A 143,087-nucleotide genomic window follows, 5' to 3' on the forward strand; every position below is an offset into this window, starting at 1 on the left:
CCCCAACCCCAACCCCAACCCCATATTTTTTAAATTAATTCTTTAAATAATATCTTTTTTATAATTAAATAAAAATAGGAAGGAAGTCAATCATAAATATTTTGTTATTTTAATATCTGATTGAGCAAGAATTATTATTATAAATTCTCAATATCTAGACACTAGATTATTTTTATTTAATTATATCAAAAGAATATTTCTTATAATTTATCAGTACTCAAGTGGCGAGGAAAATTCAATGATTAGAATAAAATTCTTTTTTTTAATAATTTTAATGTTAAACGTTTGCAATAAAATAAAATAGGGATGGATAACTGACTGACTGACTAACTTCTTAATTTAAATTTTACATAAGGATTTTTATTTAAGATTAAATCAATAAATCAATTAAAATAGTATAAAAGAAAGAGTTTTTGTAATTAAGAATAATCTAATAAATAAATAATTCAAGATTTATTTATCTTTTAAAAGAATAGTTTCTGTCTAGTATCTATTAAAGAATAGAATCAAATTTAGAAAAGCACAAAAAGCGAAAACAAACAAACAAACAAAGAATAGTAAATAGCAAAAGCATAGCGATAGCTTGTATTTTATAGAAATGGGAGTTCCTGGATTTTATAGTTGGTTAGCTCGTAGATACCCTTTGATTCTTCACTAAATCAAGAAAGGTGAAGTTCCTAACATAGATTGTTTTTACCTCGATATGAATGGTATCATTTATAAATGCTCTAAGGATGAAGGCACTGTTTTCAAAGACTTGCTTTTATAGAGAAACATTTAGGAAATTTTCTCAATGATATTTAATTATATTGATGAAATGGTCAACTTAGTAGAACCAAAGAAAGTTTTGTATCTCTTTCTTGATGGCCCATGTCCTCGTGCTAAGTAAAACCAATAGCGTACTCGTCGTTTTTAGAGCGCTCAATCATGGAAAGACTTGAATGATTCTCTAAGAAACTGTGGTTTCCTATCCGAAGGAGAGACGATGAAGAATAACTCTATCTCAACAGGTACAGAATTCATGCATGATTTGAATAAGTAGCTCCATTTTTATATCTGCAAGAAATTCGAATAAGATCCTCGTTGGTCCAATCTTGAAGTTTTCTTTAGTGGATCCAACGTACCTGGTGAAGGTGAACATAAAATTATTAATTTTATGCATTAGTATTGTTCATCCTAAGATTATGATCCAACTACTACTCATTGTATTTATGGTGCAGATGCAGATCTTATCATGTTAGGCTTATCTACCCATATTAAATATGTCTCAATTCTGAGAGAAGAAATGAAATTTTAACCTCCTGTAAGTATTTCTTATAATATTATTTATTTCAACTAGAATAAATTTAATAAACAAAAATTCATTTCATGCGCTCCAATAATAAGTATGGTCGCTTTCAAGATAACGAAATTAAAATGATATTATCTTCATTTTGAATCATTTTCTATTTATTATTTTGTTCAACCGATAATTAATTAAAGACTTTTTAAAAAAATAAAAGAATAAATAAATAAATAGGAAATAAAAATTTAAAATAAAATTTCTTATCAAAAATACAATAATTACTTATTAAAGATTATTAAAATGAATTAATTAAATTATAAAGGTAAGTAGAGCTGCTAAAAGAGATAGAGAATCAGTAACATTTTAGATGATCTACTTAAATATAGTTAGAGAATATATGGAGTTAGAATATAAGATGTTATGGAAAAAAGTAAAAAAGCTTGAGTTTAACATTGAAAGAGTTATTGATGATTTCCTTTTAATCTGTTGTTTCATTGGTAATGATTTCCTACCAAGACTGTATTGTTTCAATATTAGAGAAGGACAATTTGAAATTTTGATTTAGATTTATAAAGATTATCTAGTTGAAGCAGATTCATATTTAAATGATAATGGTCATATTAATTGGGTTGGTCTTCAATAGATAATTTAAAGAATAGCAGAAGTTGAGCTTGATTTTATTGGAGATAAAGCTACAGATATCACAAAGGAATATAAAAGACGTATCAAGCATCAATCAGATAAAGATCAAGAAATCGGAGATGATGAAGTTCCCGGAGTTAAAAAAGGAAATGATAAGAAAAACTCCTCTTCAGAAGGTGAAAATGATGAAGATGACGAAGATTTCGAAGATGAAGACGATGATGATTATGATGGTAAATAATAAAATTATAATCTTAGTTATTAAATATTTAAATTTTAATCAAAAGATGATATCTGCGATGATAATGATGAAAAGGATTAAGAAAAAAATGATTAAAAAAATCAAGTCACTTTCTAACAAAATTTTGAAAAAAACCTTCAAGAAAAGAAGAAAGAAGAAGACAAAATTATCAAAAAAGAAAAAGATTTTATTAATGATTTATAAGAAAATTATAAAAAAGATTAGTTTTTAGGAAAATCATATTATTATTAGCAAAAGCTTAACTTAGATTTCAAGAATTTTGATGATATTAAGACATTAGATTTATTGATAACTAAGTATTTAGAAGGTTTATAGTTTGTTTTGCTTTATTACTACCAAGGATGTCCTTCCTGGAGCTGGTATTTCCCATTCTATTATGCTCCTATGACTTCAGATATCAGTTTATTCTTGAATTACAAGGCTGAACATTTATCATAAGAAATTGTATTTGATCTTTCCGAACCATACCCTCCTATGAAATAGTTAATGTGTATTATACATCCTGAAAATGCAAGTAATTATATTAAATTATTTATTTATTTAACAAACCGGCAAATAAATAACTATTTATTTTTTAATATTGGGGATAAATATTAATTTTGTTTGAATATTTCTTTCATATTTTGAATTCATTTAATATTATTAATAAAATCTAATAATAAGAATAAATTAAAATATCCCCCCACTAATGATTTATGATTGAATAAATAATTTAGCTTTCCTAATTTAATATTTTTTTATTTTAAATAAATTAGATTTGCTCCCTAAGCCTTTTGCTCAATTATTGACTGATCCTAATTCAAAATTAAGAAGCCCTGTAGATTACTATCCTGATAAATTTACAATTGATCCCTATGGAGGTGTATTCTCACATGAATATATTGTAGTCCTTCCCTTTATGGACTAAAAATTAATAGATGATGTTTATTCTTCTATTGATTAAGTAAAAACTTTAACTCCTTAGGAAAGAGAGCGCAATTAATTTGGAAAGAATATTAAGTACAAATTTGACCATAACTTTGCTCCTATTACTATTTAGAGCACACTTCCTAATTACTATAAGGACTTTTAAGTAACTTTGAAAGTAGAAACATTTGATATCGGTAAAGTATACTCTCCACCCACAAATCCTTAAGGTGAAGCTTTATCTAGATTCCCTACTCTCCATGCTAAATAGGTTATTGGATGTGAGATTGATAAAGTAGAAAAAGGTTTACAAATGAAAATCAGAGTTAAAAGTGATTTGACTGAGGCAGATATTGTTAATAAAGTTAGAGGAAAACCTAAATATGATGCTTATTGCAAATACCCTAATTGCGAAAAAGTATAAGTCACTGGTTTTCTAACTGAAAGTACTTTCAAAAATATATGGAAGAATAAGAATCTTTCCATCCTTGAAAATTTAGACTACAGTGAAGATTCTCATCACAGTTTCTATTTAAAAATAAAAGACGAACTGTCCTAAACATTTTACAAGAAGGGAGGAATTATATACAACCATTCTAATCCCGTGATTGCCATTTTGTTAAAGTATACTGAAGGTAGAAGAACTTTAAAGGGTACTATTATAGAAAACAGTGATAAATATGAGGAGATGTTTTGTCCTCTTGATTTATTAATGAAGGAATAGAAAATCGAAAAAGTCATTCAAGTTACTAAATGTGATAATATAGAAAAAGAGTTCCCTATTGGTTGTAAAGTTGTAATAGCTTAAAAAGGAAATCTTGATGGTCATACAGGTATTGTGACAGGATACACCAAAGGAAAGCTTGCACAAGAACTTTTAGTTTAATTAAAGACTAAGGTAATAAATAGTTTATCCTTTTTTTATTTAAATCATTTTATTTATTTCTAAATCTAAACTAAATTATTCTTAACAATAAATAGCCTGTCTATTTGACTGACAATCAACTAAAATTCTACTCAAAGGATGATGAAGCATTCATAACCTTGAAATTTTTGTCATTCAAGCTTTAATTATCATAAGATGTTTTACTTGATATCTTAGATAGCTTTAGCATTAAAATTGAACCTAATCTTCCTTCTGCTAATAAACTTCCAAAGATGCTTGATGTAGGTTTAAATATCATCAGAAGACATCTTAATGAAGTTGTTCCTGAACTTGCTCGTATTAATGAAGCATCTTAAAATATTTCAGGACGTGAAAAGTATCAATAATTTAGAGAATTGGAATTGAGTCCTTCATTAGTTAAGTTAATTATTGAATACTATAATGCTTACCCAAAAATATTTGCTTTTGTTGCTAAACTTTCATAATTAAGAAAGAAGGATAAAAACGCTAATTTTTACTCTGGCTAAATTTGGTCTAAAGAAGGCCAAGATCCTAACATTGAATTAGTTAAGCTATATATTTGGTTAATGAAAAAGAAGGAATCTCAATTCTGTAGCTCAACCGTTGCCTCAAAGGTTATGCACTCATAAAAAATTGAATAGTTGGTCAAATTTTAAGATGAATTTGTTTAAACTAAGCTCAACATTCCTTAAAAAGATTAGACCATTCATTAAATAGATGCCAACAATGCTATTCCTGCCGTCTATAGCTCAAAACAATATATTTACTTTAAAGATTAACCTTTTTACCATGAGGTAGGTGACTAAGTAATTTACATAGGTACTTATAACACTAAGAATGCTCCTTTTGGACTATAGGGAACTATAGTTGGTATCATGGATGACAAATTTGAAGTTGTCTTTATAAAACCTTTCATCGGAGGTGTTAATTTAGGAGGTCGTTGTCCTCCTCAACGTGGTCTCGTAGTTTAATTCGATGAAATTTATAACTTACAAGGTTGGAATAATTTCTTGCAAAACAGAGACAATTCTAAAGAAAATACTTTAGGCTGGAATGGATGGGTTGATGAGTACAAACCTCAATTCCGTGAAGCTATCAAGAGCGATAAAGATCTCTAAAATAAATAAGCTAATAATGAAACTTAAAAGTTAATAGGTGAGATCATGCATTAACCAGAAGCTAATTTGAAATCTGAGACTAGTGATAAGCCCAAAACTAATGTCATAGCAGTTATCAAAAAGCAAACAAATGGTTCAAAAGGAACTGATACCATTTCAGAGGTAACTCAAGAACAAGCTTCAGCTTAGATAGCTTAATAACAATAATAAGGCAAAGTCACTATTGGACCTGCTCCAACAACTGTTCCTCAAAAAACTGAACAGAAACAATAGACATAATCTACTTCTCCTAGCAAAACAGAGACCTAGAAGAAACCTTAGAAGGAAACTGTCATTTATGTTAAGAAATCAGAAGTTAGTTAATAATAATAAGTAGAATAAAAATAACCAAGCACCTAAATTACCCAATAAGAAGAGAAAAAAGAATCTGAAAGCGTTAAATAAGAAAAAGTGGAAGAATCTCAACAACAATAAATCGTTTAAGAGGCTGCATTATAAGCTCAAGAAGTATAAATAGTTAAATCTGATTAAATAGAAGTGCCAAAAGAAGATAATAGTAATCAAAATGAAAACATTTAAGATGTCTCTGAAATAGAAAAGTTATTGCAAGAATAGAAACAATTCTAGGAAGAAGAACAAAAGCACTAAATTTTGGATGTTTCTGAGATTGAAAAACAATAAACTGATGTCTAAGAATTCGAAATTCCAAAGGAGTGCAACTTAGAAGAAATCGAAAAATAAATGCTTCAAGATCAATTTGAGCATATTAAACATCAAGATTAAAAAGATCCCGAAATGTTGGATGTTGCGAAATTCGAAAAAGAATAAATGGAACTAGCTTAAAAAGAAGCCAAGGGATAAAATCAAGAATCCAACAAATTTTAAGATGATGATAAAGATGATACATAAAAACTAAGCAGAAAGCAGAAGAAATTAAAAAATAAAGATATTACTGGTTTTAATCCTGGATAAAGTGCCGTATAGTTTAAAAATAGAGAATAAGTTAACTAAGAAAAGAGAATGAAAAGAAACGAAAAGAGGTTAATGATTCAAGAACAAAATCTTTAATATTAATAATATTAGCAATATTATCAATATCTTTATTTGTGGTAGTAGTAATTTATTAAATAGAAAACTTAAGAAATGGAAGCATTTAAGAGAAGATAAGAAGAAGAAAGGATCAACAAGAGTCTTGCTCAGCTTACAAATCCCGTTACAGAAGGTGAATCAGTCAACTAAGATCTAATTAACATACAGAATGCTCTAGAACAATAGAATTCAAAGAACTCAAATTTACCTCAAGATATTTAAATGGTTGACTCTTCTCAAATAGAGCAAAAGCTTTCAGAAAATATTATTCCTTAGGTTCCTTTAACTACAATCTAACAAGGCAATGTAAGAAATGAAATTGTAGGAAATTTAACTGCTGAAGACTTGGAAAACTTCGAAGAATTAGAAAGACAATATCTCAGTTCATTAAATAAATGATTATTTTAATATTTTAATTTGTTTACTTCTTATTTTTATTTAAATATAATATATATGTAAAGTTTACTTAAATAAATAAATCAATCAATAATTATAAATGTTAATCAAAGCTGTGTACTTTTTTACTATATTATTTTTCAAATGATTTAAAACTATTTTAAGTTTATTTTAAAGCAAATAATAGCAATTCTTTAAACAATATTTTAAATAAATTTATTGAAAAAAATTATTAAACTCTAAATTACTTTTTTTTAGAGTGCAAAAATGGAATTTTTTTTCAAATTTAAAAATTAATTTTTAATTATTTTTTAAAATTCTTTGAAAAACAAATAGCAAAAACTTTTTTTTATACTGGGGAAACATAAATAAAATTATTTAAAAATTAATCAAAATAGAAGAAATGAAATTTTGATTTATTATAAAAATAAATTATTTTCATATAAATATTTTTTAATAAAAAGTAAAAAGTAATTTTGATTTTTAGATTTTTATTGAGTTAAATTTCTTTTAAATACTAAATTTTTAAATATACATTTTATACATTAAAAATGATCAAGGTTTTTAATTTTATTCTCTTTCAGATAATTAATCCATTTGAGAAATAATCATTACATCATCAGTATCAGCTTACATTTATAATAATTAGTTGCTTTAATAAAAAGGATTTTGAAAATTTCTTTAAGTGTTTTTATTTAAAAGTTAAAATTCAGCAGGCTCTGAACTCTTTTCTAATTTTTAAAAAAGTTAATTAATTTTAGAAGCAAAATAATAAAATTACATTTCTGCTAAAAGTAGTTAATTCCTTTACTAACAATATTCAATTAACTTTCAGAAGCAACTATTGATTACACTTAGCCAATTAGAAGATTTGATTCTATTATATCTTTTTCTTCTATGATATGTTTATTTTGTGGTGTAAATTAGCATTAAGGGCTGGATGTTTGTTACAAATTTTTACTTTATTCCTTCAGTTAACGTTAAGAGTTTTAAACATCTAAGCAATAATCTAATAATAAATTTTTAAAATAAAGAAATAATTAAATAAATATTTATTTACCTTTTACAATGTTATTTTGAACTAACAAGACTTTTCTTTGTGATTAATTTAAATTTAGAAAATTTTTTAGTGATCTCTATAATTTTAATTTTAATTGTGGATTGATTTACTTTTTCTTTATATTTAATCTTAAAAATCTTTATATTTGAGGATATTTAGTTACAAAATCCTTTAAAAATTATACAAACTAATTCTATTAATGTTTTAATATTTTTATACCTATGTTTAAGATAAACAGTAAATTTATTATTATTATTATGATAAAACAGCTCACTTAAAAGTAATAATATTCATTATTACTAATAAATACGCATAGTAATATACTAAGACCACACACTTTTGTAGAATAAATGTCAATTTAATTCATTTAATCATTTAAGTAAGGCTTAAATTTAGTAGCTAATAATTCATAAAGCATAATAACTAAATAAACTAAAATACCTTTTACAGTTAAAGCTTAAGAATAAAAATTTAAAATTATTATCATTACCATTTTTTAAATAATTTTCACAAACTCCCAATAATAAGCACTTTCTTTATATTCTTTGTATACAAATCCATATTTTAGATTTACTTTAATATTGCTCAAGCTATGCTTTTTCTTTTAAATATAAATCAATTTAAACAGAATTAGTGGAAAGATAATCACCCAAACTATTAAAGATGGTAGGACTAAAATTAAGCTATAAAAGTTGTAAGTTTCAGAGTAGCATTCGTAGTTCATATTAGCCAATATATATTTGGTTTTTCCAACTTATCTACAAGAAAGTAGACTAATCATTTAAAAAACCAAATCAGGTTAAAGATAAATAAATAAGAATATCAAAGCACAGTAAATAGAAAAATGGTAGAATTTTTTTTACTTATTGATCCATTTTTGTTTAATTATTTCATAAATTAAATAAATTAATAATGCTAAAAATGGGCATATAATTAAAATAATCAGCTTTTAATATATAATAGGTATACTTAAGCTAGAATCTTTTAAAACACAATCAAAATAGTCCACAGAAGTTGAAACAGGAGCACCTAAATACTATGGAATTAATAGAATTTCTATTTTTATAAATAATAAATAAAATTTTTAATAATAATAAGAAAAAAGAAAGATTTTTAATAAAGATTACATTAATTGAAATTCAGATTAAAAGTAAAAGCAGAAGAGATGATTTATATGTAGTTAGTTAGAATTTTTAAAAAAACTTTAGATTCTTGTTTGTTTATAAAATTATCTTATTTGTTAGCCGTTATATTTTAATTCCTTTTTTTATAAAAGGCTGAATGAAGAATTCTACTTAACTAATTATTCTTTTCACCTTCAACTGCTAGAAGAACTGAAAAAAAAATCCAAAATAAACTTAAGCAAAATTTCCATGAATCGTTCTTAATCTCATCACATCTTATGCATTCATATTTATTTTTCCTTGTATAATTATCTTACCAATATTCTCCATGTATCTAAATCATTTTTAATTTTAAATTAATTAAAATGAAATTTTTAACTTATTTTTTACATCACATTCTTCGCAAAGTGGTCCTATATTTCCATTTATGCAAACTTTGTTTCCATAAGTGTTTCCAATACAATTTTATGGTCTATTTGTACAAAATACTATAATATCACTATACTACTAGTCTCTCCAATAACCTTCTTTTAATTCAATTATGCCTTCTTTACAGGTACCCCCTATAGGACAATCATAACATGCTGTATAATCTAGTGTATATTTACCATCATCACATGCTTAGCATTCTTTGTAATTGTTGTACTAATTTATATATTCCCCATATTAACAGTTTCTAAAGTTAACCTAAACTATAAATGAGTAACTCGAATCATACTAATGAGTATCATTATTGTAATTTCTAATTGTATCAGATGTAAATTCTATATAAGACTAAGAACCTGGTATTCCTATAAAATCAATTTGATCAAATTTGAATATATTTTATTTTATATCCATAGCATTTTATGAGTTTCCTCTAAAATAATATTTATCTTTTTAGCTTGTTCTATTACTTATTTAAATTTTTGCTTTATATGATTACCCGTCAATTTAAGTCACAGGTTTATTGCTGCTGTCTCTTAATTGAAATACGAATTCAGGAAGACTTCCACCGCTTTTAAATGAATTTAAAATGATTGTCTACAAATTAATTTCATTTTTAAAGCTTGATTGGTTTATCAATTCTAAATATGAAGGATATGAAAATTTATCATCTCCATATTAGGTTGCTAAATTATTCTCTACCAAAGACTTTGAATCAATGACGGGGTTAATACCTTAGTTGTATATTCCACCTCCTACTTTAGCTCTATTTTGTAATATTTAACAATCTTACAAAATTATTTATTAACTTTATGAGTTTATAGATTATGATGTAATATAAAATGCTCCGCCATATCCTTAGAGACCTTAATTTTCATTAAATTAAGATCTATTCATATTTATTTAAAGTACCTTTTATTATTTTATTAAAAAGACAGATTTAAATGTGTTTCAATTTCAAAATATTAATTAAATACATCTTTCTCAAATAATTGTAAATACAAAGCTCCACCATTATTTGTAACTTGATTATTTATAAAATTAGTATTATTGATAATATTATTGGTAGAATTTAAGCCAAACAGTGATATTGCTCCTCCATTTAATGCCTTTTAATTAGATTTTAAAAAAATCACTTGAATTACTTTTTATAAATTGTAAATTACTAAAGAATTCATAAAATAGCTGTCATAGATTTGAAATGAAGAATAGTTTAGAAGAATTGAAGATCCATAACAATTTGTTTGACAATTAATATTGTTAAAAACAGAATTATCTAAAACTTTTAGATTTCCATTAGTTAATTTAATAAGTGAGTTGAATTGGCTATTTGATTAATTATTGGATGATTGTTGTATTACTCTAGATTTGGGAAGTACCTAAGTTAAATTGTAGAATTTAGATTTTATGATAGTTAGTTATCCTTAATTGAGGTCTATTAAACTCTATGAAAAATATGATGAATGAGTGTTAGTATTGACTATTTAAATTTAAGAGTTAATTGATTTAATCAAAAGTGGGAAGCTAGAGGATATTAAACTTTACAAAGAAAAATACTCGCAATCTAATAAAGTAATATTTGAATTCTAAAAATCTAATATAGTCAGCTAAGATATTTTATCTTAATAAACGCTTAATAAATCTGGTAGTTTTTAAATACTCAATTTTGTTGCTATCATTCCTTAAATGGTAATTAAAGAGTTAATCACTTTCAAGAAAGATGAATTAATTAAACCCATTAAATTTTAAACATACAATTAAGTAAAAGTTATTTTATTTAATATATTTGATTATGTTTGAGGAGAGTTCTATAAAACTGATATGGCATTTGAATTTTCAGATAAAGCATAAATATCTGTGAAATTGGTATATTATATCTGAAAATCAAATTAAGTATTTTGTGAGTTTATATAGATAGCAGCACCGTCGTTGCTTGAGTATCCTTGTGAGAAGGATGAATGCTAAATAATTATCTATAATAACTAGCTTAGGGGTTCAATATAGATAAAAGATCCAATTTTAGATGTTGATTAACTAAATTAACTATTTTTTATTTGCAAATAATTAGATTTTATTCTTATACATCCACCTTCTTAAGTAAATAAAGTAGGATTGTCTGAAAAATCAAAAGAAGACTGAGAAAAATTAATGTTATTTATAAATGCATTTTTAATCTAAAAATACAAATAATTATAAAAGGAATTAGACTTTGAATTACTGAAAGTATTGTTATTTAAGTAAATATCTCCTAAAGAGTTAATTATTTAGATTCCAGTAGTTGAATAAGTTTATGAGTTTAGAAGACCGTTTAATGTGTTATTATTAAAATGGGAAAGAGATATACTTATATTTGAATAACATTCTGATGAGATCATTATAGGATTTGCATAGGAGTTTACTTATTTCTAATAAAACTAGGAGTTTTATACTGAAATATTTGTTAGATTAATCAAATTATTCTCAAAATTATAGTTCATAATTTCTAATATGGAATTATCTACTCCTCTTATAAAACTTGAATTAAATACATTTAATTATAGAATTTTGATATCATTGAATGAAATACAGCCTGCATAAGGGAAATTAGCCGAAATACTTTACTAATAGCTTAGATCATTAAGACAGGATATGTTATATAATATGGCCTATTAAGATTAAGAAATTGTTGAGAAAGCAATTTCATAATGATTCATGGATGTTATATTTGAAATAGTAATATTTTTTAATTTATTGATTTAAAAAAAATAAGTTGTTGAGATGTTGATATCAGCTTGACTTGTTGATGTAGGAACATAATGGTTATCTGAGCAATAAATGTTTGTTAGTATAAGTGTATGCATAGGTAAAAGATTAAAATAGTAAATTGCATTGAAAAATAGATAGGATGAGACAGTCAAAAACTAATTCTTTTGAATAATTATGTTGTTAAAAGTAAAAAGTTAATTAAGCTAGTTTATATTGCTTATTGTTGAGAATATTCTTAGGTTGCAAAATTTATTTGATAAAATTTACATATCATCAACTTGATATTAGCTAGCCTAAAATAACTGTCCTATTTATTAGTTTTAAGATGTGTAATCTGAATTGCATATGTTATCTTAGACTAAAACTTTATTTATTATTACTTTGACATCATTTTGTTATGATAAAATACTGAACTGGCTATTTAGAGTATTTTTAATAATCTAAATGTTGTTTAATGTAATCTTATTTTAATTAAAAAATAATATTAATATACTTTAATTTAATAATTTTAAAGGAGGCAGATTTTATAGAAATTAATTTAAAAAATAAAAAACAACTAAAAATTTTTTATTAGATTACTATTTATTTAAAAGATTAAATATATTTTTTAAACTCTCCTTTCATGAAAAAATGGTGTTCAAATAATTTTAAATATTTTATAGAATTTTTTAATTACTTATAACGAATCAGCAACTTGTATCATGGTTTTAAAATTCGAAAAATCCTCGTTTTAGATAACTATATTGGATAAAATTACATTTGTATTACTCACTAGAATTGAGTAACATTTAACTGAAGGATTAGAAGATTTATGATTCACATTATTAATTATTACCTACTAAATTATACTATTAAATTGCATACCACATTTCTAAGCTAAATTATTTGGAAGTGAATAATTGATTAAAATATTATCTAAGTTAACTTGCAATAGATTTTAGAATGTGAGATAATTAAGTACAGCTATTTATGCTTATAAATTAGGATTTGTGCTTATTATTTTTAAATTTACCATGTTTGCGTTTGAAATAGTTAGAAGTTCCTAATATATTTTCATTGTATTAGATGGATCTATGTAAAAATTAGCTTGTATTTGCTAAACTCCAAAAATTAATTGGCTATAATACGATATCTATTTTATAAATATTTAAAAATTTTAAACTGAAATTAATTTATAGTAAATAATCAAATATTTTACATGTAAGAATGCTGCTATCAAACCCTTAGATGTTGAATAAGGAGTATCAATAGTCCCTATCCCATAGGTTTTATCGATTAGCTAAAGTTCATTTGTATTAAAATAGAAATTCATTTAACAATTTAAGCAATTATTAACATTTTATAAGCATTATCCAAGTGGGACATAAATATTGCTATACTGATACTAAATCCATAATAACTAAGTGTCTGGATAAAATGTTAAATTAATTGATCCATCTCTATTTTAATTATTCTGAAATATCATAAAATTAGTAAATAAGCCAGTTTATTGGTTGAATCTGTAAAGATAGATTTCACTAGTATCTCGATCTCCAATTCCAAGAAGCTAAGATTCTTCAAATGAGTTAATGTGGTTAGGTTTCGATTTAAGCTTATCCAAAATTTATGTATCTCCATTCATAAGATTGAAGCTTATGATTTAATAATCTCCACAAACTGCAATTAGATAAATATTAGTACCACTATTGTATAATTGTCCAATACCAGAATTTAAGCATTAATATTTTGCTAGTCAATTGAAAAAATAAATCAAAATACTCATTCCAAAATAATTAATCAATTATTACTTATTGATTTTTTGAAAAGAAATTAAGTGATATCTTAAGAATTCCATGCATATGCATTTCCATATACATCTAGCCCTATTATTAATTTATTGGGATCAGAATACAAAGCATAACAAGTCTTGTTTGAGTTATCATCTTAATTATCAGAAGATAGAGTTTAAAATTACAAATTGCAAGGATCAAGTATTCCAAATAAGTAATTTTCATTGTTGTATTTAAATGGAAGACCTATTAAAAGCCAAAAAGAGTTTTATCCATCAAAGTACGCGTCCATATTTTAGTTAACTTAATCAAGATTTAAATTGTAAAAATATCCTATATTAGCAAACTTTTTTTGAATAAAAATTAATTTAAAATAGATGTTTAATAATATATTTTACACAGCTCCAATCACTTTCCAGTACATTATTAATTTAAACGTAGCTATTATAGAGCAAAGTAATAAAGCAGAAAGGACAATTTTAGACTTTTATAAAAGAATTAGGATATTACTTTATATAATAATTTAGTTATTTTTAATCTGCAATTTAACCGCTAGGAGTATCCTTTACAATATACAAAGAAGTGGATTGACCTGTAATGTAGTAAATTTTCTCTTGGTAATTTACTTAATAAAGTTTAGTAAATGCTGTATTTAAGTAATCTTTTTATTTTATTTTTAAAAATTAAATATTTTAATATTAATTGCTAAAAGATTAAATAAATAAAAAATAATTTTTACATTGGTTAATTTGGAAGGAATTTTAAACATAGTTAAAGGTACAAGTAAAGCTTTAATTTTCATAATATTTACTATAAACAGGAATTAAAATTAATTGATTTTCTTCTAAATAGTACCAATTCCTGTATAATTTTCCTACTGGTTAAGATTAAACTGGATTATTTTAATTCAAGAAATTTATCTATTGCACATTTTAGCTATCTGAGTCTAAAGTAAACTAAAAATCTAATCTATAAATTGTATTGACATCACTTAGATATAAACTAGATTAGAAACCTGAAGATGTTACTAAGCCAATATATTTTATATTAGTCAACTTTAAATCATTACTGTCAATAAGGTCTATGAATGTATAAATATATAAATATTAAATATCTGTAATTTAAAAATTAAATGTTTACTAAATCCACTTAAAAGCTTGTAATTTAAATAGTCTTTCTCATATCCTATCTAAAATGTATTTATCTAATAAGATGAACCAATTGTAAATAAGATATCATATTTATCATGAATATCAATGTCAAAATAGTCAATATTAGAAACTTTTTTTTATTAAAAGATTAAATTAATTTCCAATTCAATTTTTTAATTCAATACCAGGCTGAGGTAAATAACCATTAAATTATATCTAAATAGAAGTAGGATTAAAAGACCATGTTTAAATCCCATGTTCATTATCTAAAATAGCAAAAAATGCTAAACCGTTCTAGAGTTTAAATGCTTTTGAAAAAATATTTTAAGCAAAGGCATCAGTTCCGTATTAGCAAATATCAAATGAGATAACTTGCTTTAAATTTATAGTATCTATTATATAACTTTTACAAGTAATAGAAGATATTATTGCATAATTAGTATCTTTTATTAAATCTACAGACTCAATCATTTCAAAGACTAACTTTTGCTCTGTCTATAAAGTATAGAGATCTGCTATTATAACAGAGTAGTATGAAATAGCTAGAATTTTGTTAGTTTGCTCAATATACTTCATTTATCTAATAGTAAAATCAGCTAAATGTGATTTATATAAATAAATTATTTATTTAGATAAAATGATAAATATAAATATGTTACGCTTAATCGCATTAACAATATTGCCTTCTGTCTTTGATATATCATTGTAGTAAACAAAACTTCCTATTTAATAACCTTAACTATCTGTCAAAATTGTGTTAATTAGTAATATGTTTGTTTTTGGAATCTTCAAATAGCTGCTGATTATATAATTATTATAGAATCTTGCCACTTTTTTACATCATTATATAAAATTTGTTAATATGTAATAAATAGTAAAAGCTTACTATATTCTGCTTATATTTTTGGACATAATTATGCGCTTATAATATTTAAAATGTAAAATAAATTGCATAAGATATGTAATACTATTGTTTGCTTCATTCGCTATATTACTTTTTTAGTTAAATAATCAAATTTATATTTTTCTAGTTTTTATATTATATGTTTTAGTAAAGTTTTACTGCTTAATTTTAACCAAAAATAATTAAAGAGATTAAGTAAAGCATAAAAAACATTCGTTTCATAAAACTGTAATTAAATAAGCTTTATTTGCATGATCTCTAATAAAATAATGTAACATAATAAAAGATTTTCTATTTACCATGAAAAAAAATTTCTTAATATTAATTTATCATATATAATTACATTTTTAATAAATAAACGATGTTTACAAATGTTTAAATTCGATGATTAGATGAATAGATTTATAAACAAACGAATTTATTAAAATTAATATTTTTATTATAATTTTTAAGAAGAATTTTAATTTATGACAATTTTAGTTGTAATATATGGAACTAATTTAAAATTTTTAATTTAGGAAGTATTCTCTTAACTAAATATAAAAAGTAAATACTTCATGAATTTAAATTATAATCAATAGATATAGTATAGGTAATAATTTAATGTTTATCAATGATTACATAAAAATTTGATTTTTTAAATTAATAAAATATACAAAAAATATAATATTTGTATTGCCTTAATAAAAAATAACTCATAATATGGAAAAAATAGCATAAACATATCATTTTGTATGAAACAATAATGAAATTTATTATGATTTTTAATTTAGAATACCATAAATCCCCTTTAAATTAATTTTTTTAATTATTCTTAATAAAAGAATATTAGAGTAAATTTAATAATTTTTTATTTATAATTATACAAATTAAAAATAAAATAAATAAATAAATATCAATAATTTTATTTTTTTTAATTTTAGTGAAATTAGGAAACTTATTCCATTTGAGAGATAAACATAATATCATCATTATCTGCTTGTAATTAAGATAATTTATTATCTAAAATAAATGGGTTTTGCTAATTTGTTTAGGTTTTTTAAGTCTTATTGAACTCAGAAAGTTATATTTCTTTTAGATCTATATTTTGTTCTTTATTTTAAATTTGATTATTAATATGATAAAAAATTAAGAAATAATGTTTACATTTCTTTTTAAAGTAGTTATTAATTTTTTTATTAATTTCATTCTAATTGTTATTTTCTATTGCTATAATAGATTAGACTTAACCAATTGATGACAAAGCATTTGATTATACAATATCACTTTCTTCTTTTAAGTTATAGAGATTTGGAGAAAATTCATATTATGGGCTACCTGCTAAGAAAAAGTTTTTATTTTTTTCAATTACTTCTGAATTTAGCTATGCTAATTGATTATTAATTTATAAAATTGTTAAAAAAATAAATTATTTAAAATAATAATTACCTCTTGAAATTTTAAGAGATTATAATAAGTCTTTTCTTTATGATAAATTTAAATTTAAAAAATGGGTAAACTGTTTCTTCAATTTTTATTTCAATTATGGATTTATTTACTTTTTTTATAGGTTAAACCTTAAGCATCTCTAAATTTATGGACATTTAAGTGACGCTCTTTAAAAAAATTAAATAATTTAATTTTATTTATGTTTTATTATTTTTATTCCTATATTAAGTATAAATAACAAGTTTAGAGCTATTATTATAATAAAGTAACACACTTAAAAGTAGTAATATTAATTATTGCTTATGAATATGCAAAATAAAATACTGAGTCCACAAACTTTTGTTGAATAAATATCTATTTTATTCAGCTAATCAATTTAGTAAGGCTTTACTTTTGTAGCAAGTAACTGATAAAACAGAATGACTATATAAACTAAACTACCTTTCACAATTAAAGCTTAAGAATAAAAATTTAAAACTATAATAATTACTGTTTTCTAAATAATTTTAACAAACTCCCAATAGTAAGCACTTTCTTTATATTCTTAGTATAAAAACCCATACTTTAGATTTACTTAAATATTGTTCAAGCTAAACTTTTTCTTTGAAATATAAATCTGTATGAATAAAATCATAGGAAAAATAATCACCCAAACTATTAAAGATGGTATGACTAAGATTTGGCTATAAAAATTGTATGTTTCTGTAAAGCATTAATGATTCATGTTAGCTAATATGTATTAATTTTATCCAACTTATCTACAAGAGAGTAGACTAATCATTTAATATACTAAATCAGGTTGAAGGTAGATAAATAAGAATATAAAAGCACAGTATAATGAATAATGATAAAATTTTTTTGATTTATTGATAAGCTTTTGATGAACAGCTTCATATGCTAAATAAATAATCATCACCAAAAATGGGCATATAATTAAAATTATAAGCTTCTGATAAATTAAAGGTATATTTAAAGTAGAATCTTTTAAAATGCAATCAAAATAATCAACAGAAGTTGAAACTGGAGCTCCTAGATAATGAGTTATTTAAAGTATTTCTATTTTAAAAAAATTTTAATTAATTTCCAAAAATAATTAAAACAATATTTTTATGATGAAATAATTTATTTGTTAAAAATTTTTGAAAATAAAAATTACATTAATCAAAATTTAAATTGAAAGCAAAAACTGAAGATATGATTTATATGTAATTTGTTAGAATTTTTATATAAACCTTAGACTGCTATTAATATTAGTAAATCTGTTATTTTGTAGACTTAGCATTAGTTTATATATTTTTGAAAAAGGCATATTACAGAATTCTACTTTATTAATTTTTTTTATCACTTTTTACTGTTAGGAGAACTGAAAATAAAATCCAAAAAACACTTAAAATTAACTTCCATGAATCATCTTTGATTTCTTTGCATTTGATACATTCATATTTATTTTTCCTTGTATAACTATCTTACCAATATTCTCCATATATCTAAATCAATTTTAATTTTAAAATAATTAAAATGAAATTTTTAACTTATTTTATACATCACATTCTTCGCAAAGTGGTCCTATATTTCCATTTATGCAAACTTTGTTTCCATAAGTGTTTCCAATACAATTTTATGGTCTATTTGTACAAAATACTATATTATCACTATATTACTAGTCTCTCCAATAACCTTCTTTTAATTCAATTATGCCTTCTTTACAGGTACCCCCTATAGGACAATCATAACATGCTGTATAATCTAGTGTATATTTACCATCCTCACATGTTTAGCATTCTTAGTAATTGTTGTACTAATTTATATATTCCCCATATTAGCAGTTTCTAAAGTTGACCTACACTATAAATGAATAGTTTGAATCATACTAATGAGTATAATTATTGTAATTTCTAATTGTATCTGACGTAAATTCTATATAAGACTAAGAACCTGGTATTCCTATAAAATCAATTTGATCAAATTTGAATATATTTTATTTTACATCCATGGCAATTTATGAGTTTCCTCTAAAATAATATTTATCTTTTTAGCTTGTTCTATTACTTATTTAAATATTTGCTTGATATGATTACCCGTCAATTTAAGTCACAGGTTTATTGCTGCTGTCTCTTAATTGAAATACGAATTCAGGAAGACTTCCACCGCTTTTAAATTAATATAAAATGATTGTCTACATATTAATTTCATTTTTAAAGCTTGATTGATTTATCAATTCTAAATATGAAGGATATGAAAATTTATCATCTCCATATTGGATTGCTAAATTATGCTCTACCAAAGACTTTGAATCAACAACAGGATTAATACCTTAGTTGTATATTCCACCTCCTACTTTAGCTCTATTTTGTAATATTTAACAATCTTACAAAATTATTTATTAACTTTATGAGTTTGCAGATTATGATGTAATATAAAATGCTCCTCCATATCCTTAGAGACCTTTATTTTCAATAAATTAAGATCTATTCATATTTATTTAAAATACCTTTTATTATTTTATTAAAAAGACAGATTTAAATGTGTTTCAATTTCAAAATACTAATTAAATACATCTTTCTCAAATAGTTGTAAATACAAAGCTCCACCATTATTTGTAGCTTGATTATTTATAAAATTAGTATTATTGATAATATTATTGGTAGAATTTAAGCCAAACAGTGATATTGCTCCTCCATTTAATGCCTTTTAATTAGATTTTAAAAAAATTACTTGAATTACTTTTTATAAATTGTAAATTACTAAAGAATTCATAAAATAGCTGTCATAGATTTGAAATGAAGAATAGTTTAGAAGAATTGAAGATCCATAACAATTTGTTTGACAATTAATATTGTTAAAAACAGAATTATCTAAAACTTTTAGATTTCCATTAGTTAATTTAATAAGTGAGTTGAATTGGTTATTTAATTAATTATTGGATGATTGTTGTATTACTCTAGATTTGGGAAGTACCTAAGTTAAATTGTAGAATTTAGATTTTATGATAGTTAGTTATCCTTAATTGAGGTCTATTAAACTCTATGAAAAATTTGATGAATAAGTATTAGTATTGATTATTTAAATTTAAGAGTTAATTGATTTAATCAAAAGCGGGAAGCTAGAGGATGCTAAACTTTACAAAGAAAAATACTCGCAATCTAATAAAGTAATATTTGTATTCTAAAAATCTAATATAGTCAGCTAAGATATTTTATCTTAATAAACGCTTAATAAATCTGGTAGTTTTTAAATACTCAATTTTGTTGCTATCATTCCTTAAATGGTAATTAAAGAGTTAATCACTTTCAAGAAAGATGAATTAATTAAACCCATTAAATTTTAAACATACAATTATGTAAAAGTTATTTTGTTTAATATATTTGATTATGTTTGAGGAGAGTTCTATAAAACTGATATGGCATTAGAATTTTCAGATAAAGCATAAATATCTGTGAAATTGGTATATTATATCTGTAAATCAAATTAAGTATTTTGAGAGTTTATATATATAGCAGCACCATCATTGCTAGAATATCCTTGTGAGAAGGATGAATGCTAAATAATTATCTATAATTACTAGCTTAGGGGTTCAATATAGATAAAAGATCCAATTTTAGATGTTGATTAACTAAATTAACTATTTTTTATTTGCAAATAATTAGATTTTATTCTTATACATCCACCTTCTTAAGTAAATAAAGTAGGATTGTCTGAAAAATCAAAAGAAGACTGAGAAAAATTAATGTTGTTTATAAATGCATTTTTAATCTAAAAATACAAATAATTATAAAAGGAATTAGACTTTGAATTACTGAAAGTATTGTTATTTAAGTAAATATCTCCTAAAGAGTTAATTATTTAGATTCCAGTAGTTGAATAAGTTTATGAGTTTAGAAGACCGTTTAATGTGTTATTATTAAAATGGGAAAGAGATATACTTATATTTGAATAATATTCTGATGAGATGAATATAGGATTTGAATACGAGTTTACTTATTTCTAATAAAACTAGGAGTTTTATACTGAAATATTTGTTAAATTAATCAGATTATTCTCATAACTTTAGTTGATAATTTCTAAAATGGAATTATCTACTCCTCTTATAAAACTTGAATTAAATACATTTAATTATAGAATATTGATATCATTAAATGAAGTACAGCCTGCATAAGGGAAATTAGCTGAAATACTTTACTAATAGCTTAGATCATTAAGACAGGATATGTTATATAATATGGCCTATTAAGATTAAGAAATTGTTGAGAAAGCAATTTCATAATGATTCATGAATGTTATATTTGAAATAGTAATATTTTTTAATTTATTGATTTAAAAAAACTAAGTTATTGAGATGTTGATATTTGCTTGATTTGTTTATTTAGGAACATAGTGGTTATCTGAGCAATAAATGTTTGTTAGTATAAGTGTATGCATAGGTAAAAGATTAAAATAGTAAATTGCATTGAAAAATAGATAGGATGAGATAGTCAAAAACTAATTCTTTTGAATAATTATGTTGTTAAAAGAAAAAACATAATTAAGCTAGTTTATATTGCTTATTGTTGAGAATATTCTTAGGTTGCAAAATTTATTAGATAAAATTTGCATATCATCAACTTGATATTAGCTAGCCTAAAATAACTGTCCTATTTATTAGTTTTAAGATGTATCATCGGTATTACATATGTTATCTTAGACTAAAACTTTATTTATTATTACTTTGACATCATTTTGTTATGATAAAATACTGAATTGGCTATTTAGAATACTTTTAATAATCTAAATATTGTTAAGTGTAATCTTTTTTAATTAAAAAAAATATTTAAATAAATCCTTTTTTTTTAAAAAAAGCACTAAAAATTCAAAAATAAAAAATAAGTTTATCATTTTAATTTTCAAAATAAAAAATTATAGAAAAAACAAGAAATTTCTATTATTCTCAAGCTTATGATTAAAGTTTATTTATTTGTAAATCTTTTAAAGAAAACAAAATTTGATTTTTAAAGATAAACAGTATTAAATATATTTTTTTAATTTTTATTATTTTAAATCCTTTACATGTGGAATATAAAAATAATAATGGTTATAATATTCATAAAATATTTTGATACACTTTTTCTAAAAATTTTAAATAATATTCAAAAAAAAAAATGAAATAAATTTAAGTAACTTACTTGCTAAGAATTCTAAATTTATATCATTTTTTCAAAATTAGAAAAATCTTCATTTTATATAATTATATTAGATAAAACTACAGTTGAGTTGTTCACTAGAATAGAGTAGCATTTGATTGAAGAATTAGAGGATTGATGATTAACATTATTAATTGTGACTTATTAAATGATACTTTCAAATTACATCCCACATTATTAAGTTTAATTATTCGAAAAATTATATATGACTAAAATATTTTCTAAATTAATTTATAAAAAATTTGAGAATATTAATATATTTTAAACCAAAATTTATGCTAAAGCTAGAGGATTTGTACTTACCATCCTTAAATTAATCATTTTAGCATTTGAAATTCCTAAAAGCTCTTAATAAATTGTTATTTTATTAGATGGGTCTATGTAAAAATTGGCTTGTATCGATTTTATTCCAAAAATTAGTTAGCTATAATATTGCATCTATTATATAATATTTTTTTATTTATAAAAAAATGTTACAATAATAAATAAAAGATGAAATTACTTATAAAAAGGCTTATATTAAACCTTTAGAAGTTGTAAAAGGAGAATCAATAGTACCTAACCCATAAGACTAATCAGATAACTAAACTTCATTAGTTTTAAAATAAAAGTCCATCGAACAATTTAAGCAATTATTAACATTTTATAAGCAATTTCCAATTGGAATATAGATATTACTATACTAATACTAAATCCATAGCAACTAAGTATCTGGATAAAAGGTTAAATTAATAGATTTATCTTTATTTTAATTGTTAAGGAAATTCATAAAAATAGTAAATAAGCCAGTTTATTAATTAAATTGATATAAATAAATTTCACTAGTGTCTCTATCTCCAATCCCAAGTAAATTAGACTCTTCAAAAGAGTTAATATGATTTGGTTTAGAATTGAGTTTAACTAAGATTTATGTGTTCTCTGTCATTATATTATAGCTAATTACTTAATAATCTTCACAAACTGCGATAAGATAAATATTTGCTCCATAATTATAAAGTTGCCCAATACCTGAGTTCAAGCATGAATATCCAGCTTAATCAAATTAGTTAATATAATTTATTTATAATAGTTAATATAAATATAAATTTACTTATCGTTTTTTTGAACATGAATTAATCAATTTTTTAAGAGTTCCAAGCATAAACATTTCCATAAATATCAAGTCCTATTATTAGCTAATTAGGATGAGAATATAAAGCATAGCAAGTTTTATTTATGTTATCATCTTGATTATCAGATGATAAAGTTTTAAACAATAAATTACAAGGATCAAGAATTCCAAATAAATAATTTTCATTATTATATTTAAAAGGGAGACCAATCAGAACCCAAATTGAATTTTATCCATCATAGTAGGCATCAATATTTTAGTTAACTTAGTCAAGATTTAAATTATAAAAATACCACAAATTTGCCCACTATTTTAAAACTTAATTAGTTAATTCATAGAATAAAAATAAATTAATCTTACACAACTATATTAACCAGATAATATTTGATTAAATTATACTACATAATTTTATATTAAAGTGATAAAGCAAAGAGGGCAATTTTAAACTTTAATGAAGGAGTTAGGATATTATTTTACATAATATTAAAGTTAGTCTGTTTCAACGAATGATCCACTCAAACTATCTTTAGCAACATATAAAGAAGTTGACTAAGCTGTTACAAAGTACTTAACTTAATTGTAATCTACTTCGTACAATTTTGTAAATGCTGTATTTAAGTAATCTTATAATAAAAAGTAAAAATAATTGAATTTTAATTTGTTAATAAAAGTATTTTTTTTATTAGCTTCATATGTTAATAAATAAAACATAAATATCTTATTTTGTAATAAAATTTTTTATTCTGTCAATAAATAGTATAAGAAATTAAGACTTAAATTAATATTAATAAATTCCTGCAAAGAAGAAGAATAAATACTTACACTAACGACTTTGGAAGGTATCCTAAACATAATCATAAGAACAAGTAAAGGCTTAATTATAATAATAATAGGAATAGACTGGTATTAAAATTAGTTTATTTTCTTCTAAGTAGTACCAATATGTATATAAATAACCTGTTGGATTAGATTAAACTGGTTTATTTTGATTTGTGAAGACTATTTATTGAACAATTTGATTTGTTGGATCTAAATTAAACTAAAAATCTAATCTATAAATTGTATTAATATCACTAAGATAGAGACTTTATTAATAGCCTAAAGGTGTTTCCTAAATAACATATTTAACATTAGTTAAATTTTAGTTATTGGTATTAACAAGATCTTTTTATAAATAAATAAAAAATAACTTTAGTTTTCTTAAAAAGTAGAAAATTAATTACTTATGCTGCTTAATTGTTAATAATTAAAATAATTATTCTAGTTTTATATTTGAAATGTAGTTATTTAATAATTTGATCCAATTGTAAACAGTATGCCATATTTATCATGAATGTCTATGTCAAAATACACGCCATTAGAAGCTTTAAAAATAAACACTAATTAATGAAAACTAAAATTAAATTTTTTATTTTACCTGGTTGTGGCAAATATCCATTAAATTAAATAGAAGTAGAAGTAGAGTTGAAAGTCCATGTTTAAATACCTTGTTAATTATCTAAGATAGCTATGAATGATAAACCATTTTAGAGTTTAAATGCTTTTGAGAAAATATTATTAGAAAAGGCATCTGTCCCATATTAGCAAACATCAAATGAAACAACTTGTTACAAATTTACTGTGTCAATAATATAGCTCTAACAAGTGATAGAAGAAATTATTGCATAATTAGAGTCTTTTATTAAGTCAACAGACTAAATCATTTCAAAGACTAGCTTTTACTCTGCCTATAAAGAATAGGGATCTGCAATTATTACAGAATAGTATGAGATAGCTAGGATTTTGTTAGTTCTTTCTATAAACTTCATTTATCTGATAGTAAAATCAGCTATATTATGATTAAATAAATAAATTTAAATGTTTTTAATAGGTAGCTATTAAAATACGCTTGATTGCATTAACTATGTTATCTTAATTCTTAGAAATATCGTTGTAATAAACAAAACTTCCTATCTAATAGCCTTATTGATCAGTTAAAATAGTATTAATTAGAAGTATATTAGTTTTTGGGATCTTCAAGTAACTGCTAATTATGTAGTTATTATAAAATCTGGTCACTTTTTTATAATATTTGTTATAGTTTTTATTTAACATTATTTATTTAAAAATATACTATATTGAGCTGAGATGGTTGGGCATGTTTGTGCTTTAATGCTAATAAAATAGTTTATCAGTACAGCTAAAATATTTAATATTGTTAGTAAATTCATAGATTATTTAGCTTTTTATTTAATTAATATATTGTTTAAGATTGATAAAGTTACTTTCTATATTGATAATATTAAGATTTCTTTTCTAAATTTATTTTGATTTCAGTAATCCAAAAATGCTAAGTTAAATATTCGTGCTTTAACTTCAAATTCTTTTAAAAAGATTTGATGAATCTAAAATTATGCCAATATTTTATCATATCTTATTATCTCTATTTTAATTAGATGATCATCATAAATCATCTACAATAAATTATAGTTAGAAAATACAAAAATAGTTTTGAAGAAATTAAATACATCTAAAAATAAATTTTGATAAGTAAATTTCTAGTACTTTTAAAATGAGTTAGAGTTAAAAATTTAATAAAATGTTTAATTTAGTATTATTATTTAAGGGAGAAAATAAAATATTATAGATTCTCCTATATTAGCACCCATATATATTAACATCCATTTATAGAAAATTTTTATTTTGATTTAGAATAAATAAAAAAAAAATTTTTTTTTTAATGTTTTGAATAAATAGAATATCAAAGTAAATTTAAAAAAATTATTTATTGTTTTGCAAAACTAATTATACAAGCAAACTAAATCTAAGATTAATTAATATCAATAATTTTAGTTTTTTTCATTTTTTTAAAATTATGAAACTTATTCGATTTGAGAGATGAACATGATATCATCATTATCTGCTTGTAATTAAGATAATTTATTACCTAAAATAAATGGATTTTGTTAATTTGTTGAGGATTTTTAAGTCTTATTGAACTCAGAAAGTTATATTTCCTTTAGATCTTTTTTTTATTCTTTTTATTAAATTTTAGTATTAATATGATAAAAACTTAAGAAATAATGTTTACATTTCCTTTTAAAATAGTTATTAACTCTATAGTTAATGAAATTCAAATTGTTATTTTCTAAGGCTATAGTAGATTAAACTTATCCTATTGATGACAACGCATTTGATACAGTATCACTTTCTTCTTTGAAGTTATAGATATTAGGAGAAAATTCAAATTATGGGCTGCTGACAAACAAACAGTTTTTATTTTTTTCAATTATTTTTGAATATATCTATGCTAAATTATTATTAGATCTAAGTAAATTTAAAAAACTATTTATTGTTTTACAAAACTAATAATACAAATTAAAAGTTAAATTAATAAACATCAATAATTTTAGTTTATTTCATTTTATTTGTATTAGGAAACATATTCCATTTGAGAGATAAACATCATATCATCATAATATTCTTGTAATTTAATTAATATTATTCAATATTACTTTCTTCTTTAAAGTTATAGAGATTGGTGAAAATTCATAATATGGGCTGCTGACTAACAAACTGTTTTTATTTTTTTCAATTGCTTTTGGATATATCTTTTCTAATTTATTTTTAATTTTTAAAGTCTTTAAAAAAAAATTATAATAATACTTACTTTCTGAAATTTTAAGAGATTATAATAACTCTTTTCTCTAAGATAAATTTAAATTCAAAAAACGGGTGAACTACTACTTGAATTTTTATTTTAATTGTGGATTTATTTACTTTTTTTATAAATTAATCCCTAAGCACCTCTAAATTGACAGACAACTAAGAAATACTCTTTAAAAAAATTAAATAATTTAATTTTATTAATGTTTTATTATCTTTATACTTATGCTTAGTATAAATATCAAGTTTAGACTATTATGATAATAAAGCAACACACTTAAAGGTGGTAATATTAATTATTGCTTATGACTGTGCAAAGTAATACACTGAGACTGCAAACTTTTGAGGAATAAATATCTATTTGATTCAGCTAATCAATTTAGTAAGGCTTTACTTTTGTAGCAAGTAACTCATAAAACAGAATAATTATTAAGTAAACTAAAATACCTTTGATAATTAAAGCTTAAGAAAAATAATTCAAAACAATTATAATTATTGCTTTTTAAATAATTTTAACAAACAATTTTCATTATATTCTCATAAAAAATATATGTGTTTTATAAAATAATTAATCTAAAAATTAATAATATTTTATCATTTAATTTGATTTATAATTAATCTTCATATATTAAAATAGTAAATTTTAATTCACCCAATAGGTGAATGACTCTTTACCTAAATTATCATTTTATTCACATTATAGGTGAAAATCATCATCAATATTAAAGTGAATAGCCTCTCATCTATTCACCTTATTCACCTAAAAAATAAGGAGTTCTTTTTTTATATAAGTATAAAAAATATTAAATAAATAAATATTGACTTTGATAAGAAGTAGAGATTAATTTTCAAAAGAAATAATTAAACGGTAAGAAATGAATTTAAGAAGAATTGATTTATTTGCCTCTTAATTTAATTTTAATGTTGATGGAAATTTCATTCAGAAGGGTACCTGTATAGGTTCATTCTATACTGTAATTGTGTTTTCTTTATTAATATCTTATGTAATTTACATATTTGAACAGTATGCTAACAATGAAATTGAACCTGTTTATAGATCTCAAAATATAATAAATAACTCTACATAAAAAATAGACTTAGAATCAAATGTATTTGCATATAAAATTAACAACCACTTTTTAGATTAATAAAAATAATTAGAATATGCGTAATTCTAAATTTATGGTGTATTCTCTAATGGTACATCTAATATGTAAGTTCCTCTTTCTTAATAGTAATGCTCTGATCATAATATACAAGATTATATATGTATATACTATTAGTAAACAAATGAAAGTATATTCTTTAATATTCAAGAATATAATTACATTTTATATGAAATAAATATTTAAGTGATAAGCTGTAATGATAACTTAACTTTATAGGATCATTAAAACTGCGCAAATTAAAAAGATATAGATGCCTTTATGAATTCTGCTAATATTTAATTAAAACTACAAGTTAAATAATTTAATATATAATCTAGATCAATGGAGTCTACATTTCAGACAGTAACAATATACACTTCTTCAGATTAATATACAACAACGAATATTGATTTATAAAACTAGTAAATTTAGGTAAAATAAGGTTTATTCATTCAAAATAAATAAATTTATAATGCTCCTGGTAACTTTTAGGTTGGTAATCAAAACCTAAATAGATAGTTTGTCGTTTAAAACTATGGTTCTTCTCCTTATAGCTTTATTGTAATAAAAGTTGATTAAATCACTTAATAAATCTCAATTCAATTCCCAACTATTCCTTAAATATTAGCCTTAGTGAATAGCGTTGCTCATATTTTAATGTTTTTTGGGATATTTTTGAGGTATCTTTCTCAGCTAGATTTAAAAAAAGATTTTTTTGTTATAATTTTGTAAAATATTTATTAAAGCACATATTAAGATATTCTGAAAATCAATAATTTATGTGAACCAATTGAAAAGTTGAATAATAACTTACAAAATAAAGAATAAGATAATAATTTGAAAGGATAAATAGATTAAATTTAAACATCAAAATATGAAAAAGAAAATATTAAAAAAGAATGTTTTGATAATGAAAATTAAGAAACAGAGCAGCCAAATAAAGAAGATTCTATATTTATAGAATTAGTTGACATAAAAAATAAAATTAAAAAAACGGATATAAAGAATCATAAAAATGAAGAATCTTAACCATCATAAGACTGCTAATAAGTCCATTAAATAGGGCCCAAATTGATTTATCCTATATATCTGTAAGAAAAGTAAATATCTTCTCATGCATTAGACATTTCTAAATAAAATCAAAAAAAATCAAATGCTACTAAAGAAATTGAGCCATAAAAGAATAATTTGGAATAATTAATCTAGGCTGATTAATAAACCTTTTATAAATTTGAATAAATGACAAAAAGTGACTAAACCTAAGAAAAATAAATTGAAAAGCTAAAAATGAGTAAAGACAAAACACTGGCTTCTAAGCTAAAAAAAATCATATTTAATTTTAAGTAATTTATTATTTTTTATTAAATTATTGAATAAAATTTTAATAAAGGATATTCAATAAGAAGAAATACTTGAGTTCTAAAGGTTTATTGCCTTAACATTAAAAGAAAATATATGAATAAATAGACTAAGATTTGAACATTAATTATTTCTATTAAGAAATAATTTTTTTAAAAAAGGCGATAATGATTCTTCTAACTTAAGATTAATTAGCCTCTATTTAGCTAATTGGATGCTCCTAGAACTTTTTAAATTTAAATATAGACCAATCAGATGCATAGTCTATTTTAAGTAATTACTACTCTATTAAAATTTTGATTTTTAAATTCATTATTTTTATTAAGAATCCAACTTAGGTCTAAATCATTATGAGCTCTAACTTGCAATTACATAGTCTTAAAATTTGTAAGGTTAATATTTATAATAATTCTTAAAGAGGTGCTCACCTCAAGATAAAAGCGAAAGTATAAGTGAAGTAGATAAAAGAATCCTAGAGTCGATCAGTAAATGTTATATAAGTTGATCATATATTTATTTTATTGTAAATAAATTGTTTATTATAAAAATTTTTAATAATAAGATAACTTAAAAATAAACTAAGTAATATAATATAATATTTTATTCTATTGATATATGATTTTATTAATTAAAAAATCTATTAATTTAGCATTTTAAAGTTAAAGAAAGGCTTGCTTTCTTTTTTATATAAATTAAAAGAAGTTATAGATTGATTTATAATATTCCCAAACAGGGTAGTGATTATTTAAAAAAATATTTTTTGTTTAACTTAATATAAATATAAACAAATCTTAATGTAAAATTAAAAAAAAATAATTGGTTTTATTTCCCAGTATCTGACTCATTTTTTATGGGCTACAGAATTTGCTCTCAATTTTCTTAGTGGGGGTAGAATATTTTTCATAGGTAATTCAATATATTAAAATAAAACTTTTTCTATTTTACCTGGTTGAGGCAAATAACCATTAAATTAAATGGAAGTAGAAGTAGTGTTGAAAGTTCATATATTTAAATACGATTCTAAATATCTAAAATAGCAATGAAAGATAAACCATTTTAGAGTTTAAATGCTTTTAAGAAAATATTAGAAATAGAGTAATTTGTCCCATAGATGCAAACATCAAATGAAATAGCTTGCTATAAATTTACTTTGTCAATCATATAAATTTAATATTTTGAAGAAGAAACGATTGCATAATTAGAGTCTTTTATTAAATTGACAGACTAAATCATTTCAAAGAATAGTTTTTACTCAGCCTATAAAGTATAGGGATTTGCAATTTTTACAGAATAGTATGATATAGCTAAAATTTTGTTAGTACTTTCTATAAACTTCATTTATCTGATAGTAAAGTCAGCTAAATTATGATTAAAAATAAATAAACTAAAATTTTTTATAGATAACTATTATAATATGTTTGATAGCATTAATTATGTTATCTTCATTCTTAGAAATATCATTGTAATAAACAAAGCTTCCTATTAAATAGCCTTATTTATCAGTTAATATAGTATTAATTAGGAGTATATTTGTTTTTAGGATCTTCAAAAAAACTACTAATTATGTAATCATTATAAAACCTTTACGGCCACTTTTTTATAATATTTGTCATAATTATTATTTACTAATATTTAATGATATACTTACTATATTAAGTTGAGATATTTGGGCATGATTGTGCTTTTATGCTATTAAAATAGTTGGCCAATATAGCTAAAATATTAAATATTGTTAATAAATTCATATTTTAGTTAGCACTTTTATTTGATTAAACTGTTGCTTAAGATTTATCAAATTAAATTCTATAATGAAAATATTAAGATTTCTTTTCTCAACTTTTATTTAAGTTAAATATTCATCTCTAACTTCATATTTTAATTAACATTTTATAAATCTAAAATTTTTTAAATATGTGATCATCATAAACCATTTACAAAAAATTAAAGTTAATTATTTTAAAAATAATTTTATAGAAATAAGCTAATAAATAAGACTTTTATGATTCTTTCATATTCTGAAATTACTAATTGTTTGTTATATATATAAAAAATTATTAATAAATAACTATTGAATTTGATAATAAGTAGAAAGAAATTTTCAAAAGAAATAATCAAAGGTTAAGAAATGAATTTAAGAAGAATTGATTTATTTTCATCTAAATTTAATTTTAATGCTGATGGAAATTTCATTCAGAAAGGTACTTATTTAGGGTCATTCTATACAATAATTGTAGTTTCTTTGATTTTATCTTATCTATTTTACATATTTGAATAGTATGCTAATAACCAAATTGAACCTGTTTATAGATCTCAAAATATAATAAATAACTCTACATAAAAATTAGACTTAGAATAAAATATCTTTGCATATAAAATTAACAACCGCTTCTTAGATTCATAAAAATACCCAGAATATGTGTAATTCTAAGTCTATGGAATATTCTCTAATGGTACTTCTATTCTTTAGGTTCGTCTTTCTTCACAATAATGCTCTGATAATAATATATAAGATTATGCATGTATAAACTCTTAATAAATAGATGAAAGTACATTATTGGGTATTCAAGAAAATAATTACATTTTATCTTAAATAAATATTTAAGTGATAGGCTGTAATGATGATTTTACTTCAAATAATCATTAAAATTGTGCAAATTAAAAAGATATCGATGAGTTTATGAATACTGCTTATATTTAATTAAAATTACAAGTTAAATAATTTAATGTATAGTCTAGATCAATGGATTCTACATTTCAGTCAGTAACAATATACACTTCTTCAGATTAATATAAAACAACGAATATTGATTTATAAAACTAGTAAATTTAGGTAAAATAAGGTTTATTCATTTAAAATAAATAAATTTATAATGCTCCTGGTAACTTTTAGGTTGATAATCAAAACCTAAATAGATAGTTTGTCATTTAAAACTTTGGTTCCTCTCCTTATAGCTTTATTATAATAAAAGTTGATTAAATCACTTAACAAATCTCAATTCAGTTCCCAACTATTCCTTAAATTTTAGCCTTAGTGAATAGTGTTGCTAATATTTTAATGTTTTTTGGAATATTTTTAAGATATCTTTCTCAGCTAGATTTAAAAAAAGATTTTTTTATGATAATTTTATAAAATATTTATCAAAGCACATATTAAGATATTCTGAAAATCAATCAATTATGTGAACCAATTGAAAAGGTGAATAAAAACTTAAAAAATAATGATTAAGAAAATAGTTTGAAAGGATTAATCAATTAAATTTAACCATCAAAATATGTAAAACAAAATATTAAAAATGAATGTTTTGATAAAGAAAATAAGGAAACAGAACAAGCAAATAAAGATGATTCTATATTTATAGAATCAGTAGACTTAAAAAATAAAATTAAAAAAATGAATTTAAAGAATCATAGTAAAAATGAAGAATCTTAACTGTCATAATATAGCTAATAAAGCCATATAATAGGGCCCAAATTGAGTTATTCTGTTAATATGCAAGAAAATTAAATATCTTCTCATGTCTTTGACATTTCTAAATAAAATCAAAAATAACAAAATTTTACTATAGAAATTGAGTCATAAAAGAATAATTTGCAAGAATTAATCTAGGTTGATTAATAAATAATTGATAATAATGAGTAAATTGCAAAAAATAACTAAAATTAAGAAACATAAATTGAAAAGTTAAAAACGGGTTAAGATAAAACACTGGCTTCTAAGATAAAAAAAATCATATTTAATTTTATGTAATTTATTATTTTTTATGAAATTATTGAATTTAATTTTAATAAAGGGTATTCAATAAGAAGAAATACTTGAATTCTAAAGGTTTATTGGTTTAAAATTAAAAGAAAATATATAAACAAATAGACTAAGATTTGAACATAGCCCAATTCTATTAAGAAATAATTTTTTTAAAAAAAGCGATAATGATTCTACTAACTTAAGATTAGTTAGCCTCTATTTAACTAATTGGATGCTCCTAGAACTTCTTAAATTTAAATATAAACCAATTAGATATATAGTCTATTTTAGGTAATTACTAATTTATTAAATATTGATTTTTAATTAATTATTTTCATAAAGAATCCAGCCAAAATCTAAATCATTATGAACTTTAATTTGCAATTACATAATCTTAAATTTTATAAGGTTAATATGTATAATAATTCTTAAAGAGGTGCTCATCTAATGATAAAAGTGAAAATATAAGTGAAGTAGATAAAAGAATACTAGAGTCAATCAGCAAATGTTATTTAAATTGATTGTATTTTTATTTAAATAAAAATTTATTGTTTAATATTAAAACTTTTCATGATAAAATAACTTATAAATAAACTAAGAACTCTAATATTTTATTTTTTTATGATTTTTTTTATTCAAAACCTATCTATTAATTTAGCATTTTAATGTGTAACAAAGGTTGCTGCTTTTTGTAAATTAAAAGAATTTTTATTATTTAGATTGATTTACAATATTGCCAAACCAGAAAAAAAAATTTGTGTAGTTATTATTTGAAAAATATTTATTTGTGTTAATTATATTAAAAATTTTAAAACAATATTTTTTTTCTTTTTAATTATTATTTTTTTTTGATAAAATTATAATTAATTAAATTTACTTTTTATTTGTAACATAAATATTACTTTTTTTCAAATAAAAATAATGGGGGCTTCTACATAAGGGGGCTATTGCCAAAAAAATAAAATTTTTTTCTGTAACACTATCATAAAATCTTTTTTTTTAATTAGAAATTAAAGGTTAGATAATTTTTATTTAAAAAAGTTTAAATAAAATAAATAAATGTTATAACGAATAAATTAATTTAAGATAAAAATAAGAAGTAATTATAGATTTTACTTGAAGACGGTACGGTTTCTTATGATTTTTCAACTTTCATTGTCAATTTTTTTTGATAATTTGACATAATAACGAATCAATTAATTTAAGATAAAAATAAGAAGTAATAATAGATTTTACTTGAAGACAGTTTCTTATGATTTTTCAACTTTCATTGTCAATTTTTTTTGATAATTTGTCATAATAAAGAAAAATTTAACAATTATGGCTAGATAAATAATGGTGAAATTAACATTTATTTATGAATGAATTAAATATTTAGTTAGTGTTAAAGTTTTGGATTAATATAAAAATGTATTTTAATACATTCATTCTTCAGATCTTTTAAATAAAAAAATAAAATTTTATCAGTCTACATTTATCACAAAGATTTTAAATGATTTTAATTTATGCAAAATATTTATAAGAAAAACTTCCCTTTCCAAATTTTATTTTAATCAATCAAAAAAAAAGCTAAGATTACTTTTATACTTTTTAAATTTATAATTCATTTATTTTTTATTCTAAAATGGTGGGTTTTCAAAAAAAATCATTGGTATTTAAGTAAAATATAAAGTTTATTAACTTTTTTTATATATTCAAATTTATTAGAAATACAACAAGAGAAAATGTCCCTAACAAGTAGTTACCTTAGGTTGCCTAAAAATAATAACATTTTTTAATTATATTACATTAATAAATAAGACTGGTATGATTCTTTATTCTAAATTAACTAATTGTTATCTATAAATATAATAAAATTGCTAACAAATAAGACTAATATGATTCTTTATTAAAAAAATATAAATAAAGAAATAACTATTGAATTTGATTAGAAGTAGAAATAAATTTTCAAAAGAAACAATCAAAGGATAAGAAATGAATTTAAGAAGAATTGATTTATTTTCCTCTAAATTTAACTTTAATGCTGATGGAAATTTCATTCAGAAAGGTACTTATTTAGGGTCATTCTATACTATAATTGTAGTTTCTTTGATTTTATCTTATCTATTTTACATATGTGAACAGTATGCTAATAACCAAATTGAACCTGTTTATAGATCTCAAAATATAATAAATAATTCTACATAAAAAATAGACTTAGAATAAAATATCTTTGCATATAAAATTACCAACCGCTTATTAGATTCATAAACATACCCAGAATATGTGTAATTCTAAGTCTATGGAATATTCTCTAATGGTACTTCTATTCTTTAGGTTCGTCTTTCTTCACAGTAATGCTCTGATAATAATATATAAGATTATGCATGTATAAACTCTTAGTATATAGATGAAAGTATATTATGGGGTATTGAAGCATTTAATTACATATTATCTGAAATAAACATTTAAGTAGTAAGCTGCAATGATGATTTTGCTTCAAATAATCATTAAAATTGTGCAGATTAAAAAGATGTTGATGATTTTATGAATGATGCTTATATTTAACTAAAACTACAAGTTAAATAATTTAATATACAGTCTAGATCAATGGAGTCTACATTTCAGACAGTAACAATATACACTTCTTCAGATTAATATAAAACAACGAATATTGATTTATAAAACTAGTAAATTTAAGTAAAATAGGGTTTATTCATTTAAAATAAATAAATTTATAATGCTCCTGGTAAATTTTAGGTTGGTAATCAAAACCTAAATAGATAGTTTGTCATTTAAAACTTTGGTTCCTCTCCTTATAGCTTTATTGTAATAAAAGTTGATTAAATAACTTAATAAATCTCAATTCAGTTCCCAACTATTCCTTAAATATTAGCCTTAGTGAATAGTGTTGCTAACATTTTAATGTTTTTTGGGATATTTTTGAGGTATCTTTCTCAGCTAGATTTAAAAAAAGATTTTTTTATGATAATTTTGTAAAATATTTATCAAAGCACATATTAAGATATTCTGAAAATCAATCAATTATGTGAACCAATTGAAAAATTAAATGAAGACTAGCAAAATAGAATATAAGAAAATATTTTTAAAGGACTAATAGATAAAACTTAATCTTAAAAATATGAAAAACAAAATATTAAAAAAGAGTGTTTTGATAAAGAAAATTAGGAAACAGAACAAGCAAATAAAGATGATTCTATATTTATAGAAATAGTAGACGTCAAAAATAAAATAAAAAAAATGAGTTTAAAGAATCATGGTAAAAATGAAGAATCTTAGCTGTCATAAGAATGCTAATAAAGCCATTACATAGGACCCAAATTGAGTTATTCTATCAATATGCAAGAAAATTAAATATCTTCTCATGTCTTAAACATTTCTAAATAAAATCAAAAATAATTAAACGTTACGGCTGCTGAAATTGAGTCATAAAAAAAAAATTTGTAAGAGTTAATCTAGGCTGATTAATAAACTTTTGTTAAATTTGAGTACATTTCAAAAATTAATTAAAGTTAAGAAACATAAATTGAAAAGTTAAAAATGGGTAAAGATAAAACACTAGCTTCTAAGATAAAAAAAATTATTTTTAATTTTATGTAATTTATTATTTTTTTATGAAATTATTGAATTTAATTTTAATAAAGGGTATTCAATAAGAAGAAATATTTGAGTTCTAAAGGTTTATTGCCTTAACATTAAAAGAAAATATATAAACAAATAGACTAAGATTTGAACATATCCCAATTCTATTAGGAAATAATTTTTTTAAAAAAAGCGATAATGATTCTTCTAACTTAAGATTAGTTAGCCTCTATTTAACTAATTGGATGCTCCTAGAACTTCTTAAATTTAAATATAGACCAATCAGATGCATAGTCTATTTTAGGTAATTATTAATCTATTAAAATATTGATTTTTAAATTAATTATTTTCATAAAGAATCCAGCCAAGGTCTAAATTATTATGAACGCTAACTTGCAATTACATAATCTTAAAATTTGTAAGGTTAATATGTATAATAATTCTTAAAGAGGTGCTCATCTCATGATAAAAGTGAAAATATAAATGAAGTAGATAAAAGAATACTCGAGTCTATCAGCAAATGTTATTTAAATTGATTGTATATTTATTTAAATGAAAATTAATTGTTTATTATTAAAATTTTTCATGATAAAATAACTTACAAATAAACTATTAATAATATTCTATTTTATAATTATTTATTCAAAAATCAATATGTTAATTTAGTATTTCAATGTTAAAGAAAGGTTTGCTTCTTTTTTTTAAATTAAAAGAAATTTGGGTATTTAGATTGATTTATGTAATTTCCAAATCAGAAAGAAATTGTGGGAAGTTATTATTTGAAAAAATATATATTTGTGTTACTTAATATAAATTTGATTACATTATTATTCTTTCATTTAATTTTTTTTACTTTTCAAATAAAATAATAAATAACTAAATTTACATTTTATTAATCAAATTTATATTAGTAACAAAAATATTAGTTTTTTTCAAATAAAATCAACCCTGGTTTTTTTTTTTTTTGATTTAGCTATTCAAGCTTTAAAACATTAACATCTCCTCATAGCAAAAAATATAATTTAGAACCAAACTATATATTTTTCTTACAACTCATAAACCAAATTACAGTATAGATAAATTAAATGAAAAAATTAATGAATGATAACTATTTTTAATAAATTAAATATATTTGAGATAATAAAAATGTTAAAATAAGAAAATTTAAAAAATTTTAGGTATTATTAGTTTTATTAATTTTATTTTTTTAATGGATGTGTAAAAACATGCTTTAAAATTTATTTAGATATTTTAATTTTCAGCTCGTTCTTATGAAAATTTACTCTTTTTTTAAATGTTTTCACAAATATTCATAAGAATAAATTAATCATCAAAATAATATTGTTCCACTAAAATGAATCAGTTATTGTATTAAAGTAATTTTCACTATTTCTGGTGGTTTAAAGATACATTTTTGATCAGTCAGAAATTGAATTATCATTTCTAATGCACATTGAATTTTATATTCAAATTGACTATCAATAATAGCATCAAACAATAAAAAAGATTATATTTTTTTAAGATTTTGTTAAAAATTCAATTAATTAAATTAAGGAAATAAGAAAAAAACAAATTAATGAATATAGATAAAAAATATAGTTTTATTAGATATTTTGATATATTTGCTCCTCCTTATTATCAAAAAATAAACTAAAATCATTATAAAAAGACAACAGTTGTTGGAGGATTATTTTCTATTTTATTAGTTTTGGTTTGTTTAAGTTATTTTATTTAATAAATAACTTATCTTTAACTAGATAAAATTACTCCTAAATTTATCCAATATGACGAGTTTGAAGCAGATGGAGTTGAATATGAAATGCCTTCAAAAAACTTAAGTGTTGGTATTTTTTAGCTAAATAAGAATTTGATATAAATAGAGCTAGAGAAAAAAATATAATATTTTAACATATTTTTATTTTGCTCTTAAAGTAAGCAAATAATAAATTCATAAACATCATTTTCAGATGGTGTTTATGCCTTTGGAGATGTAAATTACTATGAAAACATACCACTTGAGAGAGATGTAGTTCCTTACTCAGGAAACAATATATAGATCATTATTTCTAGATGTTCAAAAGAGTTTTTGAGAGATTAATATGAAAGATGCGCTACTTAAGATGAAATTTATAGCTTAATGCAAGAGTATGAATTATCTTTAATAGTAAGTGTCCTTGATAAAAGTTTTTCTATTAGAGAAAATAAATTTAAAGATAGATTTTTTTCAACTCTAAGCTTATTTAATAACCAGTAAAAATCTTTTGGAAATGCTATTTTGAAAATTTAGGAAACAGAAATACAAAAAGGACTATTCTTTTAAAAATCTGAAAAACATAAATAAATAAGTAATTTAAATTTTTAAACCTTTTCAGGAAAAATATTTGATAATGATACCCATTATGCTGAAGTAGTAGTTTAATTAGATAACGAGGTTAGATAAACTAAAATTTAATACCCTCAGATTCCTGAAATATTAGCTTAAGTATGGGGTATAGCTTCTATACTTTTGCTTGCAGGATATATTTTTAAATTTATTGCTTAAGCTACTCTTGCATAAGACTTTTTGAGTATACAGCTGAAATATTACTATAAAAAAACTGCTTTGAAAGTTTTTGGAAAAAATGATAATACTAAATAGAATGAAAACAATTAAGATTCTCATCAATAAGCAGAAGCTGTGATAAAATAAAATGAAGAAATATAAAGCGCAAGTTTTAAAAAAAACTTGAAAAAATATTTCCAAATATCAAACTGTTAAAAGTAAGTCTAATATTATTGAATATTTCCCAAAAATATTTCAATTAATATTCTTAGCAATTTTGCAAAGAGTTTTATTTTAGCGTTTGATAATAATTTTTAAATTAATTATCAAGTAATAAATATTTATTTTTAATTTTTAAAAAAAGATGGATGATATTTTTCCTACCATCATGGTGTTTGAAAAGAAAAAAAAAAGTGTCTGAAAATTAACATTTGTTAAATAAATTAATAAAATAAACAAATAAAGACATGTGTGTATTTGAAATGTAAAAAGAATTTTTGAAGTTAAGGATTGCAATAAAATTACTATTAACGCCTGAATAATACTCTGCAATTTAAATGTGTGGATGTGATTTGGATGATGCAGAGCAAACCCTTGATATTGAATTAAAAGAATAAAAGATATAAAAAGAACCTATAAAAAACGAGTTACAAGCCTCTAGCCTTAGTATTTCAGATATTCAAAATCCAATAAATAGTTCTGATAACTAAGTTATATAATTTTCACCATAAAATGCGTTGAACCATCTTGAAATTATGAATAAAGTAGATTTTGACATTAAATTTAGGCAGGACTGTTTAGAGAAATTTTTCAATGATTGTTAATAAAATTAAAGTAGAGAGTAGTAATTATTAAATCAAAGGATTATAAATTGCATGATAGGAGTCTAATTTAATAATTCTATGGCATTAATGAAAAGTAATTAAGAATATAATTATTTAAGTTATAAAGATAAATAAAATATTTTGTTTTAAAGACATTCTACAAACAACTGATTTTAAAATATGTTAATAAATATTTTTTTATGTTAAATTTTAATAAAGCTTAATACAAATTTAGTTTTTTATTATTTTAAGAAAAACTGAAATTATTTCAATTTTTAATCCTTCAATAACAAGTTTGGTTAAAAAATTAATTTTATTTTTTATTAAAACGTTATTTCTATCATAACATTATATTTTATTACTTAATTAAATAAATGCATTATTTTTTTTTCCTACATAAAAATATTAATTGCTTGCATGAATTATTAATTATCATTTTATTATTTTCATTTATAAAATTATTTTTATGTTTTATTTTATTCTAAGAGTGAAATTATTAATTTTTTTAATAAAGATAAAGTCTTCAATTGTATTTAACTTGATATCATCAAATTTAAATTTTATATTTTAGTTTGATTAAAATTCTCTACTTGATGTTTTGTTTTTATAAAATATTTCATTTGATAATAATAAATATGATTTTTTATTCTTATGAATAAAATTTGATAAAAAATTGTTAAATTATTAAAACTAAATAATTTTTTAATATTGTTTTATCTTCTTTTTAAATGTAAAAAATAATCTCTATTTTTATAAGTAAAAATATAACATAAACAATTTAATTTTATATTTTGAAATAACTTTTTTAGCTTAAATAGCTAATTAAAATAATAAATAAATAATCTAATTTTCAGAATAAAATATTTTTTCGTTTTAAATATGTAATTTTTTAATTGATTATATAATAATAAAAATAATCCTTTGCAAAAAAAATATCAGTTTTAGAGTGAAAATTAAGTTTAATTTTGCTATTTTAAAATTATTAATTGAAGAATACTATTATACATTTGCATTTATAAAATAAATTATAAAATAAAATTTATAAAATTTAAATATCAGAAATCACAATCACTATCACTATCATCATCGTCATCATCACTATCTATATTAGCCTAGTTTTTCTTAGCTTCTTATGTAGGTATTTCTCCTTCAATTTTATCTTTTTATTAATTTTCTGAAGATGCTTTATTATCGTTGTTTTCAAAATCATCATCATTAAAGTCATCAAATTCGTCGTCTTCATCTATTTCTTCTACATCATCAGTATTTTTAAATTTCAGGTTGTCAAGCTATTAACCAGATTCTATTTCAAAGAAATTTTTCTTTTCATCATCCCACTGAACTAAATCTATTTTGAAGTAGAAATATAATAAAATACATTTTTTTTTTAAGGTTATATTTAAAGTTACTCTTTTATATTTTTCTCAAAAGAGTTCTTCTTGTTCTTTCTCTTAATTTAGATAAATAATCTTCCATTTCCTTTTGAATTCTTTCTTCTTTTCTCTATTCTTCTTGGCTGTTAATTGTTTAATAATTAATTTTCAACTCAAATTAGTAAATAAATAAATAAAATGTATTACGGATTGGTACTTAATTATTCGTTAGGAGTCAAGCACTTAGCACAAATTTTATGGGCGTTTGCGCATTTATCACAAGCGTGGCGATAGCTTTTGAATATATTTTTTTATTGACACTTGACACATCTGGCTTCTGTATTTGACTTTTTGTATTTATTGTATTGCATTTTCCATTTAATTTAATCGATACATCTTTAGCACAAATGATCTAAAGGAACTCTCTAATGAATTTCAATAGCTTTTGTATCAAAAGTAATCTTAAAAGCTGTTCTATTTTAATATTTCTATCCAGATTTTTTATTATCTCCCTTTCTTAAAGACATTTTTAATATTTTACTTGATCCTACTAGTTAGTTTATTAATATGTGGGTTTTTGATTTAATGTTTTAATAATTTAACTAAATCTTTAGATTTGATAATTCTATCTAATTAATTATTAGCTGCTCTTTCTTGCTTATCAAGTCTTCTACTATCTTTGTCTTTTGCTTTATCTATTTAGTTTTATATGTCCTCTAAAATACTATTTTAATCATAAATATATATAATCCATTATATCAAAAATTATAAATTAATCTTCTGTATTGCTAATAATTAGTTTTTTATAGGGTGTTTGTTTCTTCATTATAATAATAATTTAATTCAAAAAATACTATCGTTCTATTTTGGTATTTCACATTAAAATGTAAAAAACTTCTCATTTATTTGAAAGTTTAAAATGCTAATTAAAACTCTAAATAATTAAATAAACAAACAAAATTCTCTTTAAATATTTACATTAATTTTGGATTTATATTTCATAACTAAATTGCTTCATAAATATAAATATAAAAAAATAACATTGTTGAATGCATTTTTTTTATTTTAGTTTTAAATATCCACTAAAATATTTATCATAATATATTGAGAATCTATGACATAGAAAAATAAAAATTAATCTTCAGCATTTGTAATTATCAGGTTTTTATAGGATATTTCTTCTTTCTTCATTATAATAAATAAATTCAAAAAAGCTTGATTAAAATTATTGTATTTCTTATTAAAATGTAAACTTTAATTTTAAAGACAAAAATACTAAGCAAAACTCTAAATAAAAAAACTGACAATCTCTTTATATACTCACATTAGCCTTAGATTTATAAATCTAATTGAAATCACAGACCATAAATTAAAATTTCATAAATATAAAAAAAACAAATAAAGAAATTAAATATTTTTTTTAATTTTACTAGGAATAAAGCTTTTTTTAATAATTAATTTTTGATTTTTATATTTAATTTTGGATTTACATTTATAAATTAGATAATATTTGAGAAAATAATTTGTTTAAATAAGTAAATTTATTTATTAAATCAACTCTTATTTTAAAGATCTTACTTTTCTTTTATAACCTATTGATTAAAATTATTTATTTATTTATTTTCAAACCATTTTATAATAACTTAAAAGTATTTACTCTTTCTACAGCAGCTAATTTTCTACCAAAGGTATCGTTTTTCTTCTTTTTAATAGGCTCTTAGGATCCAAAAATTTTATCTCTCTCTCTAAGTTCTTTAATCTAATTCATGGAAGGTGCAACCTTAGGGAAGCATTCATTATAATAATCATCTTCTTCAATTTCAAATGGATTTTTTCTTTTTTCATTTAATCTTGTTCCCATCTGTAAACTTGCACTCTCATTAGGATTAATAATATTTTCTAACTTTTATTTCAAAAATTCTTTTTTTTATTCTTCTATCATCATTTCTTTGTAATCCTTAACATCTTTAAAAATATCCTCTTACTTCTCTTGCTCTTATTTTAGTAGAATTTCAGATTATCTTACATTCTATTCAAACAAATCATTATTTGTATCACCAAATAAGCTTAAATTACAACACAAAATTATAAATAAATTATTTTATTGAGATAAATGAAATTTACTCAAACTCGTTTTCTTCAATCTGCATTCTTTGTTCCTACTCTTTTTTAAGTTTTTCTAATCTTTCTCTTTCTTCTTTTAGACCTTTCTTTCCTCTTTCACTATAAATTGTAATAATTCTTGTAAGACCTTCTAAAGCATCAGGACCAATCTTTGGTATAACCATATATTCATCCTCTTCGCTTTTCTCCTTTAATACAATACTAGGTATTTCACTCATTATATTATTGCCTTTAATTTCGTATTCGTAATAACTAAATGGTATAGGAAACGCTACTCCTTTCTAAGATACTTTTTCATTTGTAATATATCTTTTGTCATAGACACCCATAACTCTCTTTGCAAAATCACTTGGCTCTTTCTTTCTTTTTGAAAGACTTTCTCTATAAAAAATAATAAGTAAGCAAATTAGATGATTTTTACCTTTTTTGATGAATTTTAAATAATAAAATACTTTATGCTCTCTAAAGTCTTAGCTGCATTAATCTTTTCTTTTTCTTATTATTTTTCTGTCTTTGCCTTCTCTTATTCTTTTTTTAAAAGACTGAAGTCTAAACCTTTAAGTCTAACAACATTTTCTTGCAATTAATATTTATCTTTTTCTTCATTAAAATCCAATCCATATTATTTGGCAACATTAATTTCGTTATTCTCATCATTTTTCTCGTTCAAATCTTCTAAATACCCATATTCTCCATCACTTTCTTCGTTAGCATCAATCTAACCGAGTTTTCTCTCTTAAGCTCTATCTCTATACTTTGAACTTAGTTAAACTCTTCTTGAAATATCACTGCCTTCTTCATCAAAATTTTTTTTGAAGTTCATCTGCTATTCAAAAGCTCGCACATTTCTATTTTGATTTAGTTACTAATGATTAATTGCTATTCAACTTTTACAATCAAATACTTTAAATATTTGGCTTTATCAAAGTTCTTTTTTTCCTATTTATCGCCTTTATCCATAAATCAAACCTACAAAAGGAGAAGTATCTATTGCTAATTAGATTAAATTCAACTAAAAATTATAATTTTTTTGTAATAAAAAGGAATTATTAGAAATTAATTTAACATTCAATCAAAAAATCATACAATCAAATAAATAATTGATTTTGATTGTTTAATTTATTTTAATTGACTGATAGACACCAATTAGTGCTGAATATTGAAATTAAAATAAAATTATATTTTTAATTTATTTATTTTAATTTAGAATAAATATCTAAATATATTCATTTATTTTTTTTAGAATTAAAATTTTCATTTTAATTGTAAAAGATAATTTTTATTTTATTTTGTGCATTAATTTTAAAGAAAAGTTTTTGAAAATATGAAAATCTTTTTGAAATTAAATGAAATATAATTTTTATTTTATTTTGTACATTAATTTTAAAGAAAAGTTTTTGAAAAATATGAAAATCTTTTTGAAAATAAATATAAAATTTTATAGATTTCTTTTTACAGTTTTTTACAGGAATAAATTCAACACATAATTTTAATGATAATGAATAATATAACTTAGTGATAAAAAATTAACAACTTTGAGATTTTATAAAAATTGGAATTTATTTTTTTTGTTTGTTTGTTTGTTTGATAGTTTTTTTGGGTGATTTTATTGTAAATTTATTTTTTTCTCATAAGCTTTTTGATTGCTTTTTTATTTAAAATCATATTTTATTTCCTCTTTAGTAACGCTTGATACCTGCTAAGTGGGTTGAGTAAACGTTGTTTGAGTCACCCATCATCATTAAGCCAAATAATTTATCTTGAAGCAAATATTTATCGTCACCTGGTTTGATAGTACTGAGTTTTAAGCTCTCTGAAGTTGCTGTGGATTATTATGTAGTCGAGGCTCTTTTTTCGATATTTTCAAATCTTAATCTTTGAATATCATTAACACACCAATCAAGAACAACAAAGTCTGCTTCATATCCTGGTAAAAATTTACCAATTTTGTGTTCTAAGCTTAAAGCTTTGCAACCTCCGAGGGTGGCTCTGTAAAAACCTTCAAAAGAAGTCATGGGTCTTCTATTTTCAACATGTTGTTGGCTTACCATAATAAATTTATAGGCATCTTATAAGGTTCTGAGCATACCAAAGTCAGTACCACCACCGACATCAGTACCCATACCAAAATTAATACCATTTTATACAGCTTGATGGTAAGGGAACATACCAGCACCGAGGAATCCGTTACTAGTTGGGCAATATGCAACACCACATTGAATTTATTTCATCTTATCAAGTTCAGGCTAAGTACAATGAACACAGTGAGCAAAAACTGAATGTTTATGAACAAGATTAGATTTGTCGTATACATCGAGGTAATTTTCACTTTCGGGGAAAAGGGACTTAACCCAGTCAACTTCTTAAAGATTTTCATTCAAATGAGTATGGATGTAAGTATCTGGGAATTAATGCTTAAGCTAACCAGCTACATTTAATTAATCTTAAGTTGATGTTGGGGCAAATCTTGGGGTTATTGAATACAAACATCTGCCAACATTGTGATAGCTTTAAATCAAATCGAGGGAATCTCTGTAAGAGCCTTTTAAATAAATAAAATAATTTATTATAATGAAAATTGGTAGATATTTTAAACAAATTGCATTTGTTAAGTAAGAACATTCAAATAAATAATTTAAGAAATTTCTAATGATTGAAATATTGGCTAAATTAGAAAGCTTAAAAATCTGATAATTTCCAATAAAGGATAAAAATTAAGAAATAGTAACAAAGATAAAAGAATAAATTGATAATATATAAACTACCTTCTACTGTGTCTTAGAGGAATTCTGGAGCATTTCTATTCATCATAGTCTTACCAGTGATTATTCTCATATTCAATCTGATAGCCTCATCAAATAAAGCAGCAACTGATTCAGGATGAATTGTGGCAAATACTAATGCAGTAGTTGTACCATTTTTCAAAAGCTCGTTCAAGTAGAATTAACTAATCTTCTTAGCATAATTAATATCTTTGAACTACTCTTCAGTAGGGAAAGTGTAAGTATTCAACCAGTTTACTAAGCTACTAGCGAAGGAGCAAATCATTTCTGTTTGAGGATAGTGGGTGTGGCAATCTATGAAACCTGGCATTATTAATTTATCTTTATATTCTTCAGAAATTAGAACAGAAGCATGCTTAGCGCGCATTTCTTCATAGTTTCCTGCTTCGATTACTGTACCCTTTTCCAAATCTAATACGAGAAGGCCATCTTTATAGAACGTGAGAGCATCTTCTTGAGTTTCCTTGAAGTAAGGGTCTTCGTTAAAGAATAAAATGTTAGCACGGTAAGCTATTTTTTGGACGTTAGCTGGGATTTGTTAATTGTTTTAAGGATTTAATTATTGAATTTCCATTTAAGTTAAGGAGGGGGATTTATTTACTCTTAGTTAAGCTAGATAGGATTTAGACAAAATAATTATTCGCTTTTAAATTAAAAATTTTGATATTTTCTTTGTTAAAAGAAATTTAAATTTTCTTATTTTTAGATTAATTATTATAAATCATTCGAAAAGCAAATAAAGTATATAATACTGAGAATCTATTACCACCTTTAATTTGTAAATTTTCTATCCTAATCACACAATACCTAATTATAATTTTAGTTAGCTCACCATGAAAAATAATTAATTATTTCCTATCCAAGAAAAAGATCATTTATGTTAATATTTAATACTGAAATTGAAGAATAAAGCCAGAACATTCAAAATTAATCAAAATTTATCTTTTTTCAATCAAGACTCTCTTCAATTTCATTTTTATCTTTAACTTTCACTTTATTAGATTCATTATTCCATTTTTATATTTGTAAACAAATTGTGACAAGAATTTAGGTTAAAAAATCACTTGAAATTAGGGCAATTTTAGAATAGTGTGATGAAAAATATTATTTAGATTAAATTAAAACCTATGTGTACAATGTAATTTATTCATTGCAATACTGAGTGGTTTTTATTATTAGCTTTCTAAAACTAAATATTAATATTAACCAAATCTTAATATTTCTTCAGTGGATATTAAAGATATCAGGCTAATTTAATAATTACTAAAAAATATTTGGATTACTTTATTAATGTTTGAATTGATAGATCTATAAATCAGATATAGTGTGGCTAAATAAAGATTTATGAATCCATTATAGAATGGCTTTATATTTTTTTAATTTAGCATAAATGTGTTCTATTAATCTTTATGTGGATATTAAAAATATCAGACTAATAATTGAATAATTGAGAGATATTATAAAACATTATTGTTATCATTAGTACTTGAATATATAGAACTATAAATCATATTCAGTGTAGCTGAAAAAAGAAAAATGAATCAATTATAGAACGAATTTCTATTATTTTACAATAGCTTTGTTCTATTAATCTTTGTTTACGTATATTAGAAAAACTTTCTATTTCATAAGAAAGAAATTTTAATCTAAAAATTTAAAAAAGAAAACATTAAAATTAATGGATAAATCACACAAAATTACTTTTAATTTTATCATTTAACTAACTTACTCTAAATTGGTATTTTAACTATTTTTGTTAAATTTACATAATATCAATCATATCTAATTTGTATATTTTTGAATAATAAAAATGCTATTAACATTTAAAGATTAGTTGTATTTTTGGCTTTTTCTTCTTTTTACTTTTGAGAAATTTATTGGAAAGATTGAAACTTTTATTTATTATTGCTATTAAATAAAGAAATAATTGATTATAATTGCTATTAAATAAAGAAATAATTGATTATAGAACTAAAATTATGAAGTAAAAATTGTATATTATTTATTTTTAATGGATTTTCACTTATTTTTTATTTGAGATTTATCTAAATAATTGATGAATTAATTTATTAAATTGATATTTCTTCGAATTCGTCAGCTCTTTCTTGTAAATTTTTTGATGAATAAATCAAATTTTTAATATTTAAGGCAGTTATTTTATGAAGAATTTTGGCTTGAATTTGTTTGTGGTTTATGAATAAATCTAATTAATTATTCTAAAAAATTTGATGATAAGGCAGTTTACATTTTATTAACAATTACTATCATGTAAAAAAATACATTATAATATTATTTTATTTTTTAATTAAACACTTTAGAATTATTAACATATTCTAATTCAATTTTCAAAAATAAATTCTCTTCATAACTATCTTCATCTTTATAATTATAAATTTATTACTATTTATTTTATTTTTCTCAATTCTTCATTCTAATTTAATTCATCTATAAAAAATACTATTCAAAATAATTATTTATATAAAGTGTATCCTATTTTTAATTATTTACTAATTTAAAAAATCTTCCTTTTAAATCCTTAAAAATTTAGGATTATTATAATTTGAATAGCTGTCTATGTAAAAAAAATCTATTTAACCTTAAAATGAATCATTAGTTTAAGGTAAATAAATTTTCTCTTTAGTTATTTAATAGTTATATATTAAATTCTTTTTTGATATATTACTATATTATTCTACAATTTTATCATCCAGTAAATATATTTCAAAGATAAGCTGAATCATTAAATAATTTTACTTATTATTTACATGTAATAAGAAAATTAGTTTTTTTTTTTATTTTAATTGTTTTTAAACACTTTTATATTAAATTATTAAAAATTGTTTAATAAATATTTGCATTTTGAAAATAATTTTAAAAATTAGAAGTATATATTTAAAATTAACTCTTTTTTTTAACTTAGATGCTTATCAATTTCACTATTTTTATTTCATCTTTAGGTTTGTTAATAACTCTTTTCTTATTTCATAAAATTTAATTAGATATATTAAAAGCATAATAGTTAACAAAATAATTTGAATGTAATTTTCTTTCTATTTCTGGTTCTAAAAAAATATTTGATGAATTTCACCTATTTTCTCTAAACTGTTTAATTAATAAATTTGATATCAATCTAATTATTTTTGGATATAAAGAAATTTCATTTTCATCTTAATATTATTTAAAATAGAAAATTAAAAAAATAAAATAAATATTTTATTTTATTAAAAAAAACTATTAGCTTGAAAATATCAAATTATTTAATTATTTATTATTTTTATCAAATAAAATTTTATGTATCTTATTTTCAATAAAACAATTATTAATAATAAGATTTTTTCAAATTAATTTTATAGAGTACTTTAATAAATATTTATTTTTATTAGAATTAAAATTTATGTTTATTGTAAAATGTTTTTTACTTTTTTAATTTAAAAAAAATTATTTATTTATTTTGAAAAAAATTATTGATTGCTTTTTATTCTATTATTTTTTTTATTTTACCTATTTTAGCGGAAAAAATATTTGCAGATGGATATGTTTTATAAATTAAAATTTAATAAATTATCTTATTAAAAGTAATTCAAACCACCTTATTTATAATATTAAAGTAAATAGCTAGCAGCCTTTTTTAACCCATCTCAAAAGTAATTAAAAGTCAGAGTTAGCAAGGATAAGATGTCTGAAATAAAATCTATGAGTACCAGAGTAAGTTATTTTGATTTTAACAAATTTTAGTTTTGTAGTTGCTAAAATAAGCAGAAAGTTTTATCATTGATTCCATCTTTCATTAATAATTGATTCAATCACATTTATACTATCTCTAATGCTTTTGTTATATTTTTATAAAAGGAAAAAATAGGTACAACAACTAGAAGACTGATAAAATATTTATATGAAAATCGCAATCAAGTTTTTAAACTGGATAAAGTAATGAAATGATTATAATAGAAAATAATTTATTAGCATCTAATCATAATTTATTATGATCTAACATATTTTAAAAAACATTTCAGACTAAAATTTCGCTATTTATTAAAAGATATTCGATGATGTGCAATCTTTTATCTCTGATCAGAAGAAATTGATAGATCTTGTATTCATTTTAGATGGGATAGGAATTTTGACAAGGATATCTAAAAAAAAATTTGTTTTTACAGGCCTGAAGGGTATGTGTAACAGAATAAATGGTATATTAATTAAAATGATAAATCTAAAATAATTCTACAATTAGTGTTTATAATTCAAAATAGAATACATAAAAAGGAAGATACAAAAAGCATCAAATTAAAGAGAAGTTTAGATGGTAAAAATAAATAGTTTAAATAGTAGTTAGTTGTTAATAGTCTTTTAATTTTGATAAATATGAAATTAAGTTTTGCGATGAAATTTAAGTTAATGGAAAGAAGATTTCAATAAAATCAAGCATAACACAAGGTTAGCTCTTCTAGGATGTTTTATGCAATCTCACACTTCAGCCTAGTAATAAAAATATTCTCTTTTTTTTAAGTTTTTATTTGCTAATTTATTCAGCAATGTAAAATAAAAGTAGTATTTATTTTGAATAAGGATTATAATGTTATTTATGTCTATCTATTTAAATGGTGAAAATAATTTAATGTAAAATTTTAAAAATGTAAAGATAAATTATTGCAACGTTCTCAGTTTGAATAAATCATGGAAAGCTATAGAGAAATTCAATCTAAATCTCTCACTAACGATCTCAATAATATACTTATGACTTTATGTTTAGGAGAGAGGTATTAAATGATTATAAATTGTGATTTCTTTATTTCAAATCATAGAAATTATTAACACTTGAGCACACTGATTTTAAAAATAACTAAATAGAAATGAAACAACAGAAACTATCCAATATACTGGTCCTGAAATATTGAATTACAAAAAAATAACTTTGGATACTTTGAAAAATGTGAATCCAAATTCTTTGAAAACAGTCATATTAGACTCACAGAAGAAGGATAATATTTACTTTTCTTACTTAATTAAAGAAGTTGATGAAAAAAGAGGTAAAAAAAACACCTTATAGTCTGGTCTTTTTAAAGAATTAGCTTTGGAATAAGGGGAAATAGATAAAATTAATAGGATTGTTGCTTAGTCCATGCTGAGCACCAATGGCTCGTATTTTTCTTAAGCAGCTACATCTTAATAAGCTGTAAATTAAGCAGCTCAGAATTAACAAAAGTAGGAAGTGTAAATTGAAATTACAAATACAAAATAAGAGACAGAACAGGTTTAAAATAATAATGACAATGATTAAACTGCAGAAAACTAAAGTGAATTAAATGATAAAGACATAGAAGAAAATGATAAAAATATGAATTAAAATGAAGATACAATAGATATAACTGATGTTCCAAAAGCTCATATCTCTTATTTTCCTGTAAATTTCATTAAGTTATTTTCAGATAGAGAAATTTATTTTGATTAAACAGAAAGTTGCATTTGCTTTGCTCAAAGGAAGGACCTGGCAATTTTATATTTAAAAATTGCAAATTATAATAGGAAGATCTTTAATTAACTTACCTCAAAGTATTAAAAATAATTAAATTCTTCAAACAAAAATTATCATTAATCTTCATTTTTAAATCCAATCAATCTATTAAAAATACTTTTTTTTAAAGAAAAAATGAATTGGCACATTGATTTAGAAGTTGGAGCTTCTAAAAAAGTTTCACGCTAACATGCTGTTATTTTATATAATTTCGAATAAAAGAGGTATGCATTCAAAATAAATATAATATTTAAAAAAAAAAACATATTTGAATAAATTTAATGTTGAAACATATTCAATAGATTTGAAATAAAATGCTTGTCTAAAAAATTCCACATAAAAGTTGATAACAATTTGTACTCTATAAAAGATGATCCAGTTCCATTAAAAAATAAATCTTTGATAACAGTTGGTAAAAAATAATTTTTAATTTGACAAATGATTGATTGCTGATAAATTAACTATAGGAAATGAGCACTTCTACTTTTTCTTACCCAAGAATTTAACTGATGAGATATAAAAAAAACACGAAAAGATACTTCCAGATGAGATGAATGCAGAAAGAGGTAGAAGAGAAGAAGACGAAGACTAAACACGTAATAGAGAGGAAGGAGATGAAGAAGATGATGATGAAATGGAAGGGGATGGAGAAGAAGATGATCGTAGATATAGATAAAGAAGAAACATGAGCATGGATGGAGAAGAAGAGGATGATGAAGGAGAATCGTTAAGTGAAATAGAAAATAAATCTACAAATCGTAAAAAACTTAAGAGAAATCAAGATGATTATGACAATAATGAGGATTATGATTATTACTAAAATCGTGAACCAAATTCTGAAGAAGATGGAAATAACGACTTTCTTAATGAAGAGGAAAAAGAATTCTTAAAAAAAACAAATCAAAATGTAAATAATAACGAAGAAGAAGAGGATGATGAACAAGAAATTGAGGATGACGATGACGACGATGATGGTGATAATGATGATGATGATGAAGGGGATGAAGAAGTGGACGATGAAGATGAAGAAGTAGAAAATGAAGATGAAGAGGAAGAAGAAGAAATGGAACAAAGCGAAGATGAATGAAATTTAAGAAATAATAACAAATAAATTAATAAATACATTTGAATTTTATCTATAATAAATTATGATAGTAAGTAATATTTTCCATTAATTTTATATTATTTTGTAAGAAAATTGTATTTTATTGGCTAAATAAAAAATAATTTGTTATAGATAATTATTAAAAATACATTTTAAATATAATAAAATTAAAAAATATTGATATCACTTTACAAATATCTTATTTTTTTTCAGAAATTCAAATTAAAATATTTTTAAAAATCTGATGAATTAATTTAATAAATTGAAAAAAATAAAAATCATTTTAAATTTATCAAAATACTTTTAAATATATTCCAAAAAATGACAAAACAATTTACAATTTATTATGTAATTTTATTTGAGTTATTATATTAATTTTGGATTTTAGTTCAAGTGAAGAATTTTTTTGATTTTTGTTTGAATTTAAAAAATGAAATTTTAATAATCGAGTTGCTTAATTTCTTAAAGAGTTTATCATTAAAATATTTGTCAGATTTTTATATAAAGATAAATATATTAATTAATATAAATAAAAGTTAGTAGATGTTAAAAATTTAAATTAATTATTAGTTAATTTGGATTATTAATGATTATTATATTGTGAAAATTTGTATTATTTAATAATTATTATTTTAAAATCGTTAATTTATTCGTAATATTTTTAAAAAAATTCAACTGTTTATTGATAATTATCCAGTGCAGTTCACAGAGAAAGCTTTCAGTCCTAATCTCCATTGTTTGATTAAACAAACCAATTTGTAAAAACCTTATCTAAAGTGCCAAGCATGATTGGTTTTGTTACGTAATCAAGCATTCCGCTCTCAAATGCCTTTTGCTTATCCTCTGGATTCACATAGGCTGAACAAGCTATAATTGGACATTCAATAGAGGATATTAAGTTTTCTTTGAATATTTAAGTGATTAATTGAGTAGTTTCGTATCCATTCATAACTGGCATATCAATATCCATAAATATCATTAAGTAAAAGGGGCAGCATGGAAATTTGTTTTTGATTCTTTCTTATATTTTTTGCAAAGCAGACTAGCCACTAAAAGCCATATCGATTTTTAAATCCAATTTATTAATTTACTGCTAAATTGCTATAACATTAAATTGATTATCATCAACAACCAGAACCTAAGCATGTTTACATTTTCTTCTTTTATGATAAGACTTAAATTCTTCTAAAGATTTGAAGTGAGATTTCAAGTGTCTTAACTAGAGTGATTTGCTAGTTACTGATTTTAAGGGGTCTCTTCCTTCATTTTAGTTGAGTAAACAACTTGAGGCTATTTACTATTATTATGTCAGCTGTGAATTTAGAGAATAAGAATACATATAATTTTAATGAGAGTCGAAAGCATTTTGCATGGAAGCATATCCAATTTAAGTTTGATCTTTTAATAACGAATGTCCTTAACTGAGTTAGTGACTAAATTAGTGACTAAATTAATGACTAAATTAATGAGAAGACATTTTTTATGGGGAATTCTATCTTTAAATACTAAACTCGATTTCTAATTCTTCTAATCTCTTTTTATCTATAAGCTCATTTCTATTAACATTCATATTATTTGGTTTATTTCTTACAATGATAGTAGGACTAAGTATATCAAAAGCCTCATTGTGTTTGTTATTGATTGACATACAAGATGATTTTCTATTACTTAATTGGTGAATGTTATGATCAGAGTAGAACTATTTTTAGGTAAGCATGTCATTTAATTGTGAATTTTCAGCTATTTAGCTCATTTCTTCTTTTCTCTTTTTCAGATTTTCTTGTTTTTACATTAGATACAAAATATCTGAATTTGTAGTACCATTTTCTATTTATAAAGGATTAGAATTTACAAATGTTGTTTAATTTGAAAATTTATTGTCAGTTTCATCGACTATATCCTCAAAAGTTATATTCTATCCAATATTCTTACCAAATTGGCTTATTTTTTTAGGTAATTTCTATTTTTAGTTTTAATAACTGTGAAATGAATTATTTTCTAAAGAATTTCTGCTGCTTTCCTTATTTTGTTTAGGTGAATGCTCTAAATCGTTATCTTTCTTAGATTCTTCAATTATTATTTGGAGTTCTTCAGCCTTCTTATCTCTGTTATAAAAATGGTATATCATTAATAAAATATAAAGCAATAGTAATATTTTGATTAATTCTAAAATTTTAATTATCAATGCAAATTTATGAGTTAGACTTGAAATAAAATTTTTTACAAGCAGAATTTTTGATATTTTTTAATTTATTTTTTCTTATTAAAATAAGTGGTTTTTAAGAAACCATAATTTGTTAAGCAAAAATGAATTAATAAAATAAATGTAAACGATAAACCCTCAAGAAAAATCTTTGAAATATTATTACTCCTTATTATCTAAAAATAGTGGCAAATTTGTAAAAATTATTAAAATCTGGGTGGCAGATTTATAAATAATTGAGACATAAAAATAGTGATAATTAATAAGCAGAAAAAGTAACAATAAATCTCTTCAAAAAATTGCAATATTCTAAAAAATTGATAGAAATATATTTTTCTTTATTGATTAATTAAAAAATTATTTACGATTGACTTTTTATTTATTGAATATCATCTATTAGGTAGTCTTGAATTATGAAGGAAAAAGACGATCCTTTTCCTACTTCAGACACAACCACTATAGGCTAGTGCTATAATTCAGCTGGACACAACATTTTAGCTAATTAATTGCTTATTGATAAACCTAATCCTGCACCGCATTAATTGTATTTAATTCTATTTTAAAGATCTGCTTTATTGAAATTATCGAAAATAGTTGAGTATCTGTCAGGAGGAATACCAATTCCAGTATCTTCACAAGTTATTTTTATTGCAAGTGGTTTTTAGGAAGTAATTTCTGCTTTGAGAGTTATTTGTCCTTAATTAGTGAATTTTAAAGCATTACTGAGTAAATTGAGGACTATCTAGCGAACTCTATTTGGATCACTATTTATTATGTATTTGTCATCTTGTTAGTTGAGGGGATTTATTGGGTCGAATGCACTTTCAATTTGTTCATTACTGTTATATTCTTCATATGTGCCTGACCCAATTTATAAGCAAAGCTTGATTCCCTTCATTCTAGACTAAATAGATATCAAAATGAGGCACTCTTACAATATTTTTTTTAAGCTGAAATATTGCCTTGTAATTTTAAATTTTCCTGCCTCGAGCTATGCGAAATCGAGAATATCATTAATTAAATTTAATAAAATTTTACTTGAGTAAAGCGCAGGATCTAAATTATCTCTAATCATATCCTTTTACTCCATTCTTAAAAGTTCCTCTCTCATAATTTAAAGCATTGAAATCGAACAGTTTAATGGCGTTCTAAGCTCATGAGAGACGCTTGCAAGCATTCTCATTTTATATTCGTTTTAGTCTTCTAATCTCTTTACTTTTTATGCCTATGATTGATCTTCAATTATCATTACTATTAACTATTCATGAACTTGAATCTTCCAATTTTAATTAGCTTACAGAATTTATTTTTTTTATGAGATATTTTGAGAATTCTTTTAATTTAGCTCATCGCTGTTCGTCTTCTTCATTATTTTTAGAGACTTGTTATTGGTGATTTATTTCTTTTATGCTGCACTTACTGACTGTTGAGAAGTCCTCTTTTATCTAATTTGCATTTCCCTTTCATAACTATCTTGAAGTGGTGAAATTTAATTAAAAGAATTAAATGCATCCTCTACTTCCTTTTCTAAATCTAAGTCATACAAGACAAGCTTAATATTAAGCTTTTTACCATCAGAGCTATTCGCCTCTATTTAACATGCCTCTTCTTAGTATAAATTGGCTTATTCAAAACTTTAAGTGTTCATCTATTGTTGCTTAGGAGTTTTATCAAAAGAGGCAGATGATTGCTTCCTTGAATTTATATTATTTGGTGATTGTTAAATATTTGTACTTTAATTATTGTTGCTATTATTTGTAACTTTTTTTGGTTCTTCTTTTTTTATATTGTCTTAATTATTTTATCCCTTATTTTATAATTAGTTTATATTTTAATTTTACTATTATTAAGATGGTTACAATTAGCTAATTGGTTGCTAGTACAGCAAGCTTTTTGAAAAATTATCTAGATTAATTTAATTATCTCTTTGAGAAGAGCAACTTTACTTTGTTGAACTAGTGAATATTTTTTCAAGGATACTCTTAAAGATTGAGTATTTTTGATTTGTGTTTGGTGAAAAAGGTGATGGAGATTAATATTGTTCTGCTATTTTAACCATGCTCTAAAATCTCTAACTAACTATTTTATTATGACCCTTTGGCTCTAATTCATATGAAATAGACTGATCACCTCTTAAAACTTCAACACAATTAAAAGTTTAATGTATACTTGTATTTTTAATATCAATTTCAATCGATTCTTCAATAAGATTGTTATTAATATTAATTTGATGCATAGTATTATTCAAGGAAATTTCGTTTAAAGTAACATCTTTGTTTTTAGGTTAGTTTTTTTATTAATTAATTCTATTTTTCTTTTATTTTAAGTTATCTCCTTCATTTTTTTACTCATTTGAAGGTGAAACTACCTTCTCTTAAATCTAATTAATATTTATTTATGTTGTTAACTTTGACTAATTTTATTGCTGCTGTTTAGGCTAGAAAAACCCATTCAAGCTTTATACTTCACCAAGGTTTAACTTATTAAGAGCATTGAACAAATCTTCATTTTTAGAGCAATTCAAAATAGAATGCAAATTTGAGTTAGCAAACAATACCTGCATCTATTCATCAATTATAGCTATTCCATGAGGTATATATTGTAATATATTAGTGTAAAATTTCTTAATGTTGCATATTTCTCCTTGCTAAGCTGCTATAAGCTTTTCTCTAAATGATTTTTCCATTTAACTTTATTTTGCTTGAATTATCTATGAAGCAAACGAAATAATTAGCAAAATACATACTATAATAGAAGAAGTAGTACTTTACTAAAATATTTAGAATTCTAAAAATATCCTCAAAATAGCGTAAATCATCATGATATGAAAAATTATAACATAAATAAAATGTGCTCGACTAGGGTAAATTTAATAAGTAAAGACTTTTGCTTGCTTATTCATTAATATAATAAAGAGAGGATTTATATAGAGCTTACACATTAGAGATATTTCAAAAATAATAAACTAACTGCAAATCATATACATGGCTAAAAAAATAAGTACACTTCTATTTGCTTTCCTGAAATTCCCCTTAAAATAATAAGTAGCAGCTCCAACAATCCCAGAAAAAGCGAAGCAGGTTATATAAATTATAGGATATAAAAATTATTTAGATTTATAGTCGTATCTCAAGATATCTTAAGGCATTTCGATTGAGCAGACTACTGCAAAAACTCCGCATAATATCATTATAAAAACTTGCATAAAAAACTAATTTTTATTGGCTGATTGTATGATATTTTATAATTGCTTAGCCCTTTACTTTTCAGCAATATGTGTGTGATCAAACAGTCTTGTAACTTTTTGATCATTATTTCCCTTCTCTAGCTAATCAAGTTCAATGCTGCTTTTCTACTATTGCATTTATATAATGAATTAAGATTTATAAGTAAGTTGATTTTATCTAAGTGAAATTAACTTTGTTTGAACAATGTTTATTGATTAATTTATTTTTGTTAAAATGCATTATTATGCAATTTGTAAATGATTAAATTTTTTTTTCCCTTTATTTATGTCATACCCAGCATTTTTAACACAAATTGTAAATTCATTAGTAAATACAAGAATTTTTTGAAATCTTTTCACTAAAAACTTTCAATTTTCAGTATTAACAATCATAATTATAATATGCATTTTCAGGCATTTTATACTCAAGTAATCTCTCTTTTGAAGTATATTTCTTATACTTTTCTATTATCAGAGGTTATTATACTGCATATCCAACTTATTATACAATTATTTATGATAGAACTATTTTAATGTTTACTATTCAATGTTTGTTTTTGTTTTCTGGATGATACTGCTTTCATTTAAAAAATTAATAACAAATTTGATCTTTATTAAAGTTTCAAGGAAAATCATTAAAAACTTCTTTTAAATCTTTCATTATAAAATTTACTTCGCTAATTATTACTTATTATTAATTTATTTATAGCTTTTTCTCATAATCTAGAAATGTAAAACCTTTATAATATGTATAATAGATTTCATTTTAAGCAAAACAAGTTTTATATTTATTATATCATTTATTTTTTAAAACATTTTTTTCTAGTTTATTCTGTTATTTAAGGTAAGATAAATGATATCTGAAAAAAAATTTTTAAACTTTGAAAAAAATGAGAATTTCTAAAATGAAAAGTTAAATGAAGTAATTGCTAATTTATTAATGAATATATTTGTTCATTAAATTAAAAATTCTTTTTATAATTTATATTAATTTATTTTACTCAAATAATCATTTAAGCGTTGATTAAGTATAATAAACGATGATTACTTATATACTTTGTTATTAAGTCAGTTTTAACAAAAATAATAATAACATAGAAACAAATCAAATCATTAAAAAATTCAATCATCTAATGATCAATATTCATTCCTCTTTCTTTTAAAATCAAAATGTTACTTTTTTTCTAATGATAAAATCAGTTATTAATAATTTATAAGACGATATTTAATGATAATAAACATTAAAATATTAAGCTTGTAAAAATTTAAAAAGAAAAACTTTAATATACCTTAAATAATAACAATTCTATCAACTTTTTAATCGATAAAACTTTTGAAAATGAAAATTTTTTGGCTGATATTTTTAGAAATTAAGAAAATTTTTATTGGATATTAATTAAGGAGAAGTCACCTTACATATTATTAATGAGCCAAAGACTCAATATAATATCATTTTAGAAAAATCAAATTTTCTTCCTTAACACCCTTAAATTATTTTTGGAAGTAATTAAATAAAAAAATATAAAATTTTATGGCAAAATATCTATCTTATCTACACATTTTTTGGTTGATTATAAATAAAATACATCCTTATAATGTTTTAAACCATAATTTTAACGAGTGATATTATTTAAAGCAGATCATATTCATCAAATTATATATTTTCATTATGTTACAAAATTAAAAAAAATATTCATCTTGTTAATGATGAATTGATTTATTTGTAATTATTTTTAGATATTTATTATAAGAGTTACATTTATTATTTAGATTAATCTAAAGCAATCAAGAATTTTCTTTTAAAATATCATTTGAAAATATTTCTTTTATTTATGTGAACTAATAAAAAAAATAATAATATAAAAAAAATAATTTATTACAAACTACAAAAAAAGAAAGTTACTCGTTTAAAATAAAAATTAATCATAAATTGAAATTATATTTAATAATCAAATCAGATGCTTTTATAGGTAAAAAAAATTATTAAAAGTACCAATATTTAATTTTTAAATTAATACTGATAAATTTTTTAATTATACCTTTTTAGTGCTTTTATTATTTGTTTTTACATAAAAATTAAATTAATTAGAGTTATTATAGAAAGATAATTAATCATTTTAAAAGTTTAAAAAATTTTACTGATTAAAAAGTTGATCAATTTTATATTTGAATTAAAAATAAACAAATTGTTCTAGCTCATTTTTATCATTTAAAATATTTCTATTTAAGTTTATTTTTATAAGTTCTTCAAATAATTGAAGTAAAGAATTTTAAATACACCGTTTTGAAAATTAAATATTTTTTAAGGGATTTAATAGATAGATCTAAATTTTATATTAAATTAAATAACCAAAGTTTTTGTTTAAAAAATAGGATAGAACAATTAAAATATGCTTGTTTGTTTAAATTAAAAAAAAATTGTTTGATCATATTAAAAATTATTTGATATTTTTAAATAAAATTTGTGAATTTTCATCATCTTTTTCAGATAAATACTTTACTCAAGTTGATGTAACCAGAAACAAAAATAAAAATGTAAATAAAAATTTAGTTCAAATTTTGTAATAAATTATTACTATCAAAAACAAGCACAAAGAGTTTGAAATTCTAATTAAGAAAATGGAATACATACTTAAATTATAAAAAGTAAATTAAACTAGGTGTAATTTTATTATAAAAATGAGAAATAAATAAATAATAAATCAGTCAGTCATATGAGTGATATAAAGTAAATATTTATTTATAAAAGTATTCATATGTTGTCATTAGTACAGCGCCATAAGTAGATACTCTTAGCATACGAGCCTAATAACCTAAAAAGAATCCTTTAATACCTTTATTTTTTTAATAAATATCTTTCGATATTTGAAAATAGCTTTTGTTTGAGTTTTCTAAATGGGTTTGCTTTTGTGTTTTGATTACATCCAAAGGTAAGGTGATAAAAGCACCAAGAAGTCCGCTGACTCCTCCTATCAGAAGGTTTTTGTAAAAATCAGGAACATCTCTATCACTTAAAAATATTTTGAAATTTTCAGCAAAGACCCAATAAATTTAAGTAGCAAGAATATCTCTTTGCAGTGTTATCCAATAGGCTTTCAAACCTTACTATCTAAACATTTGATAAAAATGAACCCAACTAAATCCATGCATAGATTATTTCACTGTTTTAAAACATTCGAAGGGAAAGAATAATGATGAGGTGATAAACCTTGTGATACCAGATGTAATTAATGGAAATATAACTTTATGTTCATCATGGAAACCTTTATATCTCTCAAGAAGCATAAGCTTGCAACTATCGTATAAATAAAGATAAACACCAAGGGATAATCCATTAGTAGCTATTGCATAAGAGAATCCATTGTAAAATGTCATTAGCCCTTCTTTTTTGTAGACTTCAAAGGCTAATCTAAGAAATTTTCCTTAATTTTCCGATTGCTGTCTAATCTTCACAACTTAAAATGGATGAGTAACTAAAGATGAGCTAATACTACACAAAGTAGATGAGATTGCTGCTATTGTTTTACTTTCTTTCCTTGAAGTCATTATTTCCTTTTTGATTTTTGCTTTCTTTTTAGGCTTTACTTGCTGGCTAAAAAACTAACTTTAATCAAAACTCTCCTTTCACTTTTTATCAAAATTTATTTATTATTTACTTATCTAAAAATTATGCAATCACATTCAATTATTGTTTGTTTTATTCTTTGTTATAACCTCATTTCCATTTCAATATTCCAAAAACTACTTTCTATTTGTCTGTCTGTCCGTCTCTGATATTTTATTGCCATAAGATAAAATTTTGTAGTTTTTAAAAAAATTTACTCCAAATTAAACCCTTTTATGCGCTATTTAGATGATTAATAGCTTTTCTTTTCGATTTTTAACTGATAGCTTTCTATTATTCTGTTATTAGCAATATAACTTACTGATTTTTTAATTTTATAATGAACTTAAAATTTAAATTTATTTTCTTTAAAATATAAAATATTTTTACTTTTATATTTAAATTTAAAATCAATTTCATAACCCTTAGTTTTAAAATTATGATAAAAAATTTAATTAAATTATGAAAAAATAAAAGAGATTTAAAAAATATATAATTTATAATTGATTTATCTATGTGTGTTAATTTGAAAATATTTTATTTACAATTTATGTGATGATTTAAATATTTAAATCTTTTTTTTTTTTACATAGTATTTAAACAAATTGATTAGATAAATTAAAATTTATAATTTAATTACTTTTTTTCTATATCCTATATCTTTAAGGTTTGTTATAATATGAAAAAAAGTAGCAAATTAGTCTTATCAGGTTTAGCAGGAGCTGCATTATTATCAGCTGCTGCTTTATATTTCTATCAGAAACGCTAAAATACCAAAAATATCTTTTAAAAACTTTAAAAAGCTGTGTTTATAAATGATAAAAGATCACTATTTTAAGTAAAAAAGAAAATAGATTAATGTTTCAACTTTTATTTAGTGAGATATATACTTAAAAATGATCAAGAGTAAATTGATTCAAGTGAATTAAGTAAAAGATTCTGTCAAAATGTTATATAAAGTGGATAATATTTCTATGAGTGCTTAGATTGTTCAAAAATCACCAAAAATTGCACTTATGATTAGTAAGAAATTGAGAGTAAATCATAATATTCTCATAGAATATGCGAAGATTGCTTTGAACATGAAAAGCATATTGGACATAAGTATAAATTTATTCAATAGATCTCTGGTTAACATTTATGCGATTGTGGTTTTTCTTATTTCTTTAATTAAGAGAGTTTTTGTAAGTCTCATGTAGGGTTTAAAGATATTAAATAAAAGTATTTATTTAATAACAATTAAGAAATTGAAAGTAGAACAATCAAATATTTTAAAGAATTATTTAATGTTTTAATTGATGGATAATTAAAATTGATAAAGAAAAAGTTTAATTATAATAAGGCTTGTCGATATCACTCTTCTTTGCTTTTAGATTCGAGTCTTTTTAGTAATTATAATTTATTGATGGAATTAATTTTAAATTAAATTAATGAAGTAATTGATCTTTAAAATTATTTAATATTTGCCATTGCTTAAATTTTTAAAGAAAACTCAGATTTATAATTTGAAAATTAAATATAATTTGTATTTTTTGATGAAGAGATAACTATTAATCAGAATATTTTTGAATGGATTCTATTATTTTAAACTTCTCTCAACTATTAAAATTAAATTTTATTAAATAAGCTTCTATTGACAATTAGCTAAGCTGACGAAACTTTTTTAGAATTTATTTCTTAAAAATTTATGAGGTTTATTTATTGTTCTGTGATAAAAGAAAGTAATTAAAAAGGTTAAATAAACTTTGGAATTACACCTCTATTTAATTTATGCTAACGAACAATATGTAACTAAAAATTCACTGAAATAATCTGCATATAAAACTAAGAATAAGTCTTAAATACTCTGGTTCTATTTTTAAAAATATTATAATAAATTAATATCATAAATGAAGAAAATATTAACACATCAGCAAATATTTTTTTTTATGTAAGTCATTTTTTTCCATCTGTGAACTCTATAGAATCATTTTAATAAATAGACAAATTCATAGAAATTCTTTTAGATGTTTTGTTTCATTGTTTTGAAAATTCATTTCTCGATACAACACCTAATACAATGACTATTCTATAAAATTTACATTAAAACCTCAATAAACTTTAATTCTATATTTAAATCCAAAGTGGATTGATGAATATTTTGAGTGAAATAACATCCTTTAGCTAAAGAGGACTCTCTGATTACTAAAAAAAAACTATTCTAAGAGTTTTATGTTTAAAATACAAATAATTTATTGAGTAAACTTCCAGTTAAATAGAATTTAATAAGATTTAAAAAAATAAAGAAGATAAAATATATTTAGGCCTTTCAATAAGCTCATTAATTATTTTTATTGTAATACTTTCAGAAGGGACTGAAGTGACAACATCAAATATCATAAATGCTATTAAAAGAAATTTTTAATTTTAGGATGAAGAATAATACAATTAATTCTTAAATAAAATAGCTGAAATAATTTAATGTAATATCATATTTTGTACTGACCATAAAAATGGGGATTTATTGAATTCTTTATCAATTTAGGATTAACAAGAAGTAGATTTTAAATCATATTTGGATCAATTTTTTGCATGCTTGCTTCGTTCTGATTTTTGTATTTATGATTTCAACATATTTGCTTACTAACTTATAGCTTTAATTCAAATAAACAAAGATAAACCTACTTTTAAGTTTGTTAGTTAATTTTAGATAGAATATTTGCATAACAGATCATACGAAAACATTTTTATATTTAAAAACAAATATTTAATAAATAATTATTTTCTGTTAGATTAAACTCCTTTAATTAACATAGATAGAAAATTAAGATATATTTTATCTTAAGGAAAATCTGATATACAAGAATAGATTAATTATGCTACTTAATAAGTTATCGATGGTATCATATAATGGTATCCTAATATAACTAATAGTTTTAATTTGTTTACTGATAAAGTATCCTATTGTATTTCAGATGTATAATTAATCAAGAGAAATCTTCAGTAATTCGGAATTTTTAAAGAAAATGAAGATATCCTTAACATTTAATCATAAAAGAATTTAGAAACAAGTAAAATCAATTTAGCTAGATTTTTGAATAATTTAAACGATCAAAGTCTTTAAAATGAAAATATAACTTATAAAAATATTGCTTTAGAAAATGATTTTATTGAGCATTTCTACAAATATTAAGTTGATTTACTCATTAATTGCTTTTTTAATGTTGATCTTTTGAACGGCTTTAAGGATATTTACTCAAAGTTATTTATTAATGATATTTTAAAACTATTTTCTGCCTTTGATATATTCTTCTTTTATTGGGCTAAAATTATAGATATTGTTGAAAATAATCTATAATTAATAAATTAATCTTAATTAACCAAAATAAATGATTTTAAAAACAATTTAATCAATAAAGAAAATTATGAAATATTTTACCCAAAACTAAATCACATTCAAAAATATCTATTTAATTAAAATAGATAGGATTAAAAACTTCTTTGCTTATCCATGATCAAATTATTTGATAAATACAAAAATGACTTAAAATGATTTAGTTTAAAAAATAATATCATTTCAATTTAAAGAATTTACTCTCATAAATTCAATAGCTTAATTATTGTTGATACAAAAATTAAAGCAGTTTATGTATAACAAACAAACTTAAAAATGCAAATATTTAAATAATTCAGAAAATAATTTATATTACAAATAGCCTTTTCAATTTAAGTATTATTTTTCTTATTATTTTTGTTTGTTCATAATTTAGCTTATGTTAACTTTATAATTATTAAAACAAATAAAATTTAAAACAAAAAGAGAAATATTTAGAAATATATAAAAATAAATTATGAAAAAAAACTCTTAGAAAAAATAAAAAATATTTTTCTTTAATATTACATAAAGAATAAAAATTTAATGAAATTATTACTAAATTTTAAGTTACAAGGATTAGAGTTTGCAACTTGTCAGAACAGTAACGAAAGCATTTATTCCTTACCAACCCAATTCATTGAAACTTTTATCATAAATACATTAATAATATATTAATTTATATAAATCAAGAAATTATTAATAAAGTAATTAATAAATCTTTGATAAAAATATAATATTTCAAATAAAAAATTACCTAAGATCCAATGTCAAAGCTGAAAGATGAATACAATTTATAAATACAGAACTCAAAACTGAAATACCATCATCCTTAATGAGAAAATCACTTTTTAATAAAGATTAGCAAAAAAAGTTTAAAAAATTTTAATACAAACTTTTTTCAAAATTTATCATAAATAAAAATGAATTAAAAAAAAAATGGCTAAGAACTAACATTTTCAAATATATTTTAATTTAATTTTAAACTCATTAATACCTAAACCACTATATTTTAATTAGAAGTTTGGCTATAATATAAATATATTTTATTTACTTTCAATAAAAATTTTACGAAAAATAAAGGATATATAGAATATGTAATATATTAAAATGTGTTTGTTGTATATTATTTATTTCGTTATTAAAAGGTATATTTGTAATATTTAATTTAATATATTAATCATATTTCAATTATTTATATTAATATTATGAAAAAATCTTGTATAGTAGCAAATAAATGATATCAATTTTCTAAAAGCTTAATAATAAAATAACATTTTTGTTTGGAATAATAATTTTTTTAAAAATAAATAAAATGATATTTAGAGGCAAACATTTTATAAAGAGAAATTTATAATAAAACAAAATAAATATTTATAAAAAGGAAAATGAGTACAAAAAATATTAATAATTTCATAAATAAATTATCAATTCTAATCTTAAAATGAAGAAAGAGATCTAAATTTATTGTATTTAGGGGGAGTTTAGATCTAAGTGTCCTTTATACTTACTAGGATTCATTTATTGCCAACAAATTTAGAGAATTTGAGCATGCATACCTAACTAACTGCAGATGGAGTTTTAGTGCTCTATTCCAATTGGAATATATGAAGCAAAGTTTGGAAACTAGGACGTTAAGGTCACTCTTAAATTACTTGTGTATTGGAGTGTTATTATTTTGCAAATCTTGATGTAGAATATCATTTTTGATAATAGTCATTTGAGTAGGTGAAGCATCATCTTTATTAGTTTAAAAAGTTTTTCTTTATTTTCTAAAATATGAATTAAAGTACCTTTTGTCTTTTAGCTGAAAATAAAGAAGCCATTAATTCTTATTAACTATATCTTTTATTAGGGCTCTTTTCTTGGGGTTTTCAACTGAATCGACATTTTCATCTTGGATCTTGTAAAATTTAGCTCAAATTTTCTAATTTTCATTCAAAACTATGCTAGAAAAATTATGACTATATTGAGAGTTAATTTAAATTTTTTAATTCGTTTTTTAGGCAAGCTTGTTATTCATGAAGCATTTAAATTTCCTATATATCATTCGCAAAAACCTATAAAAATTGTAAAATAAATAATATTTTGAGAAAATATATGTAAATATTCAGTGAATCTCAAAGCAAAATATTTCTATGTTGACTGTCTTTTTAATGAAAAAAATTAATCATCTTAAACTTAATAATATTTAAAACTATTTGGTATAAAAGGTAGCATTGAAGATGTTAGCATAGCAGCAAAGAGAAGCTATTTAAGATTATATATGTTAGCATTATCCATTGCTAATATATTATGAAAGATACAAAAGTATTTAAATATTAGGCTAGAAAATATATTAAAAAATATAAAATTAGGAGTAAAAGGAGATAAATGAATATAAATAAAAATGATTATTTTAAGAATTGGTAGAAGGAATATTAAGATATATAACACTATTTAAGAGTGCAAAAAAAAAAAAAAAACAGAAAACAGTTAAAAATTTTAATTATTATTCTTCTTAAAAAATTGATCAAGAAATTGCTTTCACTTTTCCCAAAAACAAGTAAAATAAACTTAGTTAAAGAAAAAGAAAAAACAAAAGTAAATTTATATTGTTTCTCAAATAAATTTTAGTATTATTAAGAAAAAATAAAACAACATTTAAATTTTTATTTGATCTATTTATTCCTCACCTAAACAAAATTTGAATGTATAGTAAGTAACACTTTTTTTAGATGGGTAAATTATACTTATTAAATTTAGAAACACTTTTATGAGGTATTAACACAAATAGATTATAAACTTTTTATTTATTATAGTGGAGTAAAAAAATAAGAAAGTAAACCAATTTTTAAAAAAAATCTATTTAATAGATGAACTACTTATATTATAGAATACTTACATCATATTTTATAATATATAATTTTTAATAGCTTCTAGCTTTATTTTTGGAAAAAACTATTTACAAATGGTATTTTTAATTAATTTTTAAAATAAGCTAATTTTTTATTTTTTTAAATTTTCTTTGATAATAAATTCTGACAAATTGAATTAAAAAAAAAATTAATTATAGTTTTATCAGTTTTAGTTTTTTTTAATAATTCGATTTTTGTTAGTTTGCTTTGTTAAACAATAAGCTAAAAAAATAAAATATTTTGAAAATAGGTTTTTAAATTCATAAGACTAACAAATAGGATTTAAATAATATTTTTTTTTTTCACTAAATTGATATTATTTCCAAAAAAATATTACAAATTTATCCTCAAAAATAAACTTATAGAAAAAAGAACTCACTTTTTAAATTTTCAGTATGCAATTAAAATTGATTAATATTTCATCATTCAATAAAAATTTATTAATTGATTATAAAAGTTAACGTTCTATTTATTAAAGTCTTCTTTGATAATAAATTTTTTTAAATATATTGATTTTTGTTAGTTTACTTTCTTAAACTTTCTTAAATAATAAACAAAAAAAATAAAATATTTTGATAATAGGTATATAAATAAATTCATAAAACAAACAAATAAGATTTAACTACTATAATTTTTTCTCACTTTATTAATATTATTTGTAAAAAAAACATTAAAAATTTATCCTTACACTTTTTAAATTTATAGTATGCAATTAAAATTGATTAATATTTCATCATTCAATAAAAATTGATTAATTGATTATAAAAGTTAATGTTCTATTTATTAAAGTCTTCTTTGATAATAAATTTTTTTTAATATATTGATTTTGTTAGTTTACTTTCTTAAATAATAAACAAAAAAATAAAATATTTTGATAATAAGTATATAAATTCATAAAATAAACAAATAAGATTAAATACTATAATTATTTCTCACTAAACTAATATATTTTGCAAAAAAGAATTAAAAATTTATCCTCAAAAAAATCTTCTAGATAAAAAGAACACACTTTTTAAATTTTCAGTATGCAATTAAATAAAATTGATTAATATTTCATCATTCAATAAAAATTGATTAATTTTTAATAAAAGTTAACTTTCTATTTATTAAAACCTTATTTGATAACAAATTATGACAAATTTACTATTAAATAGATTAATTATTGTTCTATCAGTATTAGTTTTTTAAAATATATTGATTTTTAATAGTTTGTTATCTATCTATCTATCTTAAATAATAAACTAAAAAAATCAAATATTTTGATAATAAGTAAATTGATAAAACAAACAAATAGGATTCATCTACTACTAATTTTATCTCTAAATTAATTTTATTTGCAAAATATAAAATTTATCTACAAAAATAAAAAAAATTTTATTCAGTATTTTGATAGATTGCTTACAATTTTTTACATATAAACATGCATTAAAAATTGATTGATTTTTGAAACATAAATTAGCTTTTTAATTAATTTTATTTGAGAGATTTAACGTATTTTATCGTTTTAGCGATGATCAATATACTATTTAAATTTATCAAGCGCAAATGGCTTAAGATTCTATTACAAATAAAATTTTCTGTTTTATTTCATAAAAATAAAAATATTTTTTTAAGTTTGATTTCCTTAAATTTATTTCTTTTATTAAACATATTTAAATACATTTTTACAATTTTTATATTTAAATAATTATTAATTTGAATGTGTCTTTAAACTTATTATCGATTAATGCGTATTAATAACTCTAATTTACTCCAGTAAGTTGAAACATATTAATAACTCTAATTTATTCCAGTAAATTGACAATTTAATGAATAGAAGTTGATAAAAATAAAATTTAAATGGCTTAATTATAGTTTTTATTGTCATGAATTGAATTTAAATTAGAAAACTTTTGCTAGTTAGTTAGTTTTAATTAATAATAAACTAAAAAAATTCAAAAAATTCAAAAAAAAAAAAATGAGATTGGTTGCTCTGTTAATATTAATTTCAATAATTGGAATTGAAGCATAAAGTTCTGCATCGGCTCCTACTACTGTACCAAATTGGGCTAGCTCATAAGGATTCACAGACTTTGGCAACTGTTCAAAAGCAGCTATAAATAATGATCCTTGCCAATCTGTAGCATCAGGAAGTTAGACTTAATGTCAAACAAATGGCGGTAATTATCTTATTTGTTATACAGCATGCTTAAACTAAGCAAGTTATTCCAGTTTTAGAACTTGCACAAATGCTTGTGATAGCACTTTAAAAACTGCAGATTCGACAACTTTTTCTGGCTTTATTACAACAATGGATACATGCTTTAGTAAGTTAAGTAGCAAATTATTGACTTTATATGTTTTGGTATTTGCTATTTTTGGCTTACTTATTTGAACAAAAAACTAATCTACTAACTATATTATTGCATAATATTAAATAGTTTTAGTATTTTTATTTCATCAGTAGATGCATGCTTGAGTATGTCAAGTAGCAAATTATTGACATTATATGTTTTGGTATTTGCTATTTTTGGCTTACTTATTTGAACAAAAAACTAATCTACTAACTATATATATTATATCATAATATTAAATAGTTTTAGTATTTTTTTATTTTATTTGAGGTATGTATCCTTTTAAATTTAGCTCTACAATAATACATTTTTAAGATAAAATTAATGCAAAATTGTATTTTACAACTTATTTCAATAACATATATTTTAATACATAAGTAAATTCCTAAATTTGTTTCCTTCTTAATTATTTTATTGAATAAATTTAAATACTCAAAATCTCAATTTAGACTGTCTCTGTCACGAGCTATAAAACATGTAAAATAATCTAAATTTTTATATTATTTACTACAAATTTAGAGTTTGCAGTCAATCCTTCAATTCTTTAGAAAAGTTGAAAAATTTTAAATTATTAGTGAGAAAAAAATTTTTTAGAGTAAAAATTAGAGTAACAAAATTAAGTCTATACCCATATTTATATTTTTAATTTAGATAGTTTAAAATAAGCATATTTTTAAATTATTGAATTGATTAATTTACTGCTATTATTTTACCCTGCTTTTTATGTTCTATGGTAAAACTTGAATAAGACAAAAAGATTTTTTGTTTTATTTATTTATTTTATACAAATTAAAAAAATTCAAAAGCTACTCTTTAGTTATATTTTTATGTATGAAAATTTTTTTTAATTTCAATCAAAGATTATAGTTTTAAATGTAGTTATTTTAATAAAAATTTGTTTAATAAATCAAAAGAAATTAAAATTATAAAAAAATCTACTATTATATTTGTATATATTTACTTATATATTTATTTATTAAATTTAAATATATTTTAGAACATTCATTTTCAATATGAAACAACATTATCTTCAGCCTTTTCTGCGATTAAAACTGTTTTAGCAATTACATCAAATCCTAAATAGTAAGGTTAAAGAATTGTATATCCAAGAGCAATAACATTGGTATAAAAGGTTGGCTAAATGAGTAATTCGTATTATCCGTTTTCTAATTGTCTTGTATAATGTTCAGGTTTCACAGTTAAAGTAAAAATAGAATTATCTTCTTTAACTAAATCTATTGAGATGTTTTAGAGTTTATCAATAGATTCCAATACAACTTAATAGTTTTCGTCAGGCAAATAAGTGTACTTGATACCTTGTACGCTAAATGCTTACAAGAGAGACTCGAATCCAAAATTAGATATACATAAAAAGGGGTTACCTAAGCTTACAAGTGCTGAAGTGCCACCAAATAATTATAGGTTTCCATAACTTAAATTTCTGTTTGAGTACAAATAATAATCTGTGCTGTACTCACCTTAATTAGATAATAAAGAAACAAAGTTTGATCCTTTTTTAATCAAAGATTTGTTTGGAGCACCTAATTCGATACTACCGACCACTTTGTCTAAAGATTTTATGTCCTTTATGTTAACATAAAACTTTTGATCTTATATGACTCTTTAAGAAAAGAGTTCAACAATTATATTATCTTAAATGCTGATTACAAATTCACCAAAACAAAGATTTTCTTCCCCAAAAAATGCTGAGTCAGTATTGGGAATAGTAAAACTTAAATTTGTTTCAACTTATCCAAGCTAAAATTTAGCTGAGTATTAACTTCCACCCACAAACAAATTTTCTCCAATAAGTTTAGCTCCACACTCTAAAGCTTTGATTGGTGAAATTTACAGAGAGTTTGAGCAGTAACCCAAATTGGGAATTACATTTATTTCACATTATCCATATTTAGTAGTTATATATAATTGCTAATACTCACCTAACTTCAAGTCCAAGCTTATAAGATCCTTGCAAGAAGCAAAGCAAAAAATTATTTGCAAAGCTAGAACTGCTGAGATAATTTTTTTATTAAAAGTCATTTTAAGTTTTTTTTAAGATTTTAATTTAATAAATTATTGAATTTTTCCATAAAATAAATTGAGAATTTAAAAGATTCATAAATAAAATCATAGAAAAGACAGTAAAAGGCATAAATCAAATCTAGACAAATTTAATTTTTATTTCTTTTATTTGTTAAATCAAGATAAAAATCAGTTATGTATTTTCTATATTTTTTTATACTTTTAAAAATTAAAATAATAAATTAATAGATTCCATTTTCAAAAAATATTAAAAATTTCTCTTGCCATTTAAAGAAAAAATAAAATAAATTACAAACTTTATAATGATACTTTCTATAAAATTTTGAGAAGCAAGCAAGAAAGAGAATTAAAAATTAAAATAAATTATGAGAATTTAAAAGATAGATCACTCAAATCATAGAAAAGAAAATAACAAGCATTTGTAAGAATTTAATTTTGTTTCTTTTATTGCTTCCTTTGTTTTTTCTATATTTTTTTATACTTTATAAAATTAAAATATTGATAAAACTCTCAGCTTTTATAAATACACTCACTCACTCACCTTTCACAAAAAATTAAAGGTTGTTTCTATTATTTTATGACAAATTTAAGTTAAAAAAATACAAATCATATAACAATATTCTCTATTATTATTTTTAACTAAACAAACAAGAAGAAAATTTTAAAATTAAAATAAATTCTGACCATAAAAAATAAAAAAAATATTTAGATAAATCAAATCTGAAAGAATTCACTTTTTATTTTTTGCCTCAATTGTGTATTTTTTTTATATTTATTGATACCTTGTAAATTAAAATAGTAATATAATTCTCATTTTAAAAAGTACATTCCTTACATCAAAAAAGCGAATAATCTTTATTATTAGTTTATGACAAATTTAAATTATTAAAGTAGAAATTCTTATATATTATAATTTATAAATTAATTTTCAAGAAACAAGAAGGATATTTAAAAAATAAAAATAAATAATAAACGAAAAGATGTTGCCTGTGTTAAAGCATATAATCTTTTATAATTAATTTTAAAAACTTTTAATTTCACAAAAAACTAATTAATTTTTAGTTCAATACATGAGTTTAGTTACAAAATCTGATAAAAATTTATGATTTTAATTTTGATTTATTTGTTTTTATGGTTATCAATAAAAGAATTGAATAAATTTGTTTTTTTTGTTAAATAAATATCTGTATAAAAGAAATATTTTAATATCTTAATAAACTATTTTAACTTTTTTAGTTATTATAAAATTAATTTTAAAAATTAGTTAAATAAACTACAATAAAAAATGTAAGTTAATTTTATTTTATAAACTCATGCAAATTAATTTTCTAAAAACCTATTTGTAAATTTGAGAAATTAATAACATAATGTTTTATAAGTTAAATAATTAAAAAATAAGTTTATTAAATAATAATTTAATTACCTTAACTCCCTAAATATATAAGTCTCGGTGTCGCAAAAAACCTTTTATTTTCCATTATTTTTCATTTTTAAAAAATCTCTTATGCGGTTTTGCCTTTAGCTAAAAAAATGAGAAATAAATTTTTGCAGTATATAATTCTGATGTGATAAAATAAAATTTAAATGAAAAAACTAAAATCTAAATTACTTACTAATCCAAATTTTAAGCTAAAGAGTTTATCATTTATAGTTAAAGAAATTATAAACAAATTTAAATAATTATTTAAAATCCTACAAAATAATTGAAAAATAAAATCAAATAAATTATATTAATAATTTCTTCATTTTTCACTTACTTTGTGGGATTGTTTTTAGTTAAATATTTTTTTACTTTTTAAATTAATAAATTAAACAAAATAATATAGAATTTTGATCATAATATTAAAATATTTATATAAATAGAATAAATGCTCAATTAAAGTATAAAATTATGAGTACATTTTCATAAAAATATAAACTAGCATTATATATTTTAATTTCAAGAAAATACAATGTAAAGGGAATCCAAAAATTATCTTGTTGATCCTCCAAAATTGTTTATTGTAACAAAACCTCTCTCTTTTAAGATATTTTTAAAAGGTTATCCTCCTTATCCTCCAACTTCTAATTTTCTTTAACTTGTTTTAATTTCTAATCTATCAATAGAATCACCTGAGCGCCCAGAGATGCTCTCGATGTGTTCACCAAATTAAAGCTCAATGGTAGATGCATTAACATACCCTTGATAAGTACCTCTACTACAAACAGTAACAGTATCGAAACCAACTTTATAAGTGCATTATATACCTACAATCATACTATCAGTATGATAAATAGTAATGCTTTTAAGTTCACAACGACTAACGTCATAGAATTTTTTATCTATATTAGATTACTCATAGTGATCAAAAAAATTAGAGTAAAAATGAGAATCCCTACCTACCATTTCACTATACTTTGATCTCATAGATAGTTTAGTTTTATTATAGAAAGAATTTTGAGAATGGGTATTGTTAAATTCAGGCTAGAACTAAGGAGGAGGTGGATATTAACCTTGGTTGCACATACAAGATTATTAGCATTTGTTGCATTTATGGCATAGGTGCTATTATTGAGCAATGTTTTAATTTTACTAAGATCTTACAAACTCTTCATTTTTTTCATTTATTTTATGAAAAAAGTTACCAATAGCTTTAAACATTTCTTTTAAGTTTAAATATTTGATTTTATATTTTATTTTCTTATAAATTATAAAATATTTAAAGATTATTTAGTTGTATTTAAATATAAATTTTGTACTGCTTTCGATTATGGATGTATGGTTTCATTTCTAATTAGGTAGGCACTGATCAGTTAATCTTATTAGAAAAATTTGAATTACTTAATTTAATAAGCATAAGTCTTCTTTAATAATCTTGATTTTATCTAATTTAATAAGGAAATAACCCTTTATTAAAATAAGTAACAAGCAAATTTAAATAAAAATAATAAAAATCAAATATCGAAGTAGATATATTAAAAATCTTTAAAAATATATTAATTGATTGAATGAATAATTAAAATGTAAAGAATTTTATTTATTTACTTTAGCTAGCATATTTCATCCACCTTTATTTAATATTCATAATAATGATTTTTATTGGATTTTTTTAAAAAGTGTTATTATTTAAAGTCTATAGTAATTGACTAGATTAATTTGGGGAAACTTATATAATTTAGAAGAAAAAAATAAAATATTTTTCAAAATAAATTTTATATTTTGTAAATAAAATATATTTTATAATAAGACATTAATGGTCTTCAATTTTCTATTTTCAGCATTAAAAATTTTATTTATTTTTGCTAATTGCTGATTTTTTTTTTTGAAATTGGTATTATCAAGCTTGATTTTAACAAGAATGAATAATCAATTTGCAGACTACTAAATTTTTGATGAATAAAAATCATGATGAATTAAAATTCTTTTATAAAATGTTAATGATGAATTAAAATTCTTTAATAAAATTTTAATGTTGATTTTTTTAAAGGAAATATCCCTTAATTAAAATAAGTAACAAGCAAATTTAAATAAAAATAATAAAAATAAAATATCGAAGTAGATAGATATATTAAAAATCTTTAAAAATATTTTATTTGAATGAAAAATTAAAATCTAAAGAACTTTATTTTTATTTTAACAAGCAGATTTCATCCATCAAAATAAATTTTATATTTTGTAAATAAAATATCATTTATAATAAGACATTGATGTTCTTAAATTTTCTATTTTCATCATTAAAATTTTTATTTATTATTGCTAATTGCTGATTTTTTTTTTGTAATTGGTATTATGACAGGAATGAATAACCAATATGCAAATTACTAAATTTTGAGAATAAAAATCATCATGGAATTAATATATAATTGTTTTGCAAATAGCTCAGTCAAATCTAAAAAACTATTAAAAAGTTAAATTTTTTATCTTAATAAAATATCGATTCTATATAAAATAAAATGTTATGGAATTAAAAATATTTAATTCACAAAATATTGGCTAAATTTTTTTAACTATATTACTCTTATTATTATATAATTGAAACATCCCTTTATTTAATTGAAGCTTAAAATTGTGTTAAGAAAATTCTTAATTTTTGTCAAAAATTATGTAAAATAATATTATAAAATAAGATGCTAATTCTATTTTATGTTTCAGGAAATTCTTTTTATATTTATATAAATCTATTTATTTCAAACAAAATTATGGAAATTAAAATTATTTTCCTGACTATTAAAAGTCCTTTATCAATCACTACAAACTCAAAAATAATAGCTAAATATTTTGAAAATTTTCTAAATTTTAGTGTTAATTTATGAGTTTTACTGTATAGGTATGTATGTACTTAATACAGATATAAACCACTTACGCAAATTAATATATTATTAATTAATTTATTTATTTGTTTATTTATTTTATATATTTTGTTATATATTCATCTTCTGTTAGAGTCATTTTCGTTTGTCATGATTTGAAATTTTTCATGTATTTAATAGTCTCTTCATAAAATTTTAGAAAATTTGTTTGAAATAACATTTTGTCATCATGGTTTTAGGATCTGGACTGATGAATGTAATTGACCTATTATTCGAATAAAAATCATTAAATTTTATCTATATAGTAAAAGAATTCATGATAATCATCAATAAGTCTATTAGTAATAGTTGAAAAAGTCCAATGAGATCCTTCATCTTGATTTCACCTATAGGAAGCATTTCTTTAATGCTATTTTATCTGATAAAATTAAATGATTGATTCATAAGGTGTGGATTGCTTTTATAAAAATTAACATGTTTTTTATGCTTGTATTAATTGAGCATATGGCTAAAAAATTAATTTTAAGCATAAAAAGTACCAACAATCAATATGTTATCTATTGTTATCTCTATTTATATTTTTTAATTTGAATCTATGATTTGATTTGATACTAAAAGACTGACATTGCGTAATTTAATGCTTTAACTAATTTTTAAAAATCAGTTAGCTTTGTAGGAAATTCTATGTTACAAACTCTTTTTTGTTTGTTGATCTATTGCTTTTTTAAAGGAGATGATATTGAGATTACCATCTTTGATTTAATAACTATGATTTTAAGTTCTATCTGGATTTTTAAATTTTAATCCTTTTTCAAAATATAAAAATAATAAGTATTAGATAGAATAGATCACAATCATAAAATTATCCCAGAAAAAAATTACATCGATCTTCTTGCTGGCAAATACGAAACTGAAGAATCAATCAACTATCACAGCATGAATATCAAAAATTTAGCAAGCTTATGTAAAATAAAAAACTCATGTAAAGTAGTAATACCCTGCAAAAACTGTCTGAATTATTTTTATTATGAATAAATTGATTAATCAAATTCATGATTGTTACTAAAAAGAATAAGCATCAAATGATGTTTGTATGCATGTACTTAAAACAAATAATTTCCATTTTTGCAAAAAAGATGTTAAATATTAATATATATTTCCATCATTATTATAAATTGTTTAATCCATTCAAAATAATTCTAATTTTTAATTATTCATTTGAATCTCTTAATATTCTTTTTATATTCGTGATAGTCTCTCTCCATTAGACATAAAAGAGGTTCTTTGCTAATATTATTAATTCATATAAAGATATGATATGTTTAGAATAATTTATCTATCAAATAATTAATTTCCCAAAAAAGAAACATTGTCTAATTTAAAAATTATAAAAATAGATAACTAAACCCTATCTTGATATTCATTTATTTTGAATCAACTTTTGAACCCCAAAAAATTGAATAATTAACTGAATAATAAACTTATGATAATATCACTAATGAAACTAAAGCTTAAACTAAAGATTAGCAAAAATAAAATAGAACCTTTCTACATCAGTCTATAATGGTTATAATATTTTTGAGTAGTATGAATGCAATCTATTTACAAACCATCGATTAAGTAAATAGAGTAAAAGAAATTTACAATAGCATCAATATTCTTTTTAACATGACTGATGATTCAAGAGATAAAAAGATGATACTCAATTCTGTTATTTATGTGAATAACTATTCACTGAAAAAGATTATCTAGCCATTGACCATAATCACTCAGAGGAATTGCAAAAAATTCTTTTAATCCTCATTACCATCTTCAAAAATAAAAAATCCCTTTTTGTCTTACTCAATCTTAGAGGTTATGATTATCATCTTATCATCATAGAGATTTCAAAATACTTGACAGATAAAGTATCACAACAATCAATACCATTTCTAATAACAAACAAAAACCCATATCTTTCTTTTTCAATAACATAAAATTCATTGATAGATTTTAATTCATGCCTTCTTCTCTTTAACAATTAAGTATAATTTTTCAACTGATTAAAAATTTTACACAATTAATTATCTACAAAAATTTTCTGTAACATACTTTTTTATATTGCAAAAACAAAAATCAATAAATCAAGAATGAGAGATTTCTATGATGACCTCAATTCAATGACATACTTGTCAACAGAGATGAATATTACTTACTAATCCAAAGCTCTTTTTTATATAGATTTTCTGATTTCAAGATTAATTAAATATTATTTTTTATTCAAAGATAAAAAATTTATTAAAAATTTCAAAGTAAAATGAAAAAAAATAATTTTTTATTTTTGATATAGTATATTCAAGTAAATAGATTTCTTATTCTCAAATTTTACTTACAAATAACAATAACAAATAATTTTTATTATTTTAGAAGTAAAAGATCAAATAGCAAGTAGCTATTTATAACTTTTAATTAAAACTCAAGTCTTGATAATAAAAACTAAATAAGAAATCAACCGAGTTTATTAAATGAATTTATTAATTTAGCAAAAAGAATTAGCCATTCAAAATTTAATTTTAGGTTTAAAATAATGACCTGAAAATAGATAGATCTGAATCAAATTTTCATTATAAACTATAATAAGCAAGAATATTACAAGAAAAGAAAAATTAATTTCATAAAAAGTATAAAAATGCTATTAATAGAAATGGAATTAGCTTGAGATAAATTGTAATTAAGAATCAATTCTAATTAAAGTTTATAAATAAATAAATTAATAAATTTATTTTTATTTTTGTTTGTTACGAAATACTTTAAGAAAATTTACTTTTTAAAGATAAAATTTACTTTAAAATTTATTAAAGTAATAGAATTAAACTACCATTATAGAAAAATAATTTTAAATAATTAAAAATAGCTATTTATTTTATTGTTTGAAGTGTGCTTAATATTACATAGAATTTAGTTACAGTTCTTTAATTTTAAACTTGTAGTTGGTTCAAGAATTAGATATCTTATTTTAATTTGATTGTTATTTAGGTGGTGATTTACTTCGAGACAAGTTAGAAACATTAAAATTCTTCCAAATTACTCTTCTTTCTTGATTCACTTGCAAATCATAAATTATTTATTATTTTCTTTTTTAGCTTTCTGCTTTATTTTTATCAAATTCTTTCATATAGGTTTTAAACTCTATTTGTTCTCTACTAGGAGGTCTAGCAACCTCTCTTTATTTTTCTATTTTTTCTTCTAATTTAATCTTTATATTTTCATTTAATTTTTATATCTTTTATTAGTTTTAGATGTGCATTCCTTTGATTTTCTAAATATGTTTAGCACTCATTATTAATTTATTGACAAATGCTGTGTTAACAATGTCAGGTTTTTCCAAGCAGTATTATTCTTTTTCTTATTTTTTAAGCTCTACTTGATGCTATTTTAGGTTTTTTGAGAAAATTAAAAATCTTGGTTGAAGAGGATCATTTAATTTAGTCTTAAATTGTTAATTTTCATGATTGGGTTAAAGTTAGTTTTAACTATTTTTGTTTTATTCTTCTTAAGCATCTTCTTAATCCATTTCTATAACAGCATTTGACTGATTTATTTATGTTATCATTATCTCATTTCCTATGCTATTATTTATATTGTCTTAATTTTTTTTTTAATTAAAGGTAAAGGAAGGTAGAATTTTTGCATTTTGATAAGATTTATTTTATAATTGATTTAGTGAATTGCTACTATCATTTGTTTGATAATTTTAAGCTATTAGAGCATGATCTTGGGACTACTCGTTAAAGTGACTTGTAATCATTCTAATAAGATTTTTTGAGTTGTAGTGTTTTGTAGTAAATTCACTCTATTTATCTTCGTTTTTTTAGCATGGAACTATCACCGCATATTTATGAAAATTTTTACTATTTTAAGGCGATTCTTGAATAGCATTTTGCTTTGTTAGCCAAGCATATTGTCTTGGAGTTATTTTATCTAGTAAGCTCTGTTTTTATTTCATTTATGAGAATTAATTTATTAGTTTTCTTCCATTTTCTTTAACCATTTTATCTATATAATTTGGTGTTGAGCAATTTTTGGGTGATTGAGATGTAGGAAAATTAAAACTTGTATTATTTTTTTGGTTTTCAGGTTCATAAGATGATGCTCTAGGTCTTAAGAAATTGCATATCTCTTAAATCTCTACTTTTTTTGGAATTTATTCTGAATATGGTAAAGGAAACTATTTAATTAATTTGTTTCTTTGCTACTGTTTGATTTCATCAATAGAAGAATTATGTTATTGATTGTTATCTTTCGATTGAAATACAACTTTCTTTACTTTTTGACACCCAAAGCTGCTTTCTTCGATGCATTTCTTTGAAGGAGAAAGAGATTCGCATAGTGCAAGAGCAGATTAGCTATTTGCTTTTAATAGACTTACAGTAGAAGTAGAAACTGATTGGTAAACCTAATTTTCTTTAATCAATTAATCACAAAATTTTAATCCTTCCTTAGTCTTTTTTATCATAATTGTTCAAAAAGAATATAGAAAGAGAATACCAATAAATTATTAAGAAAATTTGAATTAGGTTTTTTTTATAAAATAAATTCAACGAAAAAGGAGGATTGAATTACACATTTTCTAATATAATTATACTTACAATATTTTTAATAACTTTGCTTGTTTTATATTTTGTGATAAAATCTATTTTTCAAGCTTAAATTTCAATGGATGAGAAGCTATGATTAATTTTGTTAATGTTAATAGTTAATAAAAAAATAAAGTCTATTAAATTAATAATAAATAAAATCAAATTATTGCTTACAAGTGCAAAAAAGGTTATTAAAAGTTTAGCATATTAATTAACAAAAATATTTACTTTTATTAGAAACATAATTTTTTTGGCTAAATTAAACATTCTTTATTATCAAAAAAAACCAAGTAACTTTGAAATTAATTAAAGGTAAAAGATTATTTAACCATTAAACATAATATCTATCCTTAATAATTTATAAAGGACCAAACAAAATTTTCCATTCATTAAAACGTACAAAATATCAATTTAAAAAGCTTACATTTTATCTTCTCATGAAATACATAATTGAAGATTTATTTTTAGACATTTTAAAAATTGTAATTAACTTTTAAAAAAATGTTTGTTTATAAAAATTCAGAGACTATTTAAAAAATGAAAAAAACCATTAAAAAATTTATAAATTCATAAAAGGTTAATCTATTTACAAATAAATTGTAGATTCTTTGTAATTTTTTATATCAAAAAATTAATTGCTTTATTAAAAAAACTTCGTTATTTAATCTATAAAAATGTGAGTAAATATCAAAAATTAAATAAATTTATATCAAATATTAAAATATCCTTGTTATTATATCAAAGCCAGTCAATATTTAATTTTTTTGATTGATTTAGATTTCAAAAATTTCTAATGAATATTTTAGTAATGGAAATATTAATTTTGAGATTTTTACAAGAGATGCCTTTCGAGCACTGAAATACCAATTTACATTTTTAATTATTTTTGAGGAAAAAGGCTTAGTTTGAAAGGAATTTAAAAATGTAAAGAGACTTTACTTTATTATATATTCGTATGGAGAAAATAAAATTTTTAAAAATATCAGAAATTTAGTAGTGGGCAGAGCATTGGCTATTAATATTTATTTAATTTAAAAATCCAACATAAAGAAAGCAAATTAGATTGAATGTGCCCCCACTTGTCAATAAATTTATTTGCCTTTTAGCTTGCGGGTTGAGAAAATATTAATATTAAAAACAAGATTTTTAGTTTACTTTTTGAAATTTTAGTAAATTCAACTTTTTTATGTAAGATAAAAATGTATTTGTTAGGTGGATATTTTTTAAAAATGCTTGTTTGATAAAAGAATAATACTTGGGTAAAATTAATTCAAAAACTAGACTTTATTCAGTAGTTTTATACTAAAAAATAAAGCTTTGCAACGAAATCTAAATTGTGACTAATTGAATTAAAATTTAACTCTTCACTTAGATATCCCTGAAATCAAAAAAATTCTGGCTTAAAAAGAACTGAGGCTATATTATATAGACCTTCTAATTAGATTTAGTTTATTTGAAGAAGCATTTATTTTTTCTCAATCTAAATTAAATTTGATTAATGTAATCTCATTGAAAGATATATTTCCCTTTAAGTATACGCTTAAAATAGAAACTCAAATTACTTGATGTATCTGAATGCTGCTCAGTTTTTATGAGTAAACCAATTTAAAAATCTTAAGCAAAGGAAATTTATTATTTATAATTAATATTTGAGTAAAAATATCTATAAATTAATATATCATAGAAGAATCTTTACACCTATCTATTTCCAAATAGATAATTAAAAATTAATATCATCCTCACTTATTCATTCATTCATAGGCTCACTTAATCATTCATTCATTCACTCTTAAGTTCCATAGTGATATTTAATTTAGAAGATATTCTTCTCTTAACCAGTTTCTAATCATTAATAAAAAAAATTTATAATAAAAACAAATTTTAAATTATCACTTTTCAAGAATATCAAATATTCATTCTATAACTAAAAACTAAGTAACTTAAATGAGCTTGTGTGCTTTTTCTCAACAATTCCGAAGCGACAGAATGAAAAAATCACTTCATTTCTCCTCTAGTAAAACTTAAACATAAGATGATGAATTAAATAAAAGTCAATACTAAAATGAATACATAAATAAATTTATTCAATATATATCTAAATCCCCACTAAAATAATAAAAGAAACATGAGGATTCTCAACCTTCTGTGATATTATTAAAGAATATCAACCTTAAACAAAAGAATTTAGCTGAAGAATAATAATCATAAAATTTACAAGACCAATCTCAAAAAAAATAAAAAGAAAGCAGCATCATTCAAGACTATATTGAAATGAAAAAGAGACAATAAATTCTTCAAATTTATATGAATGAATAAACAATTATGGACTCTGTTTAATAAAAAATAATTAATCCAACTTCCAAGTAAAAAAATTATGAAGAAACTCAAAAATCTTTTAGTGATTGCAAATAAAATTCAAAAAATCAGAATATTTTTTAAAAAACACACAACAACAGCAGTTAGAATATTCAACTTGATAATGTTGATTTTTACTCCAGTTGTCGCCCAGTTTTAACAGAGTAAAGTAGCGAGAGTTTTCGTTATGGTAATTAACCTAATAAATGTCTCAGAAGTATTTAAAAATATTTGCATTAGAGTTAATAATAGGTTATACCTCAAGATATTGAATTAGAAATCCAAAAATTAAATTAGAAGAGGAACAATTAAGAAAACAGTAAAAATAAATTAGTAGATACTTCTATTTTATTTAATAATTAAGCTTTGAATCATTTAATATAGCCTAAATCTGCAGTGTAAAGTAATACCAAAGAAGTTAAACATTTCAATTAATTGCTCACAACATCTACTGCAGCTGCACCCAAGTTTACCTTCCTTGAAAAGTAGTCTACTAACCCTAATTTATTTAAGCAGAAAGATAATTCATAGAGAAATCTCTTCGACATTCGTTAAACTTAAGTGTTAAAGGACAAATAAATAATCAATGATTTACAAATTAGCTCCTCTTCTTAGCTGAACCCTACTGAAATGTACAGCACCCAGATAAATTAATCTTTCAAAACATCTTTCACAAGAAGAAACATTAGGTCCTACTCTTAGAAAACCGAAGAAATACCATGCAAAAACTAAACTATGTATTTGCGTCCACCTTATAGAAGATACAATGCTGATTAAGAAGAAAGTCTTCATGATTCGCCTTTAAATGAAAGCAGTATTTAAAATACTAAGAACACTGTTTAATAAACTCGCAAACAAACAATAAATAAATTAGTGAAATACTTCAATACAATAGCTGATTTCAAATAGGAATCTCTTAAGCAAATTAAAATGAACAGAATTGAATCTAGAAATTTTGTTTTTTCTTAAAATAACGATGATGTTATTCAAAGTTATGCATAAATAATAAGTAAAAAGTAACTTAACAGCTCTGAATCTGAAGAACTAAATAGCATAGATACAACTTCATTAAATCAAAACGAGTAGACTTTTAAGACTCATCGTCACAACTTAGATTATAGCACTGAACTTAGTCCTATTATCACTGATTTTTCAATTGATAAAATAGATTTTAAATCAAATGTTTTAGAGAATATGATTGATTCCACTGAATTAATAGAATCTAATTCTACATTTACATCTTGCACTGTTTCTCCTAAAATACGTCCAAGGTATTCTATTAAAAATATAGAAAATGAGGAAAAAGAAGAAGAAGAAATTATGAAGAAATAATAAAGAAGTTCAAAGAAGACAATAAAAACAGAAGACAGTGCAAACAAAAGAAGAAAATTACTAATCTCTTCATCCTTAGCTGCCAAGGATACTCAAAAACAAATAAAAGCAGAGCAATTAATAAATTCATAAATTTTTATAAATAAGTCTTTCTTATAATCAAAAGTACCAAAGAGAAAGCAAAAGAAGACTAATATTATAAACCAAAGCCTTGAAGTAGCAGCAGATTAAACAAAAAAAGTAGTTCTAAAGAAAAAAGATAACAAAATTAAATTAAATCCAATCGAATAAAAATAAAATAGTTATATCATAATGCCTTCTCAACAAAATAATAATTAAAATATCAGCAGCGTCCTTCAAATTCTCAAAACAATATCATGATATATATATATATTCGTAAGCAACTAACAAAATACAGACATCTCTCTTAAATCCTTTTCTCAAAAAAATAAAAGAAAATAACCAACTAACTAACTAACTAACTAATTAACAAATAAATCAATAAAAATTATATTAACAAAACATTTCTCAAAAAATTAAAAATAATATAAAAATCTCTCTAAAAAAATCAAGCAAAAAAATATCTCATTTATTAATTTAAAATATAAAAATATTTATCAAAAAGTAAATTAAAGTATTTATCAAATATTCAATGTAAATTTTTATCCATATCAAATTTTTATTCTTAGTAACAAAATAAATTCTTTCACTCATAAATACCTAGTTTTTAATTTATTTATTTACAACTTTAATACGTATTAATTATTAACATAAGTCCAGTATGATCTTTAAATTTCCTTCTTCTTCTATTCTTACATTTCAAGTTTCTAATTAAATTTATCCTTTCCTATAAATTTTAAGATTATTCATAAATAATTTTAAATCTGATAAAGACACTTTATTAATTTTATTATTTCTTTCTATACTTTTCCTTTTTATTTTTTTAAATAAGATTAGTAGGTAAGCAAAAAATAATTTTATTCTCACCATAATCAAAGATTTTAATAAAAAAGAATGAATAATGTAGTTTTTATTGACGATTAGAGAGATATAAATTTCATTTATTTTTATTTACTAAATTATTCGGATTGTTACTAATATGATAAATAGGTGCTAATTTTGGAAATTTTAATCAGATCTTACTTCTTTTCTATTGTATTTATTAATCTAAATAGGCAAAACTCAAGCTCAAAAAATAATTAAAATTGATAAAAATCCTATTGATGCTTTTTATTCAATTTATAATTTCACTAAACAATATAAAATAATACTGATTTTAAAGTGAAAAATAAAATTTTTCTATAGTAAATATATAAAACAAATTGACAACATTTTTATTTCATATTGTGTCAATTTTAAAAATTAATATTCAAATGATTAATGGATTAAATGTAATTATTTGTAAACTTACTTGAGAATAAAATTTTATAATGTTAATGAGATTTGAACAAGTTTTTTATTTATTGAAGTAATTCAAAATTAATCTATTTAACTATTTTAACTCTAGACACATTAAATTAGCTTTATAAAGCTAATCTGATAAAAGCATTTAAACTCAAATTTAAAAATATGAAATACAGTTTGTATACAAAAAGTAGGCTATTGCTGATATCATCTGCAAAAGTTTAATTTTACAAAATAAGAATTAATTATCTCATTTGTTAAATTTAGAGTTATACCATATCACCTCTATTTTTTTAACTTGCAAGGTAAGAATAATATTCAAAATATTTATATTTACCATTTATACAAACTTTTATATTTATAAAATAATGCTATCAAAAAATAATAAATCACATCTAACTATTCATTAAGTTAAATATATTATGTATTCATATAATTGATATTTTTATCAGCGTTTAAAATTGAAAAAAATCATCAAAAACAATAGACATGACATGATTCAAATAAAATTTTTAATAAATTTTTACTAGTTTCTAGAAAAATAAATTATATTAAAAATAAAATCATTCTATAACGATGCAATTACTAATTTCCTCTTCATGATATTTATGTTAGCGGTCAGGATTTTTTAAAAGAAATATTTTCAATTATAATTTAGCTTCTTAAATACTTTTCAAACGTAATTAATATTCACTATCTATTAATTGACTTTTAAGTAATATATTTTCTTGATCAAGCTTTTATATTTATTTTTAGTAGACTTAATCTTAGCTTACAATAATTGGCTTAGTAAAAGGTTTTTCATTTTAAATTATTACTTTTTAATTTATTTTAACAGGATTTATGAACTATTAATCCTTATTTTTTTCTTCAATATCCTCTTCTTCTAATAGAGTTAAGTCTATTAATTATTTGTTATTGCTTTATTTAACACATTATTTTTCATTTTTTTGAAACAGCTAATTTTAAGGAGAATATATATATTGTTATGGATTTGAAGTATTGACTTATTTGTTTTGCTTTAAAATACTTTCATTACTTTAAACCTATTTTTATTCTAGTTATTATTAGTAACTATTTTAAAGTTCCTCTATATCCATAAGCATTTTCTCAATACCTTGTTGAATATGAAATGAATTATATGTCTAATTAATAGGTATATTCTATTTTTGTCTTTATTCATTTTTTGAATGAACTTACTCGATTTAATCTAGTATGTCCTCTAATACTTTATTATGTTGTATTTAAATTTAATCGTTTTATTAACTTTTATTCTAAATTTAATATTGACTTTCTTTGCTTTGATTCATATTGTTTTTAGAATATTATAAATCACCTAAACTATTATTATTGTTATTATAAACCTTTTGCTAACTTTAATTAATTGAGATATTACTTAAATTCTATTATTTTTCAATCTATACATTTTTTTTATCTTATAATTTTTCTTCAAAAAAGAATAAATTCTAAACTTCAAAGGAATCTATATCTATTTATAATTTTTTATTCTAGTTTGTCTACATATCTTCTCTTGTAATTATCTAACAACTTTATGAATTACCTTCGTTTTACGAGTCAATCTAATATATATTTTGTTACTTTTTAAGCTCATCAATTGATAGGAAGTGCATAAGTATAAAAGGTCCATATCGTTATCTTTGATCCCCAATTTATGATTTTAATCTTACGAGTCTTAATTAGAAGTTTTAAAGTTCAGAGTTTTCTTAGAGTAATTATTTTTTAGCATTTGCTTAGTTAAAAATAATATCATCTAAATATTTATTAGCTATATTCAGCACATATCCAGAATACTAAAATACTATTCTGAATTTCCAATTAAAATTTTAACTAATTAGTAAGCAAGTATTATGCTTAATTTATTTGAAATCCAACTCTATTTCTTCTAATAAATCATAATTATCAATATTTTTTTAAATTTATTCAAATTCCTATTTATAAAATTAATTTATTTCATGTAATTTTTATTCATCTAGCTCTCCAATTTAACTTAAGTTATCTGTATCATATTTTGTCAATTTGTAATCAATTTAAAAGTACTTTATCTTCTTTTTTTGTAGTAATTCTGTCATTTTCTAAATAAATACAATATTTTGTCCAATGTTTATTTACCTAAAGATTTATATTTAATTAAAAAGCTTGTTTACCAAAAATTTATAAAAAAGCAAGTTAAAAAATAAATTTTTTTGATAATAAAATCTGATTCTATCAACAAAAGTTTTAATAAATTAAATATGAAAAATTTTTGAGGTAAATAATAATAAAATTAATGTCATTTATATTAAGTAAGCAAGTTGCTGCATATGATTTTAGAATATTTTGTTAATTGATATCAATTTTACTAAAAATTAAAATTTGCTAAGCAAATATCACCATTAAAAGTCATTTTCAAAATAAAACCATTCAAAAATTTGCTATTTTTATTTGTATTTAACAAAATATAATAGCTAAAAAGATAAAATAGTTTTTACAATATCTTTATAATTAGTATTTTATAAAAAAATGTGTTTATATTTTTTCCTTTTATTTGATCTCTCAATTCTGATTAAATAAATACTTATTAAAAATGTGTAAAATTGGTGTTAAATTTAAAAAATAAAATAATAATTAATTGAAAAGACTGAATTATTTGACATAAAATATAGATATAAAATAATATTATCTTATAATTTACTACACTTATATTTACAATTTAATTATTTAATATATTTTTATATAGACTTACTAAGAATTTCAATCAATCAATCTCTATTGTTTCACTTTTTACATCATCTCTTTTAAACTTTTTATATGGCTCATAGTCAGGGTGTTTTAAATAAAACATTCTCATGCTTTCTTTAGCACTTTTTAATTTTTCTCTGTTTAATTCAAATTCAAGATCTTTTACTTTATTTTCTAAATAACTGATGTACTTATCTTTTTGACTCTCTGATTATTAGTCATGTTCTTATTTGCAATAAAAATTTCCTCCGTTTGAGGCTCTATGACTTTAATTGCTATGAATATTTTAGTAACTATTTGATTATGGTTTCTCATAATTAAAAGACAACTCTTAATTCGGTTTAACTTAGCCTATGTTTAATTAAGGAACTTCATTTATACCTATTTTTTCACTAATTGAGCTACTTTGAAGATTAAATTACATTGAGTTTTACTGTTTGTTAATTGTATTCAAATTTATTCGTTCGTTTTAGGAAGTTTATTAGTCTTATTCTTATAAATTAATAGTCATGCTATTTTAATCGTCTTAAATTAATTCGTTGTTATCATCTCTAAACCTTTACTAATCATTATTGATGAATTTTTTTTCATTTTTAATTGGATTTTTAAAAAGCAGATTTTCTTATTCTTATTAATTAATTGGTGTTGAATGCTATTGGTATTCTTCCTTAGGTTTTTATATGAATTATATTGTATTAGAGTTATTAGAATAATCTTCAATTTATTTTTCTTAGTCAGTTTTCTATTTTTAGTTGGCAGAGGTTTTATTTTCATCTATTTTACCTAAGTTATCAGCTTTGTTTTAACTAATTTAAATATTTTAGGCTTGTTTAAATTATTTTGAGCAATTTTTAAGCTAATTTCTACATAAAAAGTGACATATCATGAAATCACCATATTTTGTAGAAGCACTTCGATGTTCAGGATCTATTTACTTCACTATTCTAAGTTCAAATTTACTAAGATTTGAGTTTTATCTCTCAACTTTTTTTAGTTAACTTGCTTAACAGTATCTAAATTCTTTTAATTCTATAGATTTATTTCTACTCTCATAACCGTATTTTTAAAAAATAAGACTAAAATTCCATGTATTGTTGGTTCCAATTAAAGCACATGTATTATGTTTGATTTATTCAGGATCAATTTCATCAAAATTTTAAAATAAATGATATTATTCTAGCTTTTCTTAAATCTCTTCAAACTAATTTTTGTAAAACTCATTTACCTCTTCCATAAAATTTTCATCATGCTTTGGGTCTTAACCTCTTTTGAAATTAATAATGTCACTTAGCTATAATTTATATTGGATACTAAAATATTATATTTTTTCTTGTCTTTAAACTTACATTTATTTTGGTACAAATTATTTTCTTTTTGTTATTTTCTTAATTAAAATATATGATTAATCAATTAATCAATCACCTTTCAAATATTGATAGCACTTAATGCTTTTTTTCTGCTTATTATATCAAATACAAGCAAAAATCTTTTTTCGTATAAAATCTCTTTGTTTTTCTCAAAAAAAGTTTAAAATTTGAGAGAAAATATTTTTATTTCAAAGACAAAATTTAAAGTAGAACGAAAATTGCAAACTAATATTTGCTTATTAAAAAAATAAATATAATATCACTTAAATTTTAGAAGATTCATTTAATTAATTATTATTATTACTATCTTTATTCTTATCTATCCTCAAAATATTCAAAATAATATTTATTTATCAAAATAATGAAGCTTTTATAAAATTCAAATAATTAAAAACTAAAAAAATAAAATGATTATTAAATTAATTCTTTAGAAAAAATATGCTGCTCAATAATAAAAATATAATTGTATATTATTTATTATTTCTAATTTAATATTTTATTCTAAAATTTACATCATAATAATATTTCAAGATTAAATACCTACTTACCTACCTACCTATCTTTCTCTTTAAATCACTGAGTAAGAAATATAATTATTTCTTTGATTTTATAAATTCGATAAATTAAAATATTGAAATTCTCTCAATAATTAATTTAGTTTTTTTATTTATTTTATTATATGTTAAATAAATTTATTATTCTTTTTTAAATTTAGTTAAAATACCTTATTATATTTTTTGCAAAATTTTATTTAGTTAATATATAATTTATTTAATAAAATTATATAGAAGTAGGTCAAATCTTCTTTTGATTAGGATCATTTTTAGAAAATTTTAATGTCAAGCCAAAATTATCATAAAATTTGAAAAAAAGTTGATTGTTAATTAAGAAGAAATACAGCATTTTGATTGGTATTTATTTATAGCTTTAAATTTATTATAAATTTTATATTTTTAAATGATTCAAACTATAGAAATAATTCAAATAAAATTTATTACAATTGTTTGCCTTAGATTAAAAATAAAACTATTTTATTACAAAATAATTACTATCTTGATTTTTGTGTTAGTTAGTAATCAGGATTTTCTAAATAAAATATTTTCAATGATAATTTAGCTTCCTAAATATTTTTCAAACATAATTAATATTAAGTATGTTTTAATAATTTATTTTTGAGTAATATATTTTGTAGATCAAGTTCTTATATTTATTTTTGGTTCACTTTATCTTAACTTATAATGATTAGCTATGCAGATGGTTTTCATTTTAAATTAGTTCTTTTTAATTTACTTTTAATTATGAAAAATGTTTGAGATATTGTAAATAATAATAAAAGAGATATCAGAGAAAATATATAAAATATCAGTGGAACTAATATCATTACATTAAATGAGTTAGTTGCTATAGTTGATATTAGAATATTTTATTAATTGATGCCAAGATTACTAAAGATTAAAATTTGCTAAGGAAATATGATTAATAAATAAATAGTCGTTTTCAAAATCACAGCTTTCATAAATTCTAACAAAGTTTTGCATTTTAATTTGTATTTAATAAAATATTATGTAATATTGATATGATAAATTTTACATTTTATATTCTTTACTTTTCGTTTATTTCTCAATTCTGGCAGAAAATATATATAATAAAAATGTGTAAAATTGATGTTAAAAAATTAAAAAAATTAAAGTAATTAAAGTAATTAATAGAAAAGAATTATTTACTTGACATAAAATATATATAAAATAATTTTACAATTTAATTATTTAATTTATTTTATTTAAGAATTTCAATCAATCAATGTTTATTGTCTCATTTTTTATATTATCTTACTTAATCTTTTTTTATGGCTCATAGTGAGGGTTATTTTAACGAAACATTCTCATTATTTCTTTAGCATGATCTAATTTTTCTTTTATTAATTCATATTCAAGATCTTTTACTCTGTTTTGTAATTATTAAATGCGGTTCTCTGATTATTAGTCATATTCTTATTTGCAATGAAAATCTACCCCGTTTGAGGCTCTATGATTTTAATTACTATGAATATTTGGTTAACTACTTGATTATGGTATCTCTTATTTTATCAATAGCTATTAATTCTGCTCAACTTAGCCTATGTTTTATTAAGTAACTTCATTTATACCTTATATTTAACTAATTGAGCTGCTTTGAATATTATGTGACATTGAGTTTTGCTGGTTGTTAATATTCAAATTTATTTGATTGCTTTAGGAAGTTTATTAGCTTTATTCTTATAAATTAATTGCCATTCTATTTTAATCATTTTAAAATAATTCATTATTATTATCTCTTAACCTTTACTAGTCACTATCAATGAATTAGTTTTCATTTTGGTTTTGACGAAGTAGTTCTTACTAATTAATTTGCGATGAATGCTATTGGTATTCTTCCTCAGGTTTTTATATGAATTCTATTGTATAAGAGTTATTAGAATAATCTTATTGATTTAAGTCTCTATTCTATTATTATTTCGCAGAGGTATTATTTTCATCTACTTCTCTCAACCCATTAGCTTTTTTTTGACTGATTTAAGGTTATTAGGTTGATTTAAATTATTTTGAACAACTTTTAAGCTAATCTCGACATAAAAAGTGACATAACATGAAATCACCATATTTCTAAGAAGTATTTGTTGGATTATCAGGATCTATTTACTTCACTAGTCTGAGCTCAAATTTTTAAAAATTTGAATTTTACTTCTCATTTTTTTTTAGTTAACTTGCTTGGCAGTATCTTCCTTCTTTTAATACTACAGATTTATTTCTACTCTCATAACCAGAGTTTGAAAAAATTGTACTGAAATCCCATGTGTTTTTGGTTCCAATTAAAGCACATGTATTGTGTTTGATCTTTTTATGATCAATTTCCTTAAAATCTTAAAATAGATGATATTATTATAGTTATCCTTAAATCTCTTCAAACTAATTTTTGTAGAAGTCATTTACCTCTTCCAGAAAATTTTCATCATATTTCTGGACTGTACCTCTTTTGAAGTTAACAATGTCACTTAGCTGTAATTTATATTGGATATTAAAATATTATATTTTTTCTTGTCTTTATTCTTACATTTATTTTGGAGTGAGTTTTTTTCTTTTTATTATTTTCTTAATTATAATTAATATATGATTAATCAATCAATCTCCTCTCAAATATTAATAGCAAACACTGCATACTTTTTTTTTTTCATTATCTAAAGTAGAAAAAAACTCTTTTAAAAAAAATCTCTATGTTTAATCAAAACAAACTTAAAATTTGAGATAAAATAGTTTTATATCAATAACAAAATTTAAAGTAGAATGAAAATTGCAAACTAATTTAAAAAATAAATATAATAATTTAAAAGATCTATTTATTTGTTTATTTATTTAATTATTATGTTATGCTTGCTTAACTATCCTCAAAATATTTCAAAATAACATATTTAATAATATTAAAAGGTTTTATAAAATTATAAATACTTAAAACTAAAAAAATAAAATATTTATTTCATTATTTCTTTTTAAGAAAATACGCTCAATATTATACAATTTCATATTATTTATTATTCCGAATTTAATAATCTATTCTAAAATTTACAAAACAATAATACTTCAAGATTAAATATAAATATATATCTTTTTCTTTAAATCACTGAGTAAGAATTATAACATTTTATTTGATTTTATAAAATTGATAATAATTTAACGTTTTATTCTAAAATTTAAATAAAAAAATAATACTTCGAGATTAAATATATATCTTTCTCTTTAAATCACTGAGTAAGAATTATAATATTTTCTTTGATTTTTTTAAATTTCTAAATTAAAATATTGAAATTCTCTCAATTATTTTAGTTTTCTTATTTATGTAAAAGTTGTTTTACGAACTCATAAAAAAGGTATTGAATCTGATTAATAAAACAAACAAAGAAATACTTATAAAATCCATAAAAAACTACAAATTATAATATGTCCTCAAAAAAAATATTTAGATTTAATGCTTCAATCTACTTAAATAGGATCATTTTCTAGTAAGCCTTACGGATTAAAATTTGGGTTTTATTAGAAGAGCTTATCTTCCTTCATTTTCAAAATTATTTTTTAATATTGAATTTCCTTATATTAGTTGTTTTATTCTTTTTACTATTGTAGTGAAATTTATTATGATAGCTATGACTATAGTAGCTCTACTTTTTCTTTATCAGAAAGTTGTACATATTCTTCCTTTACAAAATTCACTTTTTAGAGTTAAGGTTTTATTATATTGTTATTATTTTATATGGTTCCTTCTTTATATAGAAGATTTTGATTTTGACTCTCTTCAACCTTCGTTTTTATTTTAGGTTGTAGACTTTCGTTTATATTATTATTAGATTATAGTTCTTAAGACCTATCATTAGATTTTTAAGCGCCGATACATTCTTTATTAACAATTTACTGCTAGTTTGTTGCTAAAATTTAATTCATTTGTTATTAATTTTTCTCATTAAATTTTTAATCATATTTATGCAAATTTGTTTACCTTTTATCATGCTTTTTTTAATAAGCATATTCCTAAGTAAAATCCTACTCATGGCTTGCCTTTTATTTTTCTATGTTTTATTTGCTACTCTGATTAATGCTGTTAGGTTAAAGTTAATTTTTATCAAAAAAATGTAGAATTATATACTCTCCAATTTTACTAGATTTATTATCTACATTTTCATCATGACGCTTTACTATTCTTAATGTTAAATTAACTTATTTTGAAAAACTTTAATTCCATTTTATTTAGTCTTATACAAAAAATTTATTTGAAATTTAAAGGCACTTTAGCTTTTAGAAAAGATTTTTAAAATCCCATGTAACATTTTTATCTGCAATAAAGAATGAGTTATGTACAATTTTGTATTCTACATATAGTTTATCTATTTAATGACTTATGTTTTAGTATTATTTAGTATCATTAAATATTGACATGTAAAAATTGTTGAGCTTCTTTCTGTATTCTTACAATTTCAACTCTTTATTTTCTGATTGATCTATTTAATTTGGTTCTTTGATGTCAAATTCTTTTGAAAACATTTTTAAGCCTACGATTATGCTACCTCTTCTTAGTATTGCTTTTTAGTTGGTCTAATTTTTTTTTAATTCTTTTATCTATAAAAAACTATGAAAATCAAATAATAGTTCAAGCAAATCATATAAATTAAAATTCTAAATGATTATTAGAATTAAATAATTATAATATTTTCCCAATTAATAATTAAATTATTTATATTTTGGCGCATATAATCTTTATATTTTAGAATCAACTTTCAAATATTTTAACTAAATTATATAAATTAATTCATTATTTTAAAGAAATTCTCTACCTATAATTTATTGTAATTAAACTAAAAATGTTTATCACCAAAATATATTTTTATTATATTTTATAGTTGAATTTATTCTATTAAGTCTGTTTTTCTAACTCAAGAAATAATTTTCTATATAATAAATTTTACATTTTATTTATTAATAAATAGTATTTTGTAAAATGATATTCTAAATTTTAAATTAAACATTCTTTCCTTATTATTTCTCAATTAAGGAAGAAAATGTATTAAAAATGTGTAAAATTGATGTTAAAATTAAAAAAATAAAAACAATAATTAATTGAAAAGAATGATTTACTTGACATAAAATAGGTATAAAGTAATATTATCTTATAATATTATACTTATTTTTACAATTAATTATTTTATTTATTTTTACTAAGAATTTCAATCAATGTCTATTGATTTTGTATCATCTTTTTTAAGCTTTTTATATGGCTAATAGCCAGGGTTACTTAAAAGAAAAATTTTCTTTTCTTATTTAGCACTTTATATTTTTTCAACTGTTAATTGATACTCAAGATCTTTTACTTAAACCTCAAGAGCTTATACTTTATTTTCTAACTTTTTAATGTACTAATCTTTTTGGATCTCTGATTATTAGTCATATTCTTATTTGCAATTAAAATCTCCTCTGTTTGAGACTCTATGACTTAAATTACTATGAATATTTTGAGAATTATTTGATTATGGTATCTCTTAATTAATAGGTAACTATTAATTATACTCAACTTAGTCTATTTTTTATTAAGGAACTACATTTATACCTTCTGCTTAACCAATTGAGCTGCTTTGAATATTAAGCTACATTTCGTTTTAGTTAATTATATTCAAATTTATTTGCTCGTTTTAAGAAGTTTATTAGTTTTATTCTTATTAATTAATTGCCATGCTATTTTAATTATTAATATCTCTTAACCTTTATTAGTCATTATTGATTTCTTCCGTAGGTTATTATATGAACTATGCTTAATTAGAGTTATTAGAATAATCTTAATTTTAGTTACTTGAGTTATTATTTTATTATTGTTATTGAGAGGTATTATTTTCATCTACAAAACTTTTCAGCTGACCTTGACATAAAAAGTGACATAATATGAAATTACCATATTTAGAAGAAGAATTTGGATGTTAAGTATCTATTTACTTCACTATTCTAAGTTAAAATTTACTGATATTTGAATTTTACTCATGACTTTATTTTAGTAAACTTGACTGGCAGTATCTAAATTCTTTTAATTTTATAGATTTATTTTTACTGTCATAACCATTATTCATAAAAATATGACTTAAGTTCCATGTGTTTTCTTTTCCAATTAAAGCGCATGTATTGTGTTTGATTTTTTCAGTATCAATTTCTTTAAGTTCTTAAAATAAATGATATTATTGCAGTTTTCCTTTAATATCTTCAAACTATTTTTTGTAGAAGTCATTTACCTCTTCCAGTAAATTTTCATTATACATTTGATCTTAACCTCTTGAGAAGTTCATAATATCATTTAGTTATAATTTATAAGGGATACTAAAATATTATATCTTTTGTTCACTTTAGTCTTACATTTATTTTGGAGTGAATTTTTTTCTTTTTCTTATTTTCTTAATTAAAATAAATTATTAATCAACCAATATCCTCTCAACTATTTAAAGCAAGCACTAAATATTTTTTTTCTGTTTATTATCTAAAATAGGAAATAAATCTTTTCTTCAATTAAGTCTCTTTTTTTTCTCAAAACAAGTTTAAAATTTGAGATAAAATAGTTTTATTCCAAAAAAAATTATAATAGATTGAAAATATCAAATTAATTTAAAAAATGAATATAAAACCGCTAAAAATATAGAATATTCATTGAATTAATTCATTATAATTATTATTATATGTTTATTTTTATCAATCCTCAAAATATTCAAAATAATATTTATTAATCAAAATAAAAAAGCTATTATAAAATTCAAAGTACTAAAAAGCTAAAAAAATAAAATGATTATTAAATAAATTATTTTGGGGAAATATATATGGTCGATAATAAATATATAATTGTATATTATTATTATTAATAATTATATATATATAGTACCCTAAGGTACTGCCTTTTTCTAGGCTACATACACGAATAGTAATAAGATTTATATTCAGAATAAAAATATTTTCTTTGATTTTATAAATTTGATAAATTAAAATATTGAAATTTTGTCAATTAATTTAGTTTGCATATTTATGTAATATCTATTTTACGAATTTATAAAAAAGGAATTGAATTTGAAAAATAAAACACTTAAAGAGATACATAAAATCCATAAAAAGCTACAAATTATATATAATATGTCCTAAAAAAAAAATGTAGAGTTAATACTTCAATCTAATTAAATAGGATTACTTTCGATTAAGCCTTGTGGTTTAAAATTTGGGTTTAATTAGAAGAGCTTCTCTTCCTATATTTTCAACATTTGTTTTTTTTATTGAATTAGCTTATATTAGTAGATTGATTCTTTTTATTATTGCAGTAAAATTTATTATTACAGTTATTGCTCTAGTAGCTCAACTTTTTCTTTATCAGAAAGCTGTACATATTCTTCCTTAACAAAATTCACTTTTTAGAGTTAAGGCTTTATTATATTGTTATTATTCTTTATGGCTCCTTCTTTATAAAGAAGATTCTGTAATGGACTATTTTCAACCTTAGTTTGGCTTTCGTTTATATTATTATTAGATTATAATTTTTAAGGCATATCATTAGAGATTTAAGTGCTGGTATTTCCTTTATTAACACTTTACTGCTAGTTTGTAGCTAAAATTTAATTCATTTGTTATTAATTTTTCTGATTAATTTTTTAATCATATTTATCTAAATTTGTTTACCTTTTATCATGCTTTTTTTAATAAGCATATTCCTAAGTAAAATCCTACTAATGGATTGTTATTTATTTTTCTATGTTTTATTCGCTATTCTGATTAATGCTGCCAGATTAAAGTTGTTTTTCATCAAAAAAATGTAGAATTATATACTCTCCAATTTTACTAGATGCAGATTTTACAGTTTTATCATGAAGCTTTACTATTCTTAATGTTAAATTAACTTATTTTGAAAAACTTTAATTCCATTTTATTTAGTCTTATACAAAAAAATTATAACTTGAACTACTGCATTTTAGCTTTTAGAAAAGAATTTTAAAATTCCATGTAACATTTTTATCAGCAATAAAGAATGAGTTATGAACAATTTTGTATTCCTCATATAGTTTATCTATTTAATGACTTATGTTTTAGTATTATTTAGTATCATTAAATATTGAGATGTAAAAATTGTTGAGCTTTTTTCTGTATTATAACAATTTCAACTATTTATTTTCTGCTAGATCTTTTTCACTTGGTTCTTTAATGTCAAATTCTTTTGAAACCATTATTAATCTACTTAAAATTATATTACCTCTTCTTAGAATTGATTTTTAGTTAGTCTAATTTTTTTGCTCTTATATTTTGTTTACTTAAAAATTTTTAATTTCTTTTATCAAAAAAAAAAAACTTTGAAAATCTAATAATAGATTAAGCAAATCAATAAAAAGAAATTACTAAATGATTAATATAAATAATAAAAATATTTTACTAATTAATAATTAAATTTTTTATATTTGACTCATATAATCTTTATACTTAAGAATCATATATAAATTAATTATTTTTAATTAAATTCTATTCAAACTTTTCTCTTTATACTAAAAATATGTTCACCAAAACATATTTTTAAGATATTTTATAGTTGAAATTTATTTTATTTTGTAAATATTTAGAAAAAATTGCAATAAAACATGTAAAATTTGGTAAAAAAGCAAAATTTTGAAAAAAGCATTAACTAAAATATTAAAAGAGCAGAAGTAAGTACCTTTTTATTTTATTCACAATATTTAAATAAAATTAAAATTTTTGGATTAAATAATTTTTTTAAATTTCGTTTTATTCAAGTAAGATATAGGATTAAAAAAAATTATTTAGAAGTTAGTTTATTCATTAAATTAGAATTTATTACTAAAATTAAAATCGAAATATAAAAATATTGTTTATTAATTCAGTTAATTATAGAAATAATAAAATACATATTTATTTATGATATTAATAAATTCATTTAAGTAAAAATTTTAATTACGTTTATTTATAAAATGCAAAAAATGACTCTTACCAATGTGGTTGATTAAAAAGAATTGAGTATTAGGAAATGTGTTAAAAACAAATAATGCACAAGAGATCATCAGTTATCAAAAAATATTTAGCATTTACCATATGTCAAGTATTATTAAACTAATAAGTGATTACTTAATTAATTATTAGTCACTAAATTAGAGGAACCAACAAAAATTAAAAACTAACTAAATAAGTATTTGGAATTAATTAAATTCAAGATAATTTTAATCAAATTAAGATAGAACTTTGACTTTGAGATTGTATATGAACTCGCTTCTTAATAGACCATAGACCTAAAAAACATAAATAGAGCAGTTTAGCAATTTTTAAGAAGGAATAAATGCATTGTTTACTTCCACTTCCTCTTTGGATTCTAGCCGTATCTCAAATAACTTTGACAAGGACTATTGGATAAACTATTATACTCAATAAAAAATTAAAGTGAAAGAGGAAAAACAAAAAATACAATTCTTATCAGATAAAAAATAGCCTACTAACATCTTAAATGGCAAGCGATAGTTAATATTTTCTAGACCATACAAATCCAAAGTTATAAATAAGAAGTAGGTTAACATGAAATTAGATTCTTCTTAATTAGATTTAGGCGAGAGAGTATTAGATTGCTTAAAATAGCAAGAAAATAGCTAAGTAGTACAATAAGAAGCAGAATAACTTGAAAATATCTAGGCTAATGAAAGCTAAAATAATTAGGTTGGTAAGGGAGAACAATTAATTAGTCCTTGCTTGTCTTAAAACAATTTACAAAGTATGATTTCTTAAAAAAATGATTAAGAGTTTTCAAAATAACAACAGCAACAACAATAATAATTAATTTAACTTTAATTATAGCAAATACAATAATATAACATGCTTTTGTAAAATTCAACACAATTTCAGACTCCTTAATCTTCAGGATAAACAAGTCCTATTTAGAGTGTTAGTACTTTAGCATACAAATAAAGTCAGAATAAGCTGTAATAAAAGTAATTAGAGTGCATTGGAATAAGTTCATAACGTTAGATATCGAGCAATACTAACAATAGTTTTCAATCAATGGTATAAATAAATAATGTGCAACCTTTTTAATCTGTAAATGATATTAATTAGAGAAAGAGCTCTATTTTTAGAGACGATTCTAATCAAAATTCTAATTAGCCTTCCAAAAACTAACTAGAATTGCAATGTATTCATGTTAAAAAGTTAAAAGGAATAGGTGAAAAAATAGAAAAAGAAATAGCAAAGAACTTGTTTTCAAATAATCATCTAATTTTAGCTACCTCTCCAACTAATCAGCAGCATATGTCACAGACGCAGAATTAGTTTACTAAAACTGCAACACAAAAAGTTTATCAGTCATAAAATTCTTAAGCTTTAATAAATAATTTTAGTATTATGTAGAATAATAAAGTTCTTGAAAAATCAATAATTAATTTTTAGAAACAAAAAGCACTAAGCACTATTAAATACAATTCTTTTTTGTAGGACTTAAACTCTGGAAGCCTCAAATCAAGTATTCATCAATCAGGAGAATAGAATAAACAATTACTAGGAGTATAATCCCAATAAGAACTTTAGTATTGCAAATTAAAGACAGAATCTGCTTTATTTAATGGAAGAGGGAGTATGACTCCTACTACTATGAAGCAAGATCCTAATGAAATTATATTTACAAGTTAAAATAACTATCAAGATTCTTTTTTGGAGAACAAAGATTAGTCTCAAAAATTGTTTTTGCTTGAAGGTTATAGCTAAACAACTAACTAAGCATAAAAAATATAATAATTTCCTTAAAATAATTCAGAAGATATTCAAGTTTAACTATAGCAATCCTCTTTGTAATATCAATAAGCTATGTAGCCTTTATAGTAGTTTTAATAACTACAATAATAGTACTTGTTTCCTAAAAGTTAAGCAGGAAATTAAGCATAATTTTTTCAAGAACTCAATAAATAAAGAATTCTTAGTAGCAATAATAATAACGTAGTATAAAATTTATCTAATATAAGCTCAGTACTTATAAATAATTAACAATAACAAAATGCAACATCCAAAAAGCGATTAGCTTCTGCTAATTAATATAATAGAAAATTGATGTCTAATTATAAAAAACAAGAGCTTTTAGTAACAACAATAAAACCAGAATTTATAAATTCATAACTAGAAGAATAGAGTAATATTAAAAATAGTATCCATATCAAAACTCAAATTTCAAATAACAGCATGATTAATTCTAAAAACAATAAAAACAAAAATATAACAATAAATAACACTAATAATGAAATTAACCAAAATCAATAACTAAACTAATCAAAAAAAATACCAGGATTTAACGTCCTCGAGGGCATTCAATAGTTAAGCATAAAATAATAGCTCCAAGGCTCTTAATCAACTACAAATGCAACTTCTACTTCTTCTTAAATAAATAACAATATTACTAACAAGCAATTCAAACTAACAAATTTTACTAGCCCTAAAACTCAAAAAAGCTTTTAGGTTTTATATAAAATATGTAATAAAAATATACTAAATACTGGTCTAAAAGAACAGAAATCAACATTTATTAAACTAATATGAAATATTTTAAATATATTAATACTAATTCTGAAACATTTAAGAATAACTCTCCTTCTTTACATATAAAAATTTATTTAAACTATTATCATTTATGTTTATTTATTTTAAAATTTATAAAAAAATAAATATTTTAAAGATTTATCAAAAAATAATTTGTAAAAACAAAATTTACAATGAATTCATTATGTTTTTTTATCAATTTATTCAATTAGAATTTGCTAATATAACTAGCTTACTTTAATCAGTATCTCAATGAATTTTGTAAAATTATAATGATTTAAAACAATGAAAATGAGGTTATTCTTATAAATCAGTAGTAAGAATCAATTTAAATATATAATATAATTTATACCAGACAAGATTAATCTGTATTATAAACTAATAAATAGCAAATTTGCTAAATTCTAAAATAGTCTTATACAAATTTTTTTAAATTTAAATAATATTACAAAAATTAATTCATTATTAAATCTTTCTAAATTATTTTTAATAAAACGATAAAAAAATATAATTTTTCTTAACAAGATAATTTAAGGAAGTGAAAACTATTTACTAAAATCTGTAATAATAAAATATGAATGATGTTTAAATTAAAAACGAATAAGTTAAATGCCACATATTTTTTATTACTTCAATTTAAAAATATTAAAACTAAATTTCGAATTCTAAATTTAAAGATGATATTTGTTTAGATGGATTAATTTTTTTTTTTGAGTTAGAATTTTTGAGTGTAAGTAAATATATTGGATTATACATTAAATCTTATTTGAATTTGAGAAATAAATATGTTATTCACTTAAAATTAATAACAAAGTAATTATTAATTGTAAATCAATAACTAAGTATATTTTTTTAAGATTTCTAATCGTAATTTAACAATACACATTTATTGTTACAATGCATTACAGAAATTAAATTATTTCTCTGTATAATCTAAATAATTTATAATACAATACTCAGAAAATCATTATCTTTCAATTTTTGATTATTCTATTTAGTTAAAATCTAATGACATATTTAGCTATTTGCTAGTTTATGAAAATTAAAAATTTTAAATGATCTTATTTTCATATAATCTCTTTTAACAGAGTAAAAAATTGAGTTTGGTTATGTTTTTTTAGGTCAATTTTTAACTGAATAAATCAAGATAATTAATTTAACAATGTAAACACCTCTGATTTGTAATTAATAAAAGAAAGAAAGAAAAAAAGTAAATTATAAATTTGTATTATAATTTGATTTGCTTAGAGCTTTAATAACAATCATTCAAAACATAATTTCTAAATATAATATAACATATAACCCTATTTACATTATAACTTTTTAATCAGATTTTTACTGTGTAATTTCTGATAAAAAGATATACCAATCAATCAATCAGACAAACAAATACTACATATTACATCATCATAACAATAATTACCTAATAATAACAATATTATTTACTAAACAATAAAGTTCAGAAACAGGTTAAAATTTTAATAGTACAATAAAGTTTACACATAACCAAAGGTTTTCTATTATCAAATAAAATATTAATTTAAATATTTTTATAATTAAATGTTTCAAACAAACATTTCCATAAAAAATAAAATTGAAAATTTTTATGAGGCACTTACTTAAATTTTAAATACTCATAAAAAAAATTACTTTTATGTCAAATGTGTATTGGTGCTATTCTCTATTAAACAAAAACAGAAAGAACAAAAAAATAACTTTGTCAATTTCATTTATATATAATAAGTAATATTTTAAAAGTGAATTAACTAACATAAATTAATTAACTATTTATTTATTTATTTATTTATTTATTTATTAGAAATAGCTAGCTTGATTTATGAAAAAAGATATTTATTTGCTTTAAAAATTAAAATATTTGCTTGGTAGGTTTTGGATGTAAAATATAAAATAAATACTTATAAATAGAAATTATATGATGAATATAATACATGAATTAGTTTTAGTATTTTTTTGCTTTTTGAACAGAGATTTTTAAATAATAATAATTAAGTATTAAAGAAGTAGAAGTAAATTATTTTTTATTAATAAGTAAAAGACTTTTTTAGCGATTTAGTTTAATAAGTCATATTTTAAGAAGAGGCTTATATTAGTTGATTTTTTTAAATGGCTTTTATTTTTGATAAAACATTTAATTTGTATTTCTTATGTTTACATGATTATTTTTCTATTGATTTGCTTGTAATTTAGTTTTAAATTTTTAAAAAAATAAGCAGATGAACCTTTCTTATCTTCATTCTTTATTAAAAGGATATTTACAGCTATAATAAATCAATTAAATCTTTTTTTGGTTGAAAATGTAAATTTATGAGTGTATATTTATTTTCTTTTCTTTTTGTATCACATTAATTTATGTTATTGACTATGTTATTTGCTCTCATGCTTCTTCTTTCTTAGAGAAATTTTAAATTAACTATTAATTTATTTATTGAGGTTTTATCATAGAGTAAGATGAGCTCATTTTTTATGAATAAACATTGCTATTTTGGTTGTAATCGTATTCTTCAATTTTGCTTTAGAAGAAATTTTATTCTGGATTCTATTTTATCACTTGTGCAGCTTCTTATTTTTATGTGAAAAGTGCTGCTATACTAGGATCAGTATATGAATGATTTGATATATCTGTTAGATTTTCCTACTTAAGGGAATTTATTAGAGAGTTTTACTGTTAGAATTAGTTCAAGGTCATTTAGCCAAGCTAATTTTACTGATAGTTGCTTCCAATATTTTTAGATGTTTAGGAAGAGGCATTTTAAATCTGGTCATGATGTGCAAGAGAGAAGGATTGATTTAATTATTTATTATTTAATGGTAAATATTAATTAGATGTAATATCGAAATTGAATAGATTTTAATTATTAATCTTCTAATTTAAATCCTTATATTTATCCATGTTCATTATCTATACATTCACATCAGGGAGAGACATATTTTAGTTTATGTTGAGAAGAAAGTTTTGCATGTTAACATTTTACTGTAGCTAGAAGGGAATCTATGCAGAATTATTTCTCTACATGAGCTTTTATTATTCTAGCTGGTTTTATTAGACTAACATTTTTTAATTTTAAAGTTATTGTAGGACTGAATCTTAGGAGAATGTGGGATTTTGGTATATTTATGCTTTATTCTTCTATAAAATTTAATCGAGATTATGCATACCCAAATTTATCTAAGTTTATTGAGGGAAATTTTTGAAGTAATCATGATTATTATAATTATTTTAAATGTTAACTTGTTATTATTAGGTATTATGTTGAAACTGTTAGTGTAAGTTCATTTATTGATTTTAAGGAACTGTTATTTGTGTATTCTAAATAAGATTTGGGAAATTTTACTGTTAAATTTATTGTCCTAAAAGCTGATTATATAAGCACTATTGGTTTTGTTGTAGATCGTTAATATTTTACAAAGATATAGAAGAACCTATATGATTGAAAGAGGGTAGAGATGGGAAAGAAGGCTATTTCTATGAATTAAGTTAAGCATTCTACTGAATTTATGGAGTAAATTAGATATTTGCTTAATTCGATATCTATTATTGCAAGGCTGTCTGAGGTGAAAGAGAATTTTCTTGAATTAAACTGTAACTTGGGATTGTCAATTAAGAGAACTAATTAGGAGAGTGTAAAGTCTTGGTTGTTTGATTATCTTAGCAAGAATATTAATTTTGCGATAATGCATCACTTTAAGTGATGGAGTTTTCTCTGTTCTTTTGGATGTTTGATTCAGCTTACATCTACTATTTACTAATCTAAGCTATCATTTCATCATGAGACTTTAAAGGGTTCATTTCATTTATGCTATTAAATGCAATTTAAGCTGTTTGATTACCTTAATTATTTAAAAATTTAGTCACCCATTCCTCGCTTTTGATTTAATCTTATTGCTATAAATTATTAGGATAGCAAGTCTAATTATTTGTTATTGAAGTAATTTTCTTAATATTGTCTAGACTTTATTAATTGCTATCGCTGCCAAAAGCTTCATATAAAGTGCGCTTGTGATGTAACGTTGATTAGAAATGAGTACCTTCTATTTTTTCATCTGCATGTCCATTCAAAGAGTGGTGGGTGGGGTTTATTTAATATAATTAGTGATTGATATTTTATGTAAGCTCAAATTATTTGCTCGGTTAAGGACTTTATTGGTTTCCGCTCAAATTGCTTACTAAATTCAAATTGCTCTAGTTTTCGCTAGAAGGATTGTAAAGCAGCTCCTGGAATTATTACTGGTAGAGGAAATTGGCGTGATGACTGTTAGCTCTCTAGGACTGCATCTAAAATTAAAGACTGCTGATTTGATTGTAACTCTTAGTGTAGATATTTTTAAGCTAATCCTATTTATTCCAAAAGAAGAAAATTAAATTCAAAAAGCATGTAAATAGAAAAATAAACAATGAATATTTGATTTATCTATTCCGTGTTTTGTATTTTCCTAATTACTTGTAAATAGTAAAAAATAAAGCCAAATCACTAAATAAATAAATTAGATTCTTTTTTAATCAAACACTCATACGAGACCTAGAACATTTATTTTAGAGTTAATAGAATTCCACTAAACTAAATGGGAAAGTTACTCATAAATTTAATCAGTAAAAATACAAAAATTAATTTTTAGGTATGCCATAAATATGAAGTTGCTACATATTTATTATTCGATTAAGTATTTAAAATACCTTTCAAAATAAATATTTGGGTTCTATGATTTTTAATTAATAAATGACAATACTTTCATATTATTTTCTTAAATTTCAAAATAAATGTTTTTGATTGAATTTCGCTTGACTAATAAGCAAATGAATTAAGTAAGAATACATTTTTTTAAAAGCTTGAATGTTTATTGATATTAAAGTAAGAAATATAAGTTAGCTTTAATATTATTATTATTGTTTTTATAATTTTTATTTTTTTGTCATGTAATTTGAATCTTTTAAAATCTATTTATTTTAATAATAATTATAACAATAACTTACGCTGTATACAATTTCAGTGTATTCTTCAGGAATCTAAAAAGGGTAATCAGATGATTCCAAGTAGCTTAAAGCAGTACTTTCTATGTTAGAGAGAAATTTATCAATCTATTTATTTTTTATAATAATATTTATTAATATGGATTTCATTTTATTTGCATATTTCATAAAAATTCATTCAAATAAAAATAATTTTTATGATAATATAGCATTACCTTTTAGATGTCCTTAGGCCAGTCCTATTTTTTTGGTTTCCTCAAGCACATAAAAAGGAGAGGATCATCAGAAGAATCACAAGAAGTACTAAAGAGGTTGTTAAATATTTCTTTCTAGGTATCATAAAAGAATTTTTCATCCTATTAAATTAGAAAAAAACTCATTTATTGTTTGTTTTAAAAAAAACCATAATAAATTAAGGTTGCTTGCTGCTATTCTTTTTTTTAGTAAGCAATTCTTTAAAAAAAATTAGCAAAAATTTTTAAAATTAATATTTGAAGAGTAAACAAGTACCTGCTGATTTGTTTTGATCATGCGAGTATTATAGTAAAGCCTTATGGCTTTGTTGAACTTGAGAAGCATAAAAAAAGGATGGTAAATCTATTATAATTATATAAGATTTAGCTTTGAGAAAAGAGAATATTTTATTAAATAATTTAGCGAAATGTAAGAAATTAGAGTGATGATAATTATGAATATTTTTAAAATAAACTCAAAGATAATAAGCTAATTATTTGTTTTTTATTCTTAGTATTAGAATAGCTATATATTTTGATAATAAGTAATCTTACACTTTTTTCTTTTCACTCCTAAAGTATTCATAAAATCAAATAATATTATTTGCTACCTTATGGCGAATTGTGGCTGTCGTAAAATATGTGTAAAGGTCATCTATTGTATTTTGAATGATAGATTACCCCTTACCCTTTGAGTAGTGCTTAGTTATCATCTCAGGTTAAAATGGTTCGTAAAATTTTATTTTGTTTTGCTAAGAATTAAAAAGATGTAAGAAATAAAAATATAAATTAAATTTGAATGTGAAGTTCATAATTGAAAGGGAATTGTTATTTTACTCTTTCTTGGTAAGACTTCTTGCGGGATTCCACATATATTGGAGGGCTTATTTTAATGCTAAGTAGTTTCTGGTTGTGAAGCTTCATTATTCTTTTAATATTTTCATTTTCCATTTGTTCTTGTACTTCGTCACTATGATTAGACTCATTAACAGTTTCAAAGAATGCAATTACAAGTATAAATTTCTATCCCTAATTTTTTATTTAAACAAGAATAAATTTTTAAAGCTCGTAAAGCTCAGTAATTTAAATGTAACATGGTTTTCGCTTCATTTATTCATTTAAGCGAAAATAACAAATAGGTTTGAATATTTTTAAAAGCAATTAAAAAAATAAGAAGAAGAGGAAGTATTTAGGTGTATTTTTTAATAAACCACCAAGCAGTGGCATAAAAAAAGGGATTTTCTATTTTAATATTATTGGAAGAAAGTAGTAATAATAAGAAAATTAGGTTTTTATAAGGCCTGCTGATAAAGATTAGTGTTAAATTTTTTTAAAAATAGTTAAGGTGTAAGGCGGGGGAAGAAATTTTGAAAGTGTGGAGAGAAAAAGAAAATTGAAGAATAATATTGGAAATCAATATTTTTAAATCTGAAAGTAGAAAAGGTTAATTTTAAATTATAGATCAAGCTACTTATTTATTTATCACACACAAACAATCAGCAAAAGAAACTTAGTTAGTTAGTTAGTTAGATAGATAGAGGATCCAAATTAATAAAAAAATCTAATCAAAAAAATAGGAAATGAAGTTTTGGAGAGGGAAATTATTTATTTATTTATAAAAGCAATTTTGGAACAAAATTAAATATAATTTCTTATTAATTCTATTAAGAGAAAGATTAAAATATTGAATTACAAATTTTTGTGTGAGCAGTTCAGCTATTTTGAAAAATTTTACTTAAAAATATTGTTTCAGGCTAGAGTTGAAATTAAATTTTGTATGAAAAATTGTATTTTTAAAAGACGAATACCAGCCAGCCAGTTTTTAATCAACTATATGTTAAATGTTAAAAGTAAGCTGAAAAAAACTATACTCATTCATTTTTATTATAAAACAAATGTAATTCGCTACTCTTAATTAAAAATTGAAATTTAATACTTTTCTCTTTCTCTATCTCTATCTATCTATCCTTTATAATGTAATTAATTATCTAAGGCTAGAACGAATTAAATTCATTCTTTTTTTTTCTCTATCAACTTTATCAAGAATCTCTCTCATTAAATTTAATCTGATATAATTCTTATCAAAAATTTTCTTAAGCCGATAAAAAAGTTTTTATTTTTGGGCTATGCAGTGTAAATGATTTAAGATGCTATTAAAAGTAAGGCTAAAAATGGATAGCAATTTTATTTATTTTTGCTGGCATCTTTCAAATAAATCATATAAAGAAGAAAAAATGAAAATTATTAGAGCAAATTTCAGATTTGATTTTGTTTGTGAAACTTAAAAATGAAAGTTAACTATTTATTCTTCAAATAAATCTTTTGGAATTTTAAAATCTGTTCAGATTTCTTAAAGCGTATTTGGATTTTGAAAATAAATTACTCAAGATTCAATCAAATTTTAACCAATTTGTTTTTCTTTTTCTTTTCAATAAAAAAATTACTGTAATCTTATCGTTTTAACCTTATGGCAATTTATCTTCTTAATCAGAAAAAGATATGATTTTTAAATTTATTTCTATACAATTTCTTTTATATGGCAAAAGTTTTGTTACTTATATTGATTAAATTTTTATGAGTCTTTTTACAGTCAAGTTTTAGCTTCTTTTGCTTCTTTGTTTGTTTATTGTTTGTAAAAATAGAAGAAAAATGTAATTAATAAAGTAAAAGGGAAGTATAATGTCACTATTTCTAGTTAAAATGTGTATTACACTATCTCCAAATTAATAAATATTCAAAAAATTTGACTTTCATTTAAAAAAAGCAGATCTCTCTTTTGTTTTTTTTTTTGGTGCTATAAAATAAACACTATCATCCTTTTATTAATTAATAATCTCAGAAATAGTCTAATTAAGCATGTAACAACTATCTTAAACTTACATTTTAATATGTGGTATTTTTTTTGCTAAATTTGCGCATTGAAACTATGAAAAATTAGCAATTTTTGAGAAAACCTACATAAAGGTGAATTGCTAAATATAAAATTCAATTAAAAAATCAAATCTCTCTATTCAATAAAAATCTAATTTTTTTTTTTTGATAGAATCATTCATTCATTAGTTATAATTTATATCATTCAGATGATTACATTTCTTTATTTTTTATTAAATCAGATATTTTTTTTCTGAAAAGTATCTTATTTATTTTTCTAAAAACTCAAAAATTGATTGATTGTGAGTGACCTTTAGTAAAATTAGGTACAATTATTCTTTAATTAATAAATAAATTATTTTTAGATTCCAGACTTCTCTTACTGAGTAATATATATCAACCTGCCTGCCTGTCTGCATGCAAAATAAAAATTTTTTGATTTTAATAAAAGATAACCTTGTAATTGTAACTGGTGTCGCTAAACCTTAGTGAGTTTAGCTATGTGACTGATGAAGCAGAACTGAACTGAGAACTCATAGCTCCTTTCAAAATTACTTCTGACCACTGCTTTTCACTTTTGCGGATAGCAAAAATCTACACATTCAAATCTCGGGAAGAACGGAGAAATGAAGAATGCTTAAATTTTAATGTCGGAATATTTAAGTTTTTGTACCAAAGCCAGCCGTGCTGTCTATCGTCAAAGAAAGACTTTTTATCTATCATTTCAATATCGAAAGTATCCTTGGAAGTATAGGTTATCGTTTACCACTCGAAGCATTTAGTTTTGCCTCCTTCTGGCGCTTCTTCTGGCTGCACTTAATTACCATTTTAAATCTTGTTTTCTAATTCAGCCGAAAAGAGTGGAATCAAATCTTAGACGTTCATGATTTCTTACTGTGAAAATTGATGTCTAACTTTTATAAAGAGTTTTAGTTGTGTTTGTCTGTTTAATTTATTGATGGTAGACTTATTTATTTTTTTAAGGTGAAAAAAGGGGGAAAAAAGTATATTTGTTGTATGGAATTAGGATTTTATATCTGATAATTAATCTTTTATTTTTTTGTATTGTTTGTTGAAATTAAATGTTTATCTCTATTTTAAGAATGCCTCGCTCGACATTGTAAAAAGGGAAGAGAGTGACAAATTAAATAAAGATAAAGAAAATAAGGGATTTTGTAATTTAAAAAAAAAAGTTAATTTAATAGAAAATTAAAAGGGGATTTTACTTAATTTGCTATTAAAAATGAGTACAATTAGAAAATATTTCGATGATGTCTCAAAGTGGGAAAGATAATAAATATTTTTTGCTATTCGTTCTTCTGTAATTAATTGGTGATAATATTTTTGTAGAAATTTTATTAATTATCTTTTGATTATTATCCAAATTTAGATTCCTATTCTTTCTAAATCTCTCTCTGAGCTGCTAAAATATCTTTTAGGTGAATTTCAATTTTTCTTTGTATATAAATTATTATTAATGTTTCAATTTAGAAAAATGTGTAATTTATTAACTTCAAAAAAATTTTGATGAGCCTGATCAACTCTTATTTCTTTTATAGCCTTAATTTAAAAATCAATATTAGACTTTATTATTATCCTCACCCTTTCAAGTTGATTCGAAATAATCAAAAATGCTTTTGATTTCTTTATTATTTAATTAATCATGCTGCTTACAGATCTCGTTTTAAAATTTATTAATTATGTTTGGCTATCTCTTCATTGTAAAAATTTAATTACCTCTTAACAGAAAACATCGAAACAAAAATTGTTTTCGATTCTCACTACATACATTTACCATTCCGATTTAAAAATAAAGTCATTAAAGCCAATACTGACTGAACAGTCTCCAAACCATTTTTAGGTAAGTAAAAGTAGATATTCATAAATTGCACATGAAAATTAAGTTCAAATATTTATTTCAATTTGTTTATTAAACATTTCTCGAATTTAATAGAAACTTAGGTAATCTGTAAGCCACTAGCAAGCTTCCTCTATTTAGGTCTTTTAGATTATTACAAAATGTTTAAAATGCAATAAATAAACAAATCAAACTATTTCTATGTATGTATGTTCGTTTTTTTTCAGTGCTTATTCTTTATGATAAACTAAATTAAATTACTTAAGTAAGCAAAACCTTTCTCAAATAAATAAAGTAAAATACATTTTAATAGGAAAAAAAAGACTATTATTAATAAGGCTTAGTAATTTTTTTCTTGAAAACGTCATAAATACAGATAAATATATTTTTTGTAAAATTACTCTTTGATTATAAAAAATTAAATTTAAATTCATTAAAACTTACTTAAATTTATATGAAAATAATTAGGGTAGTTAGAATCTGAAAAAACATGAAAATAATTGGCTAAACAAGGAAATAACAGGTTCTGATAAATAAACCCAGTATCAGATCAAAAAGAAAGATAGTAAATTTAAAAAATATAAATATTTATTAATCATTATCCTAATTCTCTCTAACTTGTAATCTCTGTAAATTTGCAATTTTTTGTATACTTTTAAGTAAAACAGACTCTGATTTGCATAAAAGCAGTTATTTTTTTAAGTTGCAAATAATTTTTATTTAATTAAATTCATTTTTTATTTTTGACAATTATTTTTAAGCGAATTTAAAATCTGCTTTATTATTTTTTACATTAAAAAAGAATAAATTTATTATCTTGAAATAATAAATTAATAGAAACTTTTGCTTAAAAAAGTAGCTTAATTTTAATACAGATTCAACCATCAAACATGAATATCATTTTGTTCCTTCATAAAAAATTTTTTTGGCTTTTAACAAATTTAATGATGAAATTCTGGTGTTAAAATTAGAATTTTTATCATATTATTTAAGCATATTTAAAAAAAAAAAAATCTTTTTTGTTTGAGTTTACCCAAAAAATTTTTGATCAGTTTAGTATTCTTTTATAATTTATTTAATTTTAAGTAATAATACATAGAAAGTGTATTCATTTGTTTGTTTTACGGGATTTTTTAAATACAGAAAGATAGAATTTATTGAGTTAAATTGATTATTTTACATTATTGAAAATTGGGATATTCTCTTTGTCAATTTTAATCCATACTATAAACATGACTGTTATTTTTTATTTAATAAGTAATCAATAAATGTTTTTATCAAAAAAATTATAATCCTATAATTATCTTATGTAGTTTATTAATGAGGATACATCAATGATTTAAAATTTGTTCATATATTTTTTTTTATTTTCTGTATAACTAATTGATAATATTAAATAAAAATGTATAGAAAGAAGAACTTAAAAGTTAAGCATAAGAAGGTATCTTGATTTGAATTAGAAGGCTATTTTCAGAGAATTTTTATTTGATAAATATTTTGATTTTTACTTTAAGGTAAAAATAGAAAGAAACTATAGTTGTTTAAAAATAAACAAGAATTAACATAAAAGAAAAGTATTTAACAATTAGAAAACAATTTCATGCTTTTAAGAATCTATCAAACAATATATTTTAAGAGTATCACTCTTTGTTTAGATTTCTAGATATATTTTGTTACTTAATAACGTTATGAATGCAAAAATCATGCTATTATTTTATATCTTTGAAAATGTGTAAGCAAATTCACAATTATTGAATCAAGTAAAATACCTAGCGTGTATTCAATAATCTTTATAATGAAATAAAATTGCATTTTTTTAATTAACAAGTTTCTGAAAACTATTAAATACATTTTGTAAATATTTATATAAATAAATCTATTAGAGGTATCCGAATAGTAAAACTTGATAATATTTGAAGCGTTAGCTTGAAAAATAACTTAAACATTACAATCTTATAAAACTAATCAAAAGGATAGACAGAAAAAAGAAAAACATAATTAATGAACCGATTTATTTGTTTTATGAAAAGATGATGAAAGAAAGAAAGAAAGTAATTTAGAAGGCAGATTTAGTGAAGAACCAATGCAAAATATAATTTATAAGCAGAAAAAAACTGAATTTATTATGGCAAAAAGATAAGCAATAAAAGTAAAATTTAATATAATTATTGTTAATTTCTGATTAATGAGTAAAATGTGATTCCTTAAATAAATTTTAGTCTTTTTCAAATAAACTTTTTACCTTACCCCAATAATGTTTGTAAAAAACATTCATTCCTCTCTCTCTTAAATTGTTATTTGTAATTTTTATTTGATTCATCTGAAATTCATAATTACATGAATACTCGTGTAATGCTATAACAAAAAATAAGTGATTTCATTCATTTATCCAATTATTAGATTTTTTAGTGTTTATTTGTTACTCCCACAGAGTATCATGCGGAGACTCATTTTTTGTGATTTCAAAATTTTGATGTAATTAAAAAGCAATTGTTGACGTAGCTGATCTTCACCTTAAAACTACCTTATCTCTCCATGAACCGGAATTTATTTAAATACTATTTGTCATCATCATTTTAAATATTTCTATGTTACAATTTTTCCATTATGTAATCCAAATCACGCATTCTTCTTGACTCATAAAACTTGTTAACATCAAAAATACCAAACTTGTTTTTTTAGACTAATTTTCATACATATACTCTCTGTTTAATCTTTGTTATAAAAATATCTTCTTTAAATTGACTGTTACAAAATTAGTTTTTTTTAATAAATTAAAATTTAAATTAGAATTTAATAATGAATGAATGAGTCAAATAAACATATGCATTATTCGCTAGCCTTTATAATAAAATTAATAAATCTCAAATCAAAATAAATTCTGTTATCTATATTAATAATTACTAATTTATTTTATAAATACACCAACAGCGCCAAATCAGTTGCTTTCTTTGTGCATATTAAAAAAATTCGTTAAAAAGTTGTAGAATATAATTTTTACTAAAAAGGGAATCATTGTACTAATAAAAATATAGCTTTTACTCTCTTTTGATCATTGTAGCAGTCAGATTAATTATGTTCTTTTAAATTATTTTACATATTTTTCATATTCATTTTTTAAAATAAGCACCTCTATTTCAAACTTTTTTAATTAGTTTTGTAAAATTTTGAGAATATAAAAAAATGCTTTTAAAGTAATATATATTAAACAAACAACAATTATTTGATTGGATGTTTGGCATCTAAGAAAGTGCTTTCAAAGTTATTTTTATTGTTAATTTTCTCTATATTAATACTATTCTATAGTGGTATTAAAGATAATATTTTTTGAAAAAAGTTCCCTCCTTGCCTCTTTTTTACAATTTTTTATTAAAATACAAGAATATTTTATTAGCATTTCCAAAAAAAAGCAAAAACAAACTTTTTTTTTCTTTTTAATTTTGGAATTGAAATTAGTAATAACAAACTAGTTTTCAAGGTATATTTTTCCAAAAAAGAACTCATATTAATTGCATTTATTTTGAGAAGTTCAATTGAAAGAAGAAGAAAGTATATTTTATCCAAAATCAAAACGTAGCAAAATATTTCTTTATAAAGACTTTAGAAATGATGATTTTGAGGAAATTACAAAGTAAAATCAATTACATAATATTTATTATACCTATTCCTATTCTTTGTTTGGCTAGGAGATTTAAAGTATAATTTATAGATTTTATTAATACTTTTGATAATAAATTAATCATCGTTGATTATTTTATTCTTTTATTAGATAGTAAACATAATAAGAAATCAATGATTTCTTAAAGATTACATATTTAAATTATTAATTACTTTCAAGTGTATTAGATTTAATCATTTTTACTCTTTAAAACTAAAAAATTAAAATATCTTTTCACTTGCTAAATATAAAGTAAATTAACCATTGTCTAAATATGCGTTATATCATCTAAAATACTTCGAAATATCTAAAAAAACAAAAAATTTCCTTGATTTGATTTGATTTTTTGAATGAAAATCTTTAGAAAGTTAACTAATTACTATTAATTTGTACTTTTAATTTAGATTTGATATATTTCTAGTGATTTTCATTCATTTTTTTTTTTGCTGAAAGTCTAAATGCTAAAATATTTGTTGATGATTTTTATTTAATTTTTATCTAAAAAGAACTAAAAAAATAATTTATTTGAACAAACGAAGCATAGATTCTAAAACCAATAAGCAAAAAATTTAATTTTTATTTTTTTGTAGTAATCTCAAAAATGTTAATTATTTATTAAAAAGAGCAATACAATTTTTCTCTTTTGTTGCGTTTGTAGAAAAATTTAGTTACTTCTTTATCAAAAATAAATAAAAATTAATTTTTGAGATTACTGCTTCCTAATATTCTAAATATTTCCATTAAACATAGTTACTTTATTTTGTGCCATATTAATATATTTAAAATTTTTTATCAATATATAAATTAATATCACATTATCTTTTAAATATTAATTCAAAATATATCTATGAATACCCAATAAAAGTAGCTTTAAGTAAATTCAAAAAGCTTTAATACTGTAAACAAATTGTTAAATAAAGGTCGAATTGTAAAATATACAAATATTTTTTTAACTATTTTAGAAACTAGATCAAATATTTTGAGAATTTTTATATATTTAAAAAATAAGAATTTTTAGATGGTAACGAAAAAACAGATTTAAAATCCGTATTTTTTGTCAAATTAGTAATAAATAGCTAATTTGGTCATATGTCTATAATAATTACAACAAAAAACTCAATTGAAGTAGCTTAGAGATTACAAAGTATAATCTATTAAATCAAATTGAGTTTTATAAATTACATTAATCAATTTTTTTATTTATTATAAAATAATTAAAAACTTTCCTCCTACCCGTCATTAACATATTATAAATTTGTATTTGGATTTATTATAAAAACTACTTATAATTCTGTAAGTAAATTAGTTTAATTATAGATGATTACATATTAAAATTTTTTGTTTAGACTCAAAAAAAAAAAGAGATATTATATATAAATCAAAAGAATCACTCGCCTCGACTAATATTTTTATATATTAAATGAACTGTTCAAAACTGTTTCCTAAACTCAATAAGCTGATAAATAGTTTCTGCTTCTAAATTTAATTTAAAAAGATTAACTAAATTTAACCATGACAAAAGATTTCATCAATTATTTACAACATGCAATAAACAGATTTACTTTTTTGCAATAAAAATATATTTTTTTTATTATAAAAACTATTAATTTTTTTAATTTCAGCTGCTATGCATTGCGAATTAAGCTGTTCACCATCGACAAGTTTTTAAGAAATATAAAAATAAGCTAACATTATCTAAATAACTTACTCTTTATCTATCTAAATAAGAGCTAGCTAGGATTAGTTCTAGCTCACTGTTTAGAATTGAATTTGTGAATGTAAAATTAATTTTATTTGAATTTTAGATTAGTCTCAATTAGGAATTCTAGCAAAATGTTCAGCCATGCTAGAAATAATATATTATTTATCCATTAAAGCCTACCAGCTATTTTAAATTTTATTTCTAATTTATTCAATTACTTCTTTGTATTGAGTATCTCTCATCAACTCGTCACCAGAAATCTATTAAAGAAATAAATATTAATATCAAAGAATTATTATGGTTCAATTAATATGAATAAAAATATATTGCAGACTTTTCATGTTAAATTTATAATTTGATTTAATTAAAAAATATTTCTACTTTCAAATTAATTTATAAAATTTCATTTAGTCCTTCGATAAAAATTTCTTTTATTTATTTAATTTTATTTAGTGATTTAAATCCAATCAATCATTTTTTCTTTTTTAGAATTTTTTTCATTAAGGAAAAAACAGATACAAATATCTCTGAATTTGAGAGCTTACAATAAATAAAGGCTAAGTCTAAAAAATTTTTAGTTGAATCATTATAAAATGAACAATAATTCATTTCAAGTGAATAATTTTGGGTTTTAAATTAAAATGAGAATTAACTATTGCATTAAAATTAATGGATATTAGATATCATATTCAATAAATTGATTGATTGATCAAATTGTGAAGAAATAAATAGAAAATAATCAAGTAAATATTTTAATTACCTTTATAACACGAGAGAAATATGCATTTTTAAGATCAAGCTCATCTGTAGAATCAAAGAGATGATTGAAGAAAGTCAATACTCTCATGATAGAATTATCAGTGTTTCCAAATAAAACTTGTCTCAATTCATAGTCTGCCTGACTGGGAGTAAGGGATTTTAATTCATCAAAGAATTTGTTGTAATTTTTTTCTTTGAAATCGAAGACTAACTTTTAAATTGTGCTTCCCAATTCATTCATATATTTTTCCTTCTTATCCTTAATAATTTTTGATTGTTCAGATACCTTTTATTGGTATTCTTTCTTTAATTAATCTCTAACTTCATCCTTTTTAGAAAAATCTAAGAAGAAAGGCATTTTGAAGTCAATTTCTTCGTTGTTCTCTAATCTATTTCTTTCCTTTATTTCATCAAGGTGGATTAAAGGCAACCATTTACCATCTTCAAGTTGAGTGAATCTAATGATATTTAAGCTGTTATTAACTGGGTCAATCTTGTAATCAACCTTGCCTTCCAACAACATCTGTTCTTCTAATTCATCTTCCTCTTACTATTTATTTTTATATAATAAAATGTCAGCAGTTGAACCAAAAATAATAATAAATCTAAATATCAAATTCAATAAATAGTTTAATAAGCATATCTTTTTGGTTTTTTTTTTCATGCTTTCTGTCATTATTAATTAATTAGTATCTTCTTTACATTATTTCATCCTTTCTTTGTTGGGGAAATTTTTCTAATAGAAAAACTCTTAAAATATTTATAGACGAATAGTATTTTTTTAATTGTATCTTTTGGTTATTTATAAATATATTTATTACCTTGATTGAGTTATTAAGATAATAACGCTTTCTGTCTTCGATATCTGTGTGTTTTATGGGAGATACGAATTTTACTGTCTTTTTCAAGGGTGAAGCCCAAGGTAATATTTCTACAAGATTGTGCCAGATATTGATTTCTCTTGAGTTAGCGAATACTGTAATTAAAAACTCACCACTGGGAGAATTATCAAGAGAAATTATTGGGCGCTCAACTTCAAGATTTGCAATAATGTCATTTTAAGCAATATCATAAACTTTTAAGGTGCTATCTAATGAAGAAGAAAATATGTACTTATTATTATGAGAAAAGCATGCATCTAAAATTTTTTATGTATGTCCACCGAATTTTCTACCTCTTTTCAAGCTAAGCATATCCCACATTTCTATAGTGTTATCAGTCAAAGCAACTAAAAAGTGATGAGAGTAGTTAGACCCTCTAATAAATACAATCTTCTCATTCTCATATTGTTTTTCAGACAGCTTAGTACCTGCAAAGAAATCCCAAATAACCATTTTACCATTATTGTCTGCAGTGATCAAGTATTTATTATAGTTGTTTACAAAAATGCTAGTTATAGAACCTTCGTGCTCATCTGCAAAGGCTCTCTAAAAAGCACCTGATTGCATATTTATCTTTATCACTCTACCATTATCTAGCCCAAGAACACCGAAGTTACCACATTTGGTCACGTAAACAGTTGTAATCTAGAAATTTTATTCTAATAAAATTAAAATTATTTAAAATATTTAATAATTCCTGCTTTTAAAAAATTCTATTTTGAACCAATTAATTTTAAATCCTCTCTAGACAAATAAATCAATCAATCAATCAGCAAATAAGATTTTAAGTCAAACAATTTAATTTGATTTCTATGATAATCAATAATAGCTTATATCAAAATTTATTGCAAAAATAAAAGTAAATAATCTTATTATTAAATGTATAAATGCTTGCTAAGCTTTGATATTGGTTTGTCTATTGTAAAATATTGTAAAAAATTTTTTGTTATAAAATTTTTGGTTCTTTTTTTAGTTTTTATAAATAATGTTTGAATATATTTAAGAATATCAAACAAGATTGTTATTTGTTACCTTTGCTCTTTGAGTTCTCATATAAAACTAAATCTTTTTTAATAATTGAGTGATCTTCGCTTGACCAAATGCAAGGCTTATCACTTTCCTTATGACAAGTAAGGACGTTAGCCCAATCATTAGCTCTGTTCATCGAGAAAGAAAACTCAAGTATTTCATTTATTGTTGAAGCAGCATTTTACTCTGTGTAAATATGCTTTCTCTTAAGTTTAGTTTTGCTTTAGTCTTTAGAAGAGAATGTTACACTCATACACTCATTGATCATAGAGAAATCCCTAATTTCAGATTCTTAATTGCTAGTGCAGCCAAAGATATGTAAATCGTTAGCAAATCTAACTTATTTTAATGAGTCAATAACACCTTCACGTCTTCTTAAAACTGCAAACTTATTTTCTTCATATTCTTCATATCTAAACTATTTTTAAAATGAAATTTAAACTTAATTTACATATTAAATGAGCCAATTTATATAAAAAATCAAATATTTTTCTTCAAATTTAAAAATAGTTTGAAAATCATTTAAAAAAAACAAAATTCTTTGTGGATTAAATCAAAAAATAATATCTTGAAATGATTTTATCATTAATTGTTTTCTTTTTAATTTAAAATTGGATTCATTTTAATTTTGTATGTTTATCAAATCTAATTTCTACTTATTTACTTTTAGTATTTTTATACTAAGTAAAAACCAAATAAATATCTTTGAAAATATTCCTTTTGAAATTGATTACCTGTAAAACTGCATTGTCTCTACCTGAAGCAGCAATAAAAACTTACTCGTTTGGCATGAAGTTTATAGATGTAACAGATCCCTAAAATACAGATTTTAATGAAGCAAATATCTTTTTTTCATTAAGATCCCAAATTACTATAGATCCTTTTTCATCTCCTATTGCTAATAATGGCTAGTCTACTTTTGAAAAGGAAAGAGATAGAGGCTTATGATTAATTTTGAAGGAAACAACGGTCTTATCTTTTTTAATATCGTGTAAGACTATTTTTCCATTTGAAAAAGCGAAGGCAATAACATTCAATACTGGAGAAGGCTCTGCTACTGTAAGAATTGTATTATCATCACAATAATTTTTTATCAAAACATTCTAATAATCATAAATTTTTTTCATGCTATTTATATTCCATAATTCAACATTATTCTCTCCAATAATTAAAATCTTGTTCAGATATGTAGGAGGATGAATAATGCTTTAAACATTGAAATCAAACTAAGCTGTAGCTACACAAATTTTGCTATGATGATTAAAAATCTTTAATGTATTGTTCTAGTCAACTATAGCAATCTGGTCAGCCATAAGAAGCATTGTTGTAATTTTAGCATCCATCTTCATTTCTCCTAAAATATGATAATGTCTCATCTTGTAAACAACATTTTTAACTGCTACAAAAAGAAATTCATTAAAACCCTAAATAGCACGCAATTTTCCTTCAAAGTGAGGACCAAATAAAGATATTTTCATCTCAGGAATTGTATAAGTCTTAAATGAGTGACCGCATGTAGAAGCCAAATAAAGCTTATTACCTGCATTGTACAAAAATTACTAATTGCTATCGCAAAACACACCTAATGATTTATAAGGTCTTAATACTAATTTATCTGTTAAATCCATTTATTTATTTATCTATTTTTTTAAGCTAAAAACAGTATTTATCTTTTTTCAAAATTGTTATGCTTTTAATTACTAATTAATAATACTACTTTCTTAACTAATCACTAAATAAATTTGATATTTCTGATTAATTTTAATTTATTGCCTTTATTATAATAAGTAAAAAAAGCAAATATATCTTCATACTATTTCAATAGCAAAATAATTTACTTGTAATTTAAAAGACTTAATGTCATTCATTCTACTTGCTCATAATCCATTGATATATTTCTTATTTATATCTTTACTTAAATAATTTGTATGAATGATATCTTCTTTTATCTTTATTAATTTTGAACTTAATACATTCTTAATCATATTCATTATTACTAATTTCACTTCTTTTAACGTTTTTAATTGCTACTTGTTACTTTTATAATGAAATGAAATGCACTCAAATATTATTAAACTAATTAGTTTTTTATTCATAAAAACAATTTTTTAGTTAAATAATTTTATTCAACAATTGAATAAAAAATCCAAAATTTTAATTTATTTTCTAATAATTTTTTAATTAAATTAATTAAAATTATATAATGAAAGATTGAATTGTTTTTACACTATTTTAACTATTTTAAAGATTTAATTTTAATTTTTTACTTATCATATAAATTGCCTCATTTTAATGTTAAATATTTTGCATGTTTCAAATTAAAATATTACTAAAATATTAAAAATTCTAAAATAAACATAAAAGAAATCAAATTTTATTTATTTACTAAAAAATCATAAAATATAAAATTATGATATGATTTAACAAAACATTAAGATTTTTTTATGAATTATAAATCTTCTGTTTAAGAAAAAATAATAAATTTAAAATTATGGTGTTAGATTGTTTTTACTTGAGTAGAATTAATTTTTTTGAAAATGTAAATTGTTTTTTTTGTAAATAACATGCATTCTTGATATAATAATATCAATTAACAAAATATAAAATTTGTATTTTTTGTCAAAACTTATTATAATTTTTGCTTCTAAATATTTTTATCAAACAAAAGATTCTTTCTTAAAGTATTTAAAAATTTAATCTGATATTTTATTAAAATCGAATCGAAATAAATCTTCATTCAGTTTTTATCAAAATTTAATATCTAATCCTAATTAACATTTAAACTTATCTATTCTATCATTAATTCAAAGTTTTAATTTGTTAGCTATTTATTTTTTCTGGATTTCTTCTTTTTTTAGATTATATATAACCATTTGATAAGTTAATTGTAAGAAATAAAAATTTATTTCTATTAATCCTCAAAATTAAACATTCTTTTTTCTTAAAGAAATCTCCCATAACAAATTTTCAGGATTATTGAATATTTTTTAATTAATTCATAATAAGTAAAAGTTAGTTACTGATAGTAAAAGTAATAAGTTCTAATTTTGATCTCAAATTTTGATATTCCATTTTCTAAAAGAAGTTTTAATCATACTTTATATCTATCTATTCAAATCTAATTATCAAATAACTATACAATAAATAATTTTAAATAATTAAAAATAATATCAGATATCAAAGTAAAAATGTTAAACAATCAAATTAGAGATAACAGTTAAATAAGAGTTCTTTTAACTGGCGCTTCAGGGTATCTAGCAGGACATGTGCTTAATACTTTATTAGAAAGAGGATACAAAGTGAGAGGAACAGTTAGATCTTTGAAAAATCCAAAGAAAGTTGATCATTTATATAAAATTAATCCTTCAAAGAGAAATAATTTAGAATTAGTTGAAGCCGATCTTTCTAATACAAACTCATGGGATATAGTAATGAAGGATGTTGATTATGTTGTACATACAGCCTCTCCTTTTCCTTAAACAGTTCCCAAAAACGAAGATGAACTCATAATACCTGCTGTACAGGGTACAGAAGCAATCTTTGAAGCTGCTTTAAAACATGGAGTCAAAAAGATTGTTATGACTTCATCAATAGCTTCTGTTTTTACAGGAAATACTCATAAAAACTTCTTTACATCTAATGATTGGTCTAATTTAGTAATTATAATTCATTAAAATATTAAAAATTTTATATCACTCCTCCCTCGCCCATATTTTATGAGTTCCTGAAAAAATCTTCTAATAAAAAATAAAAGAGAAGGGTGGATGGATATACATACATTAATAAAATAATTTCTAGGAAAACTAATCAAAATTATAAACTTAAAAATTAGGCTTAATCTCCTCCATATGAGAAGTCTAAAACATTAGCAGAAAAAAAGGCTTGGGAAATATATGAAAAAAACAAATCTAAAATAAAGATGACAATAATATTACCAGGTTATATTCAAGTAACATAATATTTAATCAATAAAACTTACTATAAAATAGTATCATAAACCAATTATAATAAATTTCTTAAATAATTTTAAAGGGACCTTCATTCCACTCAAATGATTGTGTTAGTGCTGACTTTGTCTTAAAAGTTATGAAAAATGAGCTTCCTGGTATTCCAAAAGTAAGTTTTGCAACTATCGATGTCAGAGATTGCGCTTTGGCTCATGTAATTCCCCTTGATGAAGACAAGTTTGAATTAACTAATGGAAAGAGATACCTACTAACTGAAGGTACATACTGGATGTATGATTTAATTTAAATTTTGAAAGAGGAATTCTAATAGTATAAATATAAATTTCCTTCATTCACAGTAGAAAGCAAAACACTACTCAATATAGCAGGATGTATGGATAAATAGATAGAACTTATAAAACCTTATTTCTAAAGAAGAATTATTTATGATAATACTCCTACTATGGATGACATGAACATTCGTTTCAGGCATCATAGAACTACAATTCTAGAATTCGCTTATGATTTAATTAAAAAAGGAATTATCCCAAACAAATTACCTAAAGAAGTATAAATATGCCCTGAGATAATTAAAAGTTGAAAAAAAATTAATATAAAATAAATTGTATATTATATGTTTGAATTTAAATTTTAAATAATTTAATATAAAAATGTTTAAACACATTATTAAAAATTTTTAAATTGCTTGATTAAATTATTTTAAAAATATAATTTGATAAATAGTATTAACCAAAACAAAAAAATTCTGTAAATTCATAAACAATGCAAAAATAAAATGTTTTTATAAAAGAAAATTAATGTGTATTTTTAATTTTTAAATATTTTATTTCTTATTTTTTACAAAATTAACATTTATCAAAAAGTAAAACTTTTTTAGTAAATTTTTAAATAAATTTAAAATTCTTATTCATTTAAGCTCAAGCTTTTCTCATATTTATTCTGGATTTTTTCTATTTTGAAATAAACAATAATCAATTAATAATTAAATTGTAAGAAATAAAGAGCCATCAGCTTTTTTAATTGAAAAATTAAAATTCTTTTTTTCCAAAAAAATTTTTGTTCAAAAATAATTAAAATTTTGGTAAATTTTGAATCAGTTTTTATATAAATTAACTTCTAATTTAAAGTAAGAAACTAGGGATACTTTTAATTTCAGGCTTATTTAGTAACCTTTTTTTTTCTAAAAGAAATTATTAATAATATAAATCATAATTATACCTCTTATTTTTAAATAATTAATTTTAAATAATAAAAAATAATATAATTAAAAATACTATCAAAAATGAATCAAATAAGAGATAACAGCTAAATAAGAGTCCTTTTGACTGGTGCTTCTGGCTATCTAGCAGGACATGTGCTTAATAATTTATTAGAAAGGGGATATAAAGTGAGAGGAACAGTGAGATCTTTGTAAAACCCAAAGAAAGTAGATCATTTATACAAAATCAATCCTTCAAAAAGGAATAACTTAGAATTAGTTGAAGCTGATCTTTCTAATAAAGAATCATGGGATGCAGTGATGAAAGATGTTGATTATGTTGTACATACAGCCTCACCTTTTCCTTAAACTGTTCCTAAAAATGAAGATGATCTCATAAAACCTGCTGTACAGGGTACAGAAGCAGTTTTTGAAGCTGCTTTAAAACATGGCGTGAAAAAAATTGTTATGACTTCTTCAATAGCGTCTGTTTTTACAGGAGTAACACATAAAAATAGCTTTACGTCAGATGATTGGTCTAATTTAGTAATTTAAATTAATTTATTAAAACATACATTTTATGAAGATTTAATTTAATTATAATAGGCTTAATCTCCTCCATATGAAAAATCTAAGACCTTAGCGGAAAAAAAAGCTTGGGAAATATACGAAAAAAATAGATCTAAAATTTAGATGACTATAATATTACCAGGTTATATTCAAGTAACTAACTAACATATTACCATTTATTTTATTATTTGTTAAAAATATTATTGAAATTAAAAGGGACCTTCTTTCCATTCAAATGATTATGTAAGTGCTGATTTCATCCTAAAAGTTATGAAAAACGAACTCCCTGGCATTCCAAAAGTAAGTTTTGCCACTATTGATGTCAGAGATTGTGCTTTGGCTCATGTGATCCCTCTTGATGAAGATAAATTAGAACTTACTAATGGGAAGAGATATTTACTAACTGAAGGTACATACTGGATGTATGACTTAATTTAGATATTAAAAGAAGAGTTCTCTAAGTATAAGTATAAATTTGCATCGTTCACTGTAGAGAGTAAATTATTACTTAGTATAGCAGGATGTATGGATAAATAAGTTGAGCTTATTAAACCTTTTTTCCAAAGAAGAATAATTTTTGATAATACCCCAACTATGAAGGACCTTAATATTCACTTTAGGTTTCATAAAACTACAATTATTGAATTCGCATATGATCTAATCAAAAAAGGTTGTATCCCAAATAAATTACCAAAAGAAGTATAAATCAGTCCAGAATAAAATTGCTGATAGAAATTATTTATAATTTTATCATTGAAAAAATAAATATATAAAACTTAAATTGAATAAATATTATTAATCATAATAAAAATTATCTGATCCATTCAATATATTCATCATGATAATTTATATTAAATTTTAAATTATTTCTAAAATAAAAAAAAGCTGGGAAAATAAATTAAATTATGTTCATTAATAAGTATCAATTTTATATTTTGTTTTTTATATTAGATAAAATTAATTAAATGATTTACTTTTGTTTTTATTTTTTATATTTGATATGATTTATTTATTTTATATTTTATAGTATATTAATTAAAGATTTAATTTATACAAACTTATCTATGTATTATCTACAAAAATAAACATTTTCAATAAAATTTAATCTATTTTTTTACTAATCTTAAAAATTTTAAGATTTTCTTAGAAAATACTCTTTTTTCATCATTATGAATAGGATTGTTTCTTTAAAAATAATAAAATATATTGATTAATAAATGAAATAAAATTTTTAAAATATTAATAATTTCCTCAAAATCAAGTAAATTAATTACATCAATACAACTTAAAGGAAACTGAGGTGTAAAGCATTTTTTAATTTATTTCCAATATCTAAAATCCCTTTTGAGTTAATTTTATTAGACCTTTTTTTAAAATAGTGGTTCTTAAAAAGGAAGATAAATTTTAATAATCATAAATTTTTTAAAGCTTTAAGCATGTTTTATGTGATGAAAAAAATTATTAAGATAGCCAAATAATAAATAACCTTAAATCTAGCTTTAAGATTGTTAAATTTAAACAGTTTGATAATCCACTACAAAGACAAGAAGTACCTGTATCGCTGATTAAGTTTTGTCTGATATAAAAAATAAATAGGAATAAAATGTTAACATGAAATAGTTTAAATAATTATTTTTTTTGAAATAAAAATCTTATTGAAAATATTTGTTAAATTATTAATTTATTTACCCTCCTGATAAATCTAAGATTAAGGTTTTTAGATTGATACATTTTCCTAATTCAAATCCAAAATCTGAAGCTCCTTATTAATTTATATTGCAATAACTATATTTTAATAAAAACTGATTTTTAAAAATATCTTTTATAAAATATTTTATCATTAAGAATTATTCGTTTTCTTATTCCTAAATTTTAAAGTAATAAAAAAAATTTTTTAATATTACCTTAAATCAATATCAGAGTGGATGAGATTCTTAATATTTGCTAATCCTTTTCCTAAATAAGCAGCTCCTACAGGATTAATTTTATTGTAGCTTGATATATTTTATATACATAAAAATTTACTAATTGAAATACAAATCATGCTAAAATAAAATATAACTAAATTCAAGTTATAAAAATAAATACAATATTTACAAAATTTGAATTAAAAAAAATAAATTTCTTCATTACCTTAAATTAATGACTAAAGCACTCAAGTTTTTACATAATTCTAATCCCTAAAATAAACCTTTAATTGCATTTTCATTAATATTATTTGACCTAAAAAACATAAAAGAGATTAAGAAGCTTTTAAAATAATTTATGGAAGATTAAAAAAACTTATTTAATTTATTAAATATTTACTAATTACTTTATTTAAAAAAGTGTTTTATAAATATTTATTACCTCAGGTTAATATCTAAATAATTTAAATTTCTAATTTTGCTTAAATTAATACCTAGATTTGATGCTCCTTAAGATCCAATTTTATTATAACTTTTTATAAAAATAGTTTAATTGCTTTAAAAAGTTTATTAAAACTATGATTAATTTTTTAATAATTAAAAAAATAAGAATTCTGTTGGTTGGAATAAATAAATTACTTTAATTGAAGGACCAAAGTTGTTAGACTCTCAAAGAGCTAAAAACTGAAAGTTAAGTCAGAGATACCTTTGTCTTCAATTAAATTTGATCTAATAATTGAAAATTAAAGATATTTATTGACTTTTTTATTAATTTTAATCATTTATAATTCTTTAAAAAATTTTGAAATAGTTTTCCTGTAAATTAACATAAGAAAAATATTTTCTAAAATAATTATATAAATTACTTTAAAGTTATGCATAAATCTTTTAAATTAATGCAAAATTGTAATAAACTACCCAGATTTGAAGCTTCTTAATTACCTATTTATTAATTACTTAAAAAAAATAAAAGGTAATTTACTAAAAAATTAAATAAGCTACAATAAATTTAAAAATAAAAGCAAGCTATAAAATAAGTAATATTGAAATGTTAGACTACTCAAATTTTAGCTGAAGATGTGTTAGATTTTTAAAGTCTGATACAGAAAACTATTAAATAATGAAATATTTAATGATTTGAATTTATAAAATTGTTATTTTACCTCTTTTAAGTTAAAAAAGTTTTATTTTATAGAAATCATTTTTTTCTTTACTATTTTTTAAATATTTACTTTTTTATTTTTTTGAAAAATAATTATTAATTTATTTATTTTTTATTTTATTGGATAAGTGATTATAAAATTTATAATAAGAGTGATATATTAAAAAAATAAAATTTGATGGTTGCTTGTTTTTAAAAATTATTTAAATCTGTCTTTTTAGTTCTTTTCACAATTTTATTTCAAATTATGAAATAGAAGTATTAATATTTAGTAAATTACAATTATTAATTTTAACCTAAAACCTATATAAAAAAAGTAAATTAGATTTCTGTCATTTCTTTTTTAATTATGTTATATTTTTTCTTTAGTAAAAGCTACCTAACTAAAAATAATAAAAAAATTAAATTATAATTTCATTTGTTTCCTATTAAACCTAATTTAATTAAAATTAAGAAATTTTCTGTATGCAATTACTTTTTTGTTTTACCTCTTGTTTATTTTATATAAATGTTGAACAGATAAAAATTCATATTAAAAGAAGACAACTCACTTTAATCTTAGTTTTTAAAATATAAAAATTAAATTATTAGTATAAAATTTATTTATTTTTTATTTAACATAAAACTTATTATTTTAAAAAAATGATAGTATGATAATGTATGTATGCTTTTCCTCTATTTAAAATTTTGGCTTAATAAATTTTACATAAATAAAATCTGTTTTTTACTTAAAGTTATTTTTCAAATCTAATGATTTGATTTTCTGAATCCTTTTAAATGTTTTTACATAGTTTTTAAAATTAAAATAATAAAATATATTACTATTTTACTTAGTAAAATTTATTATTTTAAATAAACAATATAAAGATTTTGTGTATTTATCCTCTCTTAAAATTTTGGTTTAATAAATTTTAGAAAAATAAAATATGTTTTTTTTTACTTAAAACTATTTATAAAATCTAGTAATCTGATTTTATGAATACCTTTTAAATATTTTAAAAAATATTTTAAAAATATGTTAAAATTTAAAATGTGATTAAACTAAAATAAAAGCTATTTTTCTTTTATTTATTGCTTTCAAAAATTTAATCAAATAAAATACAATAATTCTAAATTTAATAAAATGAAATTTTAAACTGATTAAATAAAAGTTATTAGATAATTTTTGGGAGTAATAAGAATTCTCAACTTTTCTCTGTTACTTTTATAAATTAAATGCAGATGGACTATTTTTGTAAGGAATGAATAAATCGGTTGAATTCTGTTAAATAAAATCAATAAATTTTATAATTTAACCAAATTTAACAGATTTTTTTGTTTTCTAAGCTGAAGCCGATTTCTAGCTTTATTTAAGTTGTAATCATAAATTAATATAATTTAAAATTGAGTTTTATCAATTTAAATTCACCTTAGTATTTAAAAAATAGTAATAATATATAATTATAAAATCTGTATTTAAATATTAACTAATTTGAAAATATGAGTAGCATGCAACAAAGAGATAATTCTTAGTTAAGAGTTCTTTTAACAGGTGCTTCAGGTTATTTGGCTGGACATGTTCTTAATCAACTACTTTTAAGGGGTTACAAAGTCAGAGCAACTGTACGTTCATTGAAGAATCCTAAGAAAGTAGATCATCTTTACAACATTAATCCTTCTAAAAATGCTAATTTAGAACTTGTTGAAGCTGATTTAACAAATAAAGAATGTTGGGATGCTGCGATGAAGGATGTTGACTATGTTGTTCATACGGCTTCTCCTTTTCCATAGCAGGTGCCTAAAAATGAAGATGAAGTTATCAAACCTGCTGTTTAGGGTACTGAAAATGTTTTCCATGCAGCTATAAGAAACGGAGTAAAAAAAATTGTAATTAACTCATCTATAGCTTCAGTTTTCACTGGGAATACTCAAAAGAATTACTTTAGCACATCAGATTGGTCATAACTGGTATTTAAATTAAACATTTTTTATTTTAAATAATCATTTAAAAAAATAAAAATTAGGCATCTTGTCCTCCATATGAAAAGTCAAAAACTTTAGCAGAAAAAAAGGCTTGGGAAATCTATGAGAAAAACAAGTCTAAAATATAAATGACTATTATTCTCCCTGGGTACATTTTGGTATGTCCTTATTTATTTATTATTAAGCTAAAATGTTTATTTAATAAAAGGGTCCTTCTTTCCATGCAAATGATTGCGTAAGCTCTGATTTTATATTGAAAGTAATGAAAAATGAGATTCCAGGAATTCCAAAAGTAAGTTTTGCCACTGTAGATGTGAGAGATTGCGCACTTGCTCATGTTATTCCTTTAGACGAAGAAAAACTTTCTTTAACTAATGGAAAAAGATACCTGTTAACAGAAAATTCTTATTGGATGCCTGACATTGTTGATATCTTGAGAGATGAGTTTTCTAAATATAAATACAAAATAGTTTCATTTACAATTGAGAGCAAATTAATGTTTTCTATAGCTGGATGTGTAGATAAATAAGTCGGAATCATTAAACCTTACTTTTAAAGAAGAGTTATTTTTGATAATAGCGATACTATCAATGATTTAGAAATCCGCTTCAGACTACACAGAAACACAATAGTTGATTTTGCATATGATATGATAAAAAAAGGATAAGTTCCAAATAAATTGCCAAAAGAAGCTTAAGTAAGCCCTTCAAAATAAGATTGAATCTTTTTATCAACTATAAAAAATTCCATAAAAATAAAATAATTTTTTAATAAATTGTTTAAATGTAAAAATTTATGTTTTCTAAAAAAATTATTAAAAAGTTTAAAAAATCTATTTTAAAAGTGTTTTTTTTGAGAAATTAAATTTTATCTTAGGTTTTAACTGGATTTTATTTTAAATAAAATAAGAGAATATGCTTTTAATGGAGAAGCTATTAATTTTTACCCAACAACTACTTTTTCTATTTTTATATAAATTTATTTTTAAAGAGATCAAAAGAATATAGATAGATACAAAATATCATAAAAAATAATTAAAATATTTTTATAATTTAATAAAAAATAAACATAAAAGTTTTAAAAATCAAAATAGTATTTTGATGTAGATATTATTAGTTCCTAATAAAACATTAAATAATTTTTAAGAGGTTAGTTTTGATATAATTGATATAGTTATTAATTTATCATATAAATACAAATTCATCATCATCTTCTAGAAATTTTCATTCGTTTCAAAACAGAATTCTTCGTAATACTTAATTAAAGCCTATAAATCCTCTCATGCTCATAGTTATGTTTATATAAAAGTTTTAAAAGTAAAAATAGTAATTGGATGCAGAAATAATTAGTTCTTAATGAAGTATGAAATAATTTTTAAGAGATTAATTTTGATATGATTGATATAGTTATCATATTTCTATAATATCATCATCCTCTTCTAGGAAATTTTCATTCGTTTCAGTAGAGACTTCTTCATAATCCTTAATTATAGCCAATAAATTCTCTCTCGCGCATGCAAATTCATCTGATTCCATTCCTTCACCCACATACCAATGAACAAATGCTCTTTTATCATACATTTTATTAAATTTTTAAGCCATAATTTAAAATATAGAATTAATTGAAGTATTATTGGCTAATAAAATAGCATCCCTTTGAAATTTAGATTCATATTCTTTATGTAGTAAATTTTTAGGCTACTTTTAGCATACTCCAACTTTAATACCAGTAGGAATGAAATCAACAAAATCAATTGATTGTTTAGATTTGATTATTTTTATAGATTCACTAATTTATCTAGGATATATATCTCCTCTTGCAGTTAAACAACAAGATAAATACTTACCTTGTTATGGATTACAATCAACAAAAAAGTTTTATTTGTTAAATAAACTAGAACATAACATATTTACTGTAGGTTAACCACATTTTTCTTTGATGAAATTAAAATTAGAAGAACAATAAGAGGGTATGGTGTTATTAATTCTTGGATAACAAACTAAATTAGTTACTAAATTTGCCATATTATAGTTTAAGTCGCCTTTAAAACGCATTGAATGTGTAAGTGAAGAGTTTATAATGCTGGTTAATTAGTTAATATTTTAGTAATCGAGTTACTCAATATCTAAATAATTATCTGCAAATTTGTAAATTTGTTCATTTTAAAATGATAAGCTCATCTCTTAGTGTTCTAAAATATCATACATGCCAAGGACAAAATTAAAGGGTTCAACAACTTCATTTGCAATATTATTAGATGGAAAGAGCAATGAATTTATTTTAACTTTTTTATTATAATCTCTTGAGAGCCTATCACAAATTAAGTTACCAACACCATTACCAGTCCCTCCATTAAGAGATCTGTGAATTATAAAACCTTATAAATTTTCGCATTTATTTGCCTCTAATCTTATCTAGTCAAGAGCAATATCGCATATTTCTTTTCCGAGTGTATATTTCCCTCTAACACAATTGCTTCCACAATCTTCTTTACCAGATATTAAGCAATCTTTTCTAAAAAAGCTGCTACTTTTTTTCCTTATTTCATCAATAGGAGTTGCATCTAAATCCAAAAACACACATCGAGGAACATATTTTTATTTCTCTGATTCACTAAAAAAGCAAGTTACATTTTCATTATCATCTTATTACTAAGTTAATTTTTATCCATAAGAATTAATATTGTGTTCTAAACAAATTTATTTCCAATATTCCTATCCTGATTGTACTCCGTATTATCCAACGAAAACGTTTATTATTTCTCCCATTTTTCAACTATTTTTTTTATTTATATTTAATTAATTTTTTTGAAATAAATTAACTTATTTAACCAAAACCATAATAAAATTTTACTTAAATTATTTATTAGTTTGATTATAAAATTAAAAAGCATTATAAAAATTTAAAATTTATTTATTTTTAAACAATTTAGAGGTATTAATTTTATAAACATATTTTTTAATTTATTATTTTCATGAAATATTCATAATATTATTTTTATAACTCTTATTACTGTTATATTCATTGAATGATTTTGTTCTTTGAAAAATTTGCATATTTCATAATTGAAATCATTTAATTTATTTTATTTTTAAATTTTAATATTTAATTGTCTTAAACAAACATAAAAGGAAATTTGCATCAAATATTTTGATAATAAAATTTATTTTGGTTAATAAATTTTTCAAATAATATAAATAAATTTAATCAATGTACTGGTTTTAGTTATTATTATTATCATCATTATCTATAAATGAATGGATATAAAATATTATGTATGGTATTGTTATCTTCAATCTACTTCTTAATATTATAATTTAAAAAAAATTAATTATATTATGGAGGAATAAGTGTAATATTTAAATAGTAATTGAATTAAAGAAGTCAAAATATTTTGAGAGCTATTTTGATGAATATGCAATATGATTAGTAACTCTTATTAATATTATCAATAAATGAATTCGTGATTAATTGCTATTCCTCTTAATCTTCTCAGTAAATTAATTATACAAATAATTTGATTAATATTTTCTCAGTAGATTTTAATTTTGAAATTTCAATATATTTGATTATAATTCATAGATATCATTAACTTAATCAATCTAATTAGCTATAGCAAACAAATATACTTATTTATATTAAAATATTAATTGCATTAGAAATAGATTTAAGTAGAATAATTAACAAATATTATAAGGATTAAACAGGAAAATAAATTTTAGATTCATTTAATGGACTTTAAAGTAAATCTTAAAATTTTATTGTATTATAAAATTCCATTTTTGCTAATAAATCTCTTACATTATTTAATTTAATAAAGACACCAAATCGCAAAGCAAGCGATAATGACTACCTTTAATATGACAAATCTGAGAATAAATCTAATTACTCTTCTATTGCTAGCTCACCTTTATTGAAGAGTTATAAAACTTCAATTGATTATGTTAAATAAGTGATGCAAATCTACTCTGTTCTTAAGTCAGTTGTTGATAAGCATAAACATAGCAATTAATTAGATTTTTTTATTTAGCTAAGGGAACAAAAAAATAATCTGGATATCGTAAACATTTTAATTTTAAAGTTGTATATAAATGAATTATTTAAATATTAATTTAGCACAAAGTAGCATCATAGAAATTAGTTAATGTTATAAAATGTGTCATTAGAAGGAAGTAGCTCCAAACTTTTTAAGAAATAAAAGACCATTCTTAGGTTAGATAAAAATATAATATTACAAGCTAGCTTTTTAATGCTCCAATCGCTAAAAAGAAACCACAACCTGTAAAAAAGAGTCCCTTTGAAAAAAATTCTGGTTCAGAATTAGGAAAAATAAAACTTATATTTAATGAAATGAAATCTGAAGGTGTAACATTTTCAAATATTTCGTTTTAGAATATAATGTGCTATTTTGAATTTGAAAGAGCTATACGAATAATAAGTAAGATAATTTTCAGAAAGCAATTTAATTGGAAAGAAGTAGTATTTCGAGTAATTTTGATGAAGAATTATATTTAAGGCTTATCATAAAAAACAATAATGAAGAAGTTCAAAAAATAAAACATAGAAAAGATGAAATTAATTATTGAAAAAATATAGGAAAAAGGAGATAAATAAGGAATTAAAAGCCTTTTAGTTATTGTAGATGATGAAGAAGCTTTAGATAATATTTAAGGTAGTCTCCATAAGAGTGGTTGTTCTTCTTCTACATCTCTCGATAATGAAAATAGAGTAGATCCTTCGCCAAGAAGATAAGTTAATCTTTACTTAAAAAGAAGGTCTCTTCTCAAAAAAATCTTAAACAAAAGATCTCTACCTTCCTCTGTGAATAACAGAGAATTGGATAGATATGTTAGTAAATAATTTAATTTTTAAATGAATTTAAATCTATTATTTCAAAGATAATTAACTTATAATTATTCAAAATAGATTATGAAAGAGCCTTACTTTCTCTATTCAGAGTTGTTGATAGAGCTCTCCATAGAATAATGTCGTCTTGCATGCAAGAGATGCATAGAAAAGTTGGATATAGAATGGCAAAATAAGCTACTTTAAAAAATTTACTTAACCAATACATTCATAGAATAAATTAACCTATTCAAAGGGCATTTTATGCTTGGCTTTCTTAGACAACTCGCGTTAAAAAAGAGAGTGTGTTTTTCTTTAAAATTAATAAAGTAATGAGGAAGAAAAATGCCAGAAATTTGAGAGAATGCTTCTGGAGATTAAAGGTGAATAACTTAAATAAAATATATACTTAGTCAAAAGTGAAGGATAAAGCAATATTTATTAAGGCCTTTATCAATTTAATGAAAAAAATATAGCAAAATAGATTAAGATAGGGCATTAGCTAGATTTAGAGATATATAGAGATTTAAAAAAGAAGCTATGAAAAAGTAATTCTACTATTAGGAAGTATTTATAAGAAAAAGTTAAGTCAAGCATTTAGCAAGATTATTACATTTAATTTGAATTTAAATTCTAAAAATTAAGTTGCTTAATCTACGCTTTTGGCTATCTTGACTAGAAAATTGTTTATTAAAAATGTTTAAATTGCATTCAACAAAATAAATAATAATTAAAAAATAAATTTATTATCACCCGAATATCTTTAATTAACTAAGCTGATATAAATGTTTAAAAAAAAATAGACTTAAATGATGGTAATTTCAATCAATAGCATAAAATAATATTCTAATAGTAAAGAATTAAAAAAATAAAATAATAAAGCAATATATAAACATTTATCATTTTTTATATTAAATTTTCTCAAGCAAAAAATTTTATAAACCTACAAAGATTCCTTCAATAAGCTAAAAAGTCAATAAACAGCAAAAAAGAAATTAAATTAAAGAGTTAAATAGTTAATAAAATATTTAGAAAATTTATTTTTACAATAAAAGAAGTAAGGATTTCAAGAAATAAATGCTTATTTTAGATCACAACTAAGAGTGAAATAAATCTAAAATTCACAAATTGCTTAAATTAATTAATTAGCTGATGTGATCAAAAAGCATCTTATTATAAATAAAACTACAGCTTTCTCTAAAATAAAATCTCACATAAGCAATGCAAAGAAACTAAAATATGATGCCATTAGAATTATTAACATCACATTTTCAAATAATATTAGAAGAAAAAAGATAGAAGCAATGGCTGCAATTGCTCTTAAAAGTTAATACATTCTCAACAGAAATAATAAGATTTAATAGTTGACAACAGTAATTTAAAAAATAGTAAGTCTTAAAAAAAACTCCTTGAAAGAGAAATCCTTTAATTTAATAATCAGTTTTAGTAATTTCTACAAGAAAAGAGCTGAAAATTTAGCTAAGATAACCTAAAAAATATTATAAAAATAATAGATGATTCTGTAGATGTCTTTGAATAAATTATATATTAATAGTGAACAACAAAAAATGTAATAAATGAATTAAGAATTAATTTCTACAAATAAGGTTTTTTTATTTAGCAAAATATTGAATTCTCTTCTCTAAAATTAAAAGAAAACAGCTTTTACTTTATTAAAATAGAATTATCTTAAAAGTATCAACAAACAAGCTTAATTATAAAATATCTTCTAAATTCTTAAATAGATATTCCCTGCTCCTCAACAGTAAATAAAAAATTTTTTTATGTAAATTATAATTTAAAAATATTCTAATAAATAGGATCAAGCAAGAGTGCTTTAAAAAATTTAAGAGCTACAATAATTATGTTAAAAATATAAAGTAAATTAAATAAGCAAAACTTAATCAAGGCTTAATGATATTGCAAGGATATTTGCAATCAAAAATAAACATGTCTCTGGCATATTCTTTTAATGAAATAAGCATTTACACATACCAATAAATATTTTAAAGTTAGCAAAAGATTTATAAAATGATTTAAATTTGTGAAAAACTTAAATACTGTTCTATTTTCATGGCTTTTTAGTAAATTATTTGTTTTTTATGAATATTATTAAAAAATTTTTAATTTAAAAAGGAAATTAAGGTTTCCCTTTGATAACTATTTAAGTGTAGGAGATTTAAATAAATCTTCTTCTTAAAATTCATTAATAAATGTGATCGTCAAAAAAGTAAATGAGGAAAACAAAAAATTTTATGCTCAGGAGATAGCGAATCAGCTTAAATAAGATGGAGAAAAGTTGAATAAAATAGAAAAATTACAGGATCAAATGGATGACTTATAGAAAAAACAAATTAATCATTTCTAAAAATATGACTAGTTACAAGCAGCTTTATAGGATGCATTTGTTAATTCTAATAGCAAATATAACTCTCCAAGTCTAACTGACTATAATAGTACATAAAAGTATTATCAAGATAACTTAATCCCTAGTAATAATACTTACTTTAGTCCAAGTGAGAAAAAAGGTGTTGAAGAAAATAATAATTTATAAGGAGATGATAACTATCCTAGTCTAGTTTCTCCAGAATTTTAAGAAAATGAAAAAAACAAAAGATCTAAACAACTTCTAAAAGATTAATTAATAAGAGAAAATGAAAACTAAAATGAGTCTCAAAAAAATTTAGAAAACAATTAAAAAGAATAAATTTAAAACATATAAAACGATTAATAAAATAAAGATGATTTAAATGATTTTGAACAATAAGACGAATTAAATAAAATAAAGAGATCAAAAAATTAAAAAAATAGTTTTGAAAAATAGTAAGTGCATAGTGATCTTTAAAATGAAGATAGTGAATACGATAACGAATTTCTGAACTTAAGGGATAAAAATGAGAATAGTTTAGAATCTAAAAAACCTTAAGCTGAAAACAATTTATTTTAATAGAATTAAATAGCTTAAAATTAAGCAACCAATTAATTAGAAGATTTGAATTAACAAGGATAAAAGTTGAAAGTTCCTTAGAGACTAACTGACCAAGATAATTATTACTCAAATTATGAAAGTCCTGATTAGGATTATATTGATTACATCAAATCAGATTCATTCATACCTAATTCTAATAATAAACTTGATCCTGAACATTAATAATTAAATCAAGAAAATATTAATAACAATCTCTTTGATTAGATTAATAAAGGAGATCAAATAGTAAAGTCTGAGTACTTTAATGATAGCAGCCCTAATTAAGTTAATTAGATGAAAAATTAGATTGACATTCCTAAAATTATTGTAAGATCTGATGATGAAGTTAGTGAAGTAATAGAATATCCTTAAAAGCTATTTTAAAATTTAAATTCAAACGAAGATTTACCAAAATTGTAAAGTGACCTTTAATAAAAATAAAATTCTTAACCTCAATTTGGAGTATAAAGTTAGAGCAAACCTATAATTTATGAATAGTAGTACAAATCAGATGGAAATTACAATTCTTTAAAGCTAAACAGTGGTAATAGCTAAGAGTAATACAATAATTCTATTAATATTTAAAATGAAAGTTTCAATGAATAAAGATAGCAAGACGATAAACCATAGATTTCTAAAGATGCATCTGTTAATTTTAATCCTAGTTCAAATTAAAGAGTAAGCTAAATAAGAGTTTAATCATAAACTCCTGTCTCACTCATGGGAATTAATGATAATTCTTAGTAGCTAACATATTAAAATTAGAATCCTTAACTATAGTAATAACAATCTAGAGAATACTCACCTCCAGGTAAACCATAAATGAACTACTTAACTCCAAATCAGATTAAATAACTGATGTATGCTCAAAATAATGCAGCTTTAGCAAATTAATTTTATTAGCAATAACAAAAACCTAAGGTTGAACAATAACAAAAGTAGACTCATTAAAGACCATAACCTCCTACACCTGTGTCATTAGTAGGAAACAGTTTACTTGAGTAGTCAGTAGACCTAGAGAGATCATTAGAAATATAAAATAGAAATTAGCTATATCCAGTGAGGTAGTAATTACCTATTATGACTCCTTAATAGATTTAGTAAATATTTGCTGGATAAAACAAACAATTAAATTAGTCTCCTAAATCTTAAAATTTATAAATTATTGATTAAGATTCAGTAACTGTTTTTGAAGTTCCTCAAGATAAAAACCAAAGAGATTTCATGTTAAATAGCCTATAAAATGAGTAAAATGCTGATTAATAATTACTTAGAAATAATTTATAAGCTGCTCATTTTACACCTAGCCAAATCAAAGGCTGGTTAAATCAAAGTTAAAACTAATCTTTTTCTTAAAATAATTCTCCAACAAATTCATAAGGAAACCAATATAACTATTAGAATGATAATAATCAAAGATAAAAAGATTAATTAAACCGAAGCTAAGAAAAACCCAACAAAAATAGGGTGAGTTAAATAAGAATGCAACCACTAACTCCAGTTTCACTAAGAGGATAATTTAGTCAAATTGATAAAAGCATGTTTGACACTGCTAACAATAACTAAAACTAGTAACAATAAGACGAATTTTATAAAGAGCCTATTGGAAAACCATAGCTTCCTTTTTTAACTCCTTAACAAATTATGTAAATAATGAGAGGAAGTAATAATAATAATAACAATTTAAATAACGACAACAATTCTTTGTAAGTACCTGAAGCTAATTACTAAAATTAATAAACAGAAACCATATAAAATAGAAATGGTTCAGTTTCTCCAAAGTCTTCAACTTCATTGGCTCTAAGAATCAGGTAACAACAGTAAAACGTAAAAGGATATCCTTCAAATGATTAAATTGATTAAGATGAAAATTTACCTTAATTTAGTCCTGATAATTCTTATGATGTATTATCAAACAAACTTTTTGGAGATGGTAATATTTATCAATAGGAATTAGTAGATAACTTAAATAAGAATATGCAAATTTTCAAGTTTAATTCAAGCTAGTAAATGACACCTAAATCTCAAAGCTCATTAGCGTAATCTCAAAGGTTTAACAATTTTAGATTCTAAGAACTTGATGTTTCTGATTTATCTAATGTTTTGTCATAGTAGGAAAATCCTCTTTAATAGAATCCATCCAATAGTATCAGCTAGTTATCAATATTAAATAACTTAAATTCATAAGATGAAAAAAATCCTTCTAGTAGAGATAAAAATAATTAAAGATAAAATAATAATAGCAGATAAAGTTCTAGCTTATCACCTTATTCTAGAAATTTATTCTAGTAAAAATATAACCCAAGTATTTTTAAATCTTAAAGTACTTTAACTCCTAACAATTTAAATAATAGAAATAATATGTAATCAGCAAGTTTGTAAAATATTGATAGGTTTTAGTAAAATGAAGGAGATAAATAAAATTCAAACTATCCATCAATTAATGAGCTGCAACCAAATGAAAATTATTAGAGCAAAACAGAAGAAAGAGGTTATTAAAGAAATTAGAAATAAATTTAAGGAAATGACTAATAAATTTATTTAAATTAATATTAATAAAATTAAAACGATGATTAAAACAAATAGATTTGTTAAGATGATTATAACATGCAAAACCCTCTTTCTTCATACAATTAAAATTAAAATTAATACAATAATTAATTGGAAAATTCAAAAGATAAGTCTGAAAATCTAATTAATCAATAATCTTAAAAATTACAAGAGTAGTAACAAATTTTGTAATAATATTAACAGACATTGTACCCTAATAAAAGATAAAAAAGTAATTTGGAAATAAATAATTAATAGGCATAAAATAATGATATGGTATAGAATTATGATTAACAAAAGTCTCCTCCTAGCATTTTAAATTAAAATTCTTTAACGAGTGGTTAGAGTAATTTATTATCAAATAATCTTAGTCAGTAAAATAAATAAAGTCCAAACAGTTTAAACTAAAATTAAAACAAGTCAAACTTGTAATAGATTTAACCTGATTAATATTAAAACTAAAATATTGAAAAATTTAAACCAATTAATAATTAAATAAATGCTTTTTAGAACCCATAAATTAACAATATTAATGATTAATAATATTATATTAACAAATAAGGTGTAAATGATAACGATTAAGGTTATAATTAGAAAATATAAAATTTGCAGTAATAGCAATTCAATAGTTAAAATCAGTAATACCCTAATAATGTTGATAACATTTAATATAATACTAATCAATCAAATTAGAAAAATTATAGTGATGTTAACCAAGCAAATAACTAAGAAAATTAAAAATTAAGATAAAATAATAGAAGCTAAATCTAACCCTAAAACCTTTTTGATGAATACGAAAAACAAACTGAGCTTGAAATACAAAACTAAGTAGATTAAATGCAAAAAGCATTTTTGCAGGATAATCCAAA

General features: G+C 21.8%; 44 protein-coding genes across 44 annotated transcripts; 19 read left to right on the top strand and 25 right to left on the bottom strand. All coding sequences in view use genetic code 6, as the record gives it.

Annotated features, from left to right (window-relative positions):
- Positions 1-598: 598 nt before the first annotated feature.
- On the top strand, positions 599-6,608 carry TTHERM_00645780 (XRN 5'-3' exonuclease amine-terminal protein; the record flags this gene model as incomplete). The annotated part of the gene is made up of 5 exons (XM_001027386.3): positions 599-1,303; positions 1,608-2,160; positions 2,215-2,703; positions 2,945-3,993; positions 4,077-6,608. The coding sequence occupies 5 exons, from the start codon at positions 599-601 to the stop codon at positions 6,606-6,608; spliced, it is 5,328 nt and encodes a 1,775-aa protein (XP_001027386.2).
- A 552-nt stretch (positions 6,609-7,160) lies between these two features.
- Positions 7,161-8,032, bottom strand: TTHERM_000645790 (transmembrane protein, putative; the record flags this gene model as incomplete). The annotated part of the gene is made up of 3 exons (XM_012800914.1): positions 7,161-7,336; positions 7,387-7,614; positions 7,666-8,032. The coding sequence occupies 3 exons, from the start codon at positions 8,030-8,032 to the stop codon at positions 7,161-7,163; spliced, it is 771 nt and encodes a 256-aa protein (XP_012656368.1).
- A 353-nt stretch (positions 8,033-8,385) lies between these two features.
- Positions 8,386-15,792, bottom strand: TTHERM_000645801 (transmembrane protein, putative; the record flags this gene model as incomplete). Its single annotated transcript, XM_012800915.1, has 15 exons — positions 8,386-8,438; positions 8,635-8,721; positions 8,793-9,123; positions 9,180-10,127; positions 10,193-10,324; positions 10,382-12,400; positions 12,637-13,092; positions 13,159-13,688; positions 13,748-14,075; positions 14,128-14,390; positions 14,469-14,810; positions 14,870-15,010; positions 15,066-15,476; positions 15,540-15,679; positions 15,767-15,792. 15 exons carry the CDS (start codon positions 15,790-15,792, stop codon positions 8,386-8,388), a joined length of 6,207 nt encoding a protein of 2,068 aa, XP_012656369.1.
- An 887-nt stretch (positions 15,793-16,679) lies between these two features.
- On the bottom strand, positions 16,680-25,594 carry TTHERM_00646790 (transmembrane protein, putative; the record flags this gene model as incomplete). Its single annotated transcript, XM_001027388.2, has 14 exons — positions 16,680-18,268; positions 18,369-18,699; positions 18,756-19,703; positions 19,769-19,900; positions 19,958-21,997; positions 22,372-22,827; positions 22,892-23,421; positions 23,480-23,807; positions 23,903-24,123; positions 24,323-24,373; positions 24,458-24,664; positions 24,724-24,864; positions 24,918-25,328; positions 25,387-25,594. The coding sequence occupies 14 exons, from the start codon at positions 25,592-25,594 to the stop codon at positions 16,680-16,682; spliced, it is 7,593 nt and encodes a 2,530-aa protein (XP_001027388.2).
- Positions 25,595-27,960: 2,366 nt separating this feature from the next.
- Positions 27,961-30,157, top strand: TTHERM_00646820 (AMP-binding enzyme family protein; the record flags this gene model as incomplete). Its single annotated transcript, XM_001027391.2, has 3 exons — positions 27,961-29,636; positions 29,684-29,925; positions 29,979-30,157. The coding sequence occupies exons 1-3, from the start codon at positions 28,021-28,023 to the stop codon at positions 30,155-30,157; spliced, it is 2,037 nt and encodes a 678-aa protein (XP_001027391.2). The 5' UTR covers positions 27,961-28,020.
- Positions 30,158-31,006: 849 nt separating this feature from the next.
- Positions 31,007-31,326, bottom strand: TTHERM_000646821 (transmembrane protein, putative; the record flags this gene model as incomplete). Its single annotated transcript, XM_012800916.1, has 2 exons — positions 31,007-31,244; positions 31,301-31,326. 2 exons carry the CDS (start codon positions 31,324-31,326, stop codon positions 31,007-31,009), a joined length of 264 nt encoding a protein of 87 aa, XP_012656370.1.
- A 451-nt stretch (positions 31,327-31,777) lies between these two features.
- Positions 31,778-33,915, top strand: TTHERM_00646830 (AMP-binding enzyme family protein; the record flags this gene model as incomplete). Its single annotated transcript, XM_001027392.2, has 3 exons — positions 31,778-33,396; positions 33,444-33,685; positions 33,737-33,915. The coding sequence occupies 3 exons, from the start codon at positions 31,778-31,780 to the stop codon at positions 33,913-33,915; spliced, it is 2,040 nt and encodes a 679-aa protein (XP_001027392.2).
- Positions 33,916-35,368: 1,453 nt separating this feature from the next.
- TTHERM_00646840 (AMP-binding enzyme family protein) lies at positions 35,369-37,512 on the top strand (the record flags this gene model as incomplete). The annotated part of the gene is made up of 3 exons (XM_001027393.2): positions 35,369-36,990; positions 37,039-37,280; positions 37,334-37,512. The coding sequence occupies 3 exons, from the start codon at positions 35,369-35,371 to the stop codon at positions 37,510-37,512; spliced, it is 2,043 nt and encodes a 680-aa protein (XP_001027393.2).
- A 1,283-nt stretch (positions 37,513-38,795) lies between these two features.
- TTHERM_000646839 (transmembrane protein, putative) lies at positions 38,796-39,755 on the top strand (the record flags this gene model as incomplete). The annotated part of the gene is made up of 1 exon (XM_012800917.1): positions 38,796-39,755. The coding sequence occupies one exon, from the start codon at positions 38,796-38,798 to the stop codon at positions 39,753-39,755; it is 960 nt and encodes a 319-aa protein (XP_012656371.1).
- A 230-nt stretch (positions 39,756-39,985) lies between these two features.
- Positions 39,986-40,335, top strand: TTHERM_000646840 (hypothetical protein; the record flags this gene model as incomplete). Its single annotated transcript, XM_012800918.1, has 2 exons — positions 39,986-40,228; positions 40,306-40,335. 2 exons carry the CDS (start codon positions 39,986-39,988, stop codon positions 40,333-40,335), a joined length of 273 nt encoding a protein of 90 aa, XP_012656372.1.
- Positions 40,336-41,397: 1,062 nt separating this feature from the next.
- Positions 41,398-42,416, bottom strand: TTHERM_00646841 (hypothetical protein; the record flags this gene model as incomplete). The annotated part of the gene is made up of 3 exons (XM_001471010.2): positions 41,923-42,416; positions 41,752-41,858; positions 41,398-41,690 (listed from the first exon to the last, which is right to left on the bottom strand). Exons 1-3 carry the CDS (start codon positions 42,240-42,242, stop codon positions 41,398-41,400), a joined length of 720 nt encoding a protein of 239 aa, XP_001471060.1. The 5' UTR covers positions 42,243-42,416.
- An 852-nt stretch (positions 42,417-43,268) lies between these two features.
- On the bottom strand, positions 43,269-44,799 carry TTHERM_00646850 (RED-like protein amine-terminal region protein; the record flags this gene model as incomplete). The annotated part of the gene is made up of 5 exons (XM_001027394.3): positions 43,269-43,307; positions 43,373-43,781; positions 43,840-44,220; positions 44,292-44,687; positions 44,744-44,799. The coding sequence occupies 5 exons, from the start codon at positions 44,797-44,799 to the stop codon at positions 43,269-43,271; spliced, it is 1,281 nt and encodes a 426-aa protein (XP_001027394.3).
- A 701-nt stretch (positions 44,800-45,500) lies between these two features.
- On the bottom strand, positions 45,501-47,196 carry TTHERM_00646860 (guanine deaminase; the record flags this gene model as incomplete). Its single annotated transcript, XM_001027395.2, has 2 exons — positions 45,501-46,381; positions 46,605-47,196. 2 exons carry the CDS (start codon positions 47,194-47,196, stop codon positions 45,501-45,503), a joined length of 1,473 nt encoding a protein of 490 aa, XP_001027395.2.
- Positions 47,197-50,297: 3,101 nt separating this feature from the next.
- TTHERM_00646880 (FHA domain protein) lies at positions 50,298-53,221 on the top strand (the record flags this gene model as incomplete). The annotated part of the gene is made up of 11 exons (XM_001027397.2): positions 50,298-50,327; positions 50,472-50,549; positions 50,662-50,809; positions 50,873-50,925; positions 50,996-51,101; positions 51,262-51,379; positions 51,471-52,023; positions 52,076-52,172; positions 52,265-52,358; positions 52,437-52,546; positions 52,602-53,221. The coding sequence occupies 11 exons, from the start codon at positions 50,298-50,300 to the stop codon at positions 53,219-53,221; spliced, it is 2,007 nt and encodes a 668-aa protein (XP_001027397.2).
- Positions 53,222-53,957: 736 nt separating this feature from the next.
- Positions 53,958-58,128, bottom strand: TTHERM_00646890 (ATPase, histidine kinase-, DNA gyrase B; the record flags this gene model as incomplete). The annotated part of the gene is made up of 2 exons (XM_001027398.2): positions 53,958-55,344; positions 55,808-58,128. The coding sequence occupies 2 exons, from the start codon at positions 58,126-58,128 to the stop codon at positions 53,958-53,960; spliced, it is 3,708 nt and encodes a 1,235-aa protein (XP_001027398.2).
- Positions 58,129-58,290: 162 nt separating this feature from the next.
- TTHERM_000646899 (transmembrane protein, putative) lies at positions 58,291-58,726 on the top strand (the record flags this gene model as incomplete). The annotated part of the gene is made up of 2 exons (XM_012800919.1): positions 58,291-58,305; positions 58,358-58,726. The coding sequence occupies 2 exons, from the start codon at positions 58,291-58,293 to the stop codon at positions 58,724-58,726; spliced, it is 384 nt and encodes a 127-aa protein (XP_012656373.1).
- A 2,648-nt stretch (positions 58,727-61,374) lies between these two features.
- On the bottom strand, positions 61,375-62,214 carry TTHERM_00646900 (carrier protein; the record flags this gene model as incomplete). The annotated part of the gene is made up of 1 exon (XM_001027399.2): positions 61,375-62,214. One exon carries the CDS (start codon positions 62,212-62,214, stop codon positions 61,375-61,377), a length of 840 nt encoding a protein of 279 aa, XP_001027399.2.
- Positions 62,215-64,872: 2,658 nt separating this feature from the next.
- On the top strand, positions 64,873-65,349 carry TTHERM_000646901 (transmembrane protein, putative; the record flags this gene model as incomplete). Its single annotated transcript, XM_012800920.1, has 1 exon — positions 64,873-65,349. One exon carries the CDS (start codon positions 64,873-64,875, stop codon positions 65,347-65,349), a length of 477 nt encoding a protein of 158 aa, XP_012656374.1.
- Positions 65,350-66,867: 1,518 nt separating this feature from the next.
- On the bottom strand, positions 66,868-67,562 carry TTHERM_00646920 (transmembrane protein, putative; the record flags this gene model as incomplete). The annotated part of the gene is made up of 2 exons (XM_001027401.2): positions 66,868-67,364; positions 67,418-67,562. 2 exons carry the CDS (start codon positions 67,560-67,562, stop codon positions 66,868-66,870), a joined length of 642 nt encoding a protein of 213 aa, XP_001027401.2.
- A 357-nt stretch (positions 67,563-67,919) lies between these two features.
- Positions 67,920-68,483, top strand: TTHERM_000646939 (hypothetical protein; the record flags this gene model as incomplete). The annotated part of the gene is made up of 1 exon (XM_012800921.1): positions 67,920-68,483. The coding sequence occupies one exon, from the start codon at positions 67,920-67,922 to the stop codon at positions 68,481-68,483; it is 564 nt and encodes a 187-aa protein (XP_012656375.1).
- Positions 68,484-70,478: 1,995 nt separating this feature from the next.
- Positions 70,479-70,895, top strand: TTHERM_00646940 (hypothetical protein; the record flags this gene model as incomplete). The annotated part of the gene is made up of 1 exon (XM_001027403.2): positions 70,479-70,895. One exon carries the CDS (start codon positions 70,479-70,481, stop codon positions 70,893-70,895), a length of 417 nt encoding a protein of 138 aa, XP_001027403.2.
- A 967-nt stretch (positions 70,896-71,862) lies between these two features.
- Positions 71,863-72,894, bottom strand: TTHERM_00646950 (transmembrane protein, putative; the record flags this gene model as incomplete). The annotated part of the gene is made up of 1 exon (XM_001027404.1): positions 71,863-72,894. The coding sequence occupies one exon, from the start codon at positions 72,892-72,894 to the stop codon at positions 71,863-71,865; it is 1,032 nt and encodes a 343-aa protein (XP_001027404.1).
- Positions 72,895-74,836: 1,942 nt separating this feature from the next.
- Positions 74,837-75,538, bottom strand: TTHERM_00646960 (jacalin-like lectin domain protein; the record flags this gene model as incomplete). The annotated part of the gene is made up of 1 exon (XM_001027405.1): positions 74,837-75,538. The coding sequence occupies one exon, from the start codon at positions 75,536-75,538 to the stop codon at positions 74,837-74,839; it is 702 nt and encodes a 233-aa protein (XP_001027405.1).
- A 1,814-nt stretch (positions 75,539-77,352) lies between these two features.
- TTHERM_000646979 (transmembrane protein, putative) lies at positions 77,353-77,717 on the bottom strand (the record flags this gene model as incomplete). Its single annotated transcript, XM_012800922.1, has 2 exons — positions 77,353-77,605; positions 77,662-77,717. The coding sequence occupies 2 exons, from the start codon at positions 77,715-77,717 to the stop codon at positions 77,353-77,355; spliced, it is 309 nt and encodes a 102-aa protein (XP_012656376.1).
- Positions 77,718-80,161: 2,444 nt separating this feature from the next.
- On the bottom strand, positions 80,162-81,682 carry TTHERM_00646980 (hypothetical protein; the record flags this gene model as incomplete). The annotated part of the gene is made up of 1 exon (XM_001027407.1): positions 80,162-81,682. The coding sequence occupies one exon, from the start codon at positions 81,680-81,682 to the stop codon at positions 80,162-80,164; it is 1,521 nt and encodes a 506-aa protein (XP_001027407.1).
- Positions 81,683-83,750: 2,068 nt separating this feature from the next.
- TTHERM_00646990 (hypothetical protein) lies at positions 83,751-85,874 on the top strand (the record flags this gene model as incomplete). Its single annotated transcript, XM_001027408.2, has 1 exon — positions 83,751-85,874. One exon carries the CDS (start codon positions 83,751-83,753, stop codon positions 85,872-85,874), a length of 2,124 nt encoding a protein of 707 aa, XP_001027408.2.
- Positions 85,875-87,570: 1,696 nt separating this feature from the next.
- Positions 87,571-88,080, bottom strand: TTHERM_000646999 (hypothetical protein; the record flags this gene model as incomplete). The annotated part of the gene is made up of 1 exon (XM_012800923.1): positions 87,571-88,080. The coding sequence occupies one exon, from the start codon at positions 88,078-88,080 to the stop codon at positions 87,571-87,573; it is 510 nt and encodes a 169-aa protein (XP_012656377.1).
- A 1,572-nt stretch (positions 88,081-89,652) lies between these two features.
- TTHERM_00647000 (hypothetical protein) lies at positions 89,653-91,026 on the bottom strand (the record flags this gene model as incomplete). Its single annotated transcript, XM_001027409.2, has 1 exon — positions 89,653-91,026. The coding sequence occupies exon 1, from the start codon at positions 90,982-90,984 to the stop codon at positions 89,653-89,655; it is 1,332 nt and encodes a 443-aa protein (XP_001027409.2). The 5' UTR covers positions 90,985-91,026.
- Positions 91,027-92,796: 1,770 nt separating this feature from the next.
- Positions 92,797-94,143, bottom strand: TTHERM_000647009 (hypothetical protein; the record flags this gene model as incomplete). The annotated part of the gene is made up of 1 exon (XM_012800924.1): positions 92,797-94,143. The coding sequence occupies exon 1, from the start codon at positions 94,093-94,095 to the stop codon at positions 92,797-92,799; it is 1,299 nt and encodes a 432-aa protein (XP_012656378.1). The 5' UTR covers positions 94,096-94,143.
- Positions 94,144-95,007: 864 nt separating this feature from the next.
- TTHERM_00647010 (hypothetical protein) lies at positions 95,008-96,261 on the bottom strand (the record flags this gene model as incomplete). Its single annotated transcript, XM_001027410.2, has 1 exon — positions 95,008-96,261. Exon 1 carries the CDS (start codon positions 96,067-96,069, stop codon positions 95,008-95,010), a length of 1,062 nt encoding a protein of 353 aa, XP_001027410.1. The 5' UTR covers positions 96,070-96,261.
- Positions 96,262-96,749: 488 nt separating this feature from the next.
- On the bottom strand, positions 96,750-97,973 carry TTHERM_00647020 (hypothetical protein; the record flags this gene model as incomplete). Its single annotated transcript, XM_001027411.2, has 1 exon — positions 96,750-97,973. Exon 1 carries the CDS (start codon positions 97,920-97,922, stop codon positions 96,750-96,752), a length of 1,173 nt encoding a protein of 390 aa, XP_001027411.2. The 5' UTR covers positions 97,923-97,973.
- A 741-nt stretch (positions 97,974-98,714) lies between these two features.
- TTHERM_000647029 (hypothetical protein) lies at positions 98,715-99,761 on the bottom strand (the record flags this gene model as incomplete). Its single annotated transcript, XM_012800925.1, has 1 exon — positions 98,715-99,761. One exon carries the CDS (start codon positions 99,759-99,761, stop codon positions 98,715-98,717), a length of 1,047 nt encoding a protein of 348 aa, XP_012656379.1.
- A 943-nt stretch (positions 99,762-100,704) lies between these two features.
- TTHERM_00647030 (hypothetical protein) lies at positions 100,705-103,110 on the top strand (the record flags this gene model as incomplete). The annotated part of the gene is made up of 1 exon (XM_001027412.2): positions 100,705-103,110. Exon 1 carries the CDS (start codon positions 100,801-100,803, stop codon positions 103,108-103,110), a length of 2,310 nt encoding a protein of 769 aa, XP_001027412.1. The 5' UTR covers positions 100,705-100,800.
- A 2,395-nt stretch (positions 103,111-105,505) lies between these two features.
- TTHERM_00647040 (hypothetical protein) lies at positions 105,506-109,440 on the bottom strand (the record flags this gene model as incomplete). Its single annotated transcript, XM_001027413.3, has 6 exons — positions 105,506-107,464; positions 108,101-108,205; positions 108,313-108,453; positions 108,608-108,694; positions 108,942-109,082; positions 109,168-109,440. The coding sequence occupies 6 exons, from the start codon at positions 109,438-109,440 to the stop codon at positions 105,506-105,508; spliced, it is 2,706 nt and encodes a 901-aa protein (XP_001027413.1).
- Positions 109,441-111,597: 2,157 nt separating this feature from the next.
- Positions 111,598-112,086, bottom strand: TTHERM_00647060 (hypothetical protein; the record flags this gene model as incomplete). Its single annotated transcript, XM_001027415.1, has 1 exon — positions 111,598-112,086. The coding sequence occupies one exon, from the start codon at positions 112,084-112,086 to the stop codon at positions 111,598-111,600; it is 489 nt and encodes a 162-aa protein (XP_001027415.1).
- Positions 112,087-112,444: 358 nt separating this feature from the next.
- Positions 112,445-113,418, top strand: TTHERM_000647069 (transmembrane protein, putative; the record flags this gene model as incomplete). The annotated part of the gene is made up of 3 exons (XM_012800926.1): positions 112,445-112,522; positions 112,592-112,640; positions 113,156-113,418. 3 exons carry the CDS (start codon positions 112,445-112,447, stop codon positions 113,416-113,418), a joined length of 390 nt encoding a protein of 129 aa, XP_012656380.1.
- A 5,111-nt stretch (positions 113,419-118,529) lies between these two features.
- TTHERM_00647070 (Utp21 specific WD40 associated domain protein) lies at positions 118,530-122,716 on the bottom strand (the record flags this gene model as incomplete). The annotated part of the gene is made up of 5 exons (XM_001027416.2): positions 118,530-118,679; positions 119,180-119,728; positions 120,000-120,718; positions 121,092-121,506; positions 121,823-122,716. The coding sequence occupies 5 exons, from the start codon at positions 122,714-122,716 to the stop codon at positions 118,530-118,532; spliced, it is 2,727 nt and encodes a 908-aa protein (XP_001027416.2).
- Positions 122,717-124,276: 1,560 nt separating this feature from the next.
- Positions 124,277-125,636, top strand: TTHERM_00647090 (cinnamoyl-CoA reductase; the record flags this gene model as incomplete). The annotated part of the gene is made up of 3 exons (XM_001027418.1): positions 124,277-124,744; positions 124,921-125,037; positions 125,121-125,636. 3 exons carry the CDS (start codon positions 124,277-124,279, stop codon positions 125,634-125,636), a joined length of 1,101 nt encoding a protein of 366 aa, XP_001027418.1.
- Positions 125,637-126,338: 702 nt separating this feature from the next.
- On the top strand, positions 126,339-127,553 carry TTHERM_00647100 (cinnamoyl-CoA reductase; the record flags this gene model as incomplete). The annotated part of the gene is made up of 3 exons (XM_001027419.2): positions 126,339-126,800; positions 126,861-126,977; positions 127,041-127,553. The coding sequence occupies 3 exons, from the start codon at positions 126,339-126,341 to the stop codon at positions 127,551-127,553; spliced, it is 1,092 nt and encodes a 363-aa protein (XP_001027419.2).
- Positions 127,554-127,915: 362 nt separating this feature from the next.
- Positions 127,916-129,933, bottom strand: TTHERM_00647110 (cyclic nucleotide-binding domain protein; the record flags this gene model as incomplete). The annotated part of the gene is made up of 11 exons (XM_001027420.2): positions 127,916-128,009; positions 128,099-128,188; positions 128,311-128,400; positions 128,514-128,609; positions 128,729-128,818; positions 128,958-129,047; positions 129,174-129,263; positions 129,371-129,460; positions 129,598-129,687; positions 129,792-129,841; positions 129,895-129,933. 11 exons carry the CDS (start codon positions 129,931-129,933, stop codon positions 127,916-127,918), a joined length of 909 nt encoding a protein of 302 aa, XP_001027420.2.
- A 1,439-nt stretch (positions 129,934-131,372) lies between these two features.
- TTHERM_00647120 (oxidoreductase, putative) lies at positions 131,373-132,576 on the top strand (the record flags this gene model as incomplete). Its single annotated transcript, XM_001027421.1, has 3 exons — positions 131,373-131,840; positions 131,897-132,013; positions 132,064-132,576. 3 exons carry the CDS (start codon positions 131,373-131,375, stop codon positions 132,574-132,576), a joined length of 1,098 nt encoding a protein of 365 aa, XP_001027421.1.
- A 688-nt stretch (positions 132,577-133,264) lies between these two features.
- Positions 133,265-134,623, bottom strand: TTHERM_00647130 (tubulin/FtsZ family, GTPase domain protein; the record flags this gene model as incomplete). The annotated part of the gene is made up of 1 exon (XM_001027422.1): positions 133,265-134,623. One exon carries the CDS (start codon positions 134,621-134,623, stop codon positions 133,265-133,267), a length of 1,359 nt encoding a protein of 452 aa, XP_001027422.1.
- Positions 134,624-135,586: 963 nt separating this feature from the next.
- TTHERM_00647140 (hypothetical protein) lies at positions 135,587-137,060 on the top strand (the record flags this gene model as incomplete). The annotated part of the gene is made up of 5 exons (XM_001027423.2): positions 135,587-135,598; positions 135,676-135,915; positions 135,972-136,707; positions 136,782-137,003; positions 137,053-137,060. 5 exons carry the CDS (start codon positions 135,587-135,589, stop codon positions 137,058-137,060), a joined length of 1,218 nt encoding a protein of 405 aa, XP_001027423.2.
- A 1,973-nt stretch (positions 137,061-139,033) lies between these two features.
- TTHERM_000647148 (transmembrane protein, putative) lies at positions 139,034-139,579 on the top strand (the record flags this gene model as incomplete). Its single annotated transcript, XM_012800927.1, has 1 exon — positions 139,034-139,579. The coding sequence occupies one exon, from the start codon at positions 139,034-139,036 to the stop codon at positions 139,577-139,579; it is 546 nt and encodes a 181-aa protein (XP_012656381.1).
- Positions 139,580-143,087: the final 3,508 nt, after the last annotated feature.

Source organism: Tetrahymena thermophila, assembly GCF_000189635.1.
Source record: "Tetrahymena thermophila SB210 genomic scaffold scf_8253887, whole genome shotgun sequence".
In the NCBI taxonomy this organism is placed as follows: domain Eukaryota; phylum Ciliophora; class Oligohymenophorea; order Hymenostomatida; family Tetrahymenidae; genus Tetrahymena; species Tetrahymena thermophila.